Below are 144,179 nucleotides of genomic sequence, written 5' to 3'. Positions count from 1 at the left end.
TATGATTGCTTTCATTCAACTTATTTTTGTTATCATTGCATTCTAGTTTAATTACTTCTTTGTTTTCAGTATTTCATATAATTCATATTATCTCGTTTACCATTTCATATTTCATTATGCTTGCATTCATCTAATAATTTAGTCCTTCAACATTTTTTCGCTTCATTACAGGTAACTTGTCCATGATTTCTAGAATTAGAATTAATATCACTGTATAGTATGTAATTAGAGATTTCTTTCATAATCTTTAAGATCATAATTTGTATATATATATTTCATAGACAAGATTTTGTTTTAATTCCAATACTCTGTTTCATAAGCACTAAGGTGTTTATATAGATTCGTAATTTTAGAATGAATAACATAAGACATTTTAGAATGATACTCAATTAGATATGATTTGGTAGTTTAATCTAAAAATAGCTTAATTTTCATTTAATCTAACAATAGCTTAACTTCCATGTATTAATTTGTAGAAATCTAACTCTAATAAAAATCTAGATAACAACAAAAATCTCGAAACAAATATAACCATCATCATACTAAATGAAAGAATAGGTTTCTAGCATATATAGTGCACCTACACTTCGTAAGTTTACCAACTTCATTCGATAATTTATGCTTGCAATTTAAGAACATTAAATTGACCTAAAATTTTGGCATTGTTGCTGGGGAAGTGTAAATAGAGGCCTTAAAAAAAATTCAAATAAAAACACGACATGCATAGGGAAAGACACTCTAAATGTAGGTTTGTAGGTCAAGGAAGATGTTCAATTCCTACATCATCACTCACTCCACAATTACCTCGTAGTGCCACACCACCCACACACTTGAATTCCATTCATAGCAGACCAATATAGACTTCCAGAAGTCTAAAGATCGGAAATCCAATCTAAGGGTTCACCAACTTTATCAACAGAGGTTGTGATAGAAGATCCTACATCTCCAACAACTAGAATAACTTTTATATCTTCAATTGGAGAACAACTTCTAGCTCAAGAGTTATAATTTCCTTCTGAGGAAGAAGAGGAAGAAACTTACTTCAAACCATTGATAGAGGAATGAGAAGAATTAGAATAAAAAATAGATAATCATATTGTAGAACTAGATATCTCTTCTGAGGAATCCATCATAGCTGAATAAGGAGAAGGATAAGTTCACATTGTCAATGGTGAACAACATAGGATTGGAGGAGGAGGAGGGAACATAGGAGGTGGAAGAGGGGGTGGTAGAGGTAGAGGAAGAGGAGATCCAAAACCTTTTGGATTCCCTATCCTTGATGAGGATACAACATTAACAATGAAGAACATCTGACCCTCCATTCTCCCCAATTTTCATGGAATAAGAAGTGAACAACCAAAGACATTTCTCTTCAAATTTGAAGTATTATGTACATCATATGACTATATGTATGATGGTCAAAAACTAAAATTTTTCCCTGTCACCTTAAAGGATGCAACATTCAAATGGTTTATGAGTTTAGAAATAAATTCTATAAGGACATGGGCACAAATGAAAGATGCATTCTTAGATAAATATAAGGATTATTGCATGCCTCATAATATCAAAGATGTATTCTTCAGAATGGTAGAAAACGAAGATGACAATCTTGAAGACTTTGTCGAGAGATTTGTTTATAATATCAAAAGGGAAAAAATGAATAATCTGGATGAGGAAACTTTGAAAGCTCTCTTACTCAAATCCATTAAATATTAGTGGATTGATCTTCTCAATCTAATGGGAAAAGGAGATATTTCACCCTTTCCAGATATATGTGATATATGTGTACGTATTTCAAGAGGTAAAGCAAGAACAAGAAAAAGTTCAAGCGATCGTCTTTTATCAAGAGTAAATAGATTTGTAGTTGGGATAGTAAGTAGGGTAGGAATAGGTGCTTTGCTTTATAACTTTAAAATAGGTATTTTAGGGAGTCTTACTCAGAAAATTGACACCTTTAAAATACAAAACAAGAAGAAAGATGAAAATGTTGCATTATCCATCTTTTGTCCTAGGTGTAGAAAGAAACATGCTCTAAGTGAATGTCCTTTGGATTTAAAAAGCATAGAAACATGTGTTATATGTGTGTAAAATCACGCTAAAAAGGAATGTCCCTCTATACCAGGTCTTAAGGGTGTTTTTAGTGAAGAAGGAATTCCAAATCAGGTAGACCCCCCTTACTTTATTTCCAAAATACCATGGACAAATCCTCAAACAAATCAAACTTGTGATTTTAATCCTCAAAAATTTTCACAATATTCACAAAATAATTGGAATCCACCTATGCCATGGAACCTTGGGCTCAACCACCATAATCTCGGAATCAAGGATGGAAAAATCCTTATGGAAGATATTCTCAATATAAACAATATCCGCCATCTTATCCACATTTTCCACCAAAATACTTCCCTCAAGCCAACCAATTACCTCAAGCTCAAGCTCAAAATGCAAATCCACAACTTTCTTTGAGATTTACGCAACTACCAAATCAATTACCTGTTCAATGATTTCCAAATCCAAACAATAAAACTTCATAACCTGTTTACAACTTAGAAGGACAAAATCCTCAATCGTATATGATAACTCCATTAGATCTTAATAATGTTCAATTAAGGTTTGGTAGAGTATTAGAAAGGAAGAAACCATTAGTTGTTATTTAAGAAATACAAAAGAATTCTCAAAAAGATAATAATAACTCCCAAGAATAAATTTCCCTTCCTCAGAAAGAAAATATTGAAACAAAAAGAGTCTAATACATTCTAATAATACTCCTATTATAGAACAACCTTCAGTATCTATCTCAAGACCACCTTTTCCTCAAAGGTTGAAAATCGATAAAAGAGAAGGAAAACAAATCATATTGCCTAATTATGATATGTTAGATGAATTGAAAAATGTTTGTATAAAAATTCCTTTATTATAAGCAATCAAATAAATACCAATTTTTTGCAAAAAGAATTAAGGAATTGAGTACTAAAGGGTCCAGAAGAAAAATAAAAGAAATAGGAAGAATTCAATTAGTCAAGAAAATTGCAGATATTATGATGGGGAAGAAAACAATTCAGAAATATTTATATCCATGAAGCCACATTGTAAAAACACACATCAATGCAATTGAAATACCAAACATTGTTATTGATCTAGGAGCGGCCATAAACATAATGAGCAAACAAACTTTGGATTACAATTAGCAGACAGGTTTGTAATTAAACCCGATGGTGTGCTATAATATATATATGAATCCTTAGATTCTTGAGAATATCCTGTTAACTTCATAACTGTAACCCCCAAGAATAATTTAGGGTGACATCCATTAATTTTAGGAAGACCATGGTTAGCTACAACTGATGCCTTTATCAGTTGTAGATCAGGAGAGATGTTTATCTTGGATGAAAGCTTGACAAACAAATTTACATTATACCCACCTACAAAAACAATGATAGAAGTAGAAAATGAAGAATGGATAGATGAAGGTAATGATATAAAACCAGTTTTCACTATTGCACAAATAAATTCGGAGGACCAAATTTTAAATTCAATAGAAAATCATGAACCCTCTTTATATTGTGACGATAGTCCAAATTTTTAGGAACAGTGTGATATCACAAGGAATTCCTTTCAAATATGGGTACATCATTAGTATTGATATCATCAATGTGAACCATTCTAGAATAGCATTTAATCCCATTGTTTCTGATATGGAAAAGCGCCAAGAGAATAAGTATTGGGAAAGTGAACACATCAAGCAACACTACTTGGAAATATTAGAGAATTATTTGTATCATGTGAGTGGTAGAGGATGGAATGATGACCAAGACCAGAAAAAGGTCCATGATACCTGGAATGAGCTCCATTCTCTCAACTATGGTGATGAAGATTATTTGAATGCCCACGAGATATTTAACATCACTCGTCAGCTCTTAGCTCTTTTTCCACTTGTTGATGTGAAGCCCCTTGATGGTTTCATTAGTTTGGCAGAGATGCAGAACTAACATGTTTAGATTGTTATCAAGAGGTTTCTGTAACCCACTAATATGGAGTTGGAGACCATCGATGCCAACAAAGATTGGTTGGTGACACTCAAGGAATATGTTCTTCATCTTCCAGATGAGGAATTAGCTAATAATAGCATGGAGCGTGGTGAACCTGGATGGTGGAAAGAGCAATTTAATTATGCTGATGAGGATGGAAATGGAGCTTTGAATCACACTGATTCTTATAATTTTTTGCAACCTGGAGATAGTAAGAGTTATGACACCTAAAAGGATGGGGAAAACATGTATATATACCCAATAAAGATTGGCATCACGACAATCAAATTATTTCTAGAAGCCATGAGGATTAATAACAGTGTGATATGCCCATGGATACGATGGTGGGGGCTCGATGACTCAATAACAGATTTTGTATTTTTATGGAACCTCATATTGATGGGAATCCAGTGAAATACGTAGACTCCTTATTTTTTTAGGAATCTCGTAGCAATTCTAAAGTTGTATGCATGTTTAACCTTTGATCGAGATAATTAGAAGATGTTGTTATAAATATGAAGATCTTGTATTGTAGAGGGGGGATGGAGAGACATAATATTAAATTTTAGAATTGTATTTTAGCAAACAAAGGTCAATTCTATTAGGAAGGAGGGGAGGAGACGGTCCCAGTGTAGCATTACGCAAGCATAATTCATCTATAGATTGCTCCCCCTAAATTCTGAGTCTGATCCTTGCCCACACAATGTAAAGACTGACATTACAAGGATTAATCAAGGCATTTCAAGCTATGTTCCGTTTAATCATTTTATGTGTTTTATGATTTTAATATATGTGTGAACCAGGTCATTGATAGACGGTGCGAGTTGGTTAGGTTGGTCGCTAGACTAACTCGACACTGCTATGAATATTTCAAGATTAGGTTGGATTGCTATTAAATTTTCATTTTCTATGTGGGAAATGTGTGGAAGATTAGATTATAATATTTAATTATTTTCAGTCTCTTTCCTTCTCTAAAATTTATGTCATTTGAGTTTCTGCGTCGATACAATATTGCAAGAATTGTTCTTGCAATTTAGAAATGTTTTTTTTTAATATCGAATAGTAGATCAGATTGTGTGTCAAGATATGTCCCTTGAGTTATTATGTACTCATAAGGTCGTATTATGCGTTGATACCCTGCCTCTATGAGTTTTTAATGTGCAATTAAAATTATTTAAATTGGTTCAAATCCAATAGGTTCATGCTCAGGAATATGAGATTGATTTCCCTCTTTCTGAGTGATTATGGTTTTGGAGGTATCAAAGTATTTATTAAATCCTAAATGGCTATGCTTATAGAGGCCACATATTACTCAAAATCAAAGACCCCATATACATTCAAAATTGTGATTCATGTATACTGAAGAGTCGACATTAATGAAAGGAAACTACATTATGTTTGAAATCAGCAATGCTTCTTCCACATTGTAGTTTCCTTTAGACTTCTTGTAAGCTTCCCAAGGTTTATTTTTAGGGGCAAAGAAGGTGAGAGAATTTATATTAAATCAATTTATTTCATATATTTGTTTACACACTGAATGTACCTGGCAAGATTTAATTTCTTGAAAAGGATTTCATTATGCAGAGATAGATGAGGCAGAATTAGTATAGACTCGTTATGAGGTTTTCTTTGAATTGATCTTAAATTTATTCTAGAATTTACAATATTTTAGATGTTGTTAAGGAAATTCTTGGTTTCTAGTCAAATAATAGTTAGGATTTACCTTATGTTTGCCCATAATTAGGATTTCCTTTCACAATTTCTAATAGTGTAAGAGTTCCTTTCATTTTTTGCATGTTTTCAATGGTTGGGATTTGTGTTTTCTCAAATTTCCTTTGAAGTGTAGGATTCCATTTAATTTGTTGAGATTAATGCGCAAGTTAGACTAAAGATTTATCTAAAGGTTGTTGGGGGCTCCCTCTGGCATTTTGAGTGTTGTGCCTCAAAGTTCACGAACTATCAGATTGACAATTAAATGTTGGTCCATTAATATGCCCTATACTGCACCCAACAGGTAAGAGAAGATGAAATGCTTGAAATACTTAAAGCATTCCATGATGAACCATGTGGAGGTCATTTTGCTGACAAAAGAACTTCTTATAAAGTCATTCTCTTAGGATATTATTGGCCTTCCATTTTTAAGTATTCCAAGGAATATGCTAAGAGGTGTGATAGTTGTCAAAGAATGGGTAAATCTATTCCTTCAGACAAAATGCCACTACAACCTCAGGTACTCATTGAACCCTTGAAAAAAAGGGATTTTTATTTTCTTGGACCAATTAATTCATCTTCAAAAAAAAAAAAAAACATGTTCTTGTATGGACTGATTATGTTACTAAATGGGTAGACTAAAGAACTTTCTTTTGCTACTGAAAATGTTGTAGTTTCATTTCTTTTTTAAGATATTTTTACTCATTTTGGTGTCCCAAGAGAAATTGTAACAGATCAATGAAATAAATTTACATCTAGAGTAGTGCAAAATATGGTAGAATAATATAAAATCAAGCATCAGAAGTCTACCAAAAAATGAAAAAGTAGAGTCTACCAAAAAAGTGATTAAAGAAATCCTCACCAAGACAATTCACTTGCATAGGAGGGACTGGGAAGAAAATCTTCCAGAATCTTTATGGGTCTATCGTACCACCTGGAGAAACACAACAAGACATACTCACTACGAACTTGTTTACAAGAGGCAAGTCCTATTTCCAATTGAGTTCCAGATTCAAACCTACAAGACAACACTCAAGTTGGGACTTGAATTATCAGAAGCACAAAATAAAAGAATGGGACAACTCAATGAGCTTGATAAAATAAGGCAAGATGTTATCCAAAAGACTATTTTAGCCCAACAACAGAAATCTATATGGCATGATAAATACATCGAAGAAATAAAATTTCAGTCAGGGGACTGGGCACTACTCTTTGATTCAAAGTTCAAAAATTTGCAAGGAAAATTTCAAACTCACTGGCTTGGACTCTTTGAGATTGAATTTTTTTTTGATAATGGAGGAGTCAGAATTAGGACTATTGATGAATAAAAAGTTCATGTCTTAGTGAATGGACATCGACTTAGGATCTATCACAAGCCGATGAAAAATGAGGAATTTGTAAATATTTTTTAGGAAAACTCTTATTTGAAGTTGGTTAAGAATTCTTCTTCTTTTTCATATATATATATATATATATATATATATATATATATATAATCATGAAAACCATCAATTGTTAGCATGTTTATGTAGAAAATTCAAGATAAAAACCAAGAATTCTTGGCATCTTAAATTTTCTTTGTATCCCATTTTCTAGAAATCCATATTCTTTTATCCCTTTCTTTTAAAAGAGAATAAATAGCTACAAAATTGTTTATTTTCTACAGCTATGATGACTTTCTGCAGCCAATGTGACAGACATTGATCATGAAATTGAAGGAACAATTGACTCCCTCCACTGCAAAGTACCTAAAGACAACATGTCAGGAAATCAAAGGTTAGCAAGAAAATAAATCAAAGGGTATGCACTTCTTTAATTAAATAATAGGGATCAAAACATTAAATATATGAATTGTAAGCCAGTACTACAGAAAAATCAAAATCATTATTGCAAAGAGTTGGTCATGTCATATCAAATCTCGCACAAAAACGTCATTCACTTCCACTCATCATAAGTCATATCCCGATCCATTGAATCATCCACCCAAACATACATATGAATGATCTTAACTGATAAATTCTACCTCATTCCCTTATATCGTCACTACCTAAACTCTCATTGTTCCACCACTCACACTCTCGTCCTCTCCACTCTAAAACCCCTACCAAGCCATCCTACCCTATCAAACAAAACAGTTGTGAAACAAAGCTTCTTAGCCATGGGTGTGATAGTCAGAACAAAGCCGACAGGCAAGAAATTTTTGGAGGGGTATCCACAAACAAAAGAATTACTGCAGAAAGCAGAGTGCCTCAAATTTGTAGAGAAATTCGATGCCTTTCATAGGGAAGTAACCAAATCCTTTGCCAGGGCCTTTGATGGAGTCGAAGTGGAGATAGGGGACATAAAATTCACAATGACAGAGTCATTAATAACCAAAGCCACTAGACTATCGCAGATTGGAGAGAAATGGTTCAAGAACAGAGCTATTGAAATAGAGGACTGGAAGGTTTTCCTGAAGAAACCAAGCATGGACACCACCATTCTCAAGAAGGGCATCACAAGCATGGCATTGAAAAGTAAGTGGAGGAACCTACTTCTAATAATCCAAAAAAATGGTACCTGCAAAGGAAAGTTTGGTTGTATGTTTTCCTATCATATTCAGCCTCTAATGAATTTTCTTGAAGAAAATGAGATAAACCTTCCATATTTCTTGTTGAATAGTATTAGATGTCATAAAATGTTCAGAGGACAGTTTAGTTTATATATAATACAATGTATCGCCATGGTCTAGTCAAAATACTTGCTGAATTTCATCTCTGAAACATAGATTATAATTGGGAGAGCTTTTTAGTAAGAAATTACTTGTAGGAAGAAACTCATGGGCAACCAAATAGAAGTAGAACTAAGAGGGGAAGGAAAATAAAAATTGATAAGACACAAGAACAAGAACAACAACATCCACAAAAACTATCAAAAGATGACATCCCACTTGCAAAAGTTTTAGAGAAAATGAAAAAAAGAAATGCTAGAAGAAAGAAAGCAAGAAGAGAAACAAAGATTTCATCACAAGTAGTGAAGAGTAGAACAGAAAGGAGTAAAACTCAAAAGACCCCTTTCATAGCCTTAAGAAGGAGTACTAGACTCAACTCAACAAAAGGATTACCATCAAAGAGCACAGAGAATGTTAGTATAGAAATAGAGGAAAACTTAGAAGCCGAAGAAGAATATTCAGGAACTCCTCCAAGATTTTCATCTCCAAGAGTTTCGTCACAAAGGGTTTCATCACCAACTGTCACATCACCTCCTCAGAGTCCAAGACAAATAATGCCAAAGATTGATATGGTGAAGCAAGAGATCTATGATTATGGATAGTCCTTGGAGAATAGGGATGCAATAAGAAAATCAATTCCAATTCAAGAGGAAGAAGAAAGTTAGTGTAGTGAGCCACAATAACCTCTAAAAGTCAAAGTATTGAAACAAGAAATCTTCAAACTGGAGACATTAAACAGGTACCTTAAAAATGAAAATCAAGCCTTGAAAGCATAGAATGAAATTTAAATAGCTAAGAGTGACAACCTCCTCTTACATATAATTTGTCATTTAATACCTACAAGAATCTGAAGAATAAAAACAAGGCTTTATAAAAATAGGTTATAAACTTGACATACAAGATACTCATGAGGAAACCAAGGATGGAAATTACTAGAAATAAAGTGAAAAGTATGAAGTTGGATGTACTGGCAGAAGTTTCCAAGCAAATGTAGTAGTTCAAGATTTCAATTTGTGTAGTTTGTATGAGGGCATACAAAATCTTCAGTGTGGGGAAATGTAGAATTCCATAATTGTTTTGTTTTGACACCCTCTTTCCACCTTTTTCCTCCTTTTCATCATGAGTATCAACTCAATAAAGGTAGTAAGTCATAGATTTTGATAAGGTCACAAATCTTACATGTCTTATTTTTCATATGTGTTAATTTTCCTTATTGTTATATTAAAGAATGCATTAGCTACAAAATTAACATGATTCTCTAGCCATTTTATAAATCTACTTCTACCTCCATGGTTCGTGGGGTTCTCGTGTGCTAGTGAGGCAACTAAGCATATGGGTAGTTGAGGAACGATCCATTCATGGATCTCCTCCTATTCACTTGAGGGAATTCACTGAAGGAATCACACAGTGTCGCGGTCAATGGCATAGGTCAACACGTAGCAGCAAGAGTCCAAGTACAACACGTTTCTCTATTTTCTTTCCAAATATAAAATCGACGAAATAACACTTTTCTTGTCTAATTTCATATTTGAATTAGGATTGAAGAACATACCTATAGGCATAGAAGTCTGAACTGATTGAGCATGCATTCTAGATAAATGTATATGCTTTGTAAACGATATATTGGAGGAAGTATTAGTTAATTGCTAAAGAAATTGTGAACCAGACCTTCGTTCTTCTATTAATTTGAAGTTAGCTTTTTTATTAAATGTGTATATGATTGTGAATCATACCTACTAGATGGGGAGGGCCCTTGCAGACAATCAAGGTTTTTAGTTTATTTTCATTTAATTTCTTTTTGATTGTTTTCATTCAATTGCTTTCTGTTATCACTACTAGTTTAATTACTTAGTTGTTTTTAGTATTTCGTACAACTCAGATTATCTCATTTACCATTTCATATTTCATTATGCTTGCAGTTATTTAATAGTTTATTCATTAAATGGTTTTTTATCATCATTACAAATAGTATTTCCATGCTTTTTAGAATAAGAATTTATATCACTCTGTAATTTTGTAATTAGATATTTCTTTCATGCTATTTAAGATCAGAATTTGTATATATATATATATATATTTCGTTGACAAGCTTTTGTTTGAATTCCAATACTTTGTTTCATAAGTAGCAAGGTGTTTATATAGATTCATAATTTTACGAGGAATAAATTAAGATATTTTAGAATGATACTCAATTAGATATGATTTGGTATATTAATCTAACAATAGCTTAAATTTCATTTAATGTAATAGTAGCTTAACTTCCCTATATTAATTTGTAGAAATCTAACTCTAATAAAAATCTAGATAACAACAAAAATCTCAAAACAAATATAACCATCATCTTACTAAACGAAAGAATAGGTTTCTTGCATATGTAGTGCACCTACACTTCATAAGTTTTCCAACTCCAGTCGATAATTTGTTCTTGCAATTTAAGAATATTAAATTGACTAGAAGACGAAATGCCAAAATATTTTTAAGTCTCAATGGGGGCTAGTTGGTACATCAAATTTCCGGGAACATAAATTTTGCATACAATCTCGATTTGGTGCCCTTAGAATCCCATAGAAAAGGTATAGTGAAGAATTAGACATTCTGAGTAGGGCCTATATCTATTGTATGTGTCCTTACAACATCAGAAAAACATCATTTATGGCCTAAAAACAACCTTGGAAGTTTAGGACATGAAAAATTGTATAAAAGCTACCAAAATGAAGAGTTGTTTTTTAAGATGATTTTTTTTTGAGACAACATTATTGATGATGGGTGGAGGCGGGGAGCGAACTGTAGACAACTAGGTTTTTAGGTTACAACAGAGGTTTTTCCATGGAAAATAGCAGAGGAGGGAGCTCCACTCCCTCCTACAAGGAAGCTGTGGCCAATAAGGGCAAGAAAATTCTAGATAAAGGCATAGATACCATTGAATAAGGAAGAAGAAACATGGTAGAAGAGATAGAAGGTACAAAACAGAAGGAAAATAATAGCACTAAAGACAAGGAGGAAGCTAACAAAAAATAGAGAACAAAAGACAAAAGACAAAAGGGTTCTTGTAAACCCAATGCTGAAATCACTCCCAGAGTGATATTAAATGATCTAGCGCTGCAGGCGTATAGGGATCACATGGGCACCTATGCAATCATCTGTAAATTCATGGGATTATGGCCCATGGAAAAAGCTTTGCAAACGTGGATCAAATACCACTGGAAACCCAAAGGGAGCATTGATCTACATCTTGGGTCAAAGGGTTTCTTTACGGTGGTGTTTATAAACATTGAAGATAAAGACAAAGTGTTTGAAGGAGGGCCCTACTTCTATGCAGTAGCAGGCCTTTATATGAGGCCATGGAGGATGAAATTTGTACCAGAGCAGGAAACTTTTACTTCGGTCCTGGTCTGGGTGAGACTTTATTCTCTACCTCTTGATTACTGGAAAACTGAATCGTTAGCTACCATAGGCAACAAATTAGGTAAATTTGTTAAAGCTTCTAAAGCTACAAGAAGGGGAAAATACACCTCATTTCCAAGGATTTGTGTGGAGATGGATTTATCAGGAGCTCTTCCGGATGAGGTAATCCTGGAGGTTTATGACGAGGAATGGGAACAATCAGTATACTACGAACATATCCCGTTCAAGTGCCACAGATGCCATGAACATGGGCACCTTCTCATAGATTTCCCTCTTAGTAAAGCAGACAACGGGAGCAAAACTAATACAATGAAAGATGTTGATAGTTTTCAAAAAGTGGTACACAAAGGAAAAGGTGGGAAAAAACGGCCGAAACAACAACAGAAGGAAGGACAACAAGTTAGCCAGAACTAGTTCCAAGTTCTTGAAGTGGATGAAGAATTAACAGCAGAAGAGCAAGCAAGGGAAAGAAGTCCTGAGGAAAAGGAGAAAGAAGAAAATAGGGAACAAACACAGGAAAATGATAAACAAAAAGAGATCATGATGAGTGATACAGAGACGAAGATGGATCAGGAAATGACCCAAAGTGAGATGGATCTGGAGGATCATGAGCTTCAGGAGATTCTTCACAGAGAACACCTAGATCCGGAGGGGTTCTTAAATCAAGGAACAATCGAGGGGGGTAGAATCGTTACCTCAAGAAGAGTTAAATAGAATACAGCAGTTGTATTTATGGAGAACTCAAGCTAAGGGTTCGGAGGGGGCAAAAAACATTGGTAGGTAGAGCAATGAACGAGTAAAAGCGATAAAAACGACTTCGGGATTAGCACCTAGAAACCCAGGAAAGAAAAGAGGCAGGAAAAAACAGAACAAGCTACTGATGGAATGTGGCAAACTCATGATAGACTCAGGTAAGATGAAAGATCTAGCTAGCTATTCCTTTACTAATCTTTAAATATGAAGTTCACATCTTGGAATATTAGAGTTCTAGGCAGTAAAAGGAAGAAAAGAATTCTTAGTAATAGAATGAAACATGAGACCCCGAATATAATTTTTATCCAAGAAAAAACTGTTCCATCCAAAACCTAAGACAAATACATAGCAAATGGCTCAATAGATTTGATTTTCTAGAAGTTAAGGCAGAGAATTCAGCAGGAGGTATTCTCTCTCTTTGGAATCCTCAAAGAATAGGCATAATAGATGCTGAGGCATCCGGGAATTATTTACGAGTGATTATTCAGCCTATTGGAGATAGGGAAACCTATCTTGTCACGAATGTTTATGGTCCTCAAAGAATAGATGAAAAACTCTGGTTCATAGAATCCCTGGTGGATCTCAGGGATAGACATGCAGGGATACCTTGGATTATAGGGGGGGACTTTAATATGATTAAATCTCTTTTAGAGAAAAAATGGGGAACAAGAGCTCTAAATACAGACTCTTTGGCCTTTCAAACCTTTACAGATAATATGAAGCTAGTGGATATGGAGATAAACAATGACTACTTTACATGGAATAATAAAAGAGGAGGAGAGTCTCATGTAGCCTCCAAGGTAGACAGATTCATAATTTCGCAGGATCTTATGCTAATAGATAAGGAAATAATAATTAGGGTTCTTCGCTTTGGAGGATTAGATCACTGGCCGGTTCAAATGGAGATTCAGGGCATAGGGACCCCTCAGAATAGACCTTTCAGATTTGAGAATATATGGCTCTCACACACAGAATTTATGAGCAATATTGAAAAATGGTACAAAAGTTTTGCAGATTCAAGGAACAAGAATGTTCCTTCTGCACAAAATATTAAAGCACATCAAGATGAGACTAAAAGACTGGAACACGAATGACTTTGGAAACACTTTTGTTGAAAATAAATATGTTGAAATCAAAATGCAGGAACTCAACCAAGTCATGATCAAGGAGGGCTTTGACAAAGACAAAAATGATCAAGTCGAGAAACATCATCAAGAATGGGATAACTTATGTAAATAAGAGGAAATATTTTGGAGACAAAAATCCAGAGTTCAATGGATAAAATAGGGTGAACGAAATACCAAATTTTTCCACAGATCCACTATGGCCAATAGAGCTCACAAAAAAATCTCATTGATCAATAATGAGAATGGGCAGATTCAGCAATCACGCGAGGACATGGAAGCTGTGTTGGTCCAGCACTTCTGAGGTATAGCTCAAGAAAACAACCCAGAAAGAGAACATTACATTAGGGACTTGACCAATCATATTCCTAATATGGCGTCTAGTGAGGACAATTTCAACCTTAACAGATTAGTGACTGAAAAGGACGTCAATGAAGTCCTTGAAGAAGTGAAGAATGGCAAAGCACCGGGCCCAGATGGCTTCAATGTAGATTTCTTAAAGCCTGCTGGAATATTGTTAAACATGATATTTTGAGGTTTGTGGAGGATTCCAGGCTGAACAAAACTATCTTGAAGGTGCTCAATACCTCCTTCATCTCCTTGATACCCAAACATGACAGTGCTCAAACTCCAGAAAGGTATAGACCCATTGCTTTATGTAATGTGGTCTATAAGATAATATCCAAGGTAGTGGCTAATAGACTCAAACTTCTGCTTCCTTCTCTAGTATCAGGGGAACATACTAGATATGTAGAAGGTAGACAGATTCTAGACAACATCATTCAAGCTCATGAGGTGGTTCACTCCTTAACTAGCAAGAGGAAAGTTGGAATGATCATGTAACTGGACATAGCCAAAGCATATGACAAAGTGAATTGGGCTTACATCAGGAAAGTTCTAATTGCGTTTGGCTTTGCTCATAATTGGGTCAGATGGATCATGGCCCTTGTAACGTCTTCTAGGTTTTCAATTCTGTTTAATGACTCTCCCTCTCAGATTTTTCTTCCTTCAAGAGGCCTCAGACAGGGAGATCCACTCTCACCATTTCTCTTCATCCTCATGATGGAAGGACTAGGTTGATCTATTAAACATGCTAGAGTAATGAGCAAAATGAAGGGACTTCAACTAATGGAGAATGGACAGGTTTTGAGTCATCAACAATTTGTAGACGACATCTTGTTACAAGGTATACCCACAGTCAAGGAGGCATTAGCGTGCAAACAAATTCTAAATGACTTTGCCATGGCTACAGGTATGGAAGTTAATCTTTCGAAATAAAAAATATTTTTCTTTAATATGAATATTGCTATTCAGAGAAACATCTCCAGGATTCTAGGCTTTCAAAGCGATTCCCTCCCTTCCAAGTATCTAGGAGTGCCTCTAACTGCAAAACCTTTGCATAAGAGAATTTGGGAACCATTGATCAGTAAGATGCAAGACAAAGTTAGGAAATGGACCATTAGATCTTTAAATCTGGCGGGAAGATTGGTGCTGGCAAAATTGGTGCTCCAATCTTTCCCAGTTTTTATGCTATCAGCTCTCCCAGCTCCGAAAGGAGTACCGCATCAATTCAGAAACATCCAAAGGGATTTTCTTCGGGGAAAGGAGGAGAATAGAAAGAAATGGGCCTTAGTCTCTTGGGAAAAGATTTTTAAACCCAAGAACCAAGGAGGCCTAGGCTTGGATGATCGAGAGATACTCAGCAATGTTCTAGTGGCCAATCTTTGGTGGCATTAGGTTAAAGATCCAAAGGCTCAATGGGAAACTATTTGGAAAGAAAAATATGTCAGTTCCTGGAATCATACTGATCTCATAAGGATGTCTAGAAATATAAGGGGCTCATCCATTTGGAACAAGGCTTGGGAAAACAAAGGCTTAGTACAAAGAAACAGTTTTTTTGAAATCAGAGAGGGTGATCTAGCACTATTCTGGGAGCATAAATGGAAACAAGAACCAACATTGTTAAAAGGAGAATTTTTGGGCCTTAAGCATGAGACAAATAACCAAGTATTAATAAAAGTAAAAGATTTTTGGGATCACACTACCAGTTCAGGAAAATGGAGAGCTTGGAGAAACATAGACTGCAGGGATGATAGACCCATGAAAACAAAAGCAGAAGCACTCATGAGAGTACTGGAACAAAGGATGATATTAGTTACTGAGAGGCAAGACCAACTAATATGGGGCAACAATAAGAAAGGAATATTTAATATCAAAGAGGGTAAGTGTTTTCTCCTGGAGCTGGAGTCCCATGCTCAGTACAAAATTTGGCTGAACCTATGGAGACACCAAGGGTGGATGAAGATCAAACTCTTCATGTGGCTGGTGTATCACAAGAAGATCTTGACTTGGGACAATATCCAGAAAAGGGGTTTTCTGGGGCCTTCCAGATGCCAGCTCTGTGAAGACCAAGAGGAGACCATGGAACATCTTCTCAACAGCTGCACTTTCAGTTCTAGGTTATGGGACACATTTGCCACCATTTTCCAAAAAACCTACAAGGACAAAGAGAGTATCATCAATACCCTGAGAAATTGGACAAGAAATTTTTCAGACAATGAAGTTCTTTACTATGCTTGGGCTCTCATGCCAAGCTTCATTATATGGAACGTCTGGAAGGAAAGAAACAAGAGAATTTTCAAAAATGAAAAGAATCCTTCCCTTCGCCTGTTTGAGCAGAAACCTCCCCAATAATCCTCCCTCGGAGGTTGATGAGAAAATTCTCAGGTAGTTGGGTATGCAGAGGATCATTCCACAAGGCCTGAACAGGAAATTTTTCCTATAGGAAACTGAAAAGGAGTTCTGGCATCCTCCCCCAAAAGGTTTTTTGAAATACAATATAGATGGAGCTTCAAAATGTAATTCATGATCTGCGAATTTTGGAGGGGTTCTTTGAGATGAAGATGGAAGTATTCTATTTCTCTTCCATGGGCATTTAGGAAAAGCTACCAATAATATGGCGGAACTAATGGCTCTGGAGCAATGTTAGATTATCTAAAGCAGGACAATTGCTTAAATGTGGTGATAGAAGCTGATTCTGAGTTAGTCATTAACTCGATAAAAAGAATCAGTTGTGGAATAGAGCCAGAGAAAGTCTCTAAGCACTGGAGATTAATCCAAGTCTTCCAAAGAATTTAGGGTCACCTTCAGGGACCACGTACGGTAAGATTCAACCATGTACGCAGAAAGGCCAACACACTGGTGGATATACTGCCAAACCAAGGGATGAACTATAAGGAATGCACAGTTTCAATGCAGTGGCAAGTAGTGCCTCAGGGTAGTCTAAAAATTCTTTGTCACACTCAAGCAGAGGAAGATAGAGAAGTGTATAGAAACCAAACTATAGAAGCAATATCACTATGATTTGGCCTCTGTATGTTTCCCTAATTTTGGTTAGGAAGGTCTTTGGTTAGAGGTAGGCATTGATCGGTGTTAGCAGCATGAGTAATTCCATATTCAAAATTTCCTTGGTTTATGGTGGATGGATTTCTCTGGTTATTGGGTGTTAAGTTCATGTTCAGTTTCGGGTTCAAGAACTCGAGCTTGTTGACGAAGAATGGGTATTTGGGATTTTCCAGCAACAGTAGTATTCTTTTTTCCCCTCTTCGGAAGACAAAACCATTCATTGAGTGGTTTTTGATTTATCGCTCCCCTCTCAAGCAAGAAGTGGTTTTTGCGATTTGCGAGTGATCCCATTCAACATCTGACATGTGGCGGGGGGTCGGTATGGTAAACCACCCTCATCACGCACTAAAGTTCGACACCATGAAGTAGTGTGATATCGCTATCATCATGTTGTTTTGTGGGACCCAAAATTAAGTTATACAATAGCTTTATTTCATTTCGGGTATGGTTGCAGTGTTATCTTCAGTGTCGCTCTCACTTCAAGATTGGATTTGGTAACTTTCGAGTGAACTTCCTGCTCGAGGGTTATCCCCCTTGGCGGACTCGAAATCCTTTTATGGTGGTCTATATTTTCTCATTGGGTGTGATTCCTGAATTATAGAGGTTGCTTGTTTTCGTTCAGAGATAATGCCACGTCTGTTAGATCGCTGATGGCAAATTAGATGGTCTCAGTGATTGTTAGTATTCTAAAGGACTAGTTATTTTGTTTGTGGGCCTGTTGAAGCCCCGAAAATTGGGTCGACAACAAGGGGGATACCCGCCCGGTCCGGACCTTGGTTGGCAGCTCCTTGTCTGTTTGGTATAGCAAGCCCGACTGGGGATAATGGGACCAGTTTCCCAATCTATGAGTGTGTGTGTAGAATTTGATGTTTCTGATCTAATAGTTCCTATTTAAGATATTCTAATTCAAACTTTAATCTAATTTTATGCTATTGTAATCTAATAAGCAGTAACATCTAAGTCTATACTAACTCGGGATGTAATTCTTCTATTATGTGATCTAAAGAGATTTCAAATAACAATTGGTAATAAAGATAATTCAGTGATTATAAGAAAGGAAATCAATAAAGATTAACCACTTCACATAATAAGTTAGACGAAACAGTTGTGAAAAACATATCGCATAATGAGCTATTCATACATTAAGCATAAATAAATAGCTATCAGCGTACAGAAGTTCCAAATGATAACTCAGGCATTCATGCAATAATACATAAAAAACTAAAAATTGTATATCACTTTAACATATAAGCAGAAATGGTGAAGAGATAAAAGTACTATTTATGACTAGTCCTACTCATAAGCTTCAAGCGACAATGATTTATCTCTCCTTGCTCTAACATCCACTAAGAGTAGAGAAGTGCAACATCAGTAGCAGATATCAAATGCAAACATCAACAAATCTTGATCCATTCATTAACCAAAACCTCCTCTAAGGGTGCAAAAGTGCATGTTCTGAGGACAAGTTTTTGATAAATTCCTAGACCCTTCTCTAAATGCATGAGAAGGGTTTAAATAGTACTAACTAAATAACTTAATTACACAGATTCAGGATACGGTTTAAATGACCGCCCTTTTTCTAAGAAAAACTATTTTTAAAAATTAAATCTAATATCTATCTATTTCTGCATTTTCTCCTTAATGTTGCAAGCATTCAATATTTGCCTGGGCAGTGTCGGCTGACCGTCTTCTACTTTTGGTTGAGCTAAGAAAACAGAAATGGTAAGAGCTGGCACCATCTTTTCAGAAAAATCGATGATATACTGGAGAGTCATCTTCTGACCATGTGGCTTCACCATGTATGCTCAGTAATAATCTCATTTTAACTTGGTTATCCCTTGAATCGCTTCTGCCTTTTCTTTAGATTTCTGTTTCCAGTTTGTTCTTTACCATTGCTTTCTTGCATTTTTTGGGCTCCCAAGTGACTGAGCAGTTAGAGGCTTTGCTTTTTGAACAATTTTCTTTGCGATCGGAAACTATCTCTGTTCTTTGATCCAGGCTTCTCTGATGCGTTTTTCGCCTTTAGCGCCTTTTTCTTCACCGGGTATAAAGCTTCAAAATTTGTAAAAATACTGGTTTCGTGAGCTCTTAACCTTGAGCGTTAAATTGCCTGTTGATATCAGCATCGTTCAATACTCATTCAACCATGGATGTAAATGAAAGATCTGTAATGGATGGCTTAGCAGCGTTCTGTGAATCTGCAGCTCTGTTGCATGCGGGTGTCTTTTCTCTGTCTTGAACATTGGAGTTTTACCCTTTTTCCTCATAGCTTCCTGCAAATTGATTTGTGTAACTTTTGTTTTTCGTTCCTGCAGTTCACAAGTGAGGAGAGATTAATGATAATAAAAATCGACAGGAAAGCTTTCAATGCTACGGATATGCAAAAACATGCCACCTGATGTAAACTTGCTCTTCGAACAACACAAAACCATATTTTATTAACAACTGGGATATAATTCATTAATTATCATTAAAGCGCGTATCCAGTTGTTGGTTTATGGAAAACTTTTCTTGAATATTGAGCCAGGGAAATTTGCGATGGAATGTTTCTACGATCTGCATTGCAGTATCGCATTTCGCTGTATCGCATTATCGCAATTTTATCTTGTTATGCTATCGCAAGGTTGCTTCATCGTGCTATCGCAAGATCGTGGATCGCAGTATCGCAGTATCACGGGTCGCAGTATCGTTATAATCCTTATGTGTTTTTCCTACAATTTTGCGATATGCGATATGCGATATCGCATATCTGCGATTTCTTAAGGTTTTCCAATGTGAGTGTTTATTAATGCATGCGATGCGATGGAGTTCGCGTCGCAATCTCCCAGTATATAATTTTTACTCATAAGGAAACGTCCTATCATTCTTTGCGTGATGCGATGTTTCTTAAGGAGTAAAATACATGAGCCTTAATTGATTTTTTGAATTTTTTACTAAGGGTCCCCTCTTACCTAGTGTTATTGCTAATACTAAATAAAGAGGGGGGTTGTTGGTGGCCACAACAATTGGCGATTCACTTGGAAGAACCAGTTATCTCTGTTTTTCTATTGAATTTTCTAAACTTCCAAAACAGAATTTTTTTTAGAAAATTAAACTTTATTATGGAAAGATAAAGTACATTATTCTCTAAACTGTCAATGATATTTTGTTTCAACCATTTTCCACTTTAATTATTTGCTTCCTCTGGCTAGTCCTTGTATTTACATCAGCCATTACTTGGTCTTGTAAAGATAAAAGAAAGTCTTCTCTGTAAACCAATTTTAAATATGCTCATTTGTCGCAGGTAGAGCCTCTGCTGCCAGCAGGCGTTTATAGCCTCGACAGGGTTACCTGTTACCCAGCAATGATCTTGTATCCTACTTAAGGCAGCCTACAACTTTCAAAGAAAAATCCATATCCACACTTATTGCTTTGATTTTCTTTTTTATTCTTAAAGAACAATGTCTTGGTTTGGTAGCAAAATTATGACACAGTCATTCACTTGATTATAACTTTGCTGAACAAGATGGCTCGTGATGAGACCCCTTGTCTTTTGATTGCAACAATCTTGAGTCATTACCCTGTTGTTGTGTATATTATTGGCAAAGTCAGCAAGTTATAATATCTGTGATTATGATAAGCTGGCTCGTGATGAGACCTCTTATTCTTAAAGATAAAGTGTATCCTCGGGTTGTTCCTCTGAAACTTGTGATTTCCTTAGTAGGGAGAAAGTCATTGTTTCCTTAAGATAGCTCTGGACGAAAATAATAGAGTTTTTGGAAACATCCGTTCTACAAAGAACCTTTATTTTGTTATTGATACCTTTCATTGTACTGAGATAAAACAATTTCTTCACTAAAGGTTGTTTTCTTAAAACTTTTTGAAGTTGAAACTAGTATCATATCTAGGCTAGAGTCTTTAACTGTATCTATCAATAATAAAGATCAGTTTTCCAAAAGATTTTCTATTTATACAAGCAAAAAGTTCAAAATCTGAAAGAGAATTGGTGTCTTTTTCGTAAATGCCTAATGTAACCACTCACAACTGGTTTTATTATGAAAAAGGAAAACAACTACTCTACAAAAAATAGAAGAATAATCTTCTATGGAAAATATTTCTTGAGAATTTGTCCATTAACAGGCAAAGGATCCCTCTTACCTACTAAATCCTATAACACAAAGGTTGATGGACCTATGACTTCTACAATTTCAAAAGGACCAAGCCACATTCTTTGAAATTTTGTATGTTTTCCTTTCTCTTCACGAGCCTTGTCCCATTTTAAAACTAAATCTCCCATCTGAAAAAAAATTCTGGTCATTATGTTTGAATCAAAAGAGGATTTTACTAGTCCTTGATGATGAGCATGCGTTTTCCTAGCCTGTTCTCGTTGTTCTTCTAATTTAATTATTTCCATTTGTCTCAGCTATAAGGAGGAAGTGGGTACTTCATCAATGTATTGAACTAAAGACAAAGAGGGAATTTTAAGTGATTCAGAAGAACCACTTCTTTCCCATAAACTAAATTAAAGGGAGAAGTGCCGATAGAAGCTTTTTGCATTATTCTTTTTGCCCATAAAGCATATATCAAAGCCTTGTGCCAATTCTTATGATTTTGGTCAACTGTTCTTTTAATAATCCTGATTAGGTTTTTATTTGTTGACTCAGCTAACCCATTTCCTTGTGGGTAGAAATTGGCCGAATATTTAAGTTTGAATCCTCTTTTAAGTGTGAATTCAGTCATTACATTTCCAAAAAAGTATGATGCATTATTAGACATTAAAGCGGATGGAAATCCAAACCTGGTGATTATAAATTGATCTATGAACTCAATGATATTTTTAGAATTAGCCGTCTTGAGTGGAACTTCTCCTACCCACTTAGTAAAATAATCTGTTGTTGCGAGGATGTATCTATGCTTGTTAGAAGAGTGAGGAACGATCTCACCTATTATGTCCAATCCCCACTGACTGAAAGGTTGCTCAATGTTTACCGGCTGTAGTGGCAAGGATGGCTTCTTTTGTCTTCCAGCAGTAGTTTGGCAGACTTGACATCTCCTCACATAACTGTGCGAGTCTTTAAATAACGTGGGCCAGTAATATCCTGTGCGCAAGATTTTATGTGCAGTAGCATCTCCAGCATAGTGTCCGCCTGCCGGCCCATCGTGGAGTTCCTACAAAACTTTTTTAGCTTCAGATTTCTCAGGACACCTAAGAAGAACAGAATCATAATTTATCCTAAAAACAATATCATTTATGAGCTGATATTGTTTGCCTTTCAACCTTAGAGCTCTTTTCTTAGTATGATCGAGGTGTGAGGGAGCATACCCATTCTTAAGATAATAAATGATATTAGTGTATAATGACTCTGCATTGTTTAGGCTTACCTCGCACATTTGTACCTCTTCAGATGGAATTTTAGAAGTTTGTGATGCTCCAGCCAGCATTTTGCAGAAGCCTTGACCTTTTACAATGTTTGTTGGTTTAATTTCAATGTCATATTCCTGTAAGGCAGTAAACCAATTGGCCCTTTTCTCACCCATATCCTTCTGTACTAGAAGATTCCTTACCGCTGGAACCGGTAATATGATTTTAGTATGGGATTTAATTAAGAAAGGTTTGAAGTATTTGACCGCTTTGAAAATGGCATAACCCTGTTTCTCCACGTCTGAATAATTTAATTCAGCACCCTGTAAATTTGAACTAAAAAACGCAATTGGGGCTTCCGTTTTTTCTTGATTTACTTGAGTGAGAATCACAACATATGACTTATCTGAGGCAAATTCGTATAAAATAAAAGGCTCTGAAAAATTTGGAGTTGCTAAAGATGGAGCATTAATAATAGCTTGTTTGATCAGGTTGAATGATTCATGTTAATCTTGGCCCCATTTAAAATTTGAGTTCTTTTTAATCATGGTTTGCAAAGGAGACACGATTCGTGAAAAATCTGGAACAAATCTCTTTACAAAGTTGATTTGACCGAGGAAATATTGCATGGATTTTTTGATATGAGGTAAGGATATTTCAGAAATTTCTTTATTTTGTCAGAATCGATGTGAATACCGGATTTTGACACTATGAATCCTAGAAGTTTCCCTTCACTTAGTGTGAAAAAAGATTTCTTTGGGTTAAGTGAAATTCCATACCTTAAACATCATTGAAAGATTTGTTTCAAGTCTTTAAGATGGTCACTTTGTTTCTTCGAATACACTGTTATATCACCCAAATAAATTACTACAGATTTATTGACTAAACCTTTGAATGCGATGTCCATGGCTCTTTGAAATGTGGCACCAACATTAATCAAACCAAATGGAATTTTTCGATATGCGTATGTGCCCCATTTAGTTCTAAATGTGGTTTTCAATTGATCATCAGGATGTACCAACACTTGATTATATCCTAAAAATCCATCCAAGAAAGACATTAATTCTGAGCCCGCCACTGCCTGCAGTATCTGTTCCATAGGTGGTAAAGGAAAATTATCCTTTTGGCAGGCCTTGTTAAGGTTTCAGAAGTCAATGCAGATCCTAATATCTCTGTTTTTCTTTCTAACATGTACCATATTGGAGACCCATTTAAAATGTCTGACGAGAAAGATTATTTTGCTTTCAATAACTTATTGAGCTCTATTTTTATCTGATTCTCTAAATTGGGGTGGATCTTTCTCAGCTTTTGTTGGACGGGTTTTTCATTATCGATCATGGGAATAGTATGTTGGATGATAGAAGTGTCGTATGTTTTGAGCTCATCATAATTCCAGGCAAAAACATTTTTATATTGTCTCAACAGACGAATATATGCTAGTTTTTCTTCAGGGGTTAGGCTAAGACCTAGATTAATGTTTTGTGGTTTAGCATCTGTTCCTAGGTTTACTAATTCGTAGTTCAAGCTTGAACTTTGGAGTTTTGAATTGGTAGGCCTTTTAAACCGATCTTTCAAATCGTACAAGTCTTCTAACTTGACCACCGACTTAGGTATAGCATTGTTAATGCTATTTTGTTGCAATTGTCGATCATGTTGGTCTTCGTCAATTATTTGATTGGAGTAGGATCCTTTAGATGTGAGGAAATTTACAATATCAGGATCGTCATTGAATACTCTTCAATTTGTGATGTTATCAGGAATGGATGGTCTAAATATTAATTCTATTGAGAATCTATCTGGACTAAAATCTTCTGAAGGAATAAGCTTAGAAGCTACGTTAGCCAAAAGGTCTGCACTTGCGTTTTGGAGTCTAGGGATTGAAGAAATATTAAACGCTATGAAATGCTCAGTCAGATCTTGAACTAAGGATTGATAATGTTTTAAATGACCTGATAAGCAATGTATAGTGTTACGTACCTGTTTAACCACAATCTCAGCGTCTCCGAAAACTTGAAGATACTTGACGTCTAACCCGATTGCTTTGTACAAGCCTTGGACCAAAGCCTCATATTCTGCTATATTGTTGGTGCAATCAAATTCGAGTCTACATGTGAGCATGATTTTATCTCCTTCTGGACTAATAAAAATGCATCCTGCTCCTACTCCTTCATTAGATCTAGAACCATCAAAAAATAATTTCCAAAACAAAGATTTATTTACATGTTTATCTAAAAAATTAATACATTTCGAACTATCAGTTCGAGAAAAATTTTCGACTTGGGACAAAACAGAGTGTTCTAAATAGGGTGACGCATGAGCATTGAAATTGCCGAGGAAAGAATCTACTGAGTAATTGCCAATAATGCTGTTGTTATACGCTACTGGTTCATTTTCCCCCTCTAGCTCCGTTATTATATACTTCTGGTGTAGCTCTCGTTCAACTTTTATTTGATTCGGGTTACCGTTGTAGGGCAGCCACATGTGCGACCAATCACTTACGAAGTATCCGTGGAGTTTTTTTGACCAATCCCTGCTAAGAATTAAGCCATAGAATTCAGGAATGTCAGCAACTAAAATGTCAATAACTTGACATACCTTTGGGTTGGATGACAACCTTATGGTTACTTGATTTAGTTCGCCGATCACTTCGACTTGAGATCGATCCAGCAGAACTATGCGCACAGCAGATTTCTGTGGTTGAACGTTTAACTTGACACATATGGATTTGGGTAAAATATTCGATGAAGCACCAGAGTCCACCAAACAATTGTGCACATTTTTATTGATGATTTCATAAGTAAGGAGAAATGGGGGAGTGTGAGATCTTGATCTTCCTCCAATTAGAGCGATGTCATTTGGATCAATCTTATTGATCGCGTTAGTTGGAGGTCTTCCCATGTTATGGGAAGCTTGAGAAAGTACAGCGGCAGGCAAAGGTGCAACTGCCACGGCATGTAATTCTTTCATCATTATCTTCCGTTGATGCTTTAACTTGCTCAGTTCGTAAAGGGTGATGTTGGCCCTAGTCTTTTTCATGTCTTCTATAATATTGTACTCCATTTCATCCGACACGATCAATGTTTTAGATGGAGTTGATTCATCTATTTGGACTGGGCTGGTTTGAGTCGCTTTAGACGTTGTTTTCTTTGTTGCGACTTTATCCTTTACTGCAAAGCTTGTGCTCTTTGGCTTAGGGATAGTTTGGGGAGGATCAAGCTAATTTTTGCTTCGTGTGCTAACTGGGAATACTTCTTGATCTTCTTCTTGTGGGAGGATGAAATCACACATTCCTTGTAATTCCACAACTTCTTCTTCATCAGTCTGCCCTTCAGTGGTAATTTCCTCTTCCTCTTCCTCGAATTCAACATTTGAAATGGAATTGGGTTGCTTTGAATCCATTGAAGGACCTCTTTTAAAAGCTCTGTAGGGCTCTTTTGAAGAAGTTTCTGCTACTTGCTTTTTGATGTCGACCATTTCATTGGACATGGTATTTATAACTTTCTGCAATCCTTCCAAATCGAATGGATCTTTTGCTTGTTTCTTCTTGGAGTCTTCCTTGAAGGTGACTTTTTTGGATTTACGTTCCTTTATCGCGGATTTCTTTTCCAGGGCTATTATTCATTTCTCTATTGCTATTGCTTCTTTCATGTTATCAGCTAAAGTTGTTTTATTGGCCTTGTCCATGAAGATTGCTATGTTCGATGGTAGAGCGGTAATATACCATTCACATCGTACTTCTTCGCTGGGCTGGGAAGCAGTAGGAATTTTGTTGAGTATTTTGTTGAAACGTAAATTGAAATCCTTGATAGGCTCTCTAGATTGAGCTCTAAGGTTGGATAGGTCGTTGATTAACGTTGTCGTAGACCTTTCATCACCAAACTTGGTTAGGAATTGCTCTTGGAAGATGTCCCAACTTGTGATGGATTCAGAGGGTAATGAAAAATTCCATGATCTAGATGTTCCTTGCAGAGTATAAGGAAAACACCGAACAATAGCATCTTCATTAGTAACCCCATTGAGATTAATGGATAGCATGAAGTTGTTTATGTGTTCTTTTTTTTAGCATGCCTGCCTCGGGATTAAATTTAGGCAGCCATTTCTCAAGATGGGCCAGTATTTGACTCAAGGGTGTAGGCATTAAGACTGCCCCAGGGTTATTCCATGGAGACTTGGCCATTGTTGAACTGCTAACAGAGGAAAATGCAGAAGATGATCCCTCTGGCTGGGAGGATGAGGATACTACGATTGTAGATCATTGAGGAAGAGTTGTGGGGGTTCCTGTGGACGGATGGACGATGATCTGGAGTGGTGGAGTGGATGGTTGACTTCACGGTGAAGAAGTTGAGATGGATGATGCTAAGGAAAGAATCTCGCTGTTGGAATCTTTAGGAGATTTCCTCGCTCTTTTCCTGGTGGGAAGAGGTAATTCGGTTGGCTGAATGCCAAACTTTTCACTCTTTAGCTTGGTTAGGGGATGAGCAGGGTTATACTGCGAAGTCACGCTACCTTGAGATTTATCAGACCTTTGAGGAGAAATGGAAAATTGGTGAAGTTTGTGAATCAGAGATTCGACTTCAGGAAGTTCAATGGTAGATTGTTTTGAAATGTCAGGGTGTGTAGCAGCGGTTGATACTCGAGCGACTTCTAACTTTGGATTTAAGTGTAGTGGAGAAGTCAGGGGAGATGGTGAGGGCGATTTACTCTTAGAATGGTATTCAGATTTAGATTTACTTTCCGTTCATAGTTCAGGCCCTCCTTCTAGCGCCAAATATGTTGAAGCCCCGAAAATTGGGTCGACAACAAGGGGGATACCCACCTGGTCCGGACCTTGGTCGGCAGCTCCTTATCCATTTGGTATAGCGAGTCCGACTAGGGATAATGGGACTAGTTTCCCAATCTATGAGTGTGTGTGTGTAGAATTTGATGTTGCTGATCTAACAGTTCCTATTTAAGATATTCTCATTCAAACTTTAATCTAATTTTATGCTATTGTAATCTAATAAGCAATAACATCTAAGTCTATACTAACCTGGGATGTAATTATTCTATTATGCGATCTAAAGAGATTTCAAATAACAACTCGTAATAAAGATCATTCAGCGATTATAAGAAAGGAAATCACTAAAGATGAACCACTTCGCATAAAAAGTTAGACAAAATAGTTGTGAAAAACATATCGCATAATGAGCTATTCATACATTAAGCATAAATAAATAGCTATCACCGTACAAAAGTGCCAAATGATAACTCAGGCATTCATGCAATAATACATAAACAACTAAAAATTGTATATCACTTTAACATATAAGCAGAAATGGTCAAGAGATAAAAGTACCATTTATGACTAGTCCTACTCATAAGCTTCAAGCGACAATGATTTATCTCTCCTTGCTCTAACATCCACTAAGAGTACAGAAGTGCAACATTAGTAGCAGATATCAAATGCAAACATCAAGAAATATTGATCCATTCATTCACCAAAACCTCCTCTGAGGGTTCAAAAGTGCATGTTCTGAGGACAAGCTTTTGATAAATTTCTGGACCCTTCTCTAAATGCATGAGAAGGGTTTAAATACTACTAACTAAATAACTTAATTACACAGATTCAGGATACGGTTTAAATGACCACCCTTTTTCTAAGCAAAACTATTTCTAAAAATTAAATCTAATATCTAACTATTTCTGCATTTGCTTCTTAATGTTGCAAGAATTCAGTATTTGCCTGGGCAGAGTCGGCTGACTGTCTTCCGCTTTTGATTGAGCTAAGAAAACATAAATGATAAGAGCTGGAACCATCTTTTCAGCAAAATCGATGATATACTCGAGAGTCATCTTCTGACCATGTGGCTTCACCGCGTATGCTCGGTAATAATCTCATTTTGACTTGGTTAACCCTTGAATTGCTTCTGCCTTTTCTTTAGCTTTATGTTTCCAATTTTTCTTTACCATTGATTTCTTGCATTTTTCGGGCTCACAAGTGACTGAGCAGTTAGAGGCTTTGCTTTTTGAACAATTTTCTCAGCGATCGAAAACTGCCTCGGTTCTTTGATCCGGGCTTCTCTGATGCATTTTTCGCCTTTAGCGCCTTTTTCTTCACGTGGTATAAAGCTTCAAAATTTGTAAAAATACTGCTTTCGTGAGCTCTTGACCTTGAGCGTTAAACTGCTTGTTAATATCAGCATCGTTCAATACCCATTCAACCATGGATGTAGATGAAAGATCTATAATGGATGGCTCAGCAGTGTTTTATGAATCTGCGGCTCTGTTGCATGCGGGCGTCTTTTCTCTGTCTTGAACATTGGAGTTTTACCCTTTTTCCTCATAGCTTCTTGCACATTTCTTTGTGTAACTTTTTTTTTTCGTTCTTGCAGTTCACAAGTGAGGAGAGAGTAATAATAATAAAAATTGACAGGAAAGCTTTCAATGCTACGGATATTCAAAAACATGCCACCTGACGTAAACTGGCTCTTCGAACAACACAAAACCATATTTTATTAACAACTCACATATAATTCAGTAATTATCATTAAAGCGCATATGCAGTTGTTGGTTTATGGAAAACTTTTCTTGAATATTGAGCCAGGGAAATTTGCGATGGAATGTTTATGCGATCTGCATCGCAGTATCGCATTTCGTTGTCTCGCATTATCGCAATTTTATCTTGTTATGCTATCGCAAGGTTTCTTCATCGCACTATCGCAAGATCACGGATCGTAGTATCGCAGTATCGCGGGTCGTAGTATCGTTATAATCGTTATGTGTTTTTCCTGCAGTTTTGTGATATGCGATATGCGATATCGCATGTCAGCGATTTCTTAATGTTTTCCAATGTGAGTGTTTATTAATGCATGCGATGCGATGGAGTTCGTGTTGCAATCTTGCAGTTTATCATTTTTACTCATGAGGAAATGTCCTAACATTCTTTGCGCGATGTGATGTTTCTTAAGGAGTAAAATACATGAGCCTTAATTGATTTTTTGAATTTTTTACTAAGGGTCCCCTCTTACCTAGTGTTATTGCTAATACTAAATAAAGAGGGGGGTTGTTGGTGGCCAAAACAGGGCCATGGGCCTCGTTTGGAGCCTTTGGCTTGGAGCCCAAAACTTTGTGTGGATAGTTAACTCTAGGGCCCACATCTCTTTTGGGTTTAATGTAATTTAGGTAATTTGTTTTTACTGACTCAATTGAATAGAAGGACCGACGCTTGCTTCAGTAAAAAAAAAAAAGAAGAGTTTTTCATTAAGAAAGAGAAATAAGTGGGTGACCATTGATATCCAGTTGGATTAGTCCCCCCTGCCTCCCCCCCAAAAAAAAATAAAAATAAAAAATGAACTCCATTACATTAACTTCCCCCATAAGACATGGACACTTCTATTGAATTTGGCTCTTAGCGAGGCGCTTTCTCTGGTGAAGTTACCAACCTTTCACAACCCAATAGTGTTATATATGGTTCTAGTGGGTATCCTTTGACTTTATGTCAATGATTTTATTGATTGTGGCCATTTAATTGCAGTGAACAATAACTTTTCTAGGGGGGGAGTTCTTTAGGTGTCTCTGAGGTTTCTAACGTAGGTGGAAAACATGGTCGAAGTAGTTCCACATTAAACACTGCATGCAAGGAAATGAAAGGGGGAATGATCAATTTAAAAGTACTTTCACCCAAAACCTTCATTATCATGTAAATCACATATCAGAGTGGTTTGAACCTCATACTTAGGCCTATGAAGTTCTCTTTCTATAAGTGTATCCTCACCTTATTGGAAAAATAAAACTTATTTAGAAGCCTATGTTGTTCCTTACATTTGGAACTGATTTTATGTAGAATATCGTGGTTCTATTGTTAGTGATGTTGAATACACTCGATAAATTCTGCAATGCTATATACTTGGACTTCAACATGGGAGTGCTCTATCGATGAACATGGAAAGGGAATAATTTGATTAATTAGGGCCAATCATTGGGACCTCAAGCATGCCCAAAAAGGGATCTATCAAATATAGTTGTATAGGGATCTATTATAACTATGCAAAACATATGGAATGATTTCGTCCCATGTGGGTTCCTTGAGTTGTGCATTTGAAAATGTACCCAATCTTGTTCTTGACAGCTTATCTTTGTCTATATAATTAGGGATGAGAGGAAGTTGATTTAATAAACCTGGTAATCATGAAATTCTATAGGCTGGGCCAAAAGGTGATGAGAAATTTGGTGTTTCTATCTTAAGTAATGTTCCAGGGTAGCCTAAAATGAACCCAAGAATGTTGGAACAATATTTTAGTAGTCGATTTCCATGTAAGGATTGCAACAATAGCATAGTTAGATGCATAATTATTAACCTCAAATGGTTCTTGCAAGCTTCATAAGGTGAGAAATTGTTAATTTTCATACTGATCTATGATGTTCCAATTACTTTAGCCCAATTTAATTCTTCAATTAACTATCTTTCAATAGAAGTTAATATTTCCAATCATTAACAATAATTGAATATATAACTGTAAATATAAATGACAATGGAAAAAAATCAACACACCAACAAGGGGAACCAGATTTGGTCAAAGACTAGGGAAAACCCACTACAAGGAAAACCCTTCAAAATTCTTCTTCTATTAGATTGGAATAAGATGTTTGACAAATAGTAAAATGAGAAAATGCAAAATCATCTGGAAAATATATCCCAAACAAATTTAGAAATATGTTTCGAGAATCAATCTGGATTAGAGACAACTTTTCCTATTTCTGTTTAACTGTGGTTAACTGTCAATTTTAACCCTAGCTCTCAACTGCATAGATGAATATTTGTACATGCGGTTGAGAGCTTCCAACCACACAAACGATTCTACATGTCTACAATATAGACCTAAATTGTATGTGTAATTCCTATGGTCGAAAACCAGAACCCTAACATACATGCAAGCTTTCAGACCCTGTAATATCGAACTTGTAAAAACTAATTTCCTTGACATAGATTCAAACCTCTGTGAACCAATCAATGAATAAGAAGAAGATGCTTTTTGAGGCACCATGTTTTGAACATATATGAAAACATTCATATCTTTTCCCCAAAGGAGCTTCGACAACTTTTGATCATGGAGCATGGCACAAGTGACTTCTATAATAGACTTGTTTCTTATTTCAGCTACTCCATTTTGTTTGGGAGTATAGGTTTCTTTCTTTCAGCTACTCAATTTTGTTTGGGAGTATAAGGAAGAATAATTTCTTTCTTGATACCTTCCTTCTTGTAAAAAAGTATGAACTCATTCTAAATGTACTCTCCACCACGGTCAGACCTGAATATCTTAATTTTCTTCCCTATTAGATTTTTGACCAAAGCTTTGAACTCCTTGAACATTTTGAAGGATTCATTCCTGTGATTTAAATAATATATCCATGCCTTTCTTGAGAAGTCATCAATGAATGTGATGTAGTAGGGATGGCCACCAATAGAATTTACATGAATCATACCACATATATCAGAATGAATGAGTTGGAGGATGCCATTTGTCTTGTTATTTCTATAGGGGAATGTTCCACTTGTTTTGTTTCCACTAGAAAAACCTAGATATACTCCATCGTGGTGGGCTTAAACGTTAGGAATACAAAAGACCAATTTATTCAATTTCAGAAATGCATCATAATGTGGATGGGCCAATATACAATGCCATAGTTCACGTAGAGGATTAGTATTATGGGAAAATGATAGAGGAGGAGTACTATTGACTCTATATAGTTCTTCAAATCTCGATTCCACTGTAAATGCATCTCCCATAGAGGATCCAATAAGCAAAGTAGGAACCTTTCCCTTGATGAAGGAAACCATCATCCCTTTTTCTTCCAAAAAAGATATTCATACCAAATTCTTCTTAAATATCGGCACATACATCACATCATGGAGAAAAATAGATTCCCCAAAATTCAAATGAAATTTTACAAACCCAAAGGATTTAACAAGGTGATTAGATTTGTCTCCAAGAATAATTTTTAAATTTGAATCCCTTTGTACAAAATTAGTGTGAACTTCCTTATACCCATATAAATGATGAGTGAGCTCACTATCAACCAACTAACTATCCCATGAATCTAGAGGAGAGGAACTAGTGAGAGTAGAAATTAGCAATATTATTGGAAACATTACACTCATACATGGAATGTCTTGAATTTTTTAAAGGACGATGATCCTATTCATGATCACTTGGCACATCTATTCTTCTTATTTAATCTCTTCCATTACAATAATTCCTTCAGTCATCTCTCATTTTTTTATTACTAAACCTATTATTATTTATTTTAGTGTTGAAGCATGGACCATTGTTCTTTTTTGGGTAATCTCTAACATAATGGACTTTCTTGTGACAATTGTATCATTAATTTTGCGATGAATCCTTCCCTTTTCACTTCTTCTAGTTGAACTTCAGGGAGGAGGAATTCTTGAAGTTGATGGACCTCCTTTTCCTTTCTTCTTCTTATTATGAGTGGTGAATGTAGTGATCTATCCTTCTTCATGCTTTTAAATCGCGCCTCTTCAAATCATCCTCAATTCTTATTGAGTTTTCTTTCTAACAATCTCATGAACTAATGGAAAATTATTCTTATTTCTTATAGTTGTAATGAAGGTTTCCCAAATAGGGGGGAGACCTCTAAGGGTTACAATCACCAATTTGGTGTTAGGCACAGTTTCCCCAATGCTCTACAAATGATCTTTAAGATGGGAAATCCTCATACCGTAGGACTTTACAGACTCTCCTTTGTTCATCTTCATGTCTTTCAGTTGATCTTTCAAGGAGATGATTTCATTCAAATTGTTGAATTCATACATGTTAGCTATCTTATCATACATTCCCTTAGACTTCCTCAAATTTCCAACATATATAAGTAAATTATCTTGTAAACCATCATCTATAATTTGTTTTTATTTCAACTCACATTTCTTGTGCGTTTTTTTTTTTTTTGCAGTAGTAGAAGAATGATATGGAGGCTGAAGTACATTTTCTTGAATTTATTCCAGAACATCATTGTTAGCAACAATGACCTCTAACATGATCTTCTAAGTAGAAAAGTTAGATGAGTCACCCAAATTCTCATGTTCCTTGATGAAAGAGAATATATATTGACTTCATAAATAGGATCCTTCAAAATTCAAAGGATGATTACTTCAATTCTTGTCCCCTTTTAGGATCTTCCTTAACCCGACCTCTGATACCATGTTAATTTTCACACTTCTCTATGTTGTTTCAATTATGTTTGCCCAATTCAATTCTTCAATTAAAAATATTTAAATAGAAAATATTATTTCTAATCATCAACAATAATTTATGATATAAGAGTAAATAAATGAAAATAGGATAAAATCAACACATCAATAAGAGATAACAGATTTGGTCAAAGACTAGGGAAAAACCCACTACAGGGAAAACCCTTTTAAATTTTTCTTCTATTAGATTGTTATAAAATGTTCAACAGAGTGTACAATGAGCCAATAGAAAATCATCCACTAAAATTATCCCAAATAATATTTAGAAATATGTTTTTTGCATCAATCCAAATCAGAGACAACTCTTCCTAGCTACGGTCAACTGTGGTCAAATATCAATTTGTGACGCTAGAGCCCAATTGCATGAAGGGAGAGGCTTGTGTGCAGTTGAGAAATTACAACCGCATAAATGAGCCTATGTTCTTGAAATTATAGCTTAAAATGTCCTATGTGAATTCTATGGTCGTAAAGCAAAACCTTAACACATGTTCAAGATTCAAACCCTATAATCTTGGATGTGTACAAACTAATTTCCTTGACCTAACCTGAGAATTGTGCAAAGCAATCAATCAAGAAGAAGAATATGCTTGATTATATCCAAATGAGCTTGACTTCACTTGTATTTATAAGCTTCCAAGGGTGTGCAATTTTCTTTAGGGTCAACATAATAAAATGTGCATATGTGGGATTTTCTTCAAAAGTACACTTTCCCTTGTCCAAATTGAGTTCTTCAATAGTAAAATTTGGACTTCTAGAAAAGAGAAAACTAGTCCCATGGTTGAAATTTGATGTTGGGCTCCAAATTAAGAATAATGGTTTTGGGAAGAGGTAGTGTTTCAAATCCTTAGATGTCCTTTATTGTGACTTAGACGAGATTTTTTTTTTTCTATTGTTCCTCCTTTCATCACTTTAATTAAGGGCCAAGCGATATAAAGCAACCCCAACAAGAATATTTGATGAAAGTCAGCAATATCCAAGAAGCTAAAATTTTTTGTAAGAGTCATGGGTGTAGACAAATAATAAATGATTTCGATATTGGTTAGGTCCACATGCACCCTGTTTTCATACATAAAGTAGCTCATGTATTGTATGCTTTTCATGCCAAATGATAATATCTCTAAATAGGCATACAACTTGTGTTTTTGAAGGGTGCTAACAAGTTGCTGAATGGACATAGGATACCATCCATCATCATGAATGTTTCTAGACCATTAGTCAAACCAAATTTCATGATTGACCACTCAAAATGGCCTAATTTAGATTTGAATATTGTCTTCCATACATAATATATTATTGACAATGATTTTATTCAGTGCTCAATAATCAATATAAAGTATCCATGAACAATCCTTCTTCTCCTCCAACACAATTGAACTCTTGCAAGGTGAGTAGCTTGGTCGATTGGATGTGCACTTGATTATGATATTTTATTTCGTCATTCTCTTAGAGATAGATTCTATAGATTGGCCCATTAAGTAAAGACAAACCAAATTTCAAGTTCATTAAGTGTTTGACTTTGCAGTGTAGGGGCACCCCATAGGTGGAGTGAAGATATATTTATATGTGTTTACAAATTTTCCCACTTGCTTCTTTTGTTTAGAGGGGACTTATGTAATGGTTGTTGTGGTTTTTATTAATGTTCCTTTCATATTTTTACTGAAACATGAAAAGAAAAAAATTTATAGTTATTGGATTACCCTTTTGCATAATTTTGTTGTGATCAATGAATCTACATTAGTTAGGCCTACCTCTACTATAGTATTGAATTGACATCTGAGAGTAACAATAACAGTACAAGGAAAAGAATCATAAAAAACATGATGCTTCCACATATAAGGTTCTCCTTAAAAAAAATCATAAACTCCAAGTGGAAAATGATCTCATAAAACCTAATCTTCAAAGGGCTTGATTCCATAGGATAGGTGGTAATAGTGGCTGACATGGATGTATCATCCATTGCTCAACCAATATATGGTGCATGGTTGAGGGTATGGAACTATTAGTAGATTCAGTCACTTGATGACATCAACTTGGATCTCATTGGAAATGATGAAATGAAGTGGGGTCCCACTCACCCACATTTGTGAATGTAATAGGTGCTCCCCATATTCAAGTTTCTTTGGCTCTTTTGGTTGGATATTTGTGGTTGTGATGGTGGCAATAGGTTCTTGATCTAGGTGGATATTTTTTGCCACCTATGTATTCCACTTAGACCCAAAACATTATTTCCTTTCTATTTTCTTAAGTGTAGCAAAACTTTCTATTTTTTGGTAGTTTTTCAGGCGCTAAAATTATGGAGCCTTTTTGAGGTCCTACCTTTTATTTTTTTATTTTTCTGGGAAAACAAATATTATAAAAGAATGCCATAATCTATTTCACATATTATTCATTTCGCCTCCTCATGGAGATCTTCGAAACAAGGTGTTATGATATCCAAATAGAGATCATATACCAAAATTAAGATAATGGGAAGTTGGTGGTCCAACTTACACCAATGCAGCCCAAAACTATAGGTGCTTCATGTCCTAGGATTAGGGTTTCACACTTATTATTTTTCATAAAAAGGCCTCCAAGCATCATTATACCATAGTTCAAAAGGAATGTATCCATCACATCTCTTCTTAGAGATAGTTACTGTTGACCGAGGTCATTTATTTCCATTCTGCATGTAAACAATTTTCGATATTTTGTTTTGAATGAATTGAAGTTTTGTTTTTGTTATAACACTATGTTTCTATTAACTATGTATGTCACTTGATTACTACAAAACTATGGATTAGTGGTATTAAAGAAGTCTGCTATTTCTTTATTTTTCTATGCATGTCCCTAATGAGGTCGGGGTATAAGGTGTTAGGACTTGAATTGGATGAACCCTTGCAAGACTAACCTCTCCAAACCCGATAGCATCCCATGGCAGAAGGAAAGCGAGATGAGAGAGCAGGTGATCCTTTAACAAAATTCTTGAAGAATCCCTCGAGCTACCAAGGAATGAGATGATGCATAACTTTTCCCAGATCCTTCGGCGAGTATGAGCGGGTGAAGCATTTATATCTGGTGGCCACCTTGGAGGCATCACCCCTTTTAAGGTACAAGTTAACTTTGAAATTCCTATAACTGAAGGTCAGATAGAAGAAATTGTCGTAGATAGGTAGTTAAATCTACTCGATGGATATTTTTCGGTCCACAATTTCTCTAATAGGGAAAATACTAGTTTTTCTCTCCTCAAGGCCACCCCCCACATCAAGGATTGTTGTAAAACCTACTGTGAACATAGGGATGAGAAGGAACCCTCACTCTTTTTACCCACACCCAACTAGAATAATCTTCAAGACGTTGTCAAGGAATAATATTACCTATTTGAAGCTATGAAGATAAGTACATGAAATGGACCACATTGTAATATTGAAAGGACCAAGACATGTTAGAGTTCACAAATAATTTTCATACCCTTATAAAAAATTTGGGTATCAAGGATTGTAAGTTGCATCTAGTACATAAGTACCACAACTTTCTACACAAATACATGAAGGGAAATATGAAGTTCTTGTACATCTCCTCGGTTGGCACCGCATACCGATATTCTTTCAAGATCAAGCAAAAAATTAAATATAAGAAGTGATACTTTGGATATATGAATCCAAAGCAGGGAACAAGCACTCCCAAGCTGCACAACAAAGGAAAAATCTAACATGAGGTGACCCAGGACGACCCACCAAAGCCACAACCAAAGAATAGAAACACGAAGACAAAGAAGGACACAAGAGAATGGTGTGAGTTCCACAAGAGGCCCACTCATAACAACAAAGAGTGTTGTGCGAAACATTCACTGGTGGCTAAGTTGGAAGCTTTAGAGTCTGATGCATGTTTCGACTCTAAGTCAAAACCTCACAAGAGGAATGATAAGGGGAGGTATATTGTCAATGTAGTGCTCAACGCCACCATTTCCTCCACCAAGGTCCAAAAGATTGAGCTCGAAGATCCTATGGAGGGGGAGTGTCTCTTCCGCTCACAGATATGGGTGAAGGGTTATTCACTGCAATTCATTATTTACAAGGAGAGCCAAAAGAACCTCATCTTAGGAAAGGTCATGAAGTGGTTGGGCCTTTTGATGACACCATACATGTAGTCATACACCGTCGAATTTCTCCACCAAAGGTGAGATCTCTGCGTCACGCAATAGTGCTTCCTTCCCTATAGCGTTAAGCACTTCACAAATGAGTTACTCTATGATGTTACTCCCCATGTACTTTGTGATGTGTTATTAGCCCAACCATACTTGTGGATGCATCATGTTATGTATGAGTGTGAGACTCACACTAGTATTATTACTTTGGGTAGTAAGCTCTAACCAATGTAGTAAGATCATCTCCTAGAATGGGAAGTTTGTTTTCTTTTTTATTCGCTCACACACTAAGGGGAAGATCATGGAAAAATCCATGGACCCCAAGAAGGGTTCCTCCATGTAGTAGAAGTAAGTTGATAAGGTTGTGGATGAATATGGGGACATATTCTCCTCACCCAAAGGGGTACCTTTCCACTATCAGGTGAAGCATTCGATTGATATGACTCCTAGGGAAGCTCTACACAATGGATTGCTATATCACCACTCTCTTCTAGAAAATAAATAAAATAAGTGTTAGATCCAGGAAATACTACAAAAAGAGCACACGAAGACTCTACATTGGTAAACAAACACTAAATAAAATCATTTTCAGGAACAAGTGCCCAATCCCATAGAATGATGACCTTCTTGACTAGCTTAAGGGGGACAAGTACTTCAAAAAGATTGATTTTAGTTCCAACTATCACGAGGTTTCATTAGCACCCACATACATATGGAATATCGTCTTCAAATCTAAGGATGACCATTTTGAATGGTTGGTTATGCCCTTCATGTTGACTAATTCCCCTATAAATTTTATGATGTTGATGGATTACATATTTGTGTAGCTTCACAAATGCGTTCATGTCTGTATATTAGGAAAAAATTTCATATTCAAAAAGACTTGGAAGAACACTTGCATCATATTCAAAATATCCTTTAAGTCCTACGAAAACATAAGATATGTGCCAACTTGGAGAAATGCACCTTTGGCATGAACCAGATCCAAAATCTAGGTCACAACATTGATGGGCAAGGTGTTCATGTGGATCAAGCTAAGATCCAAGTCATTCGGGATTGGCCAAATATGACCACTCTAACAACGCTTCACAAATTTCCGAGTCTTTCCAATTTCTATAGAAGATTTGTGTTTGGATTCTCTAATATCACATGGTCTTTGAGTGAAGCTATCAAGGGAAGAGAGAATTTTTCAAGTATGATTCCCAACATAAGTTGTTCGTTGAGCTAGAGAACCACCTTTTCTCCACACTAGTGCTAACATTTCTAGACATGCAAAAAACCATTTGAAATTGAGATAGATGCCTCAGAGTATGATATTGGTGTTGTCCTTAACCAGGAAGGGAATTCAGTGGCCTACCATAGTGAGAAACTCTCTAATACAATTAAAAAATACATTACATATAACAAAGAGATGTATTCCATTATGCATGCTCACTTATAGTGGAAAAATTACATTATGGGGAAGAAAATGATCATCGACATAGATCACTATCCTCTCTAGTCTATACAGACACAAGGAAAGTTGCAGAATGGTTTCAATAAGAAATTGTCCGCATATATGCAACAATTTAATATGAACATTAAGAAAAAGAAGGGAAACACCAATAATGTTGGAGATTTCCTTATTTGGCCACTGGTTGTGGCATTCACCACTGTGCTCAACTGTTGTCGGCACGACAACTTTGGATGGCCACAAATTTATAAAAAATATCCAGAATTCACCACCACATACCAGATGCTAATGGAAGGAAAGTAAGTTCTGGACTTCCACCACTAGAAGAAATTGCTACGCTATCTGGGACACCTTTGTGTTCCTTTAAGAAAGTGCACCAAGATGATTTTGGAGGCACACTAAAATCGCGTCACAGGACATTTTGGTGTAGAGAAGAAAGTCACAATAAAACTTAATTATTTTTATTGGCCAAGTATCTGATAGGATGTCGGAAAATATATATCAGATCCTACACTTCTTGTGCCATCGCCAAGCCAACCATTAAGAAGTAAGGCTTGTAAAATCCTATGCCTACTAGTTGACCTTGGGAATCCATATCCATGGACTATATTTATGGCCTTCCTTCTACCAAGAATGCTAATGATTGTGTATTTGTGGTCATTGAAACTTTTTCTAACATGGTTATATTCAATACGTGCAAGAAGAGTATTATAGTACAATCCACTTCCAGTCCCTTCTTTGAGCAAGAATGGTTAGATTTCAGGGATCCACAGATGGTTATATCAGATGATGATAGCAGATTCCTAAGCGCATTTTGGTTGAACCTCTGGTCATTATTGGGCACCAAGCTCACCAAGTCGACTAAATTTCACCACCTGATTGATGGCTAGACAAAGGTAATCAACAAGGTGATTGTGCAAATACTGCACATGTGTAACAATAAGAATCCACAAACATGGGATGAAAACATCCCCTATGTGCAACAAAAGTATAACATATTTCTCCATAGGTCGAATGGCCACAATCCATTTTAGGTGGGTTTGAGATTTCAACCATTATGTCTCCTTAATGTTTCACTTCCTTTTGCAACTACATAGGAAGAATATACCGATGTTAAACCAAAAACTAATAAATATACTATGTTTAATGAGTGAATTCAATACATTTACAAGTAGTTACATGACATCTTAGATAAAACCAATTCTAGGTACAAACAACAACATGATGAATATCATGTGCACATAAGTTTTAGGTGGGTGACTAAATTTGGTTACATCTATAGAAGAAATCATTGTCACAATTTATTGGAAGCTTCGATCCCTCCAATATGAGCCTTACACCATCATTGGGGTTGTGGGAGACAATGATTTAAAGCTTAGTATACTCCCATTCCTTGTCTTGCACCCTATATTCAATGTTGACTACCTCCAGCCATACTTTCCACTATTGTTGGACACATCAGAGATTGTTGAACCGTTAACACTAACATAACTCAACCCACACAACATTTTAAAGGAAAAAACTAATGGTATCATGGAAACACAAATATAGAACACTCAAAATTAAAGGATCCAACTACATTTAGTTGTTAAAGATGGTTGGATCCAACGCCATGAAAAGTGCCTCACTAGGGGCCAAGTTTAACAGAAGTTTCCTAATCTCATGGAGGCGCTCAATGCAATGGGGACCATTGATTCGTAAGCGTGAAGGAATAATATAGGTGGATATTGGTGTCCACCCACCTATTACACTTTGACCCCCATCACTATTTCCTTTAAATTCCTTAATTTTAGCGTAGCTTTCTAATTTTGGTAGTTTTTTAGGTCCTAAACTTCCGTAGTTGTTTTGAGGCTCTAAGAGACATTTCTCAGAAAATAGAGAGACCAGAAAAGTGCCACATTTTGTTTCACATATTCATTTTCTATCTCCTCATGGAGATCTTAAAAGAGAGGTATTATGATAGCCAAATGGGGATTGTATTCCAAAGTTATGACCTTGAGAAGTTGGCGGTCCAACTTACCCAAACGAAGCCCAAAAATCTTAAGGCTTCATCTCATATGGTTAGGGTTTCACACCTTTTCTTTATGATAAAAAGGCCTCTGATCCTTATTCAAACACAGTTCAGAAGACATGTAGCTACCACATCTCTTCTTAGACATAACTACCATTGCCCGAGGTAGTTTATTTCCATTTTTCATATAAATAGTTTTCAGTATTTTCTTATTAATGAATTGAAGTTATGTTTTCATTGTAACTCAACGTTTCTATTTAAATCTATATTTAATTTCATTCTTGCATAAATATTGATAAGTTCTACATCAATTATTCACTTTCCTTTATCATCTTATATTATAGAATCAAAGAGAATATATTTCATTTTCGTTAGGCTCTACTAACAATGATTGTTCCAAATCACATTGTTCAACATTAATCCAAGGGACTTTTATGGAAATCACACCACATTGTAGTGTCATTACTTGACTTGTCATTATCCTTTGTCACCTACGAGCTAGACTAGTTGTTTATCCTTACTTTGTCCCTTATTTTTGTAAGCTAGGGATGCCCTCTCTAGGATTTCATTTTGGTGGATTTATAGACCAAAACTACTGCTTATTCCCTATAATTTTATCCTTTTTTTACAACATATTGATAAGAATCTCCCAATGAGGAGATGTCGCAGAAATATATCCCTTTGGATGTACTTGTGTAGCCCACTATAATACTTCAAGACAAGGTGGCACTTGAAGTCCCTAATACTCAACATTGAGCACAAGGTATGGAAATTTTTAGTGTATCCTAGCACCATCTAGTCTCTCTCCTCCCATAGAGTTATCCATCTCGTGTATTGGTCATCATAGTTTACTAAAAGCTAGAAATCATTCTTAAGGGAATCAAGAAAAGTTTCCCAACTTCGACCAACCTTAAACGTCACACACTCATCATTATTTCACCTCTGTGAGCAACCTTTCCACCAATTTTTGATGTGGGGAATAAATTTTGGTTTCATGAAGGCAATATTCTCCATAAAAAAAAATGATAGAGAAATAACCATCTAACATATTTAACTATTTCTCAGAAGAATTTGCATCTACTTGGCCTTTGGATAAGGGGGATATCAAATTTAGCTTGTACCTTGAAAGGTGTCACACTTAAAAAATTTCTACCTTTTGAAAGTGTCTAGGTCTTTGTTGGTAGTTTTTGAAGGATCTCGATGGAATTGTCCATCATATCATTAATTTGTGATGTGAGTTCTTCCTCAAGTAGCAACGTGATATGATCTTCGTCTCTTTCAACTCTCTTTACTTTTCCAAGGGAATCCAATTGGGCTTTTGAGAGCAATCATTCACAAGTGAAACTGGTTTGAGACTCAACTCTCTATACCCTGACCTTTTAAGGGATATGTAGTAAGAAACAAAACAAGGAGAAAAATTATTTGATACCATTGATATGGGGTGCACAAGGACTAAAATAAAATAAAAAAGGAAAATAAATGGAACACACATAGAGAAACATAACATAGATTATAGTAATGTGGTGGAAACCTAACTTTTATTAATAAATGAAATAACATAATAGTGTAGAACACATTTGGTGAGAGTCGTCCTAGATATCTCTGAACAGAGAGAGATGGTGACTATGTGCACTCACAATAGCTATTATAAGAGGTTAAAAAGTTGAAATTTTAACTTGAACAAAATATCCCATAGGTCAAAAAACTTGATCCCTGAAGATGAAACATGAAAAGGTTTGAAGCCCTTATGCGAGTTACTTCGTACATCAACTTCCTAGGGGTGTAGCTTTTGCATAAAATATATTTTTGGAAGATGACATAACTGATTCGAATTGCCTAGCCAAGAGTTAAAAATTCGAATTGTACCCATGGCTAGAGGCTATGGCTATTTTCCATGCCCATTCCATGTCAAACAAAAGTTCTTTAGGGCCCAAAAATGGGCCTAGAAGTTTAGGACACAAACAATTGTACAAAACTTGCAATATGGAGCATTGTGCTTTGATCAATAGGAACAAGTGGGTGACAACAAATATTTTCCTAGATTAGATATGATATGGATCCCCATCAGTTTTAGCCATATTAAATACATATTGTCGCAACCACAAAAGAAAAAGGAAGTGATAACACAAAAACTACTTAGAATTCTAAGAATCTAGAAATTGATAATCCCCATGAAGTGCTCACATGGGTTGTAATAAAAGTTCTTTAAATCCAACACATTGCATATGAATTGACCTATTATGGGACAAATATTTTTTAATAGGATTCTATGATGTTGTGTCATGCAGGATAATAAAGACATGAGAAATTTGCAGATTGAAAGAGTTAATGCGAGGAATGAGAAAATTACATAGAAATAGATTTCGAAACTTCAATTCGAAAAAAAAAATTCCTTGGGCATTCTAAAACTAAATCAAGTCATTGGTGATGCACTGTCTCACTCAATAAAAAATAAAAATAAAAAACTAAAAATTGACATGTTAAGCAAAATAATAGTTGACCTTGAGGACTCTTTGAGCCTTGTACCACTATTTATAGAACCATTTTCTATTACCGCTATTTATTGAACCATTTTCTATTATCACTCTAGATCAAAATCTTGAAGGAAAAATAATTTATAAGTCAAGAAGGTTGTCAATTTATTGATTAGAATTAAAACATGTATTGCCCAAAAGAAAAATGATTCAATACATTTTTGAAATCTTGCAAAGTTATTATTAATTCAAGCAGTTTGGAAAGTGGAATTTATTTTCTCACTTTATATATTAAAAAGGATTTAGAACTTAATGAATATCTTTTGACATAATGTCATAAATAAATTTATGACAAGGATATATAATGTGTATCACATGAAAATTATGTAATGAGATATTGCATTGAGAAATAGAATAAACCTAATAAAGGTTGTGGGTGTGCAAAGATAGAAATACTTCCAACACTATATATAGTTATAATACCTTTGAAGGGAAGATAAGTAAAGGAACTTGGAGGCCTACCAATTATGAGAAATGTCATTTCCATAACTATGGATTAAGTTCAATATGAGTTAGGTGTACTTAGATTATTAAAGCTAGTAAGTTTGACAACCAAACTAACTTTCTAAAAAAGAAATGAGATGGTGGTTGGTTAGTTTTGTGAATGATAATGAAGACTACATGGCCACCATACCATTATTGTATTTTCAATTTAAATACTTCATTATTTTCACCATGATTCAAAAAATACATAATGCTACCACCATTATAAGATTACATTGAGAGTTATATCAAAACCATAGTCTAATATCTAATCCTCTATAACATATAACATGCCAGATGCAACAATTGGTTGTGCGGGTTTGGTCATGGTCCAAACTATTTATTTTAAAGAGTTCCATGGAGAGGAGTGGAACATATCAACCCATCATTTTCCACTTCCATTTTTCTAAGTATGTTTCCATTCGAAGCTTTTCCCCCATTTTTTTCCCTCTAGATCTATGATCATTTGTCCTTATTTTATGATTTATGCCTCTAAGGGTGATTCCCAATTTTTAAGAAATCATATAACTTTAATCTATAGACCACCGTGTACGGCCCAAGTCTTATAGGGACTTATACTTTCGAGGAATACTTACAAACCACAATGAAGTTATCTAGGATTTATGACCGAACTATTTCAAACATGTCAGTGTTCATTATTCTAAATTTTTCCTTAGGATTTCTTCATATTTTAAATGGGTGCTAAATAAATATCAGATTCAACCAAAGTCGGATTGATTAAGGCCCAAGTCTTATAGGGACTTATACTTTTGAGGAATACTTACAGCCACAATGAAGTTACCTAAGATTTATAACCGAACTATTTCAAGCATGTCAGTATTCATTATTCCAAAATTTTCCTTAGGATTTCTTCATATTTAAATGGGTGCTAACCAAATATCAGATTCAACCAAACTCGGATTGATTTGAGGTCACTTACAGCCGATTTGGCGCACTAAACTTCATCATACAGTCTAGCAAATATTCTCCAACATAATTTTTATCTTTCTATATATTAAGAAAGGATATAGGCTCTTAATAATAATTAAAATTTTTGTCAACATTACGACAACCTCTAAGTAAAGTAGATAAGAGAAGAGATTTTGCAGGATTTCACTCTGCTTGCAGCATTTTTTCGAAGTCTCCTTGATTGAGAAATATTCAAAATTTATAGATACCGTAAAATTTGTTGTTTTGTTAGATACACTAATCAAGGATTTTCCATTCACTCACGCATCCATTCAGTCATTCTTCGGGCCTGCAATTTATTCTAGGATGGAAGTCTTCATGGTTCTGTTTGGGCCTGCAGTTTATTGAGGACTGGAAGAATGGTTCATGGCTCCGTTTGAGGGTCACAATATATTGGAGGCTAGCAGTCTGCTTCATTCTGAGTTTGGGGACCGTTACTAACGCTAATCGAACTTCCAATTAATTCATGGTCTGTTTAACTTAGAAGTTAGACAATCAATCCAGTATTGTGCAACTGAAAGGGTTTCACTTGGGACATAAATAAACGATGACCCGGATTAATAAATATTGTAGAAAGGTAGTGATATGTTTCAATAGGGAAATATTATGGGTTGAAAAATTTACTTCCCATATACTATTAAGTGTAGAAATTTCTTGTAGATTCAAATTGTAGATTGTAATATGTTAAAAAAATTGATTTGAATTTACTCGACTCATCAACGCAAACAATTAATTTATCAATAAATCATGAACCATAAAAAAGAAAGGATTTAATCACACATAATACAATAATTTTATAGGAAATCCACAACTAAAGTCTTTGCTATTTGTATATTGCATTAAATAGAGAATATGAGAAGATTACAATGACTTTATCAACCTTGAGAAAACTCTGCACTATCTCCATCTATCTCACTACCAACTTGTGCAAAAGCTTCTCTTGGGACATATGTATTTCACAAGAACCACTACCAACCTGTGCTCACCAAAACAATGATTAAACTTGTGCTGTCATTCCTCATTTTAAAGTCAATTCGAATGGCTAAAATTAGTGAGTTTTCAAATTAAGGAATGATTTATTTTAGGCCTTCATTTGAATGCACACTCAGTTTAATTTAAATGATTTTACGACTGATAATACATTGTCCCTAAATTCCAATCTCAATTGGTTCTTTCTTTGATCTGACATGCATGCATGAGTTAATTATGAGTGAATCTTCAGTTTACTGGTTAGGCAGTGCTAGTTACATCCCATTACTACAAGTTACACCCCACTACTCAATCTCCCACTAATCTCTCCATCAATTGGAACTAGTTTAATTGACTTTAACTCAGTTAAAATGAATTAAATAATTACAACTCAAAAGAATTCCCCTGGCCCCTAATATTTAGGAACCACTCTACATGACTCTATATAGACTCCCAACTCGTATTAACTCATCCAATCAAGCCAAATTAACTTAGTTAAGTATTACAAGTTGTCATGAGATGTGGAATTACAATTTAATTCAATGACAAATTAAATTATGATTTTTTTTTTCATGTTATTTTTAACATTTCTTGTTGCTATTTTCAAGACTAAGTGTCCAAAGTGTCCATCAAATTGTCACAATTAATTAAGTTTCTGCCTATTGAGTTGTAGTTCAGTCTCACTGCAATCATTTATTATTAATGTCTCTCATGTAATCTATTTCACTGACTTTGAATATTGAGAATAATATTTCTGCACCATGTTTTTTATTCTTCAACATCTTATTAGAGCTCAAACTGTGTAAGACTCCTTGAGAATAGCGGAGAGAAAAAGTGAGGTTGTATAAAACTCCGTGAAAGCAGAAGAAATAAAGGAATTGAGGAGGAGAAGAAGCCTTGATTGTTTGAAGAATCCAGTTGCGTAAATTCGCTTCTGCGAAAAAGGCAGCCAGAAAATTTTAAAGGAACAAGAAAACGAAGCAGATCGTTTCCTTACTGAAAGAGAATGCCAAGAAAAGTATTTTATTTAAAAAAAATGAGCGACCGTCACACCCATTAAAAAATTCAAAAATATCAAGTTCTCTGAACAACAAAAAATTATGAAGTTCTTAATTTATGTGTTTCAGTGTAACCTTCCTCTGTTGAAAAATACAATGACGAGATTGTAAAGTAATAAGTGTTCCTTTTAAGTCTTGAAGGTGAAACCATTGAAGGTATCGAAGGATGGCACGTATAAGAATTTTTTAAAGTGAGATTCCTATGACAAATGCGTTATAGTGAAGCGATTGTAGTCAAGCGATAAGTCAAAATATTTTTAATGGGACGGAAGGGTTTAACAAAATACCTCGTGGGAAAAAGTTTTTCAAAATATTTTTTAAAAAGGATGATTTATCCATGTTTTAAAAAAAAGGGAGAGCTTTGTTATTAAAAGAAAAAGGCCTTACATGAGTTTTGTTATAAAACGAAAAACGGATTTTGTGAGTGTATTCAAATAGGCTAATTTGTTTTTCAGAAGGGCTTTTAAAAAAGGGCCGTTGTTCTTTGTTTTTAATACAGCTTCTTTTAAAAAATTTGAATATCATTTGTCTTACAAAAACAAAGGCGGCGTTGTTCAAATCAGTTATGGGAATTGTAATATTTTTTAAAGAAAGGGATTATGGAAGTTTTCTTGAAAGTGTTACTCATTTTGAGAATTTGTAAACCTATTTTTTTTGTGTAGAAGTCAAACAACAAAGAAGACACCACAGAGATGCACCTACAGACCGTCACTATATCTGCAAGTTTATTTGCTTGTTGAGCCGCAATTAGTTAATGAACAATAGTTGGGAAAGGTCAAGAGGTTAATAAAGTCGAAGAAACAATAAGAGATGCATGAAGTTTTTTCGAAATATTTGCAAGTGAAAAGACAAAAGAACACCTTCGCATTGATGTTGATAAAATAATTTGTAGATGACAACATTCTACCCTTCATTGCAAATGCAAAGTCATCTGAGGAAGCTTGGGATAACCTTGACAGGAATTTTGGTGTAAGGGGGAGTAATCAAGTTGAAGGTGAAGAGGTTGGTGAATCCCACTATGCTCAACCATAAGTGGATGATGAGTCTGAATAATTTGCAGAAAAAACAAAGAAAGAGCACATAGATGCTCTTGAATTCCACTGTGCACAACCACAAGTGGATGGTGTTTTGGTAAATGTAGCAACAATGCTTGCTGATGACAATGAAGTTGTCATTGAAACAATGAGCATTATAATGAAACTAGTAGTCACTTTGCTGCTGTTCAATTTGATGAAGACAAGTTGGATAATGATAAATGATTGCATATGATGCGACAAAAACATATAATTGATAAACTGCTATTTGGTGACAGAAGCCCACTTGGCTATGAAAACCAAGTGGAAGAAAACCTCTTTGAAGTAGCAGAAGTAAAGAAGTGAAAGCAACAAAGGCAGAGAAGAAAGCAAAAAGAGAGAAAGCACTCATTGCAAAGTAGAAAGAATAGAACCGATATGGTTTTGCAATTGTTTTGTAATTCTAAGATTGATTTGCGCTGTGCAAATAAAAGGATGATCACGAAGAAGAGATAAAGTCCCTTGAAGAATGGCTTGCAACACAATGTTTTGATAAAGTCTACATAGAAGTTGCAGAGACAACATAAATGATGAAAATATTAATGAAATTTTCATCTATTGAAGTCATGAAGGGATGAAATTATATTATGAACTTATGTTGCAGCAAAAAACTAATGATGAAAAGAAAACTACAAAAGATGAGATGTGGCAATAATCCACATACAAACCAATTTTTGAAGAAATTGACGACATGCTTAGACAACCTTAAACAATGGAAGATCTACACTAGCAAATGAAAACTCTAAAATTTGAAGCCTACAACAAAAAAGAAAAAGCAAAAATAATTTAGAGGCTACATGATCTAAAAGAAATGAAAAAGAAAAAGAAATCTAGTTGATGTCAATTTTTTAAAATTTGTAAGCCTAGCTGAGATTTAGACTAACATGCATCTTAGTTTAAATTCTTATGGTTGTAATTAAGGTAGAGTTTTGGAGTATCTAATTCTAACCACGTGCTAGGTGTCACAACTATCTATGCAAGTGTCATAGCCAGTTTGAGTTTACCTAATTCGATTGAGTTGTAATTCAGTCTCAATGAAATCATTTATTACTCATATCTCTTATGTAATTTATTTAACATATTTTAAATATTAAAGAGAATATCTCTCCTCCATGTTTCTCTAACATTATGGCCAATTATATAAAAGAAGAACATAGTAATTTAAATGGGAGACAAACATACACTATTTCAAAGACACACAATTTTATATATGTTGATGCAGTCTTCACTGAAAAAATTACTCTACGTAAATATATACTCTTTCCAATCCTATTGGTCACGTGGGGATCTTTGAAAAGGCATTCAATATTTTTATTGAGGTAGACACCTTTGCAATGGCTTCCACTCCTATTTATTTTTTGTTGGAGGTACTACACACCTAGGACCTTCATTACTAGCACATGCAGACACTTAGTTAGAGCATTCATTGACATGCAAGGCTTCAACATCGGAATCTTCACAAGATTGACACCTTTGACTATCCATGCATGCATGGGACTATATGCAAGATCCTTTCTGCATGATTTACTCCGTGATTTTCTCCTCCTTTCACTCTACAATTGGATAGTTCTTCTCCATGATTTACTCCCCCATTTGCTCCTCCTTTCACTCCACAACTTGTTGTAGGTGTCGATTCCTCTCATTGATCACCACTATGACTCATTACGTCGGGATTTTCACCCAGTGATGCTATATCATGAGCATTGTAACCTGTTTTCAAAATATCAATAGTTCTTTTTGTTCATTCGAATTTCCTTTAGTGTTTTTGCTCTGCAAAGTTGTGTGTTCAACTTTTACTAGCTAGATTCATATGTGCAGGTTTTCTAACACATTTACATGGTATCAGAGCCCACTGGTTGCTAGATAAAAGGTGTAGCAATACTTTATTTTGCAGATATTACAGCTTGGAGATTGAAGATCGATAGATAAATGGAGTTTCCCAAAGCATCAATCTTAACACTGTACAACTATCACGAATGGAAGGACCAAATGACTTGATACCTTCATCAGAAAGGGTTGTACATGATTACCATGGATGTAGAAGTGGAACCCACTTCAGCCATAGATAAATCCAAGTACCTCCACTGCATGGATGAGGCCCACAGATCCATATGCATGTGCATCTCCTAGGACTTGCAGTTTCATCTATCTACCTACAGTACTCCCAATAAGATTTGGAAAAAGGTTCAAGAAATCTACGGGAAACAGGATGAGATGAAAGGACATCTACTTGAAGTGGAGTTGCTCTCATTGGATCCACGAAATTATGATAGAATTCAGTACTTCTTCACCAAATATAATGATCTATTGCTGCAACTCAAGGGTTGAGTAATTGACAAATCCAAGGAGGAGAGTCGCCAAGTTCTCTCTATTATGTCAAAGGTCAGACCAGAATACTCTGTATTTGTGTCTACATTTCATTTAGTAAGGCTCGCAACAGGTAAATACTTCACTATGCCTTCTCTCAAAGAGGACATGGATTCCCTCACTTTTGAGAAAGATAAAATCATTGGCATGGGGAAAGTAAAACCCCCAAAAGTGCATGCACTTGTTGTGCATGATGGAAGCCACAATAAAAATTGTAGATCTGATTCAAATAAGAAAAATAAGCAGGAAAAAGACAAGGGAAAAGTGCATTCCTATCTAAAGAAGGAAGGGTACACCAAGCCCTTCAATGACTCCTCCAACTCCAGAAATGAGAAAGGGAAGAAAGGAGACAAATGAACCTACAGTCACCAAGGATTCCATCCAGAATCCTCTTGCATGAAGAAACAAATGACAAAATGGTAGAAATCCTTCAAAAGCACAATCTTGGGGATCACATCCCTCAGGGTGCCAAGAAGAAAACTTAGGATCCGCCACACGGGAAAGGTAACAATTTTCATGCTTTAGTTGCAACTAAATTTTCACCTGATGCATGGATTATAGATTCTGGTGCATCACATCATATGGATGTTGCAAAGGAATTCTATTCCTCTTTCAATGCATGGAAAGGACCTCCCATCCTCATGGGAGATGACTCAGCTATTGAAGTCACCGAAAAAGGTAGAGTGGAACTTTTACACAGAAGCTTTAAAGATGTGCTTCATGTTCCAAACCTTTTAGTAAACCTGATTTCAGTTTATTAGATCACTCATTCCGGCAGCAGAAAGGGAGTGGAATTCACTCCAGATGCAGTGAACATATATGACCTACATAGCAGCTCCAAAATTGCAACCGGTGAGGTTAACAATGTAGCTAGACTGTATACATTTTCTAAATTTATTGAATCTAAATCCACCTTATTGCCTACACATGCTGATGATAGTAGTAGGCTTTGGCACGAGAGGTTTGGTCACTTAAATTACAGCTATATGAAACAGCTAAGCAAGCATGAGATGTTGGAAGGCTTTCCAAATATCAATTTCTCCAAAGGAGTTTGTGAAGGGTGTGTCCTTGCCAAACGTCCTAGAGAAAAGTTTGACACCGACAAGACTCACAGAGCATCCTCTCCTCTAGATCTGATCCATGTGATGTCATGGGGCCCTTTCCTCATCCTTCCATCAACAAAGAAAGGTATGTGATTACATTTATTGATGATTTCTCACGGCATACTTGGGTGTATCTTCTTAGGGCCAAATCTGAAGTTTTTGCACACTTTGAAGATTTCAAACCACTAGTTGAGACACAGTCAGAGAGAAAGATCAAAGCCCTCCATATAGAAAATGGGGGGAATATGTTAACACAACACTTCAGAACCTTTCCTTGAGACTGGCCTATAGCTGTAGCACATAATTCAATACACTCTGCAGCAAAATGGAGTTGCTGGGAGAAAGAACCAATCTCTCAAAGAGATGGCTTCTTTCATGCTGCATGCCAAGTCACTACCTCATAAGCTATGGGCTGAAGCACTTAATTTTGCTAACTAAATATAGAACAGATCTCCTCATAGATCTGTCAAGGATCAGACCCCCTTTGAGACTTGGAGCGGCACTCAATCGGAGGTCACCCACTTTTGTGTTTTCGGCTCCCGAGCATGGGCTAGGATCCCCTCTGAAAAGCGGAAAGCTCTTGATCCACAAAGCATGAATGCATCTTTGTTGGATTCTCTGATGGTGTGAAGGGATATCGACTCGTGATTTCCTCTATGGACAAGCTCATCATTAAGCGAAATGTACAATTTGAGGAAAGTCTTTCACATGTACCTCAATTGCCGCATGCAAACACTTTTTATCTACCTCATGACTAAGTTGATGACTCAATACACTTAGATGCAGATACAGAGCATGCAGATACTGAGGTAGAGCATGCAAATGCAGAGACAGAGTCTTCAAATACAAATCCAGTGCATGCATATGATGATCCACATCCAACACCAGATCAGGCTTCCAATAGTGAATCAACTTCCCCTGTCATAAATCAAAGAACATGGAGCTTAAGTGAGATATATGCACAAGAGTATCCAGCTACTAGAAATGGTCTTGTGGGGGATAATTTGATCTGTGGAGGACTAGCTCAACGTTTATTGAGCCTCCTCTTTCCCTCACTACCACTGAACCAACGCCATCCCAACATTGTCATTTGGTTCAGTCTTCTGATCTGTAGTCTTATGCTGAGGTTGCTGGGCATCCCTCTTGGGAGTCTGCCATGGAGGAGGAGTACAACTCCCTCCTTGAGAACTAGACCTGGGATCTGGTCCCCCTTCCTTCAGGAAGGAAACTTGTTCGATGCAGATGGGTCTACAGGACCAAGAGTGTTGCATATGGGCAAATCACCATACAGAAAGCCAGGATAGTAGCCAAAGGCTCCCAACAAGTCCATGGCATTGATTGTGATGAGACCTTTGCTCTAGTAGCAAAGATGGATTCCATACGCCTTGCACTTGCCATTGTGGCTACCCAAGGGTTGGAAGTACATCAGAGGGATGTGAAGAATGCCTTTCTTGACAGAGACATATTTGAGGAGATCTACATGATGCAGCCACATGGTTTCATTCAGGATTCATCCTTGGTCTGTAGGCTGAATAAGTGTTATGATCTTGACCTGCGAGAAGATACCAGAATACCAAATATGCACAGAAATATACCTAGAATAGAGAACAATAAGAAATAATAACATGTTTTTAGTATTAAGAAAGGAAAGCAATGTTCACTTGCCTCTTCAAGGGGAAAACCTGCAATAGAGCTAGGCTCAATTACAAAATAAGACACGACGCTCCTCAAGGGGAGTCTCTATTCTTTATATAGGATTCATACATCCAATACCATGGGTCAGTACCATGGTTCTTATTAATACCATCTATCTAATACCATGGCCCATTTGCAACTAATTGTGGTCCCTTATTTAAATGTGGGCCAACCATTTACATTTTTAATATGGGCTTTATTGACTCTTTAACTAACTATAACTATGACTCAACCCTATTACATATATAAGGGGGTTAGGGTTGGACCCTAACATGACCTCCCCCATAAAAATAGCCTTGTACTCAAGGCTGAAGCTGTGGAAACTGTTGAAGAATAGTTGCTGGTTCCCAAGTCACATCTTCTGAAGAGGTGTCTTTCCACCTGACAAGGACTTCCTTGATCTTGCGGCCACGCAAGTGTTGCTCTCGCGTGTCAAGAACCTGTTGAAGTTGGACAGCCAGATTGAACCTTCTTCATCCAATTCCGGTAGACTGGTTTGAATTCTAAAATGGTTCCCAACCACTTCCTTGAGGCATGAGACATGGAAGACAGGATGGGTTTTTGCAGTGGGTGGCAAGGCTAGCTTGTCGGCCACTTCTTCGATGCGCTGAAGTATTTGACATGGTCCGTAGAATTTTGGAGATAATTTTTGACAACCCTTGTCTTTGAGTGATGTTTGCTTATATGGTTGCAGCCTCAAGAATACCTGATCCCCTTCTTGAAATTTGCGCTCTGAACGATGTTGGTATACCTATGCTTCCTGCGATTTTGAGCTTGATGGAGATTCTCTTTGAGGTGGGCCACCATGGTTGCACAGTTCTGTAGGAGTTGATCCACTGTTTGTACCTTCGAGCATCCCTGGATATAAGAAGTGGGTGAAGGAGTGAGTTGGCCATAAACTAATTCATATGGAGTCAATTTGGTGGTGACATGATAGTTAGTACTATACCGCCATTTGGCTAGAGGTAACCATTGTACCCATAGATGTTGCTTTTCTAAAGTGAAACATCTGAGGTAGGTCTCCGGACATTTGTTGACTACTTCAGTTTGACCATCAGTTTGGGGATGATAGGAAGTACTGAGTTGTAGTTGGGTACCTTGTAGCTTGAAGAGTTCCTGCCAGAAGTTACTGGTGAAGATCGAGTCACGATCATACACAATGGAAGTTGGCATACCATGCAATTTGAAGATCTGGTCCATGAAAGATTGAACCAGCAAAGCTGGTGTAAAAGGGTTGGGTAGGGCGCAAAAGTGATAATACTTAGAAATTCTGTCCACAACCACCATGATGACTGACTTGTTGCCTGACTTCGGAAGACCCATAATGAAATCCATAGAAACCTCCATCTAGGTTGAGGTAGGGATGGGCAATGGCTGTAATGATGATTCAGATTTAAATAGGAATGAAACAAATTACAGAGATAACCATAAACACAAAGATGCAATCGAAATAATACTTCATTTCATTAATGTAAAATACTGAGATATGCTTACAAATAGAAAATGGAAATAAACAGCTAGGGCGATGGTAGCTTATCTTTGAGAAGAGATGTGGTGGCTACATGCCTCTGAACAGTGTTACAATGAGGCTCAAAGGCCTATTTATTGTTGAAAAACAATGGAAAACCCTAAACATCAAAAAACCTAACCCTAGAAGATGAAACGCCAAACTGTGGGCCTCGTTTGGGTAAATTGGTACATCAACTTCCCGAGGTCGTAACTTTGGCATACAATCTCCGTTTGACACGTACAAAATCTTGTTAGAAATATCTATCCGAGAGCTACAACTTTGGGAAGAGCAACATTGGTCCATGGATCCATGTTGCTTCGAGTTTTCGCAAAAAAACGTTCTTTAGGGACTTAAAACAGCTTTAGAAGTTTAGGACCCGAAAAACTGCTAAAAATAGTAGACTGTGCTACAGTTAAGGAAACTGAAAAGCTGAAAGAAACAATGGTGGGGGTCTAAGTGGACTTGGCAGGTGTCCACCAATATTCACCTGGATCATTTCTCCCCCCTTAGGAAGCAATGGTCCCCATTGCGTTGAGTTCCTCCATTAGATGAGGAAACTTCTGCTAAACTTGGTCCTTGGTGAGCCACTTACCCTGGTGAAGGAGTTGGCATTCTTTTGACAACTCAAGATAGTTGGATGTTCTGTTAGCGAGTGTGCTCAATATGCATGTCCATGATGTGATTAGTTGCATCTTTTTCCATGCAATCTATAAAACTCTGTGGGTGTGAGTTGTTCTGCAATGTCGGATGTGTCTAGTAATGGTGGAAAGTATGGCCGAAGGCGGTCCACTGGGTGTAGGCCAAGGAATGGGGAAATGCTGAGATCAAATGCATTGTCTCCCATAGCCTTGGTAATGGTGTAATGACCATATCGGACTGGTCTCAGTTTCCGATAGGCTCCGGTAAGGCGTTCCTTTTGTAAATGTAACCAGACTTTGTCTCCCACCTGAAACTTGTGTGGCACCCGATGTTGATCATGTCTTTGCTTGCACTTGGCAGTTGATTTCTCCAAAATGTCATGGAATTGCTGGAAAATATGCTAGATGTGCTCAATGAAGTTGTTTGCCTTATCTATTTTGGACTAGACATGAGCCAAATCTGCGTGAGTAGTTGTAAATGGCATGGCCACATCAATGGGACATAGTGGCTGGAATCCCAAGCCCACCTGAAAACGGCTACGACCAGTCGAGCTGTGGAGAGCCCGGTTGTAGCTTTGCTAAACATAGGGGAGGATCTCATCCCATGTGCGTGGATGCCTTGAGTTGTACATACGCAGAATGTGTACAATCATCCTGTTGAGAACCTCTGTCTGGCCATCAGTTTGAGGATGGAAGGTTGTGGACTTAGTGAGTTTGGTGTCCAGCATCGACCAGAGACTGGACCAAAATGTACTGAGGAACCTGCTATCTCGATCTGAGATGATAGACTATGGGATCCCAATGTGCACCCACACTCGTTCAAAGAAGAGTTTAGCAGTGGCTTCTACTGTGATATTCTTCTTGTAGGCCGCCATAATGGCCATCTTCGAGAACCTGTCGACGACCACAAAAACACAGTCAATTTCCATGCTTAGTGGAAGGAAGGTATGACATGTAATCCATGGAGATGGATTCCCAAGGTTGACTAGGGGTAGGTAGCGGGGTATAGAGACCTTGATTCTTGACTGTCAGTTTGGCAATGGTGTAGGCAGTGCATGATCTGATGTACTTCCCGATATCCTGTCAAAGATTCGGCCAATAGAAATAATTCTGTAGTACTGCCACCATTTTCTTGACCCCGAAATGCCCAGCAGCCCGACTGTAGTGTGCTTCCCAAATCATCTTGGCACACTCGCTAGAAGGAACACAAAGGTGACCTAGGTGGAATAACAAGGCATCTTGGAGGTGAAAATATGGAACATGCTGACCCTCAAAGAGTGTCTGGTATGTGTGGCCAAAGTCTGGGTTGCTTCTGTAGAGAAGTGGCCAATCAGAAGTCTCATGCCCACAAGAGTTGAGCGCGGTGGTTAATGACATGATCGGTGGTCGACTGAGGAAATCTACAACATTATTGGTGCTGCCTTTCTTATACTTGATATTCAAATGGAACTGTTGCAGTTATGTGGAGCACTTCTGATGGCAATCATTCTGTAATTTCCCTTGGGTCTGTATGAACTAGAGGGGTTGGTGGTCTGTGTGGATGACCGTTTCCTTCCCCAAAATGTAATTTTTCCATTGTCGGTAGGCCTGCACAATGGAATACATCTAGTTTTCATAAGTGGGATACTTCCGGACAGTGTCTGAAAGTGTCTCACTGTGATATGCCACTGGATGCCCATGTTGAGTAAGGACTGCCCCAATAGCATAGTCAGAGGCATCCATATCGACCTCAAATGGTTGTTGCAAATCTGGTAATGCGAGCACTGGTGCCGAGCAGAGGCGGTCTTTCAACTCTGCGAATTCCTTCTGTTGAGATTCAAACCAAAATACTTATGCTTTCACTCCTCCCTTTGTGACTTGACTCAAGGGCCAAGTGACATGAGAAAATCCCAACACGAACCTGCGGTAGAAGTTGGCAAGACCTAGAAAGTTGTGGAGCTAGATTAGAGTGGTTGGAGAGGGCCAATATTGAATGACTTGGATCTTGGTTGGATCCACATGCACCCCTTTTTCATCAATAATGTATCCTAGATACTGAACCTGGGTCATGCCAAAAGTACATTTCTCCAAACTGGCACATAACTTGTGTTGCCGCAGTGTTTGGAGAACCTGTCGGATGTGCTAGAGGTGCTCTTCCCAAATTTCACTAAAGATCAGGATGTCATCCAAGTATACCACTACAAATGAGTTGGTGAATGGCTACAAGATGTCATCCATTAGCCTCATGAAGGTTGTAGGAGAATTCGTTAATCCGAAAGGCATAACCAACCATTTGAAAAGGCACTCCTTGGCTTTGAAGGCAATCTTCCACACACTAGAGGGTTCGATTGGTACTTGATGATATCCTAACTTCAAATCGATCTTACTGAAATATTTTTCCCCCTTCTGTTGGTCTAGGAGGTCATCGATCTGTGGGATGGAGTACTTATTATGGACAATGATCTTGTTCAGTGCCTGATAGTTAATATAGAGTCTACAAGTCCCATCCTTCTTCTATACCAACACGATCGGGATCCCACAAGGCGATGAACTCGGATGGATGTGACCTTTCTGTAGCAGCTCCTGAATTTGCCTCTTGATTTCATAATTCTCCTGCACGGAGCGCCAATATATTGGTCCATTAGGCAGTGTCGCACCTAGGGTCAGATTGATGGAGTGCTCGACCTAACAGTGTAGAGGAACCCCTGTAGGGGAGGTGAAGATGTCCTCATACTCCTCCACGACCTTGTCCATCTATAGTCGTTGTGCAGAGGGGCCCTGTCTGGAGGTTGTGGCCACCGTCTTCTTCTTTCCTTGAGGGCGTATCATCAGAAAAACAAATTTCCTGATTTTGTAAATGATCTTACTACATTTTTTTGCAGTAACCAAAGAGATGGCGGTAGGGGGTGCTACCTCCAGTATCCTGTACAACTTATCTCCCAAAGTAATAATAACACCACAGGGCCTTGATTCATACACAGCATGTCACTTCCACAAGTATGGTTGTCCTAATAATACATCAAAAACTTCAATGGGAGCAATGTCACACAATACCTCATCTGTGAAGGGCTTGATGTTGTATGGAAGGTGACACTACTGGCTCTCCCAAAGATCCCATCCTTGGTGAACCCACCCGATGGTGTATAGTTGTGGATGTGTTATGGTCGGTAAGCCAAACCGTTTCACGACCTCTGTCGAAATGAGGTTCTTTTGGCTCCCGCTGTCGACAATGAACTGTAGCGGGGATCCCTTTACCCACATCTAGAGTGGAAGAGACGCTCCTCCTCCTCTATATATTCGGGTTCCTCCTTCTAGATATTTGTGGTGGCAATGGTGGCATTGGGCTCCGCATCAATAATCTGCTTCCCTTTGTCACTCCCCTTGTCGGGTTATGACTCAGAGTCGGAACATGCATTTGATTCTGAAACCTTTAGTTCAACCACCAGTGACTGCCTGGCCCGACACTCACTTGTGTTGTGAGTGGAGCTCTTATGGAACTCACACCATTTTCCTGTGTCCTTTTTCGGCTTCGCGGTGCTATTCTTTGCTTGCAGCTTTGCGAGTTGTCTTGGGCCACCCCACCTTGGCTTTGTCCTTTGTTCTGTAGTTTGAGGGCACCTTTCCCTTGCTTTGGATTTTCAGATCCAAAGTCTCGCTTCTTCTGCTTAAACTTTTGCTCGACCTTGACGACATATCGTATGCCATGCCGAGCGAGGAGATGTTCAAGAATTCTGTTTCTTCCTGGATGTACTTGTGTAGGCAGCCACGGTATTTGAGTATCAAATGCTACTCTTAATCTTTGATACCCAAATTTGTGTGAAGGGTATGGAAAATATTGGTAAACTTCGGCACGTCTTGGACCCTTCCCTGTCGCAACGTGGTGCACTTTATGTATTGATCCTCATAACTTCTGACAGGGTAGTACCACTCCTTGATGGCATACTAGAATGAATTCCAGGTGGGTGCGGCTGAAAATAGTGAGCCGGTACTTTCATTCTTATGCTCGCAGTAGGTTTCTCACCATTCCTTGATGTGGGGGGCTGCTTTGAGAAGAGCGAAAATAATCTTTTCTCGACTGGAAAAATCATGAGTAGAAAAATAACCCTCTAGCAGATTTAACCATTTATCGACTACATTTGCGTCCATCTGACCCTCGAATATGGGGATTTCAAAATTAACTTGTACCTCAAACGGTGTGGCATTTCTAGAGTAGCTGTGGGAAGCCCACGCGTCACCCCTGGTTAGCCGCTGAAGGATCTGGGCAAAGTTGTCCATCATCGTGTTCCTTTGTCACTCGAGGGCTTCTTCGAGCAAGATTTTGATAGGATCTCGTGCTCCCTCATCTTTATTTTCATCCACCATGTGAGGCCTTTGGGTTTTGCGAGGCTGGTCTTGCAAAGGTTCGACTAGTTCAAGCCCTAACTACTTATATCCCGACCTCATTGGGGATATGCAAAGAAAAACAGAGAAAAAGTAGACCACTCTGATATTACTAATCTAGATTTAAACAAGAACGCAAAAAATTACAAAGATAACCATATTCACAAAGATGCACGGGAAATAATACTTCATTTCATTAATGTAAAATACCGAGATATGCTTACAAACAAAAAACGGAAATAAACATCTAGGGCGATGGTAACTTATCTCTGAGAAGAGATGTGGTGGCTACATGCCTTTGAACTATGTTACAATGAGGGTCAAAGGCCTATTTATTGTTGAGAAACAATGGAAAACCCTAAGCATTCAAAAACCTAACCCTAGAATATGAAATGCCAAACTATGGGCCCCGTTTGGGTAAATTGGTACATCAGCTTCCCAGGGTCGTAACTTTGGCATACGATCTCCGTTTGATGCATATAATATCTCGTTAGAAAGATCTATCCAAGAACTAAACTTTGGGAAGAAAAACATCAGTCCATCAACCCATGTTACTTCCAGTTTTCGCAAAAAACATCATTTAGGGCCTCGAAACGGCTCCAGAAGTTTAGGACCCGAAAAACTGCTAAAAATAGTACATTGTGCTACAATTAAGGAAACTGAAAAGTTGAAAGAAAAATGGTGGGGGTCCAAGTGGACTTAGTGGGTGGCCACCAATATCCAACTAGATCAAATGTGCCCGGGGCTTTGACTGTTTCTCCTTTGTGGTGCTGACACACATCACACTCAGCTACAAAGGTAAGAATGTTCGTTTTCATGCCTGTCCAAAAAAATGAACATCGAGTGCAAGCATAAGTCTTCTAAAATCCTGAATGGTCTACAATGGGAGATGAGTGCAACTCTGCCAAAATGAGACTTTTAAGGGTGGATGTTGGTGATATCACTACTTTGTCCTTGTAGCGAAGGATCTCATCCTACCAAGAGTAGCCCGCTGTGGAATTTGGATCCGCCTGCAATTTATTAATGAGTTGGGAGAGAAAAGGATGTGAAAACCCTTCCTTGCAAGCCTCTTAAATCCACTCTAGAATGGGAAGAGAGATTGCTAGCATGGTGCTTTCCTCCTCAAATTGGCATGATAAACATCTGCTACGACATTTTCTCGCCCTTTCTTGTAAATTATCTCATAATCATATCCCAACATTTTTGCTAGCCGTTTATTTTGTTGTGGCGAGGATAGGTGTTGCTCCAAAAAATATTTAAGGCTTTGATGGTGGTGCGGATTTGGAAATGCCGCCCCAATAAATATGGTCGCTAGGTATCCACTACATGTAAGATGGCCATCATCTCCTTCTCATAGGTAGATTGTCCTAGATTTTTCCCACTTAGTTGTTGGCTAGTGCAGGCCAAGGGTTGACCTTCCTACATTAAGACAACCCCAATACCCATACCTGAAGCATCACATTCAATCACAAAAGATTTGGTGAAGTCGGGTAGTGCCAATATGGGAGTGGAACACATGGCATGTTTGAGAGCTATAAATGCCTATTGCGCTTCATCATTCCAGAGGAATGAATTTTTCTTGAGAAGGTGAGTGAGGGGTCTAGCAATGTGACCATAATTGTAGACAAATTTGAGATAGTAGCTGGTGAGACCCAAAAATCCTCTCAAGCTCTTCAAGGTCTTTGGTTGAGGCCAATCCTGCATTGCCTGGATCTTTTTGGGTTCCACCATGACTCCTTCATGCCCCACAATGTGGCCCAAATACTCAACTTATTCCATGCCAAAAGAGCACTTGGACAATTTGACGAATAATTTATGCTTCTGCAGCAGTTGCAAAAGAAGATCTACATGCTGAAGATGTTTTTCCTGAGTGTGGCTGTAGATGAGGATGTCATCAAAGAACACAAGGACAAATTTTCTGAGATATGCTTTGAGCAGGTGTTTCATGAGGCTCTGAAAAGTGGACGGGGCATTACAGAGACCAAATGGCATGACCAGGAATTCATAGTGGTCTTCATGAGTTTAAAAAGCGGTCTTTGGAATGTGTACTTCTTTCATGTGAATTTGGTGATAGCCCGAGCAAAGGTCGAGCTTAATAAAGAATTGAGCCCCATTTAGTTCATCCAACAAATCATCAACAACTGGGATGTAAATTTATCTTTGACCGTCAGCTTGCTGAGGGCCCTAAAGTCTGGACACATACGCCATTCCCCATCTTTCTTGAGCACCATGACCATAGACAATGATAAGGACTAATGCTAGGACGAATGACATCGGCTTCCAGGAGTTCCTTGATGATTTTTTCAATTTCATTCTTTTGGATGAAGGGATATCTATATGGGTGCACATTTGGTGGTTGTGCCCTTGGGAGCAAAGTAATGCTATGATCATGTTCCCCTCTCAAGGGTGGAAGCTCATGAGGCTTGTCAAGGACCTGCAGATGGCTGTTTAAGACCTGTTGCATCTCAGGATGAATATGAAGAGAAGTGGTTTTGAAGGCTTGGATGGCATTAAATTGGGCTATAACTCCATGGTGGCCCTTTTTTTTAACAAATTTTCCATCCTATGCGAGCTGATGATAGAAGGAGCACTTTCTTGGAGTCTGTGGAGGGTATGTGTGTGGTTATTCTACTTGAAGCTCATATATAACTCTTGGAAATCCATTGTGATTGGGCTGAGTGTGCGAAGCCATTCAACACCCAAGACAATGTCACACCCACCCATGTTGATGGCAAACATGTGGGTCTTTAGGTGATACTCCCCCACTTGAAGTTTGAAATTTTCACAGCGGCCTTCACATTTCATTGTCCCCCCATCAGCAATCTAGACCTGCAAATTAGAGACTGCTCTAACAAAACAATGTACTTCTTCTACGATGCTTTGATGTATAAAGTGATGCGTACTGCCACTATCAATCAAGACTACTACAGGGCGATGCTTAATAAAACCTCTAATTTTGAGAGTTTAAGGAGAAGAAATTCTTGCCAAAGCATGAAGCGAGACAACTGGTTCTTTCGGTGTAGCTAGGAGCTCATTGTCTGGCTGGTTGTCCTCATCTTCCTCCTTTGGTCCCTGAAATGGTGGGGCTTCCTTAGATGAACTGTGATCAGTAGCATCAATTTGAAAGAGTTTGGGTTCCTTGCATTTATGACCTGGGGAGTATTTCTCATCACAATAGTAACACAATCCTTACTTTCTTCTTTCTGCCATTTCTGCTGCTGACACCTTTTGAACCTTAAGTGTTTGGGTAGTGCTCGGAGCCTGGGTGGGGCATCCCTTGGCTATGAAATTTGGATGAATTGACTGGGCTGCTAACACACATTCTATTTCACAAGCTATCTTGCACGCTGCCAGCCATGAGACTAGGTGTTGTAGTCGGATGTGGGCTTTTATGGTGTCTTTCAGACCACTGATAAAACATTCCAAGTAGAATTCATCTGCTAGACATCCTATGTGGAAGGCTAATGCTTCAAAGGCTTTAATATATTCTTGCATTGTGCCTGTCTGTGGGAGCTTAGTAAGACGACCCAAAAAGTTAGATTCATGGTCAAAGCAATCAGAAAGCGCTTTTGAGAATATCTACCAAGTCAGTGGCATTGCATAGCAGTGTTGATGCCACTGCCACCATTTCCATATTTCTTGGTCCAAGTACAGGCTTCCCACACTTAGCTTCATCACATCATCTTTGATGTGATTCAATGTGAAATATGGCTCCATATGTGTTAGCCATATGGCGTGATGAAAGCCATCAAATTCATACATGTCCAGCTTAGGTGGCCGAAGCTGGGACTGTTGGTCGTTTCCATAGAAGTGAAGAGAATGGCTACATTTTCCCTCAAGGTTTTCATTAAAAGCATATTCCTGCGATTGTTCCTGCGACTTTCCCTTTGTGAGTGAGTCAGCTAAGGTCTGGATGTGCATCATTAATGCATCCAACTTTTGCTCAAGGGTGTCAATCTTCTCATTGGCCACTGCTTGAGCTCTGGTTTGTACCATGCACTGATCCGGTGCACTTGTTGTTACTGTGAAAAAAAATTTGGGACCACCCGAAATTTTGACGTTGACAAGTGAATGGTACCACCTTGCTCAACCCGTCGACCTGATTCCTATGGGCTAAGTCTCCTATTAGCGTCCCAGGAGGGTATCATACTTTTTTTTTCACTCCGAAAAGAGTTTTACTCCTCGTTTCGGAATACTACAGTAGTCAATTTCCAAAAAAGTTAATTCTACCCAATGTCCTGCGAGAATCACGCCCAGGTATAGGAGCCACACAAATAGTTAGATTTGTCGGCGAAACCCTAAACTGTATAGTATGAGTAGGAATGTGGCAGTGATCGAACCCCTACTGCTAGATCTGAATGGCGGATCTGATTGATGCGACTGCTACAACACCCAAACTTCTCGATTTGAATGGCGGATCTGATATATCTTATTGGCATATCTGATAGATCTGAATGGTGGATCTAAGAGATTTGAATGGATGAACTGATTATTGTGGCTGCGACAGAACCCAACCTGCTAGATTTGATCTGGTGAAGATGATTCGTGATCTAGAGAGAGACAAGGGAACTATGGTCTCAAGGAGTGTCAGGTGCTACAGATCGCAATATACATAAGGGTTCGATAGTAGTACTTGGCTCAATCTTTTAGGGTACTAACCAAGGAGGATCAACCGTACCCTTAGATGTCCAACCCAACTACCCTATCGTACGCGCGAGTAATCTCCCCTAGTGCTATTCTCTGTGTACGGTAGCAGAAAGACGATCGACGGTTTATCTATGGTGAGGTTTCAAGAGAGCCTATAGGGCTTCTGATATACACAGAGGGTACTTGGAAGACAGTTCATGCGCGGTTGTGTCTAATGTGCTACTACTTGAAGGGTTGCCCACAGGGGTTACAAGAGAGTCCAACAAGCATGACCACCTCTTGTATCTCTTGCATGCATGCCTCCTCAAATCCGCAGGTCTATGTGCTCAACGACAGATCCCATGGTTTAAAGACACCGGAACATGTCTCTAGCCAAAAAAAATTCTGCTAAAAAAGGAGATCCCACCGGCCCTAGAGAGTGCTTTGGTACCACTTGTTATGTTCTTGACCTGCGAGAAGATACCAGAATACCAAATATGCGAAGAAATATACCCAAAACATAGAACAATAAGAAATAACAACATCTATTTTATTATTCAGAAAGGAAAGCAATGTTCACTTTCCTCTTAGAGGGGGAAACCTCCAATAGAGATGGGCTCAATTACAAAATAAGACACGACGCTCCTCAAGGGGAGTCTCTATCCTTTATATAGGATTCATACATGCAATACCATTGGTCTTTACCATGGTTCTTATTAATACTATCTATCTAATACCATGGCCCATTTGCAACTAACTGTGGTCCATTCTTTAAATGCGGGTCAACCACTTACAATTTTTAATATGGGCTTTATTGACTCTTTAACTAACTATAACTACGACTCGACCCTATTACATAAATAAGGGGGTTAGGGTTGGACCCTAACAAGAAGTATCTCTACGACCTTAAGCAAGCCCCAAGAGCTTGGTATACGAAGATGGATTCCTTTCTCTTATCACAAAATTTCGAAAGATGTAAGTCTGATCTGAATGTTTACATTCATAGGACACATGACTCTCTCCTTATCTTAGTTTTGTATGTGGATGATTTCCTGATCATTGGCAGTGTGGCTTTAGCCATTGCTGCAGTCAAGATGACCTTTCATGATAGGTTCTTGATGACGAACATGGGTCCACTACACTTCTTTCTTAGTCTTGATATCAGACAGGATGCCATAGGCATCAAACTCTCTCAGGCCAAGTATGCACGAGATCTTGTTGAGAGATTTCACATGACTAGCACTGACTCCTTTTTTGTCTGGGTCCACCTTGAGGATGGAGGTGACACTCCATTAGTTGACAGTACTCTCTATCGATAGATAGTGGGGAGCTTATTGTACCTCACCCACTCCAAATTAGATCTCTCATATGCAGTAGGGGAAGTTTCCAAATACATGCAGGAGCTGCATGAGCTGCACTAGAAAGCTGCTAAGCGCATCCTTCGATACGTGGAGGGCACCATCACCGTTGGGATTCACTATGCAGCAGGCATTGCATTGAATCTCCTTGGCTTCACAGATTCTAATTGGGCGAGTGACAACATTGATCACAAGTCCAGCGCCGGATATTCACTCAGTCTAGGGTCTAGCCCTATCTGTTGGTCGAGCAAGAAGTAGGTTGCTACTGCTCTCTCTTCAGTTGAGGCCAAGTATAGAGGAGTTGTCAACATCACCATTTAGGCTCTGTGGCTACAACACTTCCTCACTGAGTTGGGCATCCAGTTCCACCATCCCACTGTCGTCTGGTGTGACGACTAGAGCACTATCAAATTTTGCAGGGATCCAATACAACGGTAGCAGACGAAGCACATAGAGATCCATATGCACTACATTAGAGACTTAGTACATGATCGAGTCATTAATTTGCAGTTCTATCCTTCAGCAGAATAGACTGCAGACATCTTCACCAAGACATTCACTGAGCAGAAGTTTCACTCTGTGTGATCATCTTGGAGTGAAGGACAGAGTTGCCTAGCAACTATCTTTTCTTCCTGTTTTCTTTTGACTACATTGTATTTGAGGGGGTTGAGGTTTTCCCTCTTTCATCAATTTTATTACAAGTTGCACTGTATTTTGGGTGACCTTTGGCCTTAGTTGCCAGGGCCCATTTTGTATTCTTCCCCATAGCGGTGTTCAGGGGGGGTGTTGGAGGTACTATAGACCTAGGACCTTCATTACCGGCACATGTAGACACTTACTTAGAGCATTCACTGACATGCAAGGCTTCAACATTGGAATCTTCACCAGATTGGCGCTTTTGACTGTTCATGCATGCATGGGACTACATGCAAGATCCTTTCTGCATGATTTACTCTCTGATTTTCTCCTCCTTTCACTTCGCAACTGATTAGTTCTTCTGCATGATTTATTCCCTGATTTTCTCCTCCTTTCACTCCACAACTGGCTAGTTCTCTTCGGAACTTGCTGTAAGTGTCAAGTCCTCTCATTGATCACCACTATGGCGCATTACCTTGGGATATTCACCGAGTGATGCTATATCATGAGCATTGTAACCTATTTTCAGAATATCAATAATTCTTTTTGTTTTTTCGATATTTTTTTAGTGTTTTTTCTTTGCAAAGTTGTGTGTTCAACCTTTACTAGCTAGATTCATCTGTGCAGGTTTTCTAACACATTTACATTTTTCAAATGGAATTTTTATTATAGATTACAAACTATGTAGACACTCAACAAACCCCACTCATATGATTTCAAAAACCACACAAGTTCAAATTAGTTGAGAATGGCCATCCTTAAGTCGATTGCAGATTCCCCGAATATTCAGGAATCCGATGGACATGGCCGCGGTCAATTTTTTTATTGCGCCCATGTCCGTTGGATTCCCGAATATTCGGGGAATCTGCAATCGACTTAAGCTCACCGCTTGAGAACACGTACTGGAAGTATCAATTTGTAAATAAGAGGCATTCCTATTTCAACTAACAGAATCTGAAACGAAGATTTCAAAAGCCACACAAGTTCAAATTAGTTGAGGACCCATACTTGAAGGATCAATTTGTAAATAAGAGGCATTTCTATTTAAAATAACAGAATCTGAAACAGAGATGGGGTAGAGAAAAAAGCAAAATGAGTGACTCGTTATCCGTTGGGTAAGCAAACTGTCCATTGACAATTTGCGAAGCTCTAACTGTGGTGGCCGCTTACGAGCTTTTGGGCTCTTCAGTACCGTTATCTCTTCATAAAACGTGGACGGTTTCAGGAAGTCAAACAGATTAGATTCATTGTTCGTTTCACGTTGACAACAAGAACATGTTCCATCATGATTGTTATAAGCCAATGAAGAAACTGTGGTCTCTTTCATTGGATTTGATAATTGGCAGCTGCCATTAGGAGTAACTGAATGAGACTTCTCTGGGTATCATCACCAACTGAAGGAACTATTTCTTCTTTCTCAGATGACCACTCTTTGCTCGTTTTTCAATCGACTTACGAGAAACAGCCTTTTTGTATATCCTACATAACACAATACCCATGTTCTTCTGCACATGCCAATTTAACTCCATCGGTATCCCTACAGTGAGAGAAATTACGCACTCTCCCACCATCGTTGTAGAGCACCTTTCTTCTAAGCAAATCAATTGTTTAGAACCAATAAATTTATCAACGGCATTTAAATAGTATTGATTAGTGCAAATTGGCAACATTCCTTTTTTCATTGTGCTCTTATTGCTTAATTGATCTAGCAAACATTTTCATTGTGCTCTTAGTGCTTAATTGATCAGGGGAACATTTTCATTGTGCTCTTAGTGATTAATTGATCTGGCAAACATTAAGGCAGCTAAGTTGAAAACAATAAGAAAAATACCCTGGGATGGACGAGCTGAAATGACAATCCATATCCGTTCATGATCCTGTCCGTCTTCTCTCCACGTGTGTTTTCTTTAGACCGATGCACTGAAGTAGCTTGTTGAGGACTGCTCTGTCTGAACCAGTGGCCTTCCAGTAACCGGACGCTGTCAGTCCATTAGTCCGGCATGCCTTCTCTTGATTTCAGGGAACGAAGAAGAACCATTATGTCAGCCCACACCATAATCCAAACCTGCATGAGTACGGATACATCAATTAGAGTGTTACAAAGCATTTTAAAATTCATGACTGGGAAAAACGAGAAAGTTGAGTGCACCCGGTAGATCCCAGGATTGTACTGATACAGGTCCAACGTAGGTAAGATCTTATCAAAGCTCATTGGGTAGCGGCCTTGAACCCTTTTTTCAAATAGAAGTCCAGCAGCTCCTCCTCTGTCGGATAGAATCTGAAACCTGGAAAGTCGGTTAACTTTCCGCCTGCTACCCCACCATGCATTTTCTGCACGCAGTTGTCTATAAAGCGACTTTTTGAAAGTCTTTCCGGCGGGTTTTTCCGGTGAAAATTTGTCAGAAATTTGTTGGAATCGCAAGTTTGATAGCTAGTTTCTGCACAATCAAAGCGTCCTAGGGGCTTTTCAGGGTGCTGAATCCGAATATGCAGTTAAAAAACCATTTTAACTGCAACAAATCATGATTTAATCTCAATTTCTTCCGCCGAATTCCATCACTGGAATCTCCAAAAAAATCGCATTATAGACAACTCCTTTTCCGCACCAGGCCCATCTGATCTATTTCGGAAGATTATTTTAGACAAGTCAGGCACGATGATATCCATATCCATAAATACATAGAACCAAATTTCATCGTTGGAAGGTCGTTGGACTCTAGGTAGAAAATACTTCAACGGGATGCTGACGAAGATGGATTGATTATTTATGGAAAACTGGTGAGACAACATCATGATGGTCCGCACGTTACACTCTGGGACGATTCATGAAACGTGTCTTGTGAAATTATCTCCACAAATCATATAGTATGGCTTAGAATGAAGCCTTCGAGAATGGCTTAGTTCAGACCTACCATATCGCTAATTTCTATACCTACATTGTATGTGAGTTAGTTTTCATTGGTTGAATAGTATGGCTTAGAATGAAGCCTTCGAGAATGACTTACAATCAAGCCTACCTTGTGGCTAATTTCTATACCTACACTTTCATTGGTCTGCACTCCTATTTTTCTACCGCCTGACCACACTACAACTTCAGATTTAAAGCTACGCCACAGCCGAATTATTCCTTTTTACTTTCAACTCGCTCCTTCCGCATAGTGTTAGCCCTGACAGGGAAATTTTGTTTCTGTATCCAGAAATTATCAAGTCACATTTTTTGTGTCTTGGAAGTACATGTCTTGATTTGTTTTTAATATTATGGAAACTTATATCAAATTGTGTATCTGTTGAAAGGATATGATACACATGGCCATAGTATATTCATTAATTCATCCAGAGGACAGATGTGAATTTCGAGAAGGTGGAATGTTATCGTTTGGAATCCATGGAAATGTGAATTCTAATAATGCCAATCTATATAAAAATTATTTTTTACAATCAAAATGTTCGTGCTGAGATAGAAATTTCGAACATTCGTCGATCCTCACTGGAATATATGGTTTTGTGAGTTGGATATGGTTGGGATTGCGAGGAAAAATAATATGGGTGCCAAACTCAATTATTTCTGATTTTTGTGCTCCGTATTGCCATATTTGATGTAGGAATACTCAAAATATTAAGGAAGAAAAAATATGAAAGAAATTTGCAGCTGCAGGTGTGACGAGTTTAACTTAGAAAGTGCTCAACACATTCTGCTATATATTAGTAAGAAAGCTCGTATATATAAGGTTACAAGTTTGGTGAGGAGTTGGAACAATTTCTTCATAAATAGGATTGGTATCATAAATAAATTTCACAACTTGAATGAGACACCATAATCTTAATAAACATCTAATAATACATTCTAGAATAGTCTATATTTCTCCATTAATTCCAAGCTCCCCTCTTAATCAGGAAATGGATGAAAGCATAACATGAATCACATGAATCACATACAGGTGTACATAAAAAAACTTGATAACTTAGCTTTCATAATTTTCTTCTTGCTAAAGGCTCCCTGTTTGTTCATTTGGTGGTGAATTTTCATATTCACTTTTCTAGCAATCAGATAGTGGTGGAGCTTCTTCTTCTTTTTTTTTGTGTTTTTTGTGCCAAAGGTGGAACACTTGAACTCTTAATTTCCCCTTTCTTGATCTTGATTGCAAGCTAACATTATTTGTATTCAACATTGTTGTAGGTTCCTTAATGTTTGCAATTTCTTCATGTTTTATTACTTCTTCGTGACTGCTGATATCTACACACTTAAAAGGAATGCTAGATTCATAAAAAGAACCACATTGATTCTTGTCATCTAGCTCAGTCATAGATTCTTCAGTTTCAATATTCTTCACCATGCTAGTTGCTACTTTCAAACCTACATCAATATGTTCAAAATATCTCTCATGTCATCCTTCAATTAGCTTTATCTCTGCATCATAACCAAACTTGACATCTTCAAACTTGTTTCTTCATTTAACTGCTCCTACAATTTCTTCTTCATGTTCTTCCACTTAATCATCGAAAGAAAACAACAATTTGTCAATTAATTTCTTTTCAAAGATATTTGCAGTTCATTTTCATAAAATAAATATGCGTTTTCAAATTTAATTGAAAATTCCTCTTTCTTTAATTCATTAGTTGTTGAGTCCTCCATAGCTTTTCTCTACAAAATATCCACCTTTGTCTATAGCTATCTCATTGCATTCCATTTTTGCTTGGTTAAAATATGTATTTGGCATTTCATATGCCACTTCTGCCTTGTGATAATTTCTTCTTAATGTTTTAAATTCTCTTTAGAATTGTTTGATTTTACTTTCCATACCCATGGTTTCCTTCTTCTTTCAATAATGCATGAGATAAATAAGTGAAACAATCATCAAGTTGGACTAATCTGGTAGAAATCAGTTCTCAACTCTCTATAACAACGAAAGCACAAGTCAAAACTTCAACTTACTCCTCTGCATTTAATAAGTGCTCAAAAAACATGAGCCAATTATGCTGCCTCTACATACCCTGCACAGGAATAGACTTCCCAGGATTTTTGTAAGCAGTGGCCTTACAAGTGACTCCCTCCTCCAACAGTTAATCACATTTTCAAATTATCCACGGAGCAAGTGGCATACAACATCGTTGTTCTGTACCTTCAACACTCGGCCCTCAACTTGGTAGCCTTTCGCAAGCCTCTTCCTTCTCTAGGTGGATCGATCCTAACTATCTCGACCCTCAAATTTTGCAACTCATCCTTCAAGTTTCACATTGTCACCATTTTCACAAAAAAAAAAAAGAAGTAAATTTATTTGAAAAATAATAATGAAGGTCATTTCCTCCTTGTCAGTGCACAACTCAAGAAATCCATCGATTTTTGTTTCTAATAGTCATCAGACGACTGTCAACAATTCTTCCAACAAGTCTTCCAAAAATTCACATCATAGGAATCTCATTCAACTGGGAATACAACTCCTCTTTCAACTCGGAATAAAACTACTCAACACTGTCCCATGACGCATTGTGCTAGACTCAGGTGTCTCCATGATTTGTAGACATAAACACTAAAAATGTCACTGTTTAGTGTCACTTAGAATTACTTTAACAACAAAAAATATGAAATATCCACTGCATGTAATTCCTCTACACAACCAGCAGTGCAAACGCCAGATCAAACACGTCTTATGAATTCATAGACCATGACTCTTCTTCTCCTGAGAGGTCAACTTGTCTTCCCTCCTCCCTTACTCCAGCTCCAGCTCTGGAGCTTCACTCTCACCACACAAATATACAATGACCAAATTACAAAGTTGGCCAACCAACGACTCTCCCTCTCCAACAACTCTTCCTCTCCAACAACTGCAGCGCAAGCCACACAAAAGTTGCCTCACCAACCGCTTTCACCCAACACACACAACAATCGGTTCGATCTCTTTCGCTACAGTGATGATGACTCGAATGGTTGAATAAGGCATGGGGTCCACCGATGAGCTCCTCACACAACGATTTCCATGGGATCAAACACTGCTCTCACAAATGTCATGCCCTGAAATCAAACACAAGGCTTTGACCCCTTTTTTTAATATACGCGCTTTTCTCCGCAAGTAGCATGTTGGACTTGCACTGAGGTCTAGAGTCCAACCTCTGTACATTGTAGAAAAGCCTGTTGTCGACGCATGGGTTGATCTCCTCCAAGATGACTAGATGGTTGCTCATCTAATATTCATTAATGGAGAAATGTATTCGTAGAGAGTCCGTTCATTGGATATGTATGAATTTTAGATTAGGATTTAGTTCTTACATTTGAGGTGGTTATTCTAACTCTCCTATTTTTCTTGTAAAGTACATATTCTTGATGATTAATGAGAAATGGGTAGAGCATTATTCAAAAACAGTCTCCAGGTGAAGCTCCTCACTTGTGAGTTACTCAGTTTGATTAATATATCTTTTGTCTTCCATTTTTAACATGGTATCAAAGCTTCAGGTTGAGTGAGTCAATGCCAGAGTGCTTTAATGATTGAGAGTGCCTAGGTGGAAAAATTGTGGCTTGTAGTGGTTGGAAAGAGATAAGAGAGAGCCCTGATGGAGAGCTTTTTTCTCTAATTTGAATCCGGATCAGCATTGTTTTTACCTCAAACTCCGTGTTGGTCAAAACTGGTGAAAGGAGGAGGTAGTGGTTAATCCTGAACACATGTTGCTCTGCCTGTCCTTATACGATTTCCGCTTAGCACGGCCGATAAGCACGGATCTGGCTTTAAAAAATCACACTTTTTTTGTTCTTGGAGTGACCTTATTAAATCTTGTATAGAAAAAGGACATTAGGGCTGCAGTGGGTTTCACTTTCTAGTCGAAGGTCGTTGTAGTTCTTCCAGTCGAGGGTTGTTTTCATTCTCATTGATTTCCATGAGACCCATGGCTTTGAAGGCGTGAATATAAATATCCAGTCATTTAAAGGAGACCAGTACACAGATTGATTTCTCTTCGATGGGTGTTTGGGTGTAGAGTTGAACACGTCTAGACTGAGGGTACCAGAGCAGGTAGTGTCACGCCCTTACACCTGCGGTAGCCTTTGAACCACTTATAGCGAGGTGCGGCACCACCGAACACTTTCTTTTCACCAATACTCATGTTCGTGGACTACGCCTAACATTCCATACTTAGTCTTATTTTCGTTACCAAGTATTATTAATGTGTTCCTTTATACCAATGAATACCCATTAACATTCATTATCAACAACATTATAAAAGAGAAATGCACAACAGTATAAAGGGAGGGGAAACTCCCTGTAATATGAGTCTGCCCGAATATCAATATATGTATAATTTTTCCACTTTTACAAAGTATAGGCTAAGTCCTTGGGAAACCCCAAACTTATACTTAGCCAAATTTCCAACTTCGGTAAACTCGGTTGCCCAACTTGTCGGTACCTCCGCACGGTCGTTGCACGACTCACCAACCCGTCGTTCACCTCGTCGCACGTCTTTTCCGGTTCGCTCTTCGTTTGGTCACAAACGCCCAAACCGTGTACACCTGCCCACACGTAGTCCCACTTGCCCAGATCGTGTGAACAGCACGTAGTACCTCCTGCCCAACTCTACGACATCGAGTTCCAACCTTCGTTCACCTTTTTGCACACTTGCATGATGGGCGGGCGCTCACCCGAGCCACCAAGACACCCACGCCAAGACTTCGCACAAACGGGTGCCACACGTTCACCGTGCATGCCTCACCCGATCACCAGGGGCTCCTGTCCGCACCTTCACCCACAACCATGCTTCACCGTGCACGATTGCCCAAGAACGGGCACATACTTAAATCTGCGCCTTCCCCTTTAGACTTGCGTACTTGTAGTTCTGCGACTCTCTACATGAGTGAAGATGATCGAGTGATTTTTGATGTTTGAAATGCTCCAATGCATTCGCAATATATATCAAGGCTTCAGGCTAAGTATGGCACCCAGCCGACTTGCCCAATGCCTTGTGCACACTCCTCAAACGTCCAAACATGTGTCAATTTTCCTCCATCGTAAGTCGGCCTCAAACCCCATCGTTCAACGCTCCAAGGTGCATATATACCAACGCTTGCTCATTAACGTCACATGTGTTCGTCGCATCCTTTGTCGCACAACTGTGGCTCTCCCCCAACTGCACGTGCACCCATTGTTTCCCATCGCTCGAACGCGTTCGTACTCCGGGTAGAACCGCAGGACGTTACATCCTCCTCCACCTGAAGTCGTTGTCGTCCTCGACAACATATCATCCTGGTAGCCATCCACCAAGATCATCAATATCCATGTTGTCAACTCCTCCACATACTACAACCATCTCGGCAACATATGTAGAACCATCGTCTCCATCATGTCTCGCCTCAGCAATCATCTGTCACCAAGATCACCATACCAAGGTATACACCTCATCAGTATGTCATATATCAGGGATAATCTCAATCCATGATCATCGATCACCCTGTCACAATCTCCACATGTTGTTCTCCATCATGGAAGGCTGGTCCCTCCATCCAAGTTACAAGCCCACTACAACATCTCGTGTCGATCTCATCATGTGTCATCATGTGAACCGCTGCCATGATACTCCAACACAATGCTAACACATCTCTGTACACTACGCGTCCCCATGTTTGAATTAGTCGGGTGACCAGTCCAACTGTCACGCTCAAATCATTAGAGTGAACATCCTCATGCCACCATCAGTTGTTTCTCAAAACATATTGTCACATCCTCAACTCGATCAAGAGTCCATCTCCATACAAGTAAGCCATGCTCAGGTCCATGAAGTAGTCCTCATCTCATTTGCAACATGTTGTCCATGATGTTTGGTGTCAATGTGCTACATGAAATCAACCACATCTATCCCAACATCATCATCCATATGTGTATCTCCTCCATATGAAGAGATCATCTCATCCATCTCCAACTCTCGGTGTGTCACATCCAGGTCTATGAAGCAACCTCCATCATATCTGCAATGTGTCATCCCTCAAGTTTGCCATAGAAACAAGTATGTACCTATCTCATCTATCCATGTGCTACCCATGATCATAGATCAATCAGCTCCCATGTCAAAAGGTGGTTGAGTCTCGGCTCAACCCATGCCCAAGTGTTACCACCAAGGCATCATCATCATTGTAACTCCATTTCTCCAAACTGTCCCCAAGTCCACCATATATGAAGTCCCCAAAAGTCACAACAATCTCATGTCATCATGAGCTCCATAAACCATCCCCAACCAACACCTCAGCAAGCATACAAGTCTCGGCCTAAGGTCTTTGCAAGATGCCTCAGCTCTCCATGTAGTAGGAATGCTCCATAGTCTACTCGCAACTCCATCCAAGTCCATGGCCTTGTTGTACATAAGTGCACAACCTCTCCATCGGCTCATACATAATAAGTCTCCATGTCACATCAACAAATCCACCTACACAACATCATGCTTTGGCACTCCTCATTGGATGCCCATAAGTGACACCTCTACAAGTGCTCTTGCATCATGTCGCTGCATAAGACTGCCATGATCCATGTCTATAACCTGATGTCCATGACTAAGTTGTCCATGTAGTCCAACCAAGTAGATCCATCACAACAATCGGTCATCCTCATCCAAGTCTGCAATCTTCGGTCTAGTGAACTTGGTCACCCAACCATATCATCATCACGAGTCCCTTCCATCATAGCTCCCCCACTGAAGGTTCCACCAAGACTATCTCTTAGTCTCGGCCATGAGAAGTCTACCCAAGCATCATCGTACCTAAGTGTGTGCCCTTCAATCTATCCATGAGTCATGCCGGGCACTTAACCAATTCTCCATGTGGCTAAAGCATGACCCAATCCTCCACAATGATCATGATGTTCCTCCCTTGTCACAGGTCTTTGCACCTTCTATTGTAAGGTCACAAACAACCCCAACAAGTCCTGCAAAAACCAACAATCTTTGCTTCTCCATACAAGGTCTCGTCATAGTCATCCATGGCAAGATCCTCCATAGCATCAGCAAACTGGCTTTAGCCTTCCCTGCATACGGTCCATCCACCAAATTCTCAAGTGAAACACAAGCATCAATAGTACTTACATCTTCATCATGAGGCTCCTCCATGTGAGTATCCTCATCCATCCATGTCTGCAAACTGCACGATCCTGGTTCAACTTGATCAATCTCAAGTTCATCCTCCATCATTGTCACATCTGCAACATCCTCAATCATCATGGTTTCCTCTTCCTTGATAGCACAATTTGCAATTTCATCTTGCTCCATCGTGCAACCAAGTTGAAGAAGCTCGTCTTCAACATTCCTTTCCAAGACATCAAGTTCCTTTCGAATCCGGGGATTCTCTTCTTTCAACCTCTTCAACCTGTATAAGGTAAGCAAGAGATTCCCTTCGCATTCTTCCAAACCTGTCATGTCTTGTCATTAAGCTTGGCCCAAGCACAAAGCTTCTCCTCTACTAAACCTATTTCACCATTCACCAGCTTCACCAAGTTCCCTCAACCATGAATCGGCCCTTGTTCCGCTTGTATGTGAAACTAGCTCCCTTCACCTGCAAGTACCTGCTTCCACTGTCATCAACTGTCAAGTGCATCCACACCTGCACTTCTTCACGAGCAACCCTGCTCTAACACCAGCTCCAACCGAGCTCTGATACAAACTGTCAAGGTTGGTATCAGCTTTTCGTCAAGCTTCTTCAACCCTGAATTTGCTTCAATCATCAACCAGGATATCAGCTCTGATACCAACTGTCACGCCCCTACACCTACGGTAGTCTTTCAACCACTTATAGCGAGGTGCGGCAACACCGAACACTTTCTTTTCACCAATACTCATGTTCGTGGACTACGCCTAACATTCCATACTTAGTCTTATTTTCGTTACCAAGTATTATTAATGTGTTCCTTTATACCAATGAATACCCATACACATTCATTATCAACAACATTATACAAGAGAAATGCACAACAGTATAAAGGGAGGGGCAACTCCCTGTAATATGAGTCTGCCCGAATATCAATATATGTATAATTTTTCCACTTTTACAAAGTATAGGCTAAGTCCTTGGGCAACCCCAAATTTATACTTAGCCAAATTTTCAACTTCGGAAAACTCTGTTGCCCAGCTTGTCGGCACCTCCGCACGGTCGCCGCATGACTCACCAACCCGTCGTTCACCTCGTCGCACGTCTTTGCCGGTTCGCTCTTCATTTGGTCGTAAACGTCCAAACCGTGTACACCTTCCCCCACGCAATCCCACTTGCCAACCTTTGGCAAATGCCCAAATCATGTGAACAGCACGTAGTACCACTTGCCCAACTCTACGACATCTGGTTCCAACCTTCGTTCACCTTTGTGCACACTTGCACGATGGGCGGGCGCTCACCCGAGCCACCAAGGCACCCACACCAAGACTTCACACAAATGGGTGCCACATGTTCACCGTGCAAACCTCACCCGATCATCGCGCGCTCCTGCCTGCACCTTCACCCACAACCATGCTTCACCGTGCACGATCACCCAAGAACAGGCACATCCTTAAATCTGCGCCTTCCCCTTTAGACTTGCGTATTTGTAGTTTTGCGCCTCTCTACATGAGCGAAGATGATCGAGTGATTTTCGATGTTTGAAATGCTCCAACACATTTGAAATATATATCAAGGCTTGCGGCTAAGTCTGGCGCCCAGCCGACTTGCCCAACGCCTTGCGCACACCCCTCAAACGTCCAAACATGTGTTGGCTTGCCTCCATCATAAGTCGGCCTCAAACCCCATCGTTCAATGCTCCAAGGTGCATATATACCAATGCTTGCTCATTAACGTCGCATATGTTCGTCACATCCTTTGTTGCACAACCGTAGCTCACCCTCAACCGCACGTGTGCCCACGGTTGCATGTTGCCCGCACACGTTCGTACTCCAGGTAGAACCGTAGGACGTTACAGGGAGCGTGGAGGTGGCGTGGTGAATCTACCAGGTTTGTGCTGATGGCTCTACAATCGGATTGATGTTGGAATTTTTTTAAGTGGAGTGGTGAATCTGTCGGGTTCATGCTGCTCATGGTTTCCTGCAGTGTGGAGACTGAATGGAGTTGGGATTGGTGCAACGAGGATCGATCATGGGGAGGAAATTTCTTTGAAGGTGTGGTCCTCTTTTGACAGAAGTGATGGTTGTGGCAGCAACCTGCACTTAGTGGAGTGGCTTGTGTAGAGAGGTGGATTTTGGCTGCTCGAAGGTTGATCGGTGGCCTGCCATGGAGGAGGATTGACTCCAGTGCAACTGAGGTTCAATTCTTTGCTCATCATGTTGGCGGCATTGGTAGGTATTGTTGCAACTTCATTGGTGGCTTCGCAACAATTTCATCCTCAAAAACTTTTCGCGCATGTAGCAGCTTGATTGCAAGTTTGTTTTGGTCGCGTTGTAGTCACGTTTTTTTAGTGCAGGCCCGACCTGTGGCTCTTTTGATCAGGCTGATCAATGATGAGGGCAGTCAGTGTCATATTTGTGAGTCTTTGGATCGAGGTCAAGGATCACTGTGTGGTTGCATGGTTGCAAAGTAAACGTTGAATCATTGAAGGAACCTTCGCCTCAATAATCAACACAAAATTTGATGGTGTTAGCATCGAGGCATCGTGGCATCGTAGCAGTGTTTGGGCACTTTGTTGTTGTTTCCAACTTTTATTGTGGGGATCGCGTGACCAGTGTAAGAATTGTTGTTGAGGTATTGAGTTTTGAGGCATCAAAGTTGAGAAGAGGAGAGACTAAAGACGGGGGGCTTTCTATATCCTTAAAAAGGATTTGGTTTTTGAGCATCCTATTTGAAGGAGTTGGTTTTTATTAAGAGAGAGCACGCATTACTTTTTTGAGGTTTCTCATTTGGATATAGAGATAGATCTGTTTTAGTTGTTAGAGTTGTTAGAGGTCGAATTTTTTTTAAGGTAGACCTGTCAAGATGAGTAACCATTTGGCAGAGGCATATCTCAATGAGAGAAATAAGCTCGACATATCCAATTATTCGAATTGGAAATTTAAGTTGCAAACCTTGCTGAAGGGGAAAAATGCTTGGCCAACTGCAAGCGGTGATAAGTTGAAGTTGACCATAGCTATAGGAAGAATAACAACAACAATTCAAGACTAGGAAAAGAGGGAGAATAAAGAAAAAGTGCTGCTAAAATATTCAGTGAATGACTGTATTATCCCTCACATCCGAGAATGTAAATAAGAAACAACATCTGGATAACTCTCAAATACTTGTACGAGATCAAAACACAAATTTCTTGTTGTTTTTGAAAAGGAAGATTATCTTCATTAAAATGGAGGAGAATGAATCAGTGACTGTGTTCATCTCTTGAATCAAGGATCTTAGAGATATGTTGGGCGACATAAGGGAGAGAGTAGTATACATTGATCTCATCACGATTACCATGAATGGTATTAAAGATGACTATCAGATGTTTATCATAGGCTTGAATGCAAGAGAGAAAGCCCCCAAATTTGAAGAATTGACAGGGATCCTGATGCAAGAGTAAGCAAGGCAAATGACTCTTAAAACCCAGAGTTTAGATCTTTATTTAATGGTGAAGAAGAAGCCCTTCATAGGGAAAGAAACTATAGTGAAAAAAGGCAGAGGTACACCACAAAGAAAACCACCTCAAGGTATGTCTTCAAACAAAAGTGATATCGGACCCAAATGTTTTGACTGTGATAGAGTTGGACACCTTGCTAAAAATTCGCATAAGAAGAAGCTTGATGAAGGTCGACATAGACATAAGAAGAATGCATGGAACTTTGCTAATGAAGATCAGAATCAAAATTTAAGATTGTTTATATCTGATTTTATGTTCTCTGCTGAGGATGAGGAAGCAGAAACTTGGTTTGTGGACTCAAGAGCTTCCACTCACAGGAGAAGAAACAGACATTGGTTTGATAATTTTAAAGAAATGAGTAGTGGTGCTAATATCTACTTTGGTGATGATAGAGGGTACCAAATCAAAGGGTATGGTAATGTTCCTATTATATTTTCTAATGGAAATATTAGGCATATTCAAAATGTAATATATGTACCTGAAATTAAAAATAATCTAATTTATGTTTCTATGATAACATATAAGAATCTTAAGGTAGAGTTTTCTAAGAGCTATTTTGATATTAAAGATCTACTGGATCATATGAAGCGAATTGCATTAGGTATTTGAGTGGGAGGATCGTATAAGCTGAATGTAAGAAGCCCACCACACCAAGCCTTGACCTCATTAGTTATGACTGTAGAAGACTTATGACATCAAATATTCTATGATATTAATTTTAATGACTTGCTTATACTTCAGAAACGAGGTATGGTCAATGGTCTTCCAGTTTTTAAAGAATGTCATGCTGAGCGTGAAGCATGTGCTCTTTGGAAGATGAATAGGGATTAGTTCCTTGCAAATTTAGATAAAAAGAAGAGAGATATACTAGATCTTGTGCATAGTGATTTATTTTGGGCGATGCCTACGAGGTCAGTAGGAGGTGCCTATTATTTCTTATTATTTATTGATTATTGCATGATATTTACATGGGTATATTTCTTAGAAAGAAGAGTCATACTTTTCAATATTTTAAAGAGTTCAGAAGCATGATTGAAAAATAGACAAGGAAATTCATCAAAATTCTTTGTTTAGATCAATGGGGGGAATACAAGAAGGGTGGTTTCATCAAATATTGCAAGGAACATGGGATAGTTCAATAGTTCACTATACCCTACACTCCTCAACAAAACGAGGTTGCAAAGAGGAATAATAAGCCCTTGTGGAGTGCGTTTGAAGCATGTTAAAAGGTAAGAACATGTCTAATGGTTTTTGGGCACAAGCAATAAATATTGCAATATATTTGAAGAATAGTGGTAGAACAAAAAGCCTTTATTTTAAAACTCCATTCGAACTTTTATTAGGTTTTAATCCTGTAGTTAATCATTTAATAGTTTTTGGCTCCAAAGATTTTGCTCATGTTCCAAAAGAGGATAGGAAGAAATTGGATTCAAAGGCCATGAAATGCATTTTTGTTGGGCACTGCAAAGAGTATAAAGCTGATAAATTGTTTAATCCCTCTACTCATAAAGTGTTTGCAAGTAGAGATGTAGTATTCCATGAGAAGGTTCATGATGGAAACCATTATAGAAATAATGAAGAATGGCACATGCCTTTGCTAGCAGAACATGGAAGTGATGAAAGGGACATCCATGAGAAGCAACAAACAAAGGAAGATGTGGATGGTATAAATGTAGGTAGCAGGCCAAGTGCACCAAGGGATGATCAAAATAGATTTAAACCCATTCAGCAACTCAGGAGATCAGGTAGGCAAATTCATTTTCCAGTAAGATATAGGGATCATGCGCTTATAACTAGTATGTTAAATGTTGTTGAACCCTCTAATTATAAAGAAGCAAGTCAATATAGTGAATGGAGGGCAGCCATATAAGAGGAATATCAGTCAATACTTAAGAACATAAATTGGGATCTAGATGAACTACCTCAAGGGAAACAACCCATAGGTTATAAATCGTTATATAAGCCTAAATTTAAAGCAGATGGGAGTATAGATAAATATAAACCTAGGTTGGATGTAAAGAGTACTTGCAGAAAGAAGGCATAGACTATGAGGAAACCTTCCCCCTTGAAGCTAAATTAAACAGAATTAGAATGTTAATTTCTTTAGCTACTAAACATCATCAGATGATACACTAGGTAGATGTGAAATATGAATTCTTAACTGGGGAATTAAAAGAAGAAGTGTATTTAATGAAACCTAAAGGGTTTGTTAAACAAGGGGAGGAACATTTAGTTTGTAGATTAAGGAAATCACTGTATGGAATAAAACAGGCAGTCGAGTCATGTTATGATAAAATTGATTCAGTTTTCCTACAACATAGTTATAAAAGAAGAAATAATGGCCCTAATATATATAGTGTGTTTGACAAAAAGAGGAAAATTGTTTTGAATGATTTATATGTAGATGATCTTATCATTATAGGAGATTCTGATGAACTCATTAAAGAAATCAAAGAGCATATGTCACGGGTTTTTTAGATGAAAGACCTCAGAGAGTTAAACTATTGTTTGGGTCTTGATGTTTGGAGGGATTCTGGCCAGACTTTTCTCTCTCAAGGAAAGTATGTCAGGATCTTATTAAATAAAAAAGTTCAGAATGGATCAGTGCAAAGCTACCTCAGTGCCTTTACAGTAGGATACCAAACTTCTTAATAATGATGGTTCTAAGGAGGTCAATGAAACAATCTATAGACAGCTGGTTGGGAGCCTGATTGACTTTGCTACAACTAGGTCAGATTTTTGTTGCAACGAAACACATCTTAACGTATCTTGAAGGAACCTTCAACTTTGGCATTAAATATACTTATTCGTTTGATGTTAGATTGAAAAGTATCTTAGACTCAGATTAGGATGAAAATTTTGATGAATGATAATCCATAATAGGTTATGCATTAAGCATCAGGTTTGGGGTCATTGTATCGAGTAGAAAAATCATAACAATGTATCATTGTGTTCAGCAGAAGCAGAGTATCAAGCAACATGTGCAGCAATGTGTGAGGTAGTTTGGTTGAAGAGACTTCTCCATGACACTGGAGAAGAAAGAAAAGATGCAACAGTTATCAGATGTGACAACCAAAGCTCAATCAAACTTGCAAATAATCCAGTGTTTCATATAAAAACCATGCATATTGATACACAGTTTCACATTGTTAGGGATAAGGTTTAGTCAAAGCAAATCCATATTGAATATTGTAATACTTGTGACAATGCTACATCTTGGTTTACCAAGACTCTTGGAAGAATTAAATTCTAGTTATTTAGGGAGATGTTAGGAGTACTAGTGAACCCTTTCTCCATGAAGGGGAGTGTCGAAATTAATGGAGAAATGTATTCTTGGCAAGAGTTCGTTCATTAATTATGTGTGAACCTTAGATTAAGATTTAGTTCCTACATTTGAGGAGTTTGTTCTAACTCTCCTATTTTCTTGTAAAAATATATATTCTTAATTCTTAATGAGAAAGGGATAGATTTTTCGACCAAAAGCAGTCTCTAGGTGAAGCTCCTCACCTGTGAGATGCTCAGTTTGATGAATATATCTCTTGTCTTCCATTTTTCATAGTTTGATGAATATAATTTTGTATTCCATTTTTAACATCATTTATGCTTTCTATTTCACATTTTTTTCATCCTCCTACACTTTGGTGGCCTCTTTCATGAGTGTCTTTGACACACAACAACAAACTGGCTTGCCTCTCTCACCCCACGACAACACAAAATAAAATAACTAGTAGTTGGGCCGATATACAAAGCACAAAAAAAGCAGGTCGCACACACTGTATGGGACACGCTAATCATGTTTAGTTCCACAAGGCATACACCATCCATGCTTCTTTCAACTTTATGATCAAACACAGGTCCACTCCAAAATGCCTCTCTCAGAAGTCAATAAACTCAACTTCTTCCTAACATATTGCGATTGTTCTCACATGTCCACACAAGATGCTCAATTTAATCCCAGAAGCCACACCAACAAATGCTCACATGACCTTTTGTTGCTTCTATGCGGCAAAAAGAAATCTCATCTCTTCCCTCCTAATAGTGTCATACTTATTTCTGGTCTCCTCTCTTGTTAAACATTCCTCTATTCCTCGATCTATATCAATGACGCTCCACTGATGATCATGAGTTCTTTCATACCTAGATCATATCCTATATATGATATTATGCTTTGCCTCCACATCCAAAGATCCTATCTATCCCCATGTCAAATTTTTTTGAAATATTAATCCCAACCGCTGCCTTAAACACACTGACACACACTATGCTTTCCTAGTCAAATACTACATGGCTTAGTTTCTGAGTGAAGACGAAAGCACTAAAGTCAGAATAGAAGTACAACGTTGACCATTCCACAACACCTAAAAAAAGTGAAGGAATTTAATGAAGTTTGGTAAATACGGGTAAACATTCATTGTGCGACTAGTGCCCACACTCCACAATGCCTATGCGACTATTGCCCACACTCCACAACATCTGCATGACTATTTCCCACACTCCACAACACCTGCGTAGTAATTATTTGCTCTGTCAAGTATTAATCTAAAACTTTTATGTTGAGATAAATATGGATGTAATAGTCATTTGTAAAAAGGAGGGATAGAGAAGAGTTGGGCAAGTTATAGAGCGAGAGTCTATGAGTTAGTGATGATAAAATCATGTAAGGAATTTTGGTGGGTGCGTGAAAACAACAGTTACTGTATTTTACTGTGTGTTACTCTGCAACCCCTGGTGAAGTGTAAATCACCGTAAACCTTTGTTTTTACTTGGTGAATGTGTTTAAATCTAATATCAATGTATTTTCATGAAATAGAATTTAATCCTAAGTTTTATTGTGTTTCTCCAAGCTATACTCTGTTATGTTGTGACTGAATTCTATGTTTTATTTTGCTGCCATTGATCTCTTCGCGAAACTCCTCTCCTCTGCCTCCACATAAAATCTTTTTTCTTTCTAACAAAAATTGGCCTTCATAATCAGCCTCAATTGACCTTTAGAGAAATTCCACATGGTTGAACTTCCCTAACTAGCCTTCACGCTAGAACCAAAATATCTACAAGGCATAGGGGCATTGATCCACACTTTTGATGTGCACCTGCAGTACCAATCAATGGCTACAAGCACACCTTTATCTCATCATAACTTTGTGCACCTATAGTACCAATCAATGGCTACAGGCACACCTTTCTCTCATCATAACTGAAGGCAATGACAAGCTCCACCGATCGAGTTAGTAGGAATCTCGCACAATAAAATGGCCTCCAGTTCGAGTAATTCAAATACCCACATACATAAAATCTCCTAAATTCATGGTTTCTACTCTCCGGCCTCATGCATTGAGAATGCGAGTAGATTCTTAGCGCTAGTGTCGGTGGATGCAATGGAAACCATTCTACCAGGAATGTGTTTATTGCATGGAAATTTGTAGGTGATGCACTACACGTTGCCTCCTTTTACACCGTTGAACGCGTTTTGAGGGAGCCTCTCCATGCACAAGGAAATATCCAGATCACACCTTTATTTGCTAGATCACTGAATAAAAATGCCTTGGCCACTCTAATTTGGCTATCTTTTCACGTTGGATCCACTGTGGATGAACACAACCTTATCACTGCACACAATGTGAATATAGGTTTGCGCGAGTGGTGTCTCAACCTTCGAATCCCAGGTAGGCTTCACACTAGCTTAACAAACAACGCTTCAAATTTTGTCTTTAGTTTCCTTCACATGGATTCAAATGCACATGGCGGCCTCTCCCAACAACAATCATGCCTTCATATTTTCCCTTAAACGAGTTGAAAAAAACTCTACTTAGCACCGGTCAAATTACACCTCGCTCCAAGACGACTTTCCTTCTTAGCTACCGACCCAAATCAGTCTTTCGGCTCTCTGATACCAACTCAAAATATTAAGGAATAACATGCATGAAAGAAATGTGCAGCTCCAGGTAAGACCACTTGAACCTGGAGAGTGCATGCACTCAAAACACTATGCTATACATTAGCAAGAAAGACTTTATATATAAGGTTACAAATTTGTTGAGGAGTTGAAAGTACTTCCTCATAAATAGGATTTGTATCCTAAATAAACTTCACAATTTGACTAAGACATCATAATATCAATAAACATATAATAATACGTTCTAGATTAGTCTACGTTTGTCCATTAACTCCAAGTAAGATTTTCATAATGAAATTGTATGTTAGAAAAAAGTAGAGGCTTATGGAAGGCATATATTTCTCATGGAATTTTAATTAAAAGACGAGTTCCCAATGGAGAATCACGAAAATGATGATTGTTTATTAAGTTGAACTTATGGATGAAACCAGATGTGTGAAAAAGTCAGATATTGATGGGGCAATAAATAGAGGAGAGGTTGAGATGGCAATGTATGGAGCCGATAGGTTTGATAATGTTAAGAAACAAATTTAGTTTAACTAATTAAATATTGTTAGTAATTTATAATTTTGTATTTTTGTATTATTTTTGTTTCTATTCAATGTTTATATTTTTATTGATGATTATTATTTTATGTGATAGTTGTATGTTTAATTTTTTATTTTTTCTTAGTTTGTAATAGATTGAATTAACTAAGGGTTAAATAAAATTATTTGAATTGAATCTTAATAAAAATTTTAGGGGTGGAAAGAGTATAAGGATTCTTGATTAATGTTAATTATTCAAATATTATAATGTTATTAACTAAAATGTTTTAGTATCAATTATTTTTTTGACATTAATTAATACTTAATGTTATTTATTCAAATATAATATAATGTAACATTATAATATTATAATGTTCTTTATTCAAATATTATAATGTTATTTGTCCATTAACTAAAAGTTTTTGTATTAATTTGTTTTGTTGACATTAGGATTATTAATGTTAAATTTACTTTGTATTAACATTAATTTTTTACATGTTGCAAGATAATTAAAACATGTAATTTAATAATGAAACTAATTTGGTCTTCTATATATTACTAATTGAATTTTTATTATTTTTTCCCTTTGTTAATTAAATTTTTTTTAAGATATATTGCTAAGGATGTTCCTAAATTTTAATGCTAGAATAATATTATATATTGATAAAATAAAGCACGAATGTGATGACTCCAGAAGACATCATTACACAAATCGTAGATTGCAGAGGCCTCAAATCTATAATAATTGTTATTTAAAAATTAAAAGTTTAAAATCATTTAAATAATTTTAAGAATACAATTATAATGAGAAAATGTTTTTTAATAATAAGTTAAATTATTTTAAGTCTATTTTATGAATTTAAGTAATTATAATTAATTTGAATAATATAACTTTTTTAAATAAACCATTATGATATATAAAAATGAAAAAATGATAATATGTGTTGAGAAATATAGAGGTTGTAAATTAGATGATTTATTTTACTTTAATAATTGCTTGTGATACATTTTTACTTAACTTTATTGTCTTCTTGTTTCTCTTGATTATAGTTAGTGTTGTTATCATCAAATAACTACCAAACAATAAAGAACAATGAGACAAGATGACATAAAACATAGGCTATCCACTAAGGCCAAATGCTCTCCTCTTGAGAGGAAAACCTTTAAGAATTATTATCTTCTTATAGAACTTCAAATGACAAATTACAAGACCTAAGACCATTTTCAAAGAACCCTCCAACACCAAGTCAATCTTTTTCTCCTTGATGAGCTTTTCTTTGAGCAACTTCCACTATAGTTATTTTTGCAACTTCAACCCCCAACAACTTCTTCTGCGATTTCGATCCCCTACATCTTCTTCTATGGAATCTCTAAATGGCACGTGTGAGATAATCTGGTTCCTTTACTTATTTTCTTGGATGGCTTCCTCCTTCTTGATTACTCAACATGTGATATTAGTCTTTTCACACTTGATTTTAGTCTCCTAAGGTACATGTGATTTCAATCTTATTGTTGCAATTGATGTCCTAGTTTCCTTGCACATGTGAAGGATATTGGAACAAAAATAATCTCCAAAAATTCACTTTCTCCTTCTTCTTATTGATTAGGTATTAAACTTACTTTTTTGTCATCTTTTATTCTTTAGGTAAAACTTCTTGAGAGCTAGATGAATGTTTTCCAAGTGATGTCGAAGTCTCTTATATATATGCTTCTTTCTAGGTCAATTTGATGTCTTTAGTTCGACTTCTCCATTCATCAAGGACAACTTGATATTTTGATGATAACAAGGTCTTGGAGGGTTTTGACTCTATTTTGACACAAAACAAAATCTTTACATTATGTAGCATGCCCAAAATAGTTTTCCCTACATTACAGTGACCCACTATACTTGTAAACTCAACAAAAAAACCCTAAAAGCACTCAATGACTGCTTGTCCAAAAATAAATTTTTCGTAAGCATGAAATCCATATCTCAAAAATAATAATAATAAATTTATTTCTCTCTCTTTATATTAAATACATAAAATCTAATTACACCAAATCTAATTACATATTTCAACCATATAAACCTCTCCTAAAAATAATTTTCTAATTATATAACAAAATTTTGAATGTAACTTATGTAAACACTTCAAGTATAATTTTCAACATTGCTAATTTTCGACGTTACCAAAAAAAAATTGCCCAATTTTTTTTTGAACATGGGTCCAGATATATTCCTTTCTCATATACCTTTTATCTATAGTTTGCATTTTTTTGGGAACATGTTTCAATATGTACAGATATTATTGATATTCCTTTGATCTATAATTAAGTGCATACCTTTTACATAGAGATAGATATCAGTTTAAATTGCCATGTCTATGTAATGTATTTTTACGAATTTATGTATAAAAAGATAATATTTAATGTTTTTCTAACCTAACTTTTTAGATTATAAATAATATAATACAAGGTATTAAAAGTGTCAATATAAAAACAAAAAAATATACAAGTAGTTAGTATAAAAGTAATATATAAATATTTATTATTAATTTCAAAATCCTTCTTAAAACATTTATAAATAAAACTTTATTTCATTTAAGTTTCGATACATTTCAAAGTACACTTTCCAAAGATAACCGGCCATTATTTTTTCCGAAGTTCAAGATTGGAATTTATAACGTATAAAATTTTGTTTTAGATTTGTTAATATTGAATTTTTAAATTTCAAAATTATATGGTGTTCTTTTGTGTTTTAAATATGAAACTAAAAGAAAAATGGAAAACTGAAATCATATTAGGTAAATATTTTGCGGTTAATCTAATAATGTTGGTCTAAGAAATTTGACTAATAAGAATTTTTTTTTTTAAATAAATGAATATATTTATATCAAGGAAACCTAAGAGATTAGTGGAGCGGATTGTAAGCATGATTGTAATTGTTCATATTTCATAATGAAATACCTTACATTGCCACATGAAAGTTTCCATGATAAACTGTCAAAATTTTACAATATAATTTTTTTTTTTGGGTTGTTGTGGTGGTGTTATATGCTATTATGATTCTTTTCATTATTTTATGTTCTAATCTCATTTATTATTTCTTTATTTTATGTTTTAAGCTTATTTATTATACGAGATATCAAATATTAATAGGTGGTACCTATTACAGTCAAGTTATAGGACGATTTGAGATGAGAATCGAAGTCACCTTGAAACAAAGGCCAACCCGCAAAGAAACCGAGCCTCATATAAGAAAACGTTTTGTTCACAGAGTTGTAGAAGTATGCCTATGTGTTTAGGATATCATGAATATGAAAGACACTAAATAAAATATAGGTTTGATATCCTCCCGTGAATGTTAAAGGTTGTAAATCTAAGCTGAAAAAAGTTAGGTTTGATATCCTTTTTTATGGGTTAAACTATTCTACATCTAAGTTGAGGAAAGTTAGGTGATATGTAATATGAAAAGAAAATGTATTATTAATTAAATTAATAAAACAAATCACTTAGAGGGTGGAGCACCAAGAGAGAGGAGATGCTTGCCAAATCCCATGAGGAATGGGATAGAGATGAATCTTTCATGATAAGCTTCTAGATGTGATTCTGGATACGCTTGGATGGGTTGGATATCCATCGGATGGATGGGGGATAAAGATCCATCGAACATAAAATATTTGTGGGAGATAAAGGCAGGATTTTATGTGGAAAAGTGTCATAGGAGATTAAGACAATCTTTTCTGGTTAATACCTAGGCAAATGGAAAAATCCAAAAAGCGGGACGTTGCTAATGGCAACTAAGTCATGAAAGAGGGTATTAAATACCAAGTGCATCGATCAATTGAGACAGTTGATCATTGGCAAGATCTTTGGCTCGGGGGGAATCAGAGGTGATCCATGGCTGGGAGGTGGTGCTCCTCCCTCCAAGTGAGATCTAGTTGGTGTCATTTGTGTGGAATGGTTGTATGTCGACCTCTTTCCCTTCATGTGATTATTTTAATAGGTTTAGTATTGGATATGTTATCAGTCATGGTTTATTTCATTTTCTATGTGCATGAATGGGTAGGATACCAAATAAATCTAATGGAAATATTCTTATGTCAGTGAAGGAGATTTTATTGTTATATAAAGCCTATAGTTAACATGGAAGATAGTGGTAGATTATTCCATATTATCATAGTATAATGCAGGTAACAGTATAATCTATGATGGTCAGATTTTCTATTTCATGTATACCAAATAAGGATCAACTTGCATTTTTTCAATTGATTAAAAGTAATCCATGTGTTCTTAATGCATCCTTATGTAGCAGGATGTACTATTAAGTGTATGAAAACACTTCTGAGAAATCTGACTGAAGAGTGGAGGTGATGAAAGTGGTGCATGTGATTATCTGAATAATTTATAAAGTTTATGCATACATCATAGTAATCAAGATTTAGTAGTGTGGAGAAAAATTTGTTGGCCTAGAGGCATGCAGAGAAACTAGGAGGTAAATTCTAATCTTATATCTAAGGGTTAAGGATATTGATACCATGCGGGGATTGATGGTTGCATGTTATGGTTACTCCTTCTTTCCAACTATATATATATATATATATATATATATATATATATAATATCATTCGATAAAGAAGAATTAATGGGTCTCTGGTATAATTTTATCTCTTGAATATGACTTGACCGTCCAGTTAGAAGAAGAGGATGTGAAATCTTAAGTTATAACAAAAGAAATTTCTAAAAGTTGGGGAATTAGGGGTTATTTTCGAGGTAGGCCGTGGAGGTACGTTACAAATGGTATCTGAGCATAGATTGAAACACTAAGGCCTATGGGCAAATCAACCTTCGCAAAAATGTTTGTGGACTGGTTTTCATAATAAAAATAACACAAAATTTTTATAAAGTGAAACTTGGATTCTTTGTGAATAAATATTGATTCTTAGTGAATGAAATCAAACTTTAAAATATATAAAATTCACTTTGTATATAATGTTATTATAGGGTCTTTATAAAATACGAATCTCAAATTGATTAAATTATGATGTAATTGTGCATAGCGACTTATGCATGATGGGAGTGTGGAAGCATTGACCTTTAAATCCACTCCATATAAAACATTATCATGATATTAATTCAAATAAAGTCTGGTGGGTTCTATACATAAATATAAGGGCAATGAATATGAGCACCCCTGGGAAAAGCCCTACTAATTGGGTAAAGTCATTGAGAGTTAGGGTCGGCTCCTTAACCTTGCCCTGATTCGCGATGATTCGAAAAACTAGGAAGGAAGATGAGATGGAAACGAAGAAGGCTAAACATAAATGATTTTATTTCATTAGATTATAGATTTTACACAATAGTTTTCTCCCAAGGTAGGTAATCTTAAAATGAAATTTTACTGCGGTTTGTAGATAAAATTACTGAAGTCTTTGTTTTAGCAGGTTCTGGAAACATTGAAGGTTATTATCGAAAACTTAATTAAGGGTTATGCCAAGGTGTGAATGTATCATTGAGGAATAGGCCTAGTAACTACCGAATCTGTTATGACTGCTTTACACTGCACTAGCTTGGAAGAGAACGTATGCATTTATAATAAAAAAAAAACTACACATCAGACTCGAGTTTGTACTAACAGTAATAATGGGTTTGTTTTTTATAATGGGTCAACACATCAAGTGAGTTCATTTTGGAATGGTCGACCAGCAATGAAAGGAGCAGTGGAAACCTAATCTGCTTTGTCCTAAAATATAAAAATATACGAGTACATGCGTTGAATTCTTGTTGACCCCATCGTGGTCAAAATAAGATTAAAAACTGTAGAGCATACTAACATGAATCCACCTCTGAGATTAACCACTCCATGCATTCACCACTGTTCAATAGATGTTAGCTGTTGGTGGGTTACTTAATAACACTTCACAAGTGAGTGTGGCTGGGCATAGAGATCTTGCTGAGTGCAGTCGGAGGACGAATACCTTCTGCCGATAATCCGCTCGCAGAAGGTTAGCATCTAGTGATTAGATGTTTTGATGCTGAATATATAGCAGGGATGTTCATTTCTTATGGAAATCATCCGGAAAGTAGAAGAAATCAACCATACATCCGGTGGTTAACCACTGTGGAGTTTATAATTACAAGCTAAGCATTGGACACACCACAAAGAAGAGAAGGTAACGATAATGGTTTTGTTAGTTGAGGAGTGCATTCGACATGGATTGAGACATGGAAACAGACTCTATCAAGGAGATCAACAAGATCTAGAAACATACATATAACCAATGGTGAACATTTGACAAATTCTGGTACTTTCAATTCGTGTAAACCTCGCCACGATCCATCGAAGTCAGGGAAGTAGTCCAGTGATTAACCACATGGTTACTCCTCCCTTGTGTCTTGGCGTGATGTATGGTTTGTCATCTACGGTGACATGTGTATTATGCATACATTGTCATTCCTTGCGAATATGTTAAAGTTGTGTCGATAGATCATGTAAATCATCAAGGTTGGCTGTAGGCCCATGTTTTATGGTTACGATTAAGAAACAACACATTCAAAAACAAAAAAATTACGGAAGTTATCACTCTCTCTCATAGTTCGTTAAACTGAAGGCAGTTGCGGGAGGATAGAGTTACCTCAAAAAATGGAAAAATCACGATCACTGTTTCCCTTTTTGATGTCGTTCGGGTTGTTGTAGTTTCTTTGTTTTTTTCTATCTACCTTATCACAAGTTGGAGGTGCGAGGTTGGTAACATAGCCAACCGATACTGTTTCCATAAAGGGATTGAGGAAAAGAGGTCACAAAGTTGTTTCCTAGATTGCCTGGCTCCGTGAAGAGGATAGGGTAAAGTCAAAAAGCAAATAGAAAATCACGTGAGGATCCAGATAAAGGTTATCCACAACCTACGGCCATAAATCCATGTAGACGATTGGTGTCATTCTAATTTTTTGGCAAAGAAATAAAAATAAATAAAAAAATTGCAGGTTTCCTAAATGGTAAAAATGAATTAAGGAAAAGATGTTAAAAGCAACACTGTTGCTATAACAAATGACAAAAAACAGAGTATGGCGTAAGGGGGTAAGATTTCTATTTTTTTGCTACCTTTTAGGCTGTTAAGTGGGAAATATGTGAATCGATGTTGACTTAAGAGAACAAAGACAAGGTTATTTGACGCAAAGGAGAAAAGCAGAATTTAATGCATATGCCATTTTTTCTCTTTATCTATCAATGAAAGCGGACATCATACATTGTTTGATCAATATATATGGACAAATCCTGCCTAAAAGAATGCAGTAAGTGTCGACGCACCTTTAACTTTAATGTTGCATTCCCAAGTTTTAGCTGTAGATATGTCTTTTCATTGGCAGCATACGTTGTGATTTGAAATGGGATTCCAACGAGTTTCAACCTATTCAGCTTTGAAAACCGTGATAGTCATAGTGGTTAAATGAGTGATGTGATAGAATTATTGATGTAGGTTTCAATTTGAGGTCATTGATATAGGCAACAGACAAGACGCACCAGTGGTTGCCCTCCCTAAGTCTGCTTTCTCAAGTTTCAGGTAAGCTCACAGGTTTTCAAAATGATGGAAAAATCCAAGTGGCACATCCTCAATGGATCTATTTCAGCCGATGGATGGCTACCAAAGTGGCTTTGCAAGTTTGTAGCGTGATTTTGTAGTCATAATACTATAGTAGTTTAAGTCTGTTAGAAAAAATATGATGATTGAATATTATAGCTTTATATGGTCCAAAATCAGTTACTCTAGTATGCACTTCATATTTTATGGTTTATGTTTGCTTTGGATTATGTATTTACGTTTTGAGCTGCTTTATGGATGGATTGATGGTTTGAGTTGTTTTTATTTACTCGTTGATGGTTTCGGTGTCTTTAAGGCCTAGTGAAATTGGTATTTCTTTTTACTGTAGAGGATAAGTTGTTTTACTTCAATGAATTTCTAAAATGGTGTAAACAAAACCATCTCTTTCACTTACACAAACCATCTACTTAAAAATCGGTAGCAAAACTGGAAACCCCCTAACCATCTACTTAACCATGGATTATTTATTGAATATCGGCAGTAAAACTATTTGTAAAGGGGGGAGTATGGAACACCCTTCCCTTGTGTACTACATTATTGTAAACCTAAGCAATGTTAAATTTAGGTTTGATATCCTCCTGTGTGTGTTAAATGTTGTAAACCTAAGCTAAGGAGATCTAGGTTTGATACCCTCCTTTATGGGTTAAACTATTCTACACCTAAGCTGAGGAAAGCTAGGTGATATGTAATATGAAAAGCAAATTTATTATTAATTAAATTAATAAAGCAAATGTATTATTAATTAAATTAATAAAGACAGGGGAGATTCTTGCCAAATTCCATGAGGAATGGGATAGTGATGAATCTTTCATGATAAGCTTCTAGATGTGATTCTTGATAAGATTGGATGGGTCGAATATCCATCAGATGGATGGGAGATAAAAATCCATCAAACATAAAAGATTTTTGGGAGATAGAGGCAAGCTTATATGTGGAAAAGAGTCGTGGGAGATTAAGACTAGCTTTTTCAGATAAGACCTAGACAAATGGAAAAATCCATAAAGCTGGACGTCGCTAATGGTAACTAAATCATGAAAGAGGGTTTGAAATACCCAGTGCATCGATCAATTGAGGACAATTGATCCTTGACAAGATCTTCGGCTCGAGGGGAATTAGAGGTGATTCATGGCTGGGTGGTGGTGATCCTCCCTCCAAGTGAGATCTAGTTGGTTTCATTTGCATGGAATGGTTGTATGTCACTCACTTTCCCTTCATGTGATTACTTTATTTGGTTAAATATCGGATATGTTATTAATCTTGGTTTATTTTATTTTCTATGCACATGAATGGGTATGATACAGAATGAATCTAATGGAAATATTCTTATGTCAGTGAAGGAGATTTTATTGTTATATAAAGCCTCTAGCTAACATGGAAGATAGTGGTAGATGATCATAGATTATCATAGTATAATGTAGGTAACAATATAATCTATGATGGTCAGATTTTCTATTGCATGTATACCCAATAAGGATCAATTTGCATTTTGTCAATTGCTTAAGAGTAATGCATGTGTTCTTAATGCATCCCTATGTAGCATAATGTGCTATTAAGTGGATGAAAGCACTTCTAAGAAATCTATTTGAAGAGTCGAGGTTATATAAGTGGTGCATATGATTATCTGAATAATTTATAAAGCTTATGCATACATTATAGTAATTAGGATTTACTAGTGTGGAGACAAGTTGTTCGCATAGAGGCATGCAGAGCAACTAGGAGGTAAACTATAATATTATATCTAAGGGTCGATGATATCGATACCATGTGGGGATTGATGTTTGCATGTTATGGGTCCTCCTTCTTTCCAACTGTGGATATATATATATATATATATATAATGTCATTCGATAAAGAAGAATTAACGGGTCTATGGTATAAGTTTATCTCTTGAATGTGACTTGACTGTCCAATTAGAAGAAGAGGATGTGAAATCTTAAGTTATAACTAAGGAAATTTCTAAATGTTGGGGAATTAGGGGTTATTTTCCAGGTAGGCCATGGAGGTACATTACATTTTTATTCCTAAAGTTTATTTACAATATTAAATTTGGTATTGTTTCTTTTACCAAAGAATAAAGTGCTCATTTATTTATCTACCATTTAAAACATTTCAAATATCTTAATAAAATCTTGTATCATATGTCTGAGATGACAATCTTTTTGAATCATTTTGACTTGAAAGAGATTTAACTATGTAAGTGTTTTCATCTAATGATAACTTTCATGGCTCACTTATCCTCAAGTGGTCACAATTCTACTTTAATAAGGGCATAAAAAATTATAGAAGAATTTTATGATAATGATCCTTAGACCATAAAAATTTCTTTTATGAAGAATATGTGGGTTTGCAATGACAAAAAATATACATTAGACATCATGATCACATCTGCAAGGAAGACTAATTTAAAAGAGGACAATGATAAACCTAAAAGCATATAGATGGAAAACTATGTAACTAGAATTAGTGTTTCCTTTTACAATTTCCCCAAAAAGAGTCATTCATCTTCCCATATAATCAATGAACCCATTGCAAAAATATGATAGAGAAATGAAGGGTGTATGGGAGCTTGAGATTGATCTTTGGTGTACAAGGAATGAAATGAAATGCCATAAAGTAAATAGAACACACATAAAGAAATATAGTAAATAGACCACCCATAAAGAAATATAGTAAATAGACCAATATTATCATAGGGCTTGAGAACCATATAATTCATAGTATCCATTCAAATATAAAAAGGGCTATGACTTGTTCGCAATGAAAATTAGAAACCAAAATGAGAATATGAACCATAATGGGGACTTTAAAATCAATAGGTTGGCTACATTTTGAGGGTCATGGCCACATAAAGTGGTTCAAGAAACATGGGTTACATAATCAAGATAAACAAACTTATATGACTAAATGACCAGTAACTAAAGTCAATAATTTTTATTTTTTTTTACAGCTAATTAGAGAAGCATGCCAATCGAAAACAAAATATCATCCTTAAAATACAGATTAAAATCCATGCTTAAAAGTAATACTAATAATTGAGTTATGAAATAATTAGAAAAACAAAAAGAAAACACACATATTTAAAAAAAGGCGGCCCATATCTTTTCAAAAATGAGAGGGGAGTATTTTGGTTCGTTCATAAGCATTTTCGTATCTTTTATAACATCCATAGTCCACTTTATGGTCATAATACCTTTGTTTGTTGCATGGGGGCTTCACTCAATGAACTTCTGACATATCACGCGCGCTCATGGAATATTAAACGATACCCATAATTTGACTATTTATTGGAAAATACCTTTAAAAATGACATTATTTAACTTGTCAATTTTAAAAACCCTACTTTCACTAGATATTGTATGTATCCATTTTTTAGTTAACAATTTTGTACCCTTTTATAGTATTCCTTTAACTTTGAGCTCTATTGTTTATACTTGCCAATATAAAAGCCCTTTAACACCTATATATCCCTAAATATATTATGTCATTTTTTCCTCAATATATATCCCCCAATATGAACAGACGTGGTATGGTATTTCCGCCCCAATGAAGCTCCCTGTGGTTTTCTCTAAAATGACACTTTTGGTTGCATTCACACACACTTAGCTTGTTATACTTGGGTATTTCTTATAAATTGGCATTATGATGTGTACTTATCATTTCTTGATACTTTCTAAGTTTTCCTAAGGAGTTTCTATGTGTTGCACTTCATTTTACTCTTAACTCGTGATGTTCCCTTTGTTCTAAATGTATGGACGTAGATGACTTCTAGCTTGCAATGCTAGCTTGCTAAGGCCAACAAATCACATGGAACAATATCAAGCCTTAGTTGGGACCCCTTCCTCCTTCAAATTGACACCCTACTCCCTCCACGAGTGCATAGTACACTGCTAAGGAACATCCCTTTCATCCTTTTCCAATTTGCATGCTTTCCACAAGCCTTCCTCCCAGTTGGGCGCATGGTGCACCAATAATGAACAAGGATCCCCCTACATCCTTCAGAAGTACACCCTATGACCAACGAAGAACAAAACACATCATTAGACATTAACCAAGAAATTATTTCGTTTTTAGGATGCACCTTGCACCCTCCACCAAGTCCTCACACTCACTTTTCTACATGTTGCACAAAAATGCTGGAGTGCCCTTCCTTAATCCTTCATACTTGTGCCCTGCACCTTCCATCAAGCCTGCCAAACCTTGTTGAGTGAAAAGTGCATCGTCAAGACTTGAACACCCAACCTTTCCTCCTTGACAGTGTGCCCTATTCCCATAAGCTTCCCTTGTTCCTCCCTAGTGGACTAATGAACCACGAATATAAAATTTACATGAAACATTTTAGAATAAGGTACTTTTTAGATTGATGTTTACTTGCCATGAATGTTCTTAGTTTCAAGCGATTAGAAAAACACGAAAAGGATGTGTGAGAATATTTATGAAAGAAGGAAATCAAAAGAAACATTTAAGAATGAAGAACACATGAAGTGACATAATGAAGAACATTTAAATCTTGATGATTGAATAAATCCAAAAGACTTGATATGATCGAAGACCCTTTGGAGTTTAAAGGCATTAACAACATGGAAGTTGTAAGCAAGATTGACAATACATGTGGCAACATTTCCACCTCTCGACAAAGTCCATGTTGTTAGTCGCTATGAGTCGGAGTCATTCATATTGGTGACTTTTCATGTTCTTAATTACCATATCAAGATGTGGAAATCATGATGTAATTATGTAATTATTATAAAGACAAAGAAGTGGAAGTATGAGAGTCATGTATGGAAAAAAGAGCCATATGAAGAACTTCAAAAGTCAAATGTAATTCGAAAATTCATGTAGAAGTTAAAATGTCTATTTAGAAGGCCAAGAGTTTCATATAATTCTAAAGGTCATTAGAAATTGAAAATTCATATGAGGAACTCGAGAGGCAAGGGGATATGAAAGATCATGTCTATAGTTATAAAAGAAGACTTATTACTAAACCAAGGGGATTTTCACCGTGGATTCTCCCACAAGGAATTAGAGAGATAGAGATAGTACTTTTGGGAAGCAAGTAGTGGCTCTTATAATCCACTATTGGAGCTAGTGGTGTTCATTGTACTCATGCATCTTGGATCTTTTATTTAATACTTGAATCCTTTCAAAAAACAATTTTTTCATTCATATATAGTAAATGTTTTGAGACTATTCTTCTAATGTTTATTGTTTTTTTTGGCTTCCATATGTAATAAAAGAATTGAACATTTCAGTGACTTTGGTGCTCAACTTGTTGAAAATCTGTTGTGATGATTTAATGATCGTTGCATTTATGTGAAATATTTCCTTTAATGTTTAATTATTCTTCCTTGTTATGTGTGTTCATATCTATTGTACTTTACTATCACTTTTCTTTTTTGCATTAAAAGAACCCTAAAACATTGACAATCGAACATTCAACAAGGCACACTCTCTTTCTCCTTCAAAATCACATGTGCACTACTCTCTCAAGTTAATTTTTTAAGTCAAGGAAAATCCCTAAGTTAATGCTAGTCAGGCCATATTTCTAGATGGGACTCCTACACCAAACGATCTAAGGTCTGATAAGGACCTCATATAGGGGAGATCCCCTGTATGTTGGCATGTTCCAACAATGTCAATAGGTAGCAAAGAAAACTTCACAGTTTAAAGTTGGTACTCTTATATATTCTCTAAAATTTGTCCTTGTATTACTGGTAGAAATTTCAACTAAATGATTTCCACTTCTACTCAGGGTATCTTCTACTTTATTCTGTTTCCATTTAATGTGCTCGATTTCGAATTCAAATTCACTTAAGATTTTTTTCCACCTTTCCTATCTAACATTCAAATAGATTAACTAAAAAATACTTTAAGCATATGTGTTAAGTAATAAGAGTAAAATTTTCCCTAATAAGTAATGTTTCCATATTTTTAATGCATGTACGCACGACCATGCATATGTACACACAACAATGTATTTTTTTGGATCCACAATATTTAAAATTAGGAATACTATTAATAGGAGTTTTAATCTTTCAAAACTCTCTTGACATTTCAGTAGCCAATTGAAGTTCACTCCCTTATTTTGCAAGGAGATGACAGGATAAGTTAATTTAGAAAATCCTTCAATAGATCTTCTATAATAATCAGTAATTCCCATGAAGGATCTAATATCTTCTACATCCTTAGGTATTAGACAGTTTAAAATGTCCTCGACCTTTACATGATCAACTAATATGCTTTATTTAGAAATAACATGACCTAAATACTGAATCTTATCTTTATAAAAGTTACACTTTCTAAAATTTGCATACAGCTTATGTTCCCTTAAGCTCTACAATATTATGCTTAAATGATCTTAGATGTTCTGCTTGATTTTTTTAAGATATCAAAATATCATCAATAAAATGAATACAAATTTGTTTGAATACGTTTTGAACACATTTTTCATTAGGCACATAAAAGTCCCATGTGCATGGTTAATACCAAAGGGTCGTACTATAGTTATGTAGTGTCCATACCTCATTATAGATGTTTTCTTGTGTATATCCTTCTATTTGATCCTTAACTAATGATGACGTGATCTAAGATTTATTTTTGAAAACATTGTTGCACCTCTAACTTGATTGAATAGATCATATAGTCATGGTAAAGGATATTTATTTGTAATTGTAAGTTTCTTCAATTGTTTCTAGTCTATGCACATCTTGAAAGTCTACTATTTCCTTTTAATAAACAACATCAGGGTTCTCTAGGGGGAAGCACTTGGTCTAATATGACTTTTATTTAATATTGCTTCTAATTAAATTTTCAATTCCATAAGTTTAGGTATTCTCATTCTATATGATTCTTTTGCCATATGTGTGGCTCATGGTACCAAGTCAATTGTAAAGTCCATGTCTCTTCATGTTGGTAACCTTGGAATTTATTCTTGGAAAGCACCCATGAATTCTTTAACTATAGCAAGATCATTTATAATTTATCTTTTTTTTTATGAGTGTTTTTTCTAGCTTAACAACAAAGAGTTTACATCCTTTTCGAGCACATATTTTCAGTCACAATACTAAAATATGTCTAGTGGAGATAGCCTGGGTACAAATTTAATTACTTGGATATTTCTTTCATCAACTACATAATTAACAATATTTTATAAACACTTTATTATAGATTTTTTTTTCTAGTCAATCCATTCCTATTAGTGGATCATAGTAACCTAAAGGTAGTATGTTCAAATTTAATTCTAGTTTATATCCATTCAATTGTAAAAGAAATTGCTTTACCTAGTTAGTTAGTTTTTTTTTGGTTCCTATGACCAGTTGAACTAACCATGAATTTTTAAAATTTTCAGCATTTAATTTTCACTTTAACACAACTTGTGGACTAACATAGCTAATACTATCTCTACGATCTACTAAAACAATTATAGGTTGATTTAGTATAACACCTACAATTTTTATCATGGGTGACTGATGTTCTTCTTACCTCTCTTCTAAAGTAATATTGATCTTAATTCTTCACATATTTTAATTCTTCAATTGATTTAGTATTGTGTGGATGGTTCCTTAAATATATAAAACATTTTTTGAAGTTTTATATTATAAAAAAAATTGCATTTTTAGAAAATTAATCAATACATCATTGATAGATGTAGAATTATGAAATTCTCACATAAATACATGTCTCTTTCATATTCAAAAATAAGTATATTTATATAATATTTTTTAACATATTTATTTGATATACATGTCTCTTTCATATTCAAAAATAAGTATATTTATATAATATTTTTTAACATATTTATTTGATTATTTTATTTAAAGGTTAGGTTAAAAATAAATCATTTTGTGTCTTTATCATTTTGGAAAATGAAAACATGTGTTTTTTCTTCATAGGAGGGTTGATACAAAGCAATGTATAGATATTGAAAATTTTTATTTGTTTTTTTAATTTTTATTATATATAAATTCAAATCACATTTCCATACAGAAAAGTAATTACACATTTCATTCTTATTGATTTGCAAAATTATTAATAATTTTAATGAAAGATAATATATAAGTTTTTTTTTTATATATTTTTAAAATGTATATGTCAATTTTATGATAAATATATAAAAATACCTATATCATTATCATTATAAACAAACTCCCTTAATGTAATTATACTAATTTAATCTCGAACATTTCTTATCACAATTTATAATAATTTGTAAAATAAAAAAGAAATATTATTGTAATTTTTTTTGACATCATGGAAGGTAACTCTAAAGATTTATTTAAAAGAAAATTTAAATTTTTTAATAAATTTTTTATTTAATAATAAAATATTTCTTAATTTTTAAATTAAATTTTATTTAAAATTTTAAAAACGATATACATCACATCCATTCAATATTTTTTTATATAATTTTTGATATATAGTTAAATCACATATTATATTATATATATATATATATATATATATATATATATATATATATATATATATATATATATATATAATAAACATGAATTTCCATATTGATCCTTTACAATTGACAATTTAATATGTTTATCACATTTTTAATGAAATTATTATTATTAAAAATGTAATTCTTAAATAATCTATAAATTTAATTAAAATTTTAACCACTTATTTGTTATTATTATTATTAATATTATATTTTAATAATTTTACAATTTTTATTATATTTTATAGATTATTTATATTTTTAACTTAATTTTTTAACCACTTATTTGTTATTATTATTATTAATATTATATTTTAATAATTTTAAAATTTTAATTATATTTTTTAAATTATTTATATTTTTAATTAAAATTAAAATATTTGTTATATACTATCCATCAAGTTCTTGTTATTAAAGCAGTTTGTTTCTTATTAAAAAGAAACCCCTTTTCATGATTCTCTAGTTTTGATTTTAAATAATAATAAAAATAATTTTAAATAGAATATTTTTTTAAATTAGCGAGAGGTTTTATTTTTATATTATATTTATAATTAAATTATATATATTAAATTACTAATTTATATAATTGTGTTAAATTAAATTCAATAATGGTTGTTTTTCATTTACTCACATAAAGTTAATACAATATATAAAATTACACGTTTTACAATATAGTATTTAATACATATAAATTTAATGATTATAATATTCAACACCCTAAATTATCAATCTATATAATGGTTTTAGTAATATGCGTCCTTCCACATAAAATTCCATTTATAGTGTTATTTCAAAACAAACCGAAAAACATACACTCCCGTCTTAATTGAAACGATGGAAACTCTCAAGGTACATATACACCGTTTATTTACATTATAATATTATTGTGATTTCCATATGCTTCCTCAAGTGATAGTCATGTCATTTTCCTGGTAGATTTCTCACCATTATCATTAATAGAAAATAGAAAATAGAAAATAGAAAATAGAAATAGAAACAAAAATAGAAATAGAAATAGAAATCGAAATGGAAATGAAAATGAAAATTACATGCAATATAAATCATTTTTATATTTTTATTGATTATCAATGTTATATATTACTGATTTCTAAAAATGTAGACTTTAAGAAAATGGATCTATGATTAAGACATGATAAAACAACAATTCATACATATGGGAAACAACCACATTTAAAATAACACCTCGAAAGACTCATTGACAACTTGTAATAGTCATGGAACATATCCAATCTAAGCATTACTTCCAACACCCTCTCTTAATGCTTAGATGGAAAACATTGAAAAAACATTATAACAACAAAAATAATCTATGTCTGACTAGTATTCATCAACACTCACATCTACTCTGGAATCTCGCAAACACTACTCTTTCACCACCACATTTTCGAGCTGTCACTTGACCTCCATTTAAAATTTAATTGTCTCTGACCATCGTTGATGAACTTTGGAAGCTCAACAATATTGACACCTCGCCTCATCGGGGCTTTCGTGATAAAAGCCATCAAGTAATAAACCATCCTATGTGCCAACCACCATCTACTAGATATTTCGCTTTTGGCTATCTATTAGTTGCTAGGGTGAAGGTCTGGATACTGAATGTGTTCAAATGTTTATTGAACAACTTGACCTTACAATAATTGATGTTTTAGACACACTGGGGCTTCCAGTTTAAGAACCACCAAACTTTTTTATAACCATAATTGAAAGAAATACAAAACTACTTGGCAAAGACATTTTAAAACTACAAACTCAATAATCATCAAACTATCAGTTGTCATTCAGGCATGGATAGGTCACCACCTACCTCCTTAGCACAAGTCAAAAGTTGTACATTTGGTTCAATGTTTTTCTTGGATCTTTCAGTTTTCACAAAGTAACATTTGTTAGAGTGGTCAATTCCAACAAACTTACACTCACATATTGAGTTGATAAGACTCAGTATATTTAAAAATGAAAACTCCAAAATTTGAGATCGGAACAAGATTGCAACATAAATATTTGACGCAGAGATCTCTTCCCTGCAGAAGTGAAAAATTGAGATCTGCCTCCAATTTTAACACTTTTGACAAATATAGTTGGCCACTCGAAACTCCTCGGCCCAAGATTTCAGATCCGGATCCATGCAAGAACATTTATAGTTCATGGGAAAGACTTTGTACATTTATAATTTGATAGTGCACACAACTTTGACAAAACCATCCAGGCATGAGTTTAAGTCCTTTGCAGGTTTCAGGCAAATAAACACAAACAAAACTTTACAGGTAACAAGATAACGAAAGGATCTGATGATGCTTGAAGAAGCTACAAACAAACAAACAAATCTACATACACAGGATCACAAAACAAATTCACTCGTCAAAAACAAACTCACACATTGATACTAATATTTACAGAAATAATAACACTCAGGATGCCTCACATATTCTTGGCCCTCCCTTGAGGGATTGAAGTCAGTAAGAGCTATGATAATATTAGAAATAGAAAGAGAGATTAAAATTATGACACACACATCCGTGTTGCAAACTCCAAAATTTGAGATCAAAACAAAATTACAACATAAACATCTGACCCAGAGATCTCTTCCCCGCAGAAGTGAAAATTTGAGATCTGCCTCTAATATATCATTGGCCACTTGAAACTTATTCGCCCTAGATCTCAGATCTAGATCTCAAATCCAGATCTATGCAATAGCATGTAGAGTTCATGGGCATGATTTTGCAGATTTATAATATGATAGTGCACAAAACTTTGACAAAACCATTGAGGCATGAATTTAACTCCTTTGCAAGGTCTGAGTAGAAGCACAAACATAAATATATAGATAGCAATATGATGGAAGGATATGAAAATGCTTGAAGATGCTCCAAACAAACAAACAGATATATACACACAAGATCACAAAAAAAAATCACACACTAAAAATAAATTCTCACACATCTATACTAATATGTAAAGAAATAATAACACTCAGGATCCCTCACATATTCTTGGCCCTCCCTTGATCAAGTCAAGCCAGTACCATCTCTGGTACCATATTAGAAATTATATTAGAAATATAGAAAGAGAGCAAATTATGATACACACAAATCACTTCACACACTAAAAATAAACTCTCACACATATATACTAATATGTAAAGAAATAATAACACTAAGGATCCCTCACATTTTCTTGGCCCTCCCTTGAGGGAGTCAAGCGAGTACCAGCTCTGATACCATATTATAAATATAGAGAGAGAGTAAATTATGACACACACAAATCACTTCACATTTTTATTGATCATAAATGTCACATATATATAGGATACAAATTAATGACTTTGACAAATCTATATCCTAAGAAAGTGGATCTATGACAGACATGACACAACAATAACTCGTACACATGGGAAACAACCACATCTAGAAGACCAGTTTTGATACCATATTAGAAATAGAAAGAGAGAAAAATTACACAAAACAAAAATCACTCTCATATTTTTATTGATCACAAAGGTTACATATTACTGGCTTCCACAAATCTAGATCCTAAGAAAGTGGATCTATGATTGGAACATGACATAACAACAACTTGTACATATGGGAAAGAACCACATCTAGAATAGCATGTTGGAATACTCATTGACAACTCATAATAGACATGGAACATATGCAATGGAAACATTACTTCCAACATGGAAAACAAAGATCTTAGCTGGAATAGTAATTTTTTTAGGAAGTATCTAAAGAGGTGGAGGAATTACCCGGATGGCTAAAAGTGATGGCAAAAACATTTCAAATTGTTTTACATCAGACTTGTTTGAATCATGTTTTTAATTGTGGAAATGGATTAAAAACTTATAAACATTACTGTAAATTTTGGATTGTTAGCTTCTTTCTTTATATTTAAAAAACAAATAAAAACAATTTTATAGTATTATACAAACCTGAATATATCATATTTATTAATTAAAATATAATAATAAATTGAATTTTTTTAATAATTAATTAAATTATATAAATAAATTTTAAAAACGTTGATGAGAATTGAATAAATTCATTTCCAACCCAATAAAAATCATGAAACCCTAAAACATTTAAGCCACGCCATATCAAGCAAACTGCAATAAATACACGATTCAATAAAAATCGTTTCCGAAATTTTTTTTGATCCACGTCGACAAATCTGCACCTTGGACAACAATGGCAGCAATACGAAGCAATAATATATCTTCATTTTATGTCAGCAGTATTACGAAGTAATAATTTATATTTTTAATTTTAGTAATTATAAATTAGATTGAAATTTATTTTGGATAAATAATTTGATAATTTATTAAACTAAAGAATGAATCTGTCGAGAGTAAAACTAAACTACACCCAGTTCTAACACGGAATCCTGTGATAACTTTCCAATTAGCAGCCATCGTTGGAGGGTACATCGAAAAAAGATTAGGATAATGGGGTCAACGAGTTGGTCCTTTTCACTAAATAATTGGAGTTGAGTGTATTACTAAGATCAACGGTCTGTATCATTTGGAAGCAGTGGTTTTGAAGGGCGTTCAACCAATCTTCAGTCCCTACAATTCCAATCCACCGGCAGTGAATTTGATACGATGATAGTGTTTACTCTGGTCAGATGAAAGAAAATCCTAAAAAATATTGTTAATTTTTCCCTTGAGAACGTATTATATAACCAACGAGTAGCTATATTCTAGTAATCATATTGATATTTCTGACTGCACTGCTTTATATATCGATAGTGAGACTAGAATATCTCATCAATGTCAAGTGATTACAAAGATTTCATGTAATTATAAAATTTCGTATGCAAAATAATGTGGCCGGACTGCTTTAAAGTTTATATATCTATAGTGAGGCTACATCTCATCAATGTCAAGTAATCAAAAAGATGTAATGTAATTATATAATATTATATGTAAAATAATGTGAGTGATAAATGTTTTGTTTTCGATTTCATCGAACAGAGCCCTGTGACCAGCATGTTACCTAGAAAGTCAAGAAATGAAACCTCTTTCTCTGAATATAAAGAGAGACATTATTTCTGTAGATCTCAAGAAAGAGGCAATAGGAGGTTTCAAAATGAATTTTTAATTTGTTTCAGAATGGAGTATTTTTGGGTCACTTACATAATTTTTAATTGTAAATAGAAAAAGTACATAGTTGTGGTGGTAATTGTAATTGTAAGAGTTTGGAGGTTTACCGAAGCGTGTGGAATGAAAAGACTAAAAATGATAATTATTAATTATTTTATTGAAAACTATTAATTAGACAAAAACTATTGAGAAATAATGATATTAATTTAGCAATTAATTAGACAAAAACTATTGAGAAATAATGATATTAATTTAGCAATTAATTAGACAAAAACTATTGAGAAATAATGATATTAATTTAGCAATTAATTAGACAAAAACTATTGAGAAATAATGATAATAATTTGGAAGATTACTCGTGTCTTTAAAATCTGGATTTTGGTGTAAAAACGAAATAAATTGTATTGAAATTTCTTAGTCTCAGAATTTGTGAGAGTAGGGATTTTGAAATTGGTTCTAGTGTGAGAAGTCATATAACTTTAATCTCTGGACCAGCGTATAAGGCCCAACTCTTATAGGGAATTGTGCTTTTGAGAAATATTTTCCAATCACGACGAAGTTTTGGGAAATCTATAACCGAAGGACTTCAAAGCACGTCAGTATTAGCTATTCTGAATTTTTCCATAGGTTTTCCTTATATTTTAAACGGGTGGTACCCAAATCATTGATATACACAAACTTCGATTCTAACTAAGACTATTTTTAGCCGATTGAGTGGACTAAACTTCTTCATACACTGTAGGAAATATGGGCTACTATAATTATTTTTTATATTTATTTATTTATTTTACAAAGTTCAATATTTTTTTTTGTCTAACCGTGTAGCTTACCGATGTTGATGAGTGATTATCATGTTATAAAATATTATATAAATTGTAAATTCAAAATTTTGAAATTTTTGATTAAAACATTAATAAATATATATATATATAACCATTTTATTTGAAGCTTTTTCAGAGTATCTTTGAATGAGAAATATTCACATTATAGTTACTATAAACTCTAGTTCTCTGTTAGCTACATTGATCACTGAATTTGAAGTCATTGTAACATGTGTTCGGACATTCCCCATGAAAAAGAATGAGAGCAATCATGGAGCAAATATTTCTCTTCTCAATATTCAAATGGTTGAAATCGCTTACATTGAAAACGTCAATAATAAATCACTTAAGTAGAACTTGACACCTATGGAGCAGAACTGAAGTAAAACCAAATTGTCTATGACACCTAGCAGACAACAAAAAAAAATGTGATAACACCTAACTGAACACTCACAGTGAGATTAATATGTCAACATCCCCTCATAATCTCAATTGTTACATGCAGAGACACTTACAGTGACTAATTGTTCCCTTTGAAATTCAAATACATTCTTTCCCAATGGCTTTGTGAAGATATCTGCTAGTTGACCTTTGTAACCACAAAAAACAAGTAATATGTCCCCATCATTGAAAAGTTTATGGATGAAATGAAAATGGGTGCCAATGTGCAAGTACTATGTCACCATCATTGGCAAGCTCATGGATGAAATGAAAACGGGTGTTATTGTGCTTGCTCTTTTGCGGAAACCATAATTTTTTGATAAAGAAATTGTTGCACTGTTATCGCAGTGGATTGAAGTTGGCTCCTTTTGAATATTTGAAATATATTTCAATAATATTCTCAACAACACAACTTGACAAGAGGTTGAATTTGGTGCTACATATTCTGAATTTGCAGAAGATATTGAAACGATTGACTGTTTCTTGGATGCCCATGAAATCAGATTAGTTCCAAGATGAAAAGCATACCCTTAGGTGCTTTTGTGATAATCTAAACTCCCTGCATAATCATTGTCTATATAATATGAAAGTGAACAATTTTCAGAATGTGTATAGAACAAGCCATATTCTATTGTCCCTGCAATATACATTAAGGTCCTTTTCGCAACCTTCCAATGAGAAATCTTAGGTGACTACATAAACCTAGAGACAAGGCTTGCTGCAAACATAATATCAGGTCTATTTGAAGTCAGATATAACAATCTACCAACTAGAATTTTATACAATGTGGAATATACTTGTGGTGCTACATCTTCTTTGCTCAGTTTTGTGCCTTGAGAAATTGGTGTATCTGCAAGCTTGCAATTGGTCATTCTGAACTTTTGGATGATATCACTAGCATATTTTTGTTGAACAACAAAAATTCTATTAGCACGTTGGTGAATTTCAATCCCTAAGAAATATTTCATGACTCCTAGATCTGTTATATCAAACTCTATTTTCATTGTTGCTTTGACATCCTCTAACATCATAGTTCATGTATAAAGAAAACCATATACATAAAGGCATACAATAAGAATTTTACCTTCATATGTTTTGGTATACAAAGTTGGCTCATCACTGCTTTTGGAAAAACCACTTTTGATGAGATAGGTGTCAATGCGATTGTATTAAGCTCTTGGAGATTGTTTCAAACCATATATATATTTCTTCAATCTGTATACCTTATGCTCCTATCCTAGAACTTCAAAATCAGGAGGTTGCTCTACATAAAAATCTTTTGCAATATACCATTTAGGAAGGAAGAGTTTACATCAAGCTGATAAACTTTCCATTTTTGTTTAGTTGTTGTGGAGAAAACAATTCTGATAGTATCTAACCTTGCTATTGGAGAAAAGGTTTCACTATAGATGACTCTAAATTGTTGTGAGAATCCTTTGGCAACCATCCTTGCCTTATGTTTCTCAATCCCTCCTTTTCCATTCAGCTTGGTCTTATATACCCATTTGACACCAATTATGTTTTTGTCTCTTAGGAGATCAGCTAATTCCCAAGTTTAATTCTTTTCTATGGCACCAATTTCTTAGTTAATTGCATCTACCCAAAGCTTTTCTTTAACTTCTTCTTCAAAATGATTTGGTGGATATGAATGAAATGCAAACATATTATGTTGGTCCTGCTGATATATTTCTCTGATGCTTCTTGTTTTCTGATTATCTTCTAAAGATGTTGATTTAATAGTTGATTCACTACTTGAAGATGTACCATTTTGAGAATTGTATGGCTTTTCGTCAGCTTCAAATATTGGTGGTTGTGGTGGATAAAAATACTGACTTGAAGCTTCATCAACTTGATCAGACCAAGATTTATTTTCAAAAGAATTTACATCTCTTCTTAAAAGAAACTTCTTGGTAGCTAGATTATAAAGTCTGTAGGCTTTTGACTGCTCGCTATAGCCTACGAAAATACATCTTTCACTCTTATCATCAAGCTTCTTTCATAGTTTCTCAGGAACATGTGAAAATGCTACTGATCCAAAAATTCTAATGTGAGATACATTTACCTTTTTACCATCCCATGCTTCTTGAGGTACTGTATCTTGGAGACTAGTTGTTGGAGATCTATTGAGAACATACACTATTGTCAAAACTTCTTCAACCCAATAATTATTTGACAACTTCTATTGAAAAAGCATACATCTGGACATATTCATGATTGCCTCATGTTTCCTTTTTGCTACTCCATTCTACTATAGAGTATATCTTGTTGTGTTCTGCATTATGATTCCTTGTTGTTGACAAAAAAATTTGAAGTCATTGGAGTTGTACTCTCCTCCTCTGTCATATATAATTACTTCCAAACGCTTTCCATTTTTCTGCTTCCGCTTTGAATTCTTTGAACCTTGAGAATGTATCTGATTTATTTTTGAGAAAATACACCCAAGACTTCCTGCTATAATCATCAATGAATGTTAGAAAATATAGACTACCACCAATGCACTTTGTCTGCATTGGGCCGCATATATCTGTATAGACAAGCTCTAAATTCTCTTTTGCTCTATAGGAAGATATGGGAAACCTATCTCTTTTATGCTTGGACAAAACACAAATTTTACAATTACATTTTTTTTTCATTCATAGTAAGGAGACCAATGATGATTGAATATTTTTGAAGCTGAATTAGACTTTTGAATGGTATGTGTCCATATCTAGAATACCATAACTAAGACTCATCTATTCTTGGCACATTGTGGACAAAAGACTATGATATATTTTGACTTCTAAGAGTCAAAGGAAACATCTTATTCTCGGTTTTTTCAACCTTTTCTATTAGTCTTCAATTGGGAGGTTTGTCATTCATATAACATGTGTTCCCTTGAAATATTACATCATAACCATGTTCCATGAGTTTTCCTACACTAATGAGGTTATTCTTCAGATTTGGAACATAATAAACATCAGGAATGTATTTTTGTTGATTTTATTTAGCAAGAATAGGGACAATACCTTTTCCTTTAGGTTTAATGCAAGAATGATCTCCAAGGGTAATTTCTAATGTTATGGAAGAATGAAGATAAAAAATAAGATATTTTTTGCGTGTCATATGATTTTTGCAGCGACTGTGCATGAACCAAAGATCCTTGTTGTGAGTGTCTTCAGAAAGATGGCATGAAAGAAACATTGTTTCAGAGGATTCTCCTTCATTGTTGGAGAGATGGGCATTGCATTTTTGTTGATATGCTTGTTTCATTCTACATTCATGTTCATAATGCCCAAATTCCTTGCACTAATAACATTGGACATTAGATTTTCGTCATGTATGCTTCTCTGAGTTGGATTTTTTTGAAAGTCTCCACTGCTTTGCTGAATGATGATGTTTTGATTTTTTTCTCCTTCAACATTTGCCTCGCTTGTTGTCACCTCTATATCATCGGCTTCTTCGTTTCTCAAAAGAAATTTTTTCTTTGAAAGATTGTTCCATGGAATCTTCTGCCAAGTTGAGTCTTGTTTTGTGTACCATAAGTGATACAGTGAACTGTTCTACTCAGAAAGTTGTAAAATATTTGGATTCCAGAATGGCTCTTACAATCATGTCATATTTCTTGGGAAAACTTTGAAGGAATTTTTGAACAATTTTCTGATATGAAATGGTTTCACCAACGACTTTGATATGATTGATTATTCCCATGACTCTAGTCATGAACTGATCCATAGTTTTTGTGTCAATCACCTTTAGGGTTTTGAACTGTGATCTCAATGTCTACAATTTAACTATCTTCATTGTATCAATACCTTGATACGCATCATTAAACATTTCCCAAACTTCATTTTCTGTGGATGTGATAGCTATCTTGTCGAAAATAGAGTCATTGATTAAGTTTTTTATCCAACATTTGGATCTGTGTTCTTACTTTTTGAGTTCAGTAGCTACATTCCTCTGATTATTGGACATGTCCTTCCATGCTTCTTCGGTTGGTTCTACATAGATAGTTTGAAGTGTATTCCAACACTCTTGGGCTTGCAGAAATGTCTTCATTATCAAAGACCAAAACTCATAATTTTTTCCAAACAGAGTTAGTGTTTGTAACAAGGCGCTAGAGAAAATCATTTCTTAATACGAATATACATACCCTTTTACAATATTATTTCCAAAAAAAAAACGTTTTTTATTTACTTTTAGAACTTTTAAATCAAACATAAAGGATCTTTTTTAATATAATAGACTTTGTTTTCTAAATACCTTTAAAAATACTTTTAAACAAGATTTTTGAGTCCTTTAAATCCTCTAAAAAAAAACACCTTTCCAAAAGGTTCCTTAGACAAACAAACGTATTTCGAAAAAGAAAAAAGTGCATAACCCTTGTTTTGAAATGAATCACAAGTACCTTTCTTAAAACTCGTGGCCTTTGAATTTTCAATTAAAAAACTAGATTGTTTTTTCTTTTACCTTTTGCCGTATATCACTATAACGCACTATGCGTCGTTAGGATCGAGCATGAGGTCGGAAAGCGTTCAATTACTGTGGACTAACACAAGTTCTCATTTAACTGTTGAGCGTTAGTAAAACTTTTTATTAACACGGATCTAGCGAGTTGTGTATGCGTTCATAACGCCACCTTCAAGGTTGTAGGATGTGTTACTTAAAAATATTCCTTTTCTCCTTTGAAGAATCTCGATCTCTATGCTTCAATTAGATTCAAACACTCCTCTAAGTTTCCTCATGTTGCTACTCTCTCGGGGAGGTGCTCCAATACCATGATAAAGAAGGAGAGAAACCGTGGAGCAAATATTCCTCTTCTCAATATTGAAAATGGTTAAGACAGATTACATGGTAAACATCAATAATAAATTACTGAAGTAAAAATCTACATCTATGGAGTAGAATTCAATTATCTATAACACTCAGCAAACAACAAAATCCAATCTGATAACACCTAACTAACAATGAGATTAATCTCTCAACACTTGAGGGGTGCAGGCTCGAACTATTTACGGCTCTGTTTAGGCTCATTTATTGACGACTAATTGTATGCATCATGGATATGTTTGAGGGTTGCAATTTATCAGCGGCTAGCAGTGTGATTCATGCCGAGGGTGCGACCGCTTCTAAGCCTAATAGTCTCGATTAATCTAAGGTCCGTTCAACTTATATGTCAAATAATAAATCCAGTACCGTGCAACTTAAAGGGGTTTTACTCTGGACATAAAATGATAGGGAGCTTGCCTAATAAATATTGTGGAAAGGTAATGATTCGTTTTAATAGGGTAAGTATGATGAAGAATTATATAAAGTATGTACATAATAATGTAAATTAGACACTAAGAGGCACTTCTTATTTTATATATGTCAATGCATTTTTCACTAAAACAGATACTCTACGAAAATATATAATCTTCCAGAAATATTTCCAAATGAATCCATTCATGTTGTTCAAATAGATACCTTTGCAAATGCTGGATTTTTTGATGCGGCATGTTTATAGAGGAAATGTGGTATTTCCATTTCTTGTTGGAGGGAGGTTATGGCACTAATAGTAAAATAGAGATTATTTCTTTATGGGGAGTACTAGATTATTTCTTTATGGGGAGTACTTATAGTAGAAAAATTGTTGGAATTGGAAAGCTTACAGCTATATGGAAATGCCAAAAGCATCATTGACTCGGTTAAGGAATATACTCTATTTAATCATCCGATATTATCAAACTGGATTAATCTTACTCAGAATCTTGTAAGTACTTCCCAACGCTTACAATTTGATCATATATACATGCAACAAAATATGAATGTAGATCTTTCCAAGCTAGGTGTCTCCGAGGAGCCTGGTAAATTCAACATTTTAGTCTTTGAACAGAATGTTTGATTTTAGTCTTTGAACAGAATGTTTGATTAATGTCGTGAGGATTGATTATTCCTAAGACAAGCATTTGTGATATTTACAATAAACTATGGCATTTGTGATATTTACAATAAACTATGTTATATATTTTGGGGAAACATTTTAATGAAAATATAAAATGTAACAATCTGCTATTTTGTCACAACAACTGGGGATAATATGGTATCATATAAATACAAGATCTACATTTTAGAGAATAGATAATAAAAATATAGTAGGCTAATAGAAAAATACAAAAGAAATACATTTTTTATGCCATTAGTAATATGTGTTAAACTAATTGTAAACCAAGGAACATTTGGCATGTATACCTACTCTCTTTAAGCGTTTTTTCCTCCTAAAAAAGGTAGATACTATTGCAAAGACAGGTATAGATCTTTGGAATTGCATCCACTATAATTTAATTTTTAAATTGACTTTTGATTCTACATTACAAGCTATAAAGGCACTCACCAAAATATTCCTCCGATAAAATCAGGGCTTTAACTTTTCCGGGAAAAACTATCGGCATTGCAGAGAAATTACATCACTGGTGTCACGCACATACTTCCGAGTTGGAATTTGGATTTCTTTTTATCTATTACATCATTGGTGTCATGCATGTACTTTCAAGTTGGAATTTGGATTTTTCTTTATCTATTACATCACTGGTGTCATGCACATACTGCCAAGTTGCAATTTGGATTTCTCCTTATCTATTAGAGATTAATTTTTTTTATGTTTTGGATATTTATACTTTCTGTCAAGAAAAGTTATGTTTAAAATTTTCCCTTCAAGAATAGAGTTTTGATAATAAATAAATCTTTCACTAATACAATTTTGAATAGAAAATTACCATTCAATAATACAATTATATTAAATTTTTTCACATACTTGTCATTTAAAAACAACAGAAATGCCCACAACACACAAATTACTTACTGAACCCTAAATCTTATTATTACTTTATACTTAATAATTTTATATATGTTATCTTCTAAAATATATATTTTATATAAAAAATTGCCAATAACCAAATTCACAATAAAATTAAGATTAAAATTAATTGTTAAAGATTAAAGGTACATTATTGTAAATCTTGCTCAAAAAATTATACACAGTCCTTAGTATCAAAGACCATTTAATGGGGCTTACTTTGACAATCTTGATATATTTTAAACTTAAAACAAATCAGAAAAATTATTGATTGATTTTAAATTAAAAATTTCTTTGAGGCAGAGTAGAACATAATGGTAGTGGATAATTTTACACTAAAATATCTCATAAAACTAAGTAAAATAAATATTTATATTATAGAATTACTTGTTGTATAATGATAATGACTCGTGGAAAATAACTCACAAGCTGGCGAAAAATAACTACATACAGTACCCAAAAAAAAAGCGGAGTGAGTACCTGAGTTTTCTCTGGCAAATTGATCATTCAGTGAGTTATTTTCCATTCACCATTTTGTAAACGTTGAAAAGTGGGCCAACATTATGGAATTCTGAGTGACATGGTTTCTTTCATTTAAAATATTGCATAGTAATATTTTCAAAATAGAAAATGTAAAATTGATTAAAACCCACTCACCTTAACTTTAACAAACAAGAAACATATACAAAAAGGAAACTAAGCACATTTTTGAATGGATTAATGGCCTCCATCCATCCACAAAGGTATTAAGTCTATAAGCACATTTTTGAATGGATTAATGGCCTCCATCCAACCACAAAGGTATTAAGTCTATAATGAGATGGAGGAGACTGCCTCCAAAGTTGCGCAACCAAGCAAGTAAGCCCACATGGAGTGCAATGATTTTACCTTAGCACAAATCCATGGAGGAGACCATGATTTTACAAGGCACTTTGGTATACATGTGATTCTTCAATTGCACATCCCATCCATGATTCGTGTGGAGTTACTATAATTTGTTTGCTACTCATTTCTTTTTAAAGAGCTCTGCACATTCAAGCATGATTTGGAAATAAATAAGTCAATTCACACATTCAAGCATGATTTGGAAATAAATCAATCAATTTCATTCACAATACTCCATTGATACATTAGTTGAAGATCTTCATTGATGCATTAGTTGAAGATCACAAATTCTCCAATGTAATATGTCTAATCAATTTCCATCTTACATTGCAACACAACTGGATATATAATGTTTTGTAAATTTCAAAACACATCAGGGAAACCAAAATGGGTTTTGTAAATTTCAAAACACATCAGGGAAACCAAAATTTTCTGGTTATGCTAAACTTTTAAACATTAAATAAGACCAAAATTCCCCATCAAATTCCAACCTTCCATACTACATAAATGATAAAATTAGAAATCTCACTAATGTCATTTCATAAACCCTGCAAGTTTTAATTAGTTGAGAAGACGTACTGGAAGCATCAATTTATAAAGAATATGCATTTCTATTTAAAGTAATGGAATCTGGAATGACGATGCAGTAGATAGAAGAGCAAAATGAGTCATTATCGGTTTTGTAAACAAGTAGCCCATCGACAACTTGGGTGGTTCTAGCTGTGGAGGTCGCTCACCGGCTTTTGGGGTCTTCAATATTGTCGTTTCTTCTTAAACTATGAACAGTTACAGGCAGTAAAATAGATTAGATTCATTGTTCATTTCACTTAGACAAGAAGAACGTATTCCGTCTTGATTCTCACAAGGCAATGAAGAAATTGTGGTCTCTTTTATTGGATCTGATAATTGGCAGCTACCACTGAGGGACTGAATGTGACTTCTTTGGATATTTATCACCAACTAAAAGAACTCGATGTTCTTTCTGAAGGCGATCATTATTTTCTCGTTCTCTAATCGATTGATGAGAAGCAGCCTTTCTATATAGCCGGCATAACACCATATCCATGTTTTTCTGTACATGCAAAATTTCATTTCATAAGTATCTCTGTAGTCAGAGAGACCAGGTACTCTCTTCTGTGGTTGTCGTAAATCAATAGTGTAGAATCAATAAAATTATCTATGAGTTTTTAAATACTATTGGTCGGTGGAAATTGGTAATTTTCATTTTTTCATTGTTTTCTTAATTCTTAGGAGATGTGGCAAACATAAAGACAACTGAGAGGAAAACAATGGGAAAGATAGCCTGGGGGTTGAGGAGCTGAAATCTGACAATCTGTATTCGCGAATGATCCAGTCTGTCTTCTCCCGAGAGGGCCTTTTCCTTTGTAAAGCACAAGTGTTTTCTCCAGACCGATGCAATGAAGTAGCTTGTTGCCGACTGCTCATTCTGAACCGTTCGCCTTCCAGTAACCCAACGTCATCAGTCTATTAGTCCATGGGCCAGCCTTCTCATCATTTCTTTGAACGAAGAAGAACAATTGTGTCAACCCAACATGATAATCCCAACCTGCACAAGTACCAATATATTGTTAGAAATAAATTTTACAAGGTAGAGAAGAGGAGTCTGGCTCATAAATACATTACGCGAAGTCAAATCTTATGTTGGGACAACTGATCCAAACATACATTTTTGACATTAATACATGATAGTGAAAATCTTTTAAGACATGAGATGGGCAATTATACAAAATGAGGGTTTTTCTAAACTTGCAGAGGTTGTGGATTGCAACTAAGAGTTGTGCAGTAAATGATTGAATATACATTTTACCAACTATCTATTACGTGCTTTAACTATCTGATGTGTTGTAGAATGGTCAGCGATGTACTTCTGTTCAGAACTTCATTCAACACTTCATTCAACCCTTTCGTCCGCAAACAAAATCGCAACGTACAAAAAGTTGACTCGGCAAGTATGGTGGTTGTGAGTGTGTTTAAGACAATTGTTGAGATTAATATTTCCAACAGTTCCCCTTAGTCACAACTTTCTTCATTGACAATTCCCAAACAAACTCTGAGATAAACAGAATTTTCACGTGTCAATGGCTTTGTGAAAATATGAGCAAATTGTTCCTGTGACTTGAAGTGCTGCAACAGAATTTCACCATTACTAATTAACTCTCTAATAAAATTATATTTAGCATCAATTTTCTTGGTCTTCTTGTGAAAGACATAATTCTTTGACAATGCAATTGCTAAGGTGTTGTCACAGAAAATAGTTGTTATTCCCTCTTAGTTGTGGCAAAGATCCCTCAACATCCTTCTTGTCCAAAATCCCTGACACGCTGCTACTGTTATGGCAACATATTCATCTTCTGCTATTGATAGTGACAACATTGGCTGCTTCTTGGAGGCCCATGAAATGGATCTAAAAACCCAAATGAAAAACATATCCTGACGTTCCGTTTCTGGCATCAACACTTCCTACCCAATCAGTATTAGTGTAACCAAATAGCCTAAAATCACCTGTTTCGGTGTACAAAATACCATATTGTTTTGTCCCATTGACATACCGTAGAATCCTTTTCATTGGTTTCGAATGTGTTTCCTTTCGTGTCTCCATGGACCTCGACCCAAAACTCACTCCATACATTATATCCAGTCTATTGGTGGTCAAAAACATCAAGCTACATATCATCTTTTTGTATAATGTCAGATTGACATTGTTGCAGTCTTCTTTGGTCAACTTCAACCCCATGACAGTTGGAGTTGGTGCGGGCTTACTGTTCTTCATTTTAAATCTCTCCAAAATGTCTGCTACATACTTTGCTTGAGAAATAAAAATTCGATTTTCTATTTGCTTCCCTTCTATGCCTAAAAAATATCTTAACAACCCACATCAGTCATTTCAAACTCACTTTTCATGACTTCTTTGAAATCATCGATGAAGAAATCATCACTGCTTGTAAAAGTCAAATCATCTACATATAAGACAAAAATAAGAACCTTACCATCACTCCCTTTGATGTAGAGAGTAGGTTCATCGTCACATTTGTCAAAACATTGTCCAACAAGTAAGCATCTATCCTGTTATACCATGCACGTGGTGCTTGCTTCAGCCCATAAAGAGCTTTCCTCAACCGATACACTTTGTCTTCTTTGCCTTCTACTTCATAACCAGGTGGTTGTGCAACATCAACTTCTTCTTTCAAAACTCCATTCAAGAACATTATTTTTACGTCGATTTGATACACTTTCCATTTATGTTGCACAGCAATTACCACAACTCTACACATTGTCTCCATCCTCGCGACTGGTGAAAACGTCTCTGCATAATCTCTTCCATGATGCTATTTGTATCCTTTGACAACTAGCCTTTCTTTATGCCTTTCAATCTTCCCGTCGACATTTATCTTGGTCTTATAGATGCACTTCACTCCAGTGACATCTTTTCCATGCAGAAGGTTCAATAACTCCCATGTGTCATTCTTTTCTATTGCTTTTATTTCTTACTCCATTGCTGCAACCCATTTTTCTTCTTTGACTGCATCTTCAAAATGGATTGGGTCATCTACATGACAAACCAATGCAAATAAGGAATTTAGGCTAGCGCTACTATCAACTTCATCTTGCTCATAAATTTCATTTAAATATCTGAATTTTGGTCTTCATGTGCTTGCTGAAGATGGGCTTGAAATATCACTTGGTGTTGCACTTTGCGACATGCTTGGAGAAGCACTTTCTTGACTACGTGACGCTATCATATTATTTGTTGATGATGTTAATTGATCCCTCTTTGTTGAACTTGAATAGGAGTTGAGGGAGTCATTGTTGAGGAATTGCTTGTTCTTGTCAATTCCTCTTTGTCCTCATGTGGTATACATGCGTTGACATTCACTGTCTTCTCTAAACTTCCATCGCATGCTTCCTCTTCTATGAACTGCATATCTCTGTTGATTATGACCTTTTTGGTTGATGGATTGTAGAGCTTGTATGCCTTAGACAAATCATTATATCCAACAAATATTCATTTCTCCCCCTTGTTGTCCAACTTCTTCGTCAAATCATTTTAGGACATGTGCATATGCCACACATCCAAAGACTCTCATGTGAGTGACACTATGCTTTCTTCCACTCCATGCCTCTTCAGAAACTACATTCCCAACACTTTTGGTTGGACATCTATTCAAGATATATGCTGCACAAGCGACAACTTCAGCCCAATAATCATTTCGTAATTTTTTTTTCTTTCAACATACTCCTTTCCATTTCCATAATGGTCCTATTATTTCTTTCCACCACACCATTTTTTTGAGGTGTATACCTTGTTGTAAATTTCTTGTGAATTCCATGCTCCCTACAAAGCGAAGGAAATAATTTTAGATGTATTTTCCACCTCTCTCAGTCCTAAGGACTGTGATGTAGTGTTCACTTTGTTTCTCAACAAGAGTTTTGTATTGGCAAAAGCGCTCAAACACTTCACTTTTCTGTCTTAGGAGATTGACCCATGTATTCCCTGTGTAGTCATCCATGAAGGTCAATAAATAATGGCTGCTACTAATTGGTGGTGTCTGCATTGGTAAATCTGAGTGGACAATTTCCAAGGGTGCCTTTCCCCTTACTAACTTTCCTGCTGGAAATGTCTCACTATGTCGTTTGTCCAAGATGCATCCTTCACGTAGGTTGTTTGGTTTTTCTATGAGTGGCAACCCCTTCAACATGCGTAACAAATTCAAACATCCAAAGTTGAGATGTCCAAATATCAAGTGCCATAACTAATTTTCATGTTTGACCTCTGCTTGATAGTTTACTTGTGTGATAACTGCATCTTTACTTTTATCCTCTTGTGACTTCATTGATAGTTGTGTTTGTGCAGCTTCTTCCTTCAAATCTAATCTTATCTTTAGGGGAAACATTCTATTTTTTGTCATTTGAACCTTTGCAATCAACTGTGTGCTTGGAGGCCTATCCAAAATTGTTCACTCATCGTTTTTGAAAAAGACATTGTAGCCCTTTTGCATGAGTTGTCCAATGCTTATGAGGTTATGTTTCAAACCAGGGACAAAGTAAACATTTGATATGTACTTTTTATCCCCCTTCTTTGTTAGGATATTGAATCTTCATTTCCCCATGATAGAGACTTTGTTATTAGTCCCTAATGTCACTTTAGATTTCACACTTTCATCTAGATTGGAAAGCATTTCTATGTTCCCTGACATGTGGTTGCTACACCCTGAATCTAAATACCATATATCATTTTCTTTTTGTTGTGCTACATTACAAGCTAACAACATGCTATCATGGTTCTGATTTTCTTTTGTGAAATTTACCCTTGGTTTGTTACTAATCTCATATTTCTTTTTGCTACCTTCATTTGCATAACGACCATACTTCTTACAATAACGACATTGGACTTGAGATTTATCATACCTCTAACCTTGTGCTTCATTTTGGCTTGGGCCTTGACATGGATTTTGATTTTTCCCTTTTCCACTTGATCTTGAATCACTACTTCTTCCACCTATATGTGGGCTTCTTCCTCTTCCTCTATATGATCTTCCTCTACCTCGACATTGACCAAATGAAACTTGTGTCTTGAAGGCATGCTCCAATGAGGAGCTTGTTTCTCTATCGAGTCTATGTTCATGAGAAATCAGTGATGCATGAAGCTTGTCCACTAAGAACTGTGAGATATCCTTTGTCTCTTCTATGGACACAACAATGGCATTAAACCTTGCTAGCAGACTTCTCAAAACTTTCTCAACTATTCTCTTTTCCTCAAGTGTCTCACTATGAGACCTGATTTGAGTAACCAGTCCAATTGCATGTGTAAAAAACGAGGCTACAGTCTTAGACTCTTTCATACAAAGCTTCTCAAAGTCTCTCCTTAACATTTGTAGCTTTGTTTTCTTCACTTTTGCCATGCCTTGGTAGGCTATCTGGACGGTGTCCCATGCTTGCTTGGAATTTGTTGTTGATGCAACCCTTGGGAAAATACTTTCATGAACTGCTTCAAAAATGTAGAAGAGGGATTTTTCATCCTTCTTCTTGTTGTACCTCAACAAATCCCTTTCTGCTTGAGTCAAGCCATTATATGTTGTTGCATCTGCTAGTTCTTGAAAACCATTCTCGACCAAATCCCAAATGTCTTGAGAAGAAAAAAGGGCCTTCATTCTAATAGTCCAATAATCATGATTTTTTCCATTAAACTGAGGTATCTGAGGATTAGTCAAGCTTGTGCTTGATGTTGTTATTTCTGAGTCTAAAAAAAGCTTTCTACCTGCAGGTAAATACACTTCAAATAATGTGCCCTCAAAAAACTTTTTAAATAGTAAAAACATTGTTTTTACACTAACAAAGTTTAACCCGCTTTGATACCATGTTAGAAATAAATTTTATATTGTAATTACACAGAGGCTTAATTGACACACAAATTAAACCCACAACAAAACACAATAAAACCATAAATGGTTGTGGTAAATCTACTCATGAATGTTTAAGGCCACATTGCAACAAACCAAACTTTCGATTATATTATAAAGCATATGTAAATGCATTCGCATGGCAAATTGGAGGTTGTTGTTCCAAGGAGAAACACAAAAACTTATTGCCTTTAGTGGTTTGTGGAGTAACACACAATTGGAGGTTGCTGCTCCAAGTACAAATACAAAAACTTATTGCTTTCAGTGGTCTTCTGAATAACATACAATAAAACACAGTTTATTTTCACGGGCCCACCAAAAATTTCTTCCACTATACATTTTTGACATTAATACATGGCAGAGCAAATCTTTATGACATTGGAAGCACAATTATACAAAATAAGGTCTTTCCGAACTTGCTAGCTCTAAGACTTACACTCTCCTTCTCACCTACAAATGACTTTTACATTGATATTTATCCGACCATACATTTTGACATTAATACATGATATAGCAAATCTTTAAGACAGGGTATGCACAATTATACAAAATAATGTTTTCTGCAATTAAGAATTGCACAATAAGTGTTTGAATATACATTTTACCAAGTATGTATTCAGTGTTTTAACTGTCTGATGTGTTGGGGAATAGTCAACATTGTACTCCCGCTAAAAACTTTAGTCCTTCAGTCTACAAACAAAATAAAAATTGAGTAAACAAATATGGTGGTTGTGAGTATGTTTGAAGCGATAGTTGAGATGAATATTTCCAACATATATGACAAGTACCGATATATCAATTAAATTGTGAGAAAGCCTTTCAAAATTCAAAACACGGAATAACCAAAAAGTTGATCCGATACCAGTCCAACGTAGGTATGATCTTATCAAAGCTCAGGGTCTAGCGGCGTTGCACCCTTTCCTTCAAATAGAAGTGCAGCAGAGTCATCCGATCTCTTTTGAAAGAATCTTTTAGATAAGCGACTGACCATGATCTCCATATCCTTAAATATATAGAGGAAAATTTTCATCATTGGAAGTTCCCTGGTCTCCAGGTGAAAAAATACTTCAACGAATTGCTGACGAAGCCAGATTAATTATTTAGGGCAAAATGGGAAGACAACATCATGATGGTCTACACGTTAAGGTCTATGCGGACGGCCCATGAAACGAGGCTTTTGAATTTTTCCTCCATGGCTCTTATCGTATGGCTTAGTGTAAAGCCTATGAGAATGGCTTCGAATCAAACCTACGCTATATTTGGCAAGCTTCCGCATCTATCTTGCGAATTTCTATACCTACACTGTATGTGAGTTAGTTTTCACTGGTCTGCCGTCCTATTTTTCTAGCGTCAGACTACACTACAGCTCCAAATTTAAAGCTACACTGCAGCCGAATTATATTTCTCTTTTCTTCCAGCTCGCTTCCCCCGCGTAGTGGCAGTCCTGGCAGGGCAGTTTCATTTTTGTACCATGGACATTTACAAGTCGCATTTTTCGCGTCTTGGTAATACATGTCTTGGTTCGTTTTTAATATCCTGGAAATTTCGATGCAAAGGATATGATACTCATATTCATTTATACAAAGCGCAGCTGGAAATTTGGATGAGGTTTCACGATATCTTTCGACTCCAAGGAAAGGTAAATTATAATAATGCCAAAGTTTATATTCATTAGATAATAGCGCTAATAGCTTAATTTTTAAATCGGAATTTTCGTGCGGAGGGATGGAAACTTCAAATATTCATCAATTATCACCAGACTGATGTGACTGGAATGGTCAGGATTGTGCAGAAAGAAGAATCGCGGTACAAAGCTATCTATTTCCGATTTTCCCGCCCCTTATATCTAGATGTGAAGAAGGTACTTTCACTCTGTTACACTGGAATCATTTTCGAGAGGTGGGAAATCAGTTTTAATGGTTTGAACTTGTTTTAAGGAGTTTTTGGGATTTTTATAATATTAATAATCTCTTGGGTTTATTAGGTCTTTGAGTTTATAACATTTCTCTTTTAACTATACTAGTTTAACTATGTTGGACTAGTATGGTTCACTATATTTGACCATTAATATTAATTGCTAATATCAACAAGTGATTATGTTTGACTTAACATGAAGAGGGTTGTTTGTCAAACATAGTCAAATATAGTCAACATAGTCAACTACATATTTTAATGTGGTAAAATAATTTTATAATGTTAGATTGTGACGTTGGATAAATCGCTATGAAATGTAACATCATGACAATGTTTTTCACATTGCGAGGTTGGGTGGTTTTTTGTACCATTCTGACATAGCATGCTTGCCTATTAATATTAATCGATAAGATTAATAGGAGATTATGTTTAAATGAAATTGAAGACTATTTATTTTGTAACATAGTCAAACATAGTTGAACATAAGGAACCATATTCAACTATTGGTGGTTATGGTTGACCATGGTTAATCATGGTTGATATTATTTCACAATAGTTAGTCATAGTTTACCATATCCAACCATGGTTTATGATATTCAATCATCATAGAAGGTGGAATGATTTAGGTTACCTTTCTTTGACCAAACATGACCATGGTTGATTATGGTTTATCATGGTTCACCATAGAGACCCTGATCATGGTAGACCATGATTGATCATGGCTGAACATGGTTAACCATAGTTGATACTAGTTGACAATGGTTGCTCATGGTTGACCATGGAGACTTTGAACATTGTTGACCATATTTAACCATGGTTGACCATATAAACATTGATTGACCATTATGACATTTCTCGGTGATGGTTAACCATGGCTGATGATGGTTGAAATTGGTTGAGCATGGTTGGCTATATCTAACCATTATTGAATATGGTCAACCATGGTTCATCACAACTCACCATGGTCGACCATATTCAACAATGGTTTATCATGGTTGACCATGGTTCATCATGGTTGAGCATGGTTCATCATGGTTAACTAAATTCAGCCCAAGAAATATTGATCATCATTCATCTTGGTATACAAAATTCAACCAAGATTGATCATGGTTGACTGCGTTGACCATGGTTTCTCATGGTTGACCATTGAGACATTGAACATTGTTAACCATATTCAACCATGGTTGACTATGGTTGACCATGATTGACCATAGAGACACTGATTGACCATTATAACCTTGATCGGTAATGGTTAACGATAGAGATATTGGTTGACCATTATAACCTTGATTGATGATGGTTGATAATGGTTGATCATGGTTGACATTGGTTGACCATGGTTGACTATATCTAACCATTATTGAATATGGTCAACTATGTTTCATCATAGTTGACCATGGTTAATCATATTCAACGACGGTTGATCATGGCTAACTAAATTCATCCCAAGAGACTTTGTTCATTTTTCACCATGGTTTGAAAAATTCAACGAAGATTGAACATGGTTGACTGTTGTTGACCCTAGTTGACCATGGTTGATCGTGGTTGACTGTGGTTGATCATGTATGACTATGGTTAGTTGTGGTTGATCATGGTTGAGCATTCTTGACCATGGATATATTAAGCATGGTTGATCATCGTTGACTATAAAGACATTTATTGACCATTATGACCATAGTTGATGATGCTTTACCATGGTTGACTATAGTTTTGAACATGGTTGACCATGCTTGACTTTGGTTGACGTTGACTAAGCATGTTTGACGATCGTTGACCATGGTTGACTATGGTTGACCTTGGTTTACCATATTTAACCATGATTCATCATAGTTAACCATGGTTGATTATGTTTGAATGAAGTTGAAGACTGTTGATTTTTAGACATAATCAAACATAATGAACTACATTATAAAATGTGGATGACCACATTTTGTAACGTCACATTGCTACGTTGGATGAATTGTATTATAATGTAAAATTGTGAAAATGGTTGTGACATTGCAAGAATGGTTGTAACATTGCGATGTTGGTAATATTTGTGTACGATTGTGATGTCATATTATTATTATTATTAGTCAACATTATTAATATTAACATTGTTATTATTAAATATTTTTAAATCTTGTTTGTGACTAGCTAAGGATGACCAAATTTGACTAAGGTCAATAATTCTTGACTTTGTTCAACCATGCTTGACTACAATTGAATATAGTTGAGTTATATTGATGGAAAATGACTTTGAGTGAACAAGGTTAACTATTATCAAATATGATAAATATGCGAATTTGTTTGGATATGTTTGACTATAAGTTGAGCAATGAGTTTTAAAACATATTACTATTAATATTATTAAACATTGACTATAGGTGAGCATTGACTTAGTCATGGTTGAACATGGATTGAATAATAAGTGTTTCAATATTCTTAAATACAATTGACTATAGTTGTCCATGTTTAAACATCGACGACTATGTATTGAATATGAATGACCGTGATTAATTATTTTATTACTACAGTTGACAATCTTTTCACATATCTAGCCACGATTGACCATACTTTTCTATCATAGATTATGGTTTCTAATTTGACAATGGTTGAAGACATTCAATCATAGACATTTGTTGATCATGTTCAGTCATTCTAACTTTTGTTGACCCTAGTCGGCCATTTGGAATGGCTAGAGCAAGGATTTTTCTATGTAGAGATGGATGATGATGGTTCGCCAAGGTTGATCATGGGGTACTATGGCTGACCAAAGGTAACAATGGTTGATTATGTCTAACTAAGGTTGTATATCATTGAGCATGGGTGACAATGAGTGCCTATGATTAACCATGTTGGAAATGTTTGACCATGTACAATCGTGGTTGAGTTTGGTTTAGCGTGTTTTGTTAGAATAATTATAATGAAAATCTCTTTTCTTTTTTCTTATTAATATTAATCTATATTATATATATTAATTTTATATTAATATCAATCATACTATCAATAATATTATTAATTATATTGTTAGAGTGGATAAAACTTTAGGAATTTAATTTTTGTTAATAAATTTGTTATTGATAATTATAAATGAAAAATTATTAGTATAATTTACAAATACTAATATTAATACTTTTTTTATTAACATTATATTAACAATGTTAATATTAGTAGTACCATTAATATTATTAATAAAATATTGTTAATAATTTAAAATTTTTTTAATGATGAATAATGTTACTAATATTATTTTTCTAAACATTATTAACATTGTATTAATGATGTTATTAATAATAATATTATTAACTATGTGAATAATAATATTATTTTTAATAATATAAAATAAATTAATTTATAATAAACTATTTATAAATTTATTGTAAACTTATTTATAATGATATTTAGTTTAACTTATTTATAATCATATTTATTAAAACTAAAGTCAAAAATTATAAAAACAAACCATAGTAAGAGCGTAAAAACTTAAATTTATAAGAAAAATAAATTACCAATATTATATAAAACTTAAATTTATAAAACCATAAAATATAAACCTAAAATTATGGAAACATAAAATTATAAAACCCTGAAACCTAGGGCAGTGAAATTTGGTGATCAAATTTGTCAACGTAATATATATATAAAATATGCTATGGGACCGCAGCTACTTGTCTAATCTTTCAATTCTCGAATAGAAAACTTGCCAAGTTGCTCTCTGACCGAAACATGAAACACAAATATGGCATGGTTTGATGTTCAGTAAAATTGCGTACTAAAGTTACAAAGTTGTTCTCTGACGGAACCTTGAAAGCACAAATATGGCATGGGCCAATGTTCAATAAAAATTGCTTACTAAAGCTACAATTTTTTAAACTAAAATATAATTAAGCGGTTAGTTCCAACTTTGAATGCAGATTTAATGGTCTGCGATAGTCTTTTCAAATGTGATATTTGAATGCAGATTTAATGGTCTGCGATAGTCTTTTGAAATGTGATATTTAATTTATTGGAAGGAAATTTAAATTTATTGAAAGTCATTTTAGTATTTATATTTAAAATTAAAATTATTTAATGTAATAAAACACTATCATTATAAAATAGATTAAGTTAATGTTTTAAACATTATCATTATTTAATTAATATTATTTAACGTTTCGTAATTGAGATGAACCTATCAATAAAACATTATCATATAAAATAGATTAAATTAACGTTGGAAACATTATCATTATTTAATTCTTTCTAATGGAGACCAATTAACAAATGTAATGTTCTCAAACAAAACGTTACAAAATTTAATTTGATACTATATATAATCAATAATTATATTGAATGGTGAGAGGTAAGATCCACAAAACAACTGTCAACGCACTCATTTTACATTATATATTCAGATATTTTACGAAAAGCGATATTTAATTTATTAAAAGAGCATTTGAATTTTAACTTGTGTTTTACATTGGCATAAGTTTGTTTTATTCAAAACATTGTTTTAATTTTGTTTTATTGAAATATTGTTTTAATGTTGTGTTGCACATTTGCATTTGCATTAGTTTATTGTTTAATTGTTTTCATATTATGTTTAATTTATTTTATTTTAATTTTTATTGTATATTTTTATATGTTTATTTTAAAAGATATTTATATATTTTTATTTATTTAAATTTATTCAATATATATGAAAATTTGTAATACAAATTTACAAGATTTTGTAAAACCAAAAGTGGTGAGACTTGAGATTAGCAAGTCCAATTACAATATAAAATATATTTTAATTAAATTATATTAGTTACTTTCTCATATGTGCAACAACAACACTATTTCTAGCACAACTATCAACTCACTAATTTTTCGCTACATATATTTATTTTTCATATAAATCTACAAAATTTTATAAAAACAAAAATAATAAGACCCAAGGTTAAAAATTCCAATTAAAATATAAAATCTCAACTAAATTATATATATTAGCTACTTTCTCATAATCTCAACTAGATTATATTAGCTACGTTCTCATGTTTAGAACAACACAAAACTGTCTCAGTGCGATCTCTAGTACTACTACCAAGTCACTAATTTTTGACTACATATACTTATTTTTCCCTTGCATATAAAATTGTTAATGCACTCATTCTACACAAGTATATTTATATTTATGTTATTGAATTTTTACTTAGCCAACTCATTTATAATGTTTTAAAAAGTGATATTTAATTTATTAAAATTATATTTAAATATCTATGGTTGAATTTAAAATTATTGAAAAAATTAATATAAAAATCAAGATTAGATAAACTTAGAACCTTGATAACCTCTCTATTAAACATAAGTGATTCTTTCTACATAAATGTGATATATCAAATGAAAATTTCAATATTTTTAATTGTGAATTTCTAATATAAAAAATAAATCAAATTGAACTTAATTTATCGATGTAATAAACATAATTTAAGTTGCTTTGAGTTCCTTTTGTCATGAAAATATGAATAAACATGAGTGATTCTTTCTATGTAAATGTGATATATCACATGAAAATTTCAATAATTTTAATTGTGAATTTCTAATATAAAAAATGAAATAAAATCGAACTTAATTTATCCGGGTAATAAACATAATAATTTAAGCTGCTTTGAGTTCCTTTTGTTATGAGAATATGAATAGACAGCCGTTTCAAGGAAGCCCAAACCCTTACCATTTTTCGTACAATTTTCCATTTACCCATTTACTAATTAATCCGCTATAGCTAATATCCAGTATAGGTAATATCCACAAATTAATCCACGATAGCTAACATCCATGTGCGCATACGTTTCAGAATGGAATGAATAGGGAACAGCGCACTTAATTGTATTAAACTTTGGCAAATGATTCAATCTGAATCATTATGTTTTAATATATGTTTTATAAGTTTTTGTTTTTTAAATTTATTTTTTATTAATTAATTATGATACATGCTTATTAATATTAAAATTTTGGTTATATTTTATAAAAAAAAATAATTTAAGTATAATAGAAACATGTGATTTAGATAGAAAATGAAATTTTTTATGTGAATTTTAATAATTGATGGAATGGTAACTACAAAAATATTTATCTTAGCATCTTTCAATTTACAATGTAAAATAAAAAAGATTGATTAACCAAAAATTAATGAGCCTAAATCCAATAAAAGTGCCTATGACCATAATTAATGGCCGAAACACGTCGGGCGCGATCAACTTTCTTTTTTTGATAAAGCAAGAGTCGTACCTTCTATTTCTTTAAATCGGAAAATAAATTACATAAAATACAACAGTCCATGAGGAACTGTGGACCAAGGAAAAACTATCCTCTTACTGCCAAGGGCAGCAAGCTAAAGGCAAAAAACCCCAAACCCTACAAAAAAAACCTCAATACTTTCAAAAGACAGAAAATGCTGAAGCCATACGATCTTCCCACAGAAATCCTACAGACGAGATTCAATTCGGGCCAGCAATAAGCACATGCTTTAAATTTAGATTCGTACCCAAAGAGGAAAACAGGTACCAATCTAAAAGGATTACGGGTCCGAATGGGGGAATAACCCATGAACCTGTAGAACATGCGAAAATCATCGATTCCCGCCATGAAATGAAACAAGCACGGAATATATTCCTCATCTAGACTTGCATCCTTAATCTCAACCGTTAAATCTCCTCGCCTGATCCAACAACAGTGGAAGATTTCGCAATACTTAGAAGCACGTCGCTTAACCACCTTGACCCACCAACATGCTTGTTCGTTCCTGACTGTAGATCCAACTTTCTTAATCCGACGGCTGAAGATCATATCGCACGGGTCTAAAGCACCGAGCATTAGTGCATCATGAGGGTAGTAATCAGTCCCTTCCCTTGGCCACGTGTAGCATGGTGAGTGGAATCGCTCCCATTTGGAAAAAATCGCTTCCAGCCTAAAAGGCCTACGATAAACCATATACCCCACCGAGACCGGTATTGCGTCCATAGAAGGAAATCAGGGGGTATTAAGACCGCTGAGAAAGCCCGAATTTCGGCCCCTCACACCATCCCCTCTACACCTGTACATGGACCAATTTGTAAGATGATACTCCAACCATCCGGCCGACCATTTGATGAACAAAGTCTTCCTAGCAGCTTCCACCTGGAGCCTCTGTGGTTATACTTACCAGGGTTGCGAAGTCTGACAGTGGCTTGCACCCCACAAAAGACCAGACTGAGAAAAAACAACAATTCATAATGAATCCAAGTCATCTAGACCCCACCTCCATGGCTTTATGTCGAAACACCATCCTGTCTTCATCTGCCTAGTCGTGACAATGCGCCTTTAATCTATTATGAGGCATCTCTTGCCAACCCATCGTGACCATGGTTTCGGTACAGATCACTCCTTGATTGGCCAGAATATTCGCCAATTTATTAGCCATTCTTCGCACATGGTTAAAACTTACTGTACGAAGGCCCTAGAGGTGACGTTAAACCTGCTGGAAGACTTGGATCAGCCTTCAGTGTTTTGAGACTTGTTCCGGTGCCGTACTACAGCTAATTCTTTTGACCGAGTTAATGATTAACTTAAAATCAGCTTCGATAATCACATTTTGGTAGTTATCCTGCTCCAGGAAATCTAAACATTTCTCCAGAGCCACTAATTCTGCCATATTGTTAGTGGCTCTTCCTAAATGGCAATGGAAGATGAAAATAATACTTCTGTTTTCATCCCTTAATGCCCCTCCAAAGCCAACAATACCTGGGTTGCCTTTTGAAGGCCCATCAATGTTGTATTTCAAAAAACCCTGAAGGGGGTGGATGTCAGAAATCCTGCTCTATATCCATTTTCATTAACTTCCTATCTAGGCCCTGAAGAATAAGCCCCTGCATACCTAGCTAACAGAGAATCTGCATTTCAGCTTCTGAAGGTGGGTTCTTAGGGGGATTTTGCGCTGTAGTGCTAACCATCTCCTTAAGTTGTTCTAAGATCTGCTCAAAAAGGCGTTGGTAGGGACTCTTTTCATTTTTGAAGATTCTATTGTTCCTTTCTTTCCAGACATTCCATATAATGAAGCTTGGGGTAAGAGCCCAAGCTGAGCCAAGAAATTCATAATCAGAAAAGTTTTGTCTCCAATTGTTTAGGGTGTTGATAATACTACCTTTGTCCCTGTTGGTCTATTGGAAAATGGTGGCAAAAGTATCCCACAACCTGCAAGTGAAAATTCAATTATTGAGAAGGTGCTCCATTGTTTCCTCTTGGGCTTCACAAAACTGGCATCTGGAAGGCCCCAGAACACCCCTCTTTTGAATGTTATCCCAAGTCAAAATTTTCTTATGATGAAGTAGCCACATGAAGAGTTTAATCTTCATCCAACCTTAATGTCTCCATAGTTTTTTCCAAATCCTATCCGGAACATGAGAATCCATCTCAACGAGTATGCGTTTTGCTTCCTTAAGATTAAAGGTACCCTCATTATTGTTGCCCCATCTAAGTTGGTCATGCCCCCCTCTCACTAAAATCTTCCTTTGTTCCAATATTTTCATAAGTGCCTCTGCTTTTGCTTTCAAGGGATTGTCATCCTTGTAATCAATGTTCCTCTAGGTTCTCCATTTTCGTGCACTGTTGGTTTGGTCCCAGAAATATTTTACCTTAGATAACCCTTTGGTGCCGGTCTCTTTCTTGAGGTCCAAAAAGTCCTCTTTTAACAATATAGGTTCTTCTTGCCATTTATCCTCCCAAAATAAAGCTAGACCTCCCTCTCTGATTTCCTAGAAGCTATTTTTTTGTACTAAGCCTCTGTTCTCCCAGGCCTTATTCTAGATGTGTGAACCCTTTATACTTCCAGACATCCTTATGTGCTCATTATTTTGCCAAGTGCTAGCATATTTTTCTTTCCAGATTCTAGCCTACTGAGCCTTTGGGACTTTTACCCAACACCACCATAATTTTGCCCCTAAAATCCTGCTTAGAATCTTCAGATCATCCAATCCAGGACCCTCATGGTTTTTAAGTTTGAATATTTTTTCCCAGAATACCAAGGCCCATTTCTTTCTTTCCTCGCCCTTACCCCAAAGAAAGTATCTTTGGATGGTTCTGAATTGTTGCAACACTCGTTTTGGCACTGGGAGTGTTGATAGCATGAAAACTGGGATTGATTGAAAAACAACCTTTGTAAGCACCAACCTACCAGCCATGTTTAAAGATCTAATAGTCCATTTTCTGATTTTATCCTGCATCTTCTTAATCACCGACTCCCAAATGCTCTTGTGCAAAGGTTTAGCAGTTAGAGGAACTCCCAAATATTTAGAAGGGAGGACATCCTTTTGAAAGCCCAGAATTCTAGAGATATTCTTCTGAATAGCAATATTGGTATTAAAGAAAAAAATCTTAGATTTGGAGAGATTAACTTCCATACCTGTAGCCATGGCAAAGTCACTCAGGATTTTTTTATACGCAAGAGCTTCTTTGACTGTGGGGATTCCCTGCAGCATGGTATCATCAACAAATTGTTGATGAGTCAAGGCCTGTCCATTCTCAGAAAGTTGGAGACCCTCAATCTTACCAGCTTTTTTTCCATACTTGATAGACCGACCAAGTTCTTCCATCATGAGGATGAAGAGAAAGGGAGAGAGCGGGTCTCTCTGCCTCAGGCCTCTTGAAGGAATAAAAATTTCGGAGGAAGAACCATTAACCAATATTGAAAAGCTGGAAGAAGTTACCAGGGCCATGACCCATCTAACCCAGTTATGATCAAACCCAAAAGCAATAAAAACTTTCTTGATATAGGTCCAATTCAAATTATCATAAGCTTTGGCTAGGTCCAATTGCATGATCATTTCAGCCTTCCCATTGCTAGTCAATGAGTGCACCACCTCATGCACTTAAATGATGTTATTGAGAATTTGTCTACCTTCCACATAACCAGATTGTTCCACAGAAACTAGTGTAGGAAGAAGAGGTTTGAGTCTATTGGCCACAACCTTGGATATTATCTTGTATACCACATTGCACAAAGCTATGGGTCTAAACCTATCTGGAGTTTGAGCATTGTCCTATTTAGGGATCAGGGAGATGAAGGAGGTATTGAGCACCTTCAAAATAGTTCCATTCATCCTGGAATCTTCCACTACATTCAGAATACCCTGTTTAACAATATTCCAACGAGCTTTAAAGAAATCAACATTGAAACCATCAGGGTTTGGTGCTTTAACATTATGCATTTCTTTGAGGACCTCACTAACCTCCTCTTCAGTCACTAGCCTATTAAGGTTGAAATTATCCTCTCTAGACACCAGCCTAGGTATATGTCTTGTTAACTCCTTGATGGAATGCTCTTTGTCTAAAATGGTTTCCTTTGTTATACCTCGAAAGCGCTGAACTATCACACTTCCATTTCTTCATGGGAATTAAGAAGATTACCTCCCTCGTCCTTGATCAAAGAGATCCTATTATGTGCTTTGTTCGCCATGGTGGATCTATGGAAAAATCTATTGTTACACTCTCCTTCTTTTAGCCATTGAACTTTAGATTTTTGTCTCCAGAATATTTCCTCTTGTTTACATAAATTATCCTAGTCTTGGTGATGTTTGGTGACTAGATCACTTCTGACTTTATCAATTCCATCCGTGATAAGGGCTTGGTTGAGTTCCTACGTTTTATCTTGAATAGATTTTTTTAGCTTCAAAAATATTGCCAAATTCACTCTTGTTCCATTCTTTGAGCCTGAGCTTGATGTGATTTAGTCTTTTGTGTAGAAGGAACATTATTGTACCCTGAACATGCAAATCTTCTGACCACTAATTTGCAATGTTGTAGATGAAATCTGGGTGGGTGAGCCAAATATTCTCAAATCTAAAAGGCCTATTCATGGGGGTACCAATGCCCTAAACCTCCAGTTGAACCGGCCAGTGATTTGAGCCTCCAAAGGGGAGAACTCTCGCTATCATTTCCTTTTCAATGAGCATAAGGTCCTATGAGATTAAGAATCTATCTAACTTTGAGGGTACTTGAGACTCTCCTCCTCTTTTATTGTTCCAAGTAAAGAGACCGTTACTCGTATCAGCGTCAACTAGCTTCATATTATCTATAAAAGTTTGAAATGCTAAAGAGTCCTTGCTTAGAGTTTTAGTTCCCCCTTTTTTCTCTGAAAGTGATTTGATCATGTTGAAGTCCCCCCCATGATCCATGGTATTCCTGCATGTCTGTCTCTGAGATCCACAAGAGAATATAGAAACCTGAGTTTATCATCCATTCTTTGAGGGCCATAAATATTCGTGACCAGATAGGTCTCCCTATCTTCCACAGGTTGAATAACCACTGATATATAGTTCCTAGATGCCTCAGCATCTATTATGCCAATCTTGTGGGAGTATGCCTCCTGCTATATTTTCTGCTTTAACTTCTAGAAACTCAAATCAATTGAGACATTTGTTATGTATTTCTTTTATTTCTTGAATGGAACATTTAGCTTCATGGATGAAGATCATATCCGGAGCTGCTTGTTTCATTCTATTACTAAGTAATCTTTGTTTTCTTTTACTACCTAGACCCCTAATATTCCAAGATGTGAACTTCATTATTAAAGATTTGTAAAGGAGTAGCTGGTTAGGTCTTTCATCTTACCTGAATCTATCATTAGCTTTCCAAATTCCATCAATAGCTCGTTTTGTTTTTTCTTGCCTCTTTTCTTTCCTGCGTTTCTAGGTGCTAATCCTGGTGTAGTTTTAATAGTTTTCACACCTTCGTTACCCAACCTTTCATTGTTTCTTTGCCTTTCGAGCCCTTTAGCTTGATTTCTCCATATGAACAGCTGTTGTACTCTATTGAACTCTTCTTGAGGTAACGAATCTACCCCTCCCATGGTTCCCTGTTTCAAGAACCCTTCCAGATCTAGGTGTTCTCTATCAAGAATCTCCTGTAGTTCGTGGTCCTCCATTTCCATCTCACTCTAGGTCATTTCTTGGTCCATCTCCAGTTCTACATCACTCATCATAGTCTCTTTCTGTTTGTTAATATCCTGTGTTTGTTCATATTTTTCTTCTTTCTCCTTCTCCACTGGACTTCCTCCCATTACCTGATCTACTTTTGTTATCTCTTCTTCTTCTTCGAGTATTTGGAACCTATTCTGACTGGCCTGTTTCCCTTCTGTTTGATGTTTCTTTGTCTCTCTTTTGCCCCCTTTCCTTTATGTACTACTTTGTGAAAGCTTTTAGTATCTTTCATTGTGTTAACTTTGCTCTTGTTCTCTATTTTACTGAGAGGGCAGTGTCTGAATAGGTGTCTATGCTCATGGCATCTGCGGAATTTGGATGGAATATATTCATAATCTACGTTTGCACCCATTCTTCATCAAACACTTCCAAGATTCCCTCATTCGGTAGAGCTCCAGAAAGATCCATCTCCACACATATTCTTGCAAAGGAAGTGTATTTTCCCCTTCTAGTGGTCTCATAAGTTTTGACAAAACGCCCTAATTTATTTCTTATTGCAGATAACGATTCCGTTTTCCATTAATCAAGAGGTAGAGAGTAGAGTCTTACCCAGACCGGGACCGAAGTAAAAGTCTCACAGTCCGGGACAAAATTCATAATCCATGGCCGCATATAAAGGTCTGCTGCTGCATAGTAATAGTGCCCTCCTTCAAACACTTTGTCTTTATCTTCAATATTTATAAAGACTATAGTGAAGAATCCCTTTGACCCAAGATGTAGGTCTATGCTTCTTTTTGGTTTCTAATGGTATTTAATCCATGTCTGTAAAGTTTTTTCAGTGGGCCATAATTCCATGAATTTACAAATGATTGCATATGTCTGCATGTGGTTCTTGTGTGCCTGCAGAGTAGGATCATTTAAAACTACTCTGGGTGTGATCTTAGCTTTGGGTTTACATGGTCCCTTTTGTGCTTTGTCTCTTGTTCCGTTTTCCATGTCTTCTTCTTCATTTCCTTTTGTGCTATTATTCTCCATTGATTTGGTACAATTTTGCTCCTCTTCAATGTTCTTTTTTCCTTCTTCTGAATGACCTCTGTCATTTTCTATTGGTTTCTTACCTCTGCTAGCCACAACCTGCTTGTAAAAGGGAGTGGAGGTCTCTCATTTGCGCCCTTTCATGGAGAACAACACCTGCAGAAGTCTGGAAACCCTAGTTGTTCGCCCGCGTCACTCGCATAAAACGCTAATTGAGACCAGTTATGAAAGGGTTCATTGGCATTAAAATATGACCATAGGATCTATTAGAAAAACACCCCAAGAGTCAGGCGCGGTCAACTTTCATGTAAACCAACTCTTCTCTTTCCCTTCAACCGCATTTTCTTACGAAGCCTTTCCTTCGCCATCTTTCCTCCGATGATGTCCTCCACACACAGGGATACTTCTACAACTACGTGGGTCAACCGTTTTTCATGAGGCCCGCTCTCCATGTGGTTTTGTCATTGTCATGTCGGTTTCTTATCCCATAACGTGGTTTAACATGACTCCAATACGGCCTATTACTATTTGGGCGCCTCTATAATAAATAAACTTAACAAAGAAAATAATGTCAAGAATGAGAATAACGGACAACACACAATTTATATGGTAAAATCGTGACATGGAGGGTTCCATGGAGAAAGGTAATGTATTTCATTACCAGATATTGAACCATTATAATCATGCTTCAACTCACTCCACTCATCTCTGAGCTTTATTTGTTCCACTCTTTCATAATCAACATCGTTAGACTAACCGGAAAATATTCACCGAGCCAAATATTAGTTCTTACATTTTGTTTAATTGAATTTGTATCCTATTTTCACAATTAAAAAACATCTTAGTGAGAATTTCAATCAAAGGTACTACATGGACAATGTTTTTAAACATTTAATATTATTTATGTGAAGTATTATTTAGGCAATGATAAAGACATCAATTCAAAAAAAAATTAGGAAAACATAAAGAATATTAATTTTGCAAAGTTTAAATCATATATTTATTATTCAATATTTCTCAAATTAAAATCAATAAAATAAAGTATCTATTTCTATATATGTTAATGGTAAAATTTATAACTACACATTTAAATTCAAATATAAAATATAATTTTGAAATTTCAAATCCAATAATAAAACAAAATTTTATACTTTATAATTTTCCACTTTCAATTTTGAAAAAACTTAACGAAATGTGTCCAAAGTCAATGAAATTGGTATTTATTTACAAATTTTTTAATATAACTCATCTTAATAATAAATATTTATATCATATTGTTGTTATCTTAGATATATTTTAATCCCTGATTTATTAAGCATTGAGAGGGATCGAATCTCTAGAGATTATAACATTTCTAAGAGTGCAACGAGATTTGATCTAGTTTAATATAATATAAATTAAGTTGACATTGAAATATTTAATATATAATTCACTTTCTCTACATTAAAATGTCATATTTTTTCTATATGTGTACATTTAATTATTTTTAATATGAATATTTTCTAAAACATTAGATATAAGATCCATATTAAATATTAAAAAAAATTACAAATATCCCTCCTACATTAAATTCTCTCAATCATTCTCTATATGTATATGTTTCATGTTAAAATGATTTGCTCAATCTGTTTATTGAAATATTTTATTTATAACCTATGTTAAACTTTTGTATAACTCCATATTATAAATAAAATAAATAATAAATTGAACATCTCCTTAGTTATGTAAACTGAAAATATAAGAAAATTTTCAATTTAAATTGCTTTATTTTTCTCCATATAAAGTAGAAATAAAATTAGGTTTTTTATTCTAGACATTGTAAAATATTTTTATTTTAAGTATCACATGTAAATTGAACATCAAATGAATTAGGCATCATCTAATATCAACAATATTGTTTTTTGTTATTTCCATATCAAGTAGAGAAAAAATTACATTACTTCCTCATAAAGTTATTTATTTTTATTTTTTTACTTTAAGCTAATTTATATCTCTATATAAAAACATATAAAAATAAGGTGCAAATTAAAATATTGTAATTATGGCGTACATTAATTTATTTTGTTATTATTATTTTAATTTCTTAATTTAAATTATTATTTTACTATTTTTAAATGTAATTAGGCAAGAGAACCTCTCAACACAATAATAGTTACTAATATGTTATTTATATTATTTTAATTTATTAACATTCTCGATATTTTCTATTACATGATTTATAATATCTTTTAAATTTAAACATAATTTAGAATAATATTTTTCTAGGATATATATATATATATATATATATATATATATATATATATATATTATAAAAAATATTAAAATTCGTGTGGTTTACAGTGAGATGTGAAGTTATTTAATATTGTTGCTAATTATTCATTAAAATGAATCTCAATAATTTGCTAAATTTAATATCCACAAAATAAGAAAAATACTTTTAAATTTCCATGCATAATTAATTAATTAATTATTTATATCTTGCATTTATAATAATAAAATATTAAAATTTTAAATATTTATAATCATTAAAAATAATATATATATATATATATATATAAAAGAGTAAGTATATAAGAGAGGTTATCAATAATTTAAAATATATAATTTTGGTGAATTTTTTAGAAATTCATCTTTTAATTAACATGAATTAGAAAAAAAAAATTGTTGTGCGGAGAGTATATTTGTAAAGAATAATGAGTAAGGTGATGAATACTAAATTTGAGATTCAAAAATTTAATGTAAAAAATAATTTGAAATTATGAAAATGTAAAATGCTAAATTTATTAGTACAACAAAGGTTATATGAGACATTAGATGGTATATGAAAGAAACCTGCATATATGACCAATCAAGCGTGGGAAGACATAGATGCTAGATACCTTAAAATAATTTGGTTATGTCTTGTAGATAATGTATTGTGTGTTATTATTATTAGAGAAGTAACAACAATAGGCATATGGAGTAATATGGAAGGGTTTTATATGACGAAGCCTTTAACAAAACTGATCTACTTTGAGAGGAAACATTATGGTCTAAAAATGAAAGACGACATGGAAATTGAAAATCATTTGAATGTGTTTAATGACCTTTTATTCCAGTTACATATGTTAAAGTTGATGTTGAAGTAATATGGAAAGGTTTTATATGATGAAGCCTTTAACAAATCTGATCTACTTTAAGAGGAAACATTATAGTGTAAAAATGAAAGACGGTATGGAAATTGAAAATCATTTCAATGTGTTTAATGACCTTTTATTCCAGTTACGTATGTTAAAGTTGATGTGGAAGGTAAAGAATTTACATTTTTGTTTTCATTGCCTAAATTATGTGATCATTTCATCACTCCCATTAGCTTCAATAAAATTTAGACTAATGAATTTTGATTTTGATTCTGTTATTCAATCATTGTAATATGAGGAGATATGAGGAAAATGATTGTTAAATTCACTAGAAGCAATTATGCATAAAGGACATCCAAAAATAAAATGGCGATAATTAAAGATGTACATCTAAATAAAAGTTAAAATCAAAGAAGAGAACAATATTAAATGTTTGTACAGTAACAATGAGGCCATTCCAATAAGGATTGTTATATAATACATGAATCCAAAGAAGAGTCCAAAAAGGAGGGAAATCTAATTAAATTAGGTCTAGATATCATTGATCAAGTTTTATTTATTTGTAATATTCCCTGATAGTATGAACATTAGATATTTTATTTTGATGCTTCCCAGTAGAAGTGTCCACATAGAAGTTGATTTCAAGTTATTTATGGTTAAATTGTTCTGACGTGTGAAAACGTTTATTATAGGATTGTTGTCCTAGGAGACCTCTAAATTAAAATATTTGATCATATTATAAGAATATTCATAAATGTTATACATATTCCTAAACTAAAGAATAATTTAATATTTTTGGGAGTTTAATATTTTTGATCATAAGTTTACAACTCAAGGCCAATACTATTGTTGAATCATTGTATTTCTCCTGAGAAAGAAATGTAGGAAAATAAAAAAAAGGACAAATGACAGCAAAAGCTGAGAATCGTGAACTCAAAATTGTTGTCACAAGGAACAAGGAAGAAAACCTATCATTTATGTAAAAAAGTGAATAAATTTGATATGCTCCACATAAAAGCGTATTATTATTAGATGAAATAAAAATCTATCATTTATGTAAAAAGTGAATAAATTTGATATGCTCCACATAAAAGGGTATTATTTTTAGATGAAATAAAAAACTAAGAAACTTTTATTTTTTATTATCATTTCACTTTTTGCATCTAATATGAGGGGAAATTCATGAAAATTCTTTATAACATTCATGGTTATGTAACTTAAGAAAAATGATTTATCATGTTAATTTAATGGAAATAATTCATAAATATTATATATTTTTTAACTATTTTTACAGGAACAAGTTAAATAGTTAAAAATAACTAAAATTTGTTAGACGTTTTGCCTTATTTTCACATAAATAACTAAAATTACATAGAGGTTTTAGAAAATAAACCGCTGACATATCACGTGCCTTCGCGACTAAAAATACCTTTAATTTGGCTATATATTACAAGATACCTCCAAAAACCACATTATTCAACCCTCTAACAATACAAACCCAATGCAAGTTACTAGTTTACAAAACCACTTTGTTTTATTCGATATTGTAGGTATCAATTTTTTCATTAACATTTTTTTATACCACTTTATATTTTTTCGTTAAATTTTAGCTCAATCTTTTATACCTGCCAATATGAAAATCATTTACCCCCTATATATCCTGAATATGCTATGCCATTTTTTCCGCTCAATCTTTTATACCTGCCAATATGAAAATCATTTACCCCCTATATATCTTGAATATGCTATGCCATTTTTTCCTCAATATATATCTCGTAATATAAACACAAGTGGTATGATATTGCTCCCCAGTGAAATCCCTATGTAAAATTAGTTAAAATAATTTAGGAAAAGTGGTTCCTTATGCTATTTTCATGGCTTTATGATGTGAAATTTGGTTTTAGTGTCAAAAACCCATACTACAAATTTATATTTTAATAATTCTAACAATTATTTCTATGTGATGACTTTTTGTTTGACAATCTATATCATATAAATAATATTATGAAAATTCTCTAAAGGCAATATCTTTGAGAATGTTTGTAAATTCACCATAACTACATTACTTTTTCATTCCATAATCATTAAACAATGGAGAACATGTTTCCTTGTGTGCAAGTACATTTATTTACAAACATTTGATGATGTCATTCAATAAAAGCGCATGAAATCTTGTTATTTTTACCCAAACATATTTAGAAGAACTTGTTTACAACCATCTCCAAATAAATTTGTTACATTAACTAGGTAGACTCTTTCCTTAATTGTTAAGCTAGTGGAATATATTTCTTAAAATATTTTCTATTTTAATGATCTCCTATACATTTTTCCACCCCATTGGGTTAATATTCAACAGTGAAAGCGGTTACATCACATTTAACTTGATCTTAAAGCTCTATTATAAAGATGAGTTCTCAAAATTCATCATTTTCCAACATCCTTGAAACAAAAAATAAATAACACCATCACATCCAAATTATTAGGATATTTCTAGTGATACAATTTTTATCTCAATTTGAATCTTGGTCCAAACATTAGGGTCATTTAAATATTTACTCATTGATTTACCTACAACATCAACATGCACTCCACATGGCCCTGGCCAAGTGACTCATCTGGATCATTCACAAGCACATGTGGCTCCTTCTATGCCAATGTGCCTAGTGCCAATGTGTGATTGTGCCCAACACCAACATGGTAGGGAGTGCAGTTGACTATGTTATGAAGTTGGTGTGCTGCGACAAATATATTTCCATCAATTTCCAAAAAAAACCCATCTACTTCTTTCTCTAAGATTTATCATTTCTCGTGGTGCTTAACAAGGAGAATAGTGCTAAACATAATTCATGGAAATATATTTATTTGTTAATGAATGCCAATCTTCACATCATGCCAATTGTCACTATCAATGAAACATGACACATGGTGCCACCTCGCAACCATGTTATCTAGTGCCACATCACATTCCTCCTTTGTCCATTGTTGACATCAAGGTGACTTCACCATCCCATGTGGCATCCTTTGAAGTTGCCACGTGTA

The sequence above is a fragment of the Pinus tabuliformis genome, chromosome 1_1, assembly GCF_031772625.1.
Source record: "Pinus tabuliformis cultivar Carrire ecotype Pingquan chromosome 1_1, CPIR1, whole genome shotgun sequence".
Taxonomy (NCBI): Eukaryota; Viridiplantae; Streptophyta; class Pinopsida; order Pinales; family Pinaceae; genus Pinus; species Pinus tabuliformis.
The sequence above is the reverse complement of the archived record's forward strand: the minus strand, read 5'-3'. Positions refer to the sequence as shown.